This window comes from Homarus americanus, unplaced genomic scaffold (genome assembly GCF_018991925.1).
Source record: "Homarus americanus isolate GMGI-L3 unplaced genomic scaffold, GMGI_Hamer_2.0 scaffold31037, whole genome shotgun sequence".
Taxonomy (NCBI): Eukaryota; Metazoa; Arthropoda; class Malacostraca; order Decapoda; family Nephropidae; genus Homarus; species Homarus americanus.
The window spans coordinates 2,289,454-2,406,801 of record NW_024722227.1 but is presented as its reverse complement, the minus strand read 5'-3'; the positions used below and the strand labels follow the sequence as shown (position 1 = coordinate 2,406,801).

At 38.4% G+C, this 117,348-nt stretch overlaps 6 protein-coding genes across 13 annotated transcripts in view; 3 read left to right on the top strand and 3 right to left on the bottom strand.

Moving 5' to 3' along the window:
- Positions 1–2,575: 2,575 nt before the first annotated feature.
- LOC121862280 (pyruvate dehydrogenase [acetyl-transferring]-phosphatase 1, mitochondrial-like) lies at positions 2,576–19,620 on the bottom strand. Its single transcript, XM_042360409.1, has 3 exons — positions 19,426–19,620; positions 6,342–6,528; positions 2,576–5,963 (listed from the first exon to the last, which is right to left on the bottom strand). The coding sequence occupies exons 1-3, from the start codon at positions 19,618–19,620 to the stop codon at positions 4,795–4,797; spliced, it is 1,551 nt and encodes a 516-aa protein (XP_042216343.1). The 3' UTR covers positions 2,576–4,794.
- On the top strand, positions 19,507–41,151 carry LOC121862278 (interleukin-1 receptor-associated kinase 4-like). 8 transcript variants are annotated; one of them, XM_042360405.1, is made up of 9 exons: positions 19,507–19,640; positions 24,103–24,332; positions 29,837–30,006; positions 30,462–31,002; positions 32,396–32,510; positions 32,837–32,992; positions 34,717–34,872; positions 35,516–35,578; positions 37,011–41,151. In XM_042360405.1, exons 2-9 carry the CDS (start codon positions 24,109–24,111, stop codon positions 37,191–37,193), a joined length of 1,608 nt encoding a protein of 535 aa, XP_042216339.1. In that variant the 5' UTR covers positions 19,507–19,640; positions 24,103–24,108; the 3' UTR covers positions 37,194–41,151. The 8 variants fall into 8 exon arrangements, with proteins under 8 accessions (XP_042216339.1, XP_042216335.1, XP_042216336.1 ...); XM_042360401.1 differs by lacking the exon at positions 19,507–19,640 and adding an exon at positions 19,688–19,770; XM_042360402.1 differs by lacking the exon at positions 19,507–19,640 and adding an exon at positions 20,034–20,208.
- Positions 41,152–42,119: 968 nt separating this feature from the next.
- On the bottom strand, positions 42,120–42,548 carry LOC121862492. Its single transcript, XM_042360797.1, has one exon. It carries the CDS (start codon positions 42,546–42,548, stop codon positions 42,120–42,122), a length of 429 nt encoding a protein of 142 aa, XP_042216731.1.
- Positions 42,549–46,969: 4,421 nt separating this feature from the next.
- On the top strand, positions 46,970–63,558 carry LOC121862277 (beta carbonic anhydrase 1-like). Its single transcript, XM_042360399.1, has 5 exons — positions 46,970–47,182; positions 48,731–48,815; positions 49,358–49,497; positions 54,954–55,115; positions 62,927–63,558. Exons 1-5 carry the CDS (start codon positions 47,081–47,083, stop codon positions 63,212–63,214), a joined length of 777 nt encoding a protein of 258 aa, XP_042216333.1. The 5' UTR covers positions 46,970–47,080; the 3' UTR covers positions 63,215–63,558.
- Positions 63,559–67,791: 4,233 nt separating this feature from the next.
- LOC121862491 lies at positions 67,792–68,811 on the bottom strand. Its single transcript, XM_042360796.1, has one exon. The coding sequence runs from the start codon at positions 68,809–68,811 to the stop codon at positions 67,792–67,794; it is 1,020 nt and encodes a 339-aa protein (XP_042216730.1).
- A 2,528-nt stretch (positions 68,812–71,339) lies between these two features.
- Positions 71,340–117,348, top strand: part of LOC121862490 (dual specificity mitogen-activated protein kinase kinase 7-like) — a 91,149-nt gene continuing 45,140 nt past the window's right edge. The window contains 12 exon segments of the mRNA XM_042360795.1: positions 71,340–71,432; positions 73,385–73,486; positions 78,843–78,967; positions 83,268–83,540; positions 93,722–93,768; positions 93,771–93,892; positions 98,806–98,919; positions 102,665–102,892; positions 104,971–105,150; positions 107,970–108,104; positions 112,082–112,170; positions 117,138–117,244. Coding sequence (XP_042216729.1) covers positions 71,340–71,432; positions 73,385–73,486; positions 78,843–78,967; positions 83,268–83,540; positions 93,722–93,768; positions 93,771–93,892; positions 98,806–98,919; positions 102,665–102,892; positions 104,971–105,150; positions 107,970–108,104; positions 112,082–112,170; positions 117,138–117,244 — 1,615 coding nt within the window.

The following is a 117,348-nucleotide window of genomic DNA, read 5'->3' as shown; positions in this document are numbered from 1 at the left end:
AAGCTTATATGTCCTTCTCTTAACATTCAGTACTGCCCAAGAATCCACTCCTGGCACCACTGTAATGGAGTTACCTGTCGATGAGTTTGAGGCATTAACCCCTCACCCTCCAAAGCTAATTATCGTCACCACCCCAAGAATCTCATTATATCATTTGCGAGGAAAGCAGACTGGTTTCTCTTAAAAATTTTATTTAATAATTCAAAATTTATTACCATTTGCAGCGAGGATTTGTCCAACATGCCTTTTTCAAGGAACCAAACCCCCTCGTTGGATGAGATTACTGTACTGTATACAGTATTGTACTGAAAACTAAAAATTTCAAGCCTTCGCTATTCAAACTATATACTGTATTATGTAACAGTGAAGACAAGTTGAATAAAGACAACACAAGTAAGAACCATATTCTTCTCAGTGAAAATGAGTGTCTACTCATAGGGCCATCACTTCTCTTATTTCTTCCCACAAAGTAGAATACAGTGGTCCCTCGATTAATGAACGGTTCAATTAACAAAATTCGGTTAACGAATTAGCTCCCATGAGGATTTTCAGTTCCATTAACGAAAGCCTTAGGAGAAACATTCTTTGTTGTGTGCATCAGCCGATCAGCTGATTGGCTAGTCCGCCAATACAGTAATCGGTTCTACGTTTACATTCGTTTCCAGTAGAGTAAATATCAAGAAAGTTGTGTTCTTGAATATTTTTGCATTTTTTTATATTAAAATTATTGGTCATTCTAAAATTTAGCCATCCAAGCTCTGTCTACATAAAGTTTTTCAACTAATATTTTTGGCTCGATATATTTAACTTTATTAATTAATTTTTACTCATTTACATGCACACACTGTCCTAAGGGCAAAGCTGTACTGTACATGTACTCAAAATAATGTACTAAACAATTACTACCCCTGTACTAAGATTTTTGTCTAGTGCAAACTATAGCATGTTTATATTCAAATTGATCACTATCTTACAAGAATCAATCCCAGCAATGTAAATTATATTCTCCCAGGTCGCTTCAGTGGCATTTTATAAGAGAAAAACTTAGTCAAGCTTAAGGACCTTCGGCACCAACTGCCAAACATATCACCTCACCTCCCCCTCCCTCCCTCTCCCCAGCCAGGGTTTTAGGCTTACAGTTTTTATCTTACCCGGTATATAATATCACAGACTAAAGTCAGGAGAATATAATTTGAATTGCTGGAATCCTTGCAAGACAGCGAATAATTAATATAAACGTCATATATTTAGCACAAGAGATAAAAATTAATCGCCTTTATCACATTACAGTAGTGATTTAAGAGTTCTAGTGTATATGTATGTACACAGTATATATACTGTATATATATATATAGTGATTTTAGGGCGATGGGGATTTTTAGGAGTGTTTCTGACTTTATGCATTTTTGGGCTTTACTTTCTATGTACTTTTTCTGTGAGTTGGAACCAATTACCCAATATCCCACTGAAATAATAGATTCAGTTAACGAAATTTTCGGTTAACAAACGACTGTGGAACCAATTGTGTTCGTTAATCGAGGGACCACTGTACGGTGATATCTCCATTAGCCAGAACAATTGGTGCAGAGCACTTCTGGGAATGAGAGATTTCCGGGTAATGAGACGACTCTCTCAAAGCCTGAAAAAATATCCTTCATCCACTGAATTTCCCGGGTAACAGAAAAATGTTCTTGGAATTTCCAGAAAATGCGCCTGATTTTCATCTCTCAAACCCGGAAAAAACTACCCCATCCCCTGAATTTCTGGGTACCGGGAAAATTTTCTCGGAATTTTCCGGTAAATGTGCCCCTGGGAAAATCTTTCCCAAAGCCGGAATTTTCTGTAAATTCCGGCTTTGGGAACAATTTTCCGAGAACATTTTTATTCCGGCTATTGGAGAGTTCCGAGTTTGAGGGATTCTGGCTAACAGAGAAATTACTGTATTAAAGACACAAAGTACAGGAAAGCCTCTGATAACAACAGTTCTACTAACGACGATTAATATTTAAGACCCTGGTTAATTTAGGACCCAATTCAATTGACGCCATTATTTTCTTCGTATTTTCGATGAAAATAAAATTAAAAAATAAATAAAAAATGTAATTTTCATATAAATAATAACTAAATCCCGATATTTATTATACAAATAAAAAACACGCCTTGCACAAAGAAGGCTGCCGGTCTTGTGAGTGGTGACGCCAGCATCACTAGTACAAACAGTCGCAGCTTGGTGGGCCTTTTGTTTTCATGCATCTGAACGGGTAAAGGAGAAAAACTTTCTCAGGTTTCTTACAGTATTTTTGTGTCCCTCTTCAACATGAGCAAGAGAACAAGTGATAGTAGTGCTGGTTCAAAAGGTAAAAGAAAGTGTATAAGCTTAGCCGAGAAACTAGATGTGTTAAAACGATTTGAAAAAGGTGAGAGGTCTGTGGATATTATATGGAGCAAGCAATGAACATATTTTTTGAAGTGGGTCCATTAACAGAACGAAGCATTAAATTAACAGGGATGTGAAAAATGCATATGACCTCTACATAAAGATGTATAATGAGAAAAAAAAAGCAGCTGTGCAAGGTTCTTTCAACAGCTTTATTATTCAAAGGCCTAAACCATCAACTTCAACTACACTGTCATATTCAGCCTCATAAGCAGCTTCAACAACAACTTCAGGTTCAGTAACAGTTTCAACAACAGCTTTATGGAAAGCTACAGCATCCAAATTTTATATTAAAAGTGGCATCCAGTTGTGAATAGGTTAAGACCGAGGGCAGGTGGCATCATATTTCTCCCCAATCTGGGAGAAAAAAAATATACTGTATACAAAAATAGGCATGTGATACATCCCCCGGCTGTGTCTCAGGATATACGTGATATACCCCCTGGAGTTAAAAGTTATAAAGAACTAGTATTTCTGGGAAACACAACACCAACTATTATTTTAAAAATTCTTTAAGTACTGTACTGTACTATATAAAATGTAAATATGTACAGTATTTACCTGCTTTCTGTTAAGATAACAGTGGAAACCCATAACTTCACTTAGCAAGGAGTAAAGGAAGTGTGGTTGGTTCCATATTACAGATTGTTATAGCCATACCTTCAACTGACAGAATAAATGGACTCAGTGTAGTGGCATGACTCATTTGCATCCAACCACCATTGGTAAACTTTCCTTACAAATATCCCTTTTAAGGGAATATGGTTGGAACAAGAGGCTTTTAATAAACATTGGCTTAGTACCAGTCATTCTTGTCAGTGAATCCCAGGATTTAACTCTATAGATGTGTCAGTACACTAAAGTTGTCTAAGCCAGGTGTTTGGCCATAAATTACTTCAATAACAACCACAATCAGTCTTACACACAACTGAATGCCTGCAAAACCTGGATGCTTTTATCCTCAGGAAGGTGGAGGCAGTTTTATACTGTACAGTTACTGCAACAACCCTTGTTTTTGTTGTCTTCGCTAACTTGTAGAGAAGGCGAAAATAAAATATTTTCCACAATAATGTTAACAGTGATAGCATAAAATACTGCCAATCTTGCCATAGTTTAGCTTTAAAACTTGTAACTTCCTTTATTTTGTACTTACCAGTAGTTTATTCAGATACATGTACTGAATAATATACTATAAATCTGCTTTCTACTAAATATCTATTTTCCTCTTAGTGTTCAATATTAAGAACAGTTCCTCTTTATTCTGTGCAATAGCAATTTCAAAATCATTTACAGCAAATACATCTAAATTACTGACATGGGCAAAACTCAAAATGGAGTACATTTGCCACTGGGTCACAGTAAGGTTCATGTGTTATACAGAGTGTTTTGGAAATGTTTCATAATTCTGGGGGTGTATTCCTGAGACATACATAGTAATAAATGACTTCATGACCATAGTGTTAATACTCCATAGTTTCAGAGTTATAACACAAAATTGGACATCAAGCTCTATTTAAAGTACCCGTAAGTGGTAACATTCAGAAAGAGGGCCGGAACTTTGAACAATTACCTGTACTGTAAAAGCCATATCAGATTTCATATGATTGTAAGTAAATTGCACTGACAACAATGGACATTTCATTAATGCCCCATACAATTTATCACATTCCAACCACAACTGTCATGTGTCATAACTCCAAACTATGGGGTACTGAAACTATAGTCATAGAGTAATTTATCCTTAGGCATACACCCCTAGAAATGCAAAACACATTTCCAAAATACCCTGTACATAATGAAGCAACTGTGACAAATGACCACCAGCTGCTGTGTTCTTACAAACTGGCCCTATGGTAAGTGGCAGCTGCAGCTTTCCAATTAACATAAATGTTAATTTGTAAAACTAAAAATATAAAATGTCTTCATTCAAGCAGTTTATCCCTGAAGTACATGAAAGGTAATGTATTTATAATCCTTTATAACTGTAGATGTCAAATACTTTTCCCTTTTTAATGAATAATCCCTGCAAATGTACTCTGATGCAAACCTTGAGATGAGTATACAGAAGGTAATATACAAAACGTTTATCCCATTCCATCCAGTTCTAAGTTAGTAACCTATACAGTATAGACGAGCAGCCCCCAAAAGAGCTAAAACATATAGAGTTAATATATAGCACCAGGATATTACCTATATGATGGGAAGTGGCCAAATTAATTATCTTATGTTCTTAACCATCATACATATTTCTTCATAAAGGATGATATTTCAACTTTAGCTGTGACTTCTGCCTCAATTTCTGTTGAGCAAAACTAAGCAATTCCAAATCAAAACAAGAAAGAATACATAATTATAACTTAAATCTCTACAGGACATACTCTCAAGAAGTTTGAATCAAAGAATATGACATGAATAGAGATGTCATCCCTGAAATAACGCCGCACCTCAGGTGGGAGTGTGAGTGAATGTGAGAGACGTGCATGGTCTAAGCCTGCGTCAGAACCCCCTAGAGCATGGCGTATTAGATGTGTAGATGCATTTGTGTCGACAGGTTTGAGACACAAACCTTTCTGACGTTGCTCTAATAAATGTGCAATCTCTCTTAAAGTTATAGCTTGTCGAGGAAATCGCACTGGTTGCAGAGTCTGACGGCCACTCATGTATTCTCCAATCAAAGTGACAGAATTTAAAGCACTCATACATTCCCAGAGACCATCTGAAGCCATGAGTAAAAACTTGTCATATGGTCGCAAGCGATGATAAGACACTTCAGGCAAAGCAGTGAGGTATGGTGGTGTCAGGCAATGAGGAATTATATTATTAGGCCCTGCATAGCGCTGAATTACATTGACCTGTGTATCTCTATCCCATTTAAAACGAAAGTCCCCAAAGGCCCTAAAGGGCATAAGCATTCCAAGAAGTCTCTGATTTCTCACTACATAATCTGCTTCAGATGGAGGATGTTCTGACAATACTCGATCTACTTCAGAGGAATTTTCCCAAGAGTGATCATTTGTAAGACGAAGAGCTTGCCAGCCTCCTCCTGCACCTTGTCTTTGTATTCCTAACACTGCTCCACAATCTCCTGCATTGGCTATATGGAGGTGAGGACCATCCACATGTGCTACACATGCTACAGACCCTGACACAGCAACTCGAAGCAAAGGCTCCAGCACAGATGAATGTTGATTTTCTAATACCTCCCGACTCAGGTCACTGTCCAGTTGAAGGAATGCACCTATTAGTGCCTCCTCCATACTGAAGTCCTGAGTAATAGAATTCAGCAAATTGTCACAGTACCTCATGAGGGATGCTTCATATATTTCCTGTAGTTCTGAGACAAACTGCGATGGGTCATTATATACCATGGTGAGGGGAACAGGACAGCCAGCCTTCCACTCTGACACAACACGGCGCAACTCTGCACGAGGCAACAATGATGCAGCAACATAATCAAACAACCTCTTGGCCACCACTTGACTGCACTCAGGACCTCCATGACCATCAAAAACACCAAACAGATAACCTGCAAAAAGAGCACAAGTGAATGACTGGGAATATTTGGTCTATCCTTATAAAACATTTGGCCCTCTAGTAAATAAGCAAGAGTATAGTATACAATAATCTACTGGTTACAGGTACAGTATCCCTTGCTCAATGTAGATCCACTAAAATATTAGTGTTATAACATAGCTGAGAAATCTGGACACATATTTTTACAACACAGTCCATGATTCAGTGTGTCTACCAAAAGGAAACTGCTGAAAGCCTTCCATTACCTTATGGCTGGTAGCATCATATACCTATAACCAATATTTGATTACTACTGTATCATAAATAGGTCACTGGAGACAATTACAATATTTTAATAAATAGAACAACAATGCTACAGCTTCCAACTGACCAGTGGTATGAAGACATCGAGCAGATGCCAGTTTGTCTTCTGTTGGAGAGTTAGATGCCAGTTGATTGGAATCTATAGAATCTATGGAGTAGGTTGCTGCTGGTACTATCTCTCCTGACACCCACTCCTGGTCTCCCACTCCACTCACCTGCACCACTCCTTCATTTTGACGCAGAATCTGAGTCACCTGTTAATATTAGGCAAAGTATAATAGTAAATCACATTTTAGGGAAGTTTTTAATACTGTAAACTTTAACTTGAAATAACTACACATTTAAACAGTTGACAACTTTAAGGGCAACTCTACCCCTTTTATTCAGTTAATCTATTACAGTACTGTACAGGCATTGCTTTCAATATCATGGAAGAAACAAAAATTGAACCATACTTTTAATGTTATAAGACAAAATATTTAAAAATTGCCAAATAACAAAACTCTCCACCTCCATTCACTGGATGTGATACAGTGGGGTGTGCTATAACGAACGGATCCTACTACGAATATTCCTATAACGCACGGTTTTACCTATAAAATTGAGAATGCTATAACGAACGCAACTCCTACAACGAACGCAGATGAATATGGGACTATTTCGCCTGGCGCATGAATATTGTTGTACCGTGACCCACAACAAGAGCGTCAGGCGCCATCTTTGTCTCATTGTGTAGCCAGTGCACCACTGTTATTGTTGAAATTTCGTCTTTTGATGTGGAAATAGTTATTTGTATAAATATTTTGTTATACAAGTGTACAATTGTGACAATGAATCGTCCAAAGCGAGTGAGAAAGCTCATAACTCTTGAAACTAAGAAAGAAATCATAAAGAAACGTGAGGATGGAACAAGCATTGCAAAACTTAGTGATGAGTATGGGATGGCTAAATCGACTATGTACGATTTTAAAGAATAAAGAGGAGTTGAAAACAGTGCAAGTGGCTAAGGGAATCTCTAGACTTAGCAAAGCAAGGTGTAATGTGATTGAGGAGATGGAAAATTTACTCTTAGTGTGGATAAAGGAGAAAGAAATGGCAGGTGATAGCATTAGTGAAGCTATAATTTGTGAGAAGGCCAGACAATTGTTTGAGGACCTTAAAGCCAAGACTCCCAGTGCAAGTGATAGTGATGTGCCAGTGTTTAGGGGTACCTGCATGCTGGTTTACTGGTTTCAGAAGGAGAAATAAAATATTTTAGTGTTGTGAGACATGGTGATGCTGCTAGTGCAGATAAGGAAGCAGCTAAGGAACACCATGACATTTTTTTGAATATTATTAAAGAGGGAGGCTTTGTTTCTCAGCAGGTATTCAACTGTGATGAAACTGGACTTTTTTGGAAAAAAATGCCTATACATACATTACCAAGGAGGAAATGGCCATAAGCCAATGAAAGACATATAATGCTTCTGGTGATGCAAAATAAAGCCTCAGTGGCGTAGCTAGAGTGTGTGCCGGCTTGAGTTTATGCCCCCACAAAAAATACATATTGCACAGTGACTCACTCTATATATATATATATATATATATTAAATAGTTTGTGTACCATTATAATATTACTGTACTTTCACATACTCAAATATAGTATGCTTTAAATACACCCCAAACATACTTAAACTTTATAAGTAACAGTTAAACAAAAAGCAAAAACGACATATAGGATAGGGAAAAAAGTAAAAAAGTGTAAAAAATTAGGACCATCTTTATTTCTGAAATGAAAACTACAACTTTCTACAAAGTAACTTTTCTTGTTTTTTTTTGGCAAATTCTTCAATGACATTGTCAAAAACTATTTCATCTGTCAATTGTCGCTCTATAGACAGTATGGCAAGATTTCTCAACCGCAAGGTGCTCATAGTAGATCTTAAGTAATTCTTGATCAGTTTTAGTTTCGAAAAACTCCTCTCACAGGTAGCAACACTAACAGCAATTGTGAGGAAAATCCTCAGCATTATTACTATATTTGGAACCGAGTTCCCAAGGTTATACTTTTGAATAAACTGCAAAAGTTCAAGGGGGCCTTCTTTCCACGTCTGTATTCTGTCTTTAATAGTTATAGCAGCAACAGCAACAAAATGCTGAAGTCTTTTTCTCTCAACGAGGAACTCCTCTTTATCAATGTCGTCGTGATCGTGATCTATTTGACACTCATATTTATCATCCAAAAGATTCAATGGGGTAAGGAAGGCATATTTCTCAGCAAGTTCATGAAGCTGTTGAAATCTCAAAGTTATTTCTTGGATCACTCTGTCCAGTGAAGAAAACATTTCTCTCCTCAATTCAAAGTCGTATGGCAATTCAGCATCTCGTGATCCTTCACCAAACATTTGTTTCTTCTTTTTGGGTCGACGCTGGCGCTCCATGACTATCCCCAGATCATTGCAAATTTCTTTGGCATAGTTAACTCCATTACTCACTAGCTTGTCCCTGTTTTCAACTAGAAATGTTTCTAATGCCCTGAGTTTTATATCACATTGTTGTATGTTCAAGCCCTTGGTTTGGAGGTAAGTCTGTGTGTCGTTAATTTCTAGAAGGACGGGTCCCCACAGGCCAAGAAAGCATACTTGTTTGAAGTTGTTTCCTTAATCCTCAACAGGTTACAGGTTGTGTGTGTGGCGAGGGGGGGGGGCGCATAGCTAGGGTGTAGCTCATGAAGTGGCCGTGATGATGTGGGTCAGGTGTTAGGTCAGACACGACAAGGATTAACTTGCCGCCGATACAAAGGGATGGATTAACGTCTCCAGTAGCTGCAGATATGGGTGATGAGCAGATCCAAAAGTGCCGCCCCCCAAAAGTGCCGCCCGGGGCGGACCGGTCCCCCCCCGCCCCCCTAGCTACGCTAGTGCCACTCCCTGTGTACCACACAGAAAACCTCAGAGCTTTCAAAAAAATTAGGAAGACCCGCCTTGGTGTTATGTGGCGGTCAAACCCAAAGGCTTGGGTGACCAGGAATTTATTCTCTGAGTGGGTGATTGAGGTGTTTGGACCCAGTGTTCGGGAATACCTCAGGGAGAATAATCTTCCACTGAAAGCTTTGTTGGTGATGGACAATGCACCAGCCCACCCTCCTAATTTGATGGTTGAATTGCCAGAGGAGTTCAACTTCATCACTGTGCACTTCTTGCCACCCAACACAACACCTCTCATCCAGCCCATGGATCAACAGGTAATTTCTAACTTTAAGAAGCTGTACACAAAGGCACTGTTTAGAAAATGTTTTGCGTCCACTTCTTCCAGTGATGTTAGCTTGAAGGAATTTTGGAAGAGTCACTTCAATATAGCAGACGCTGTTTTTTTAATTACCTCAGCCTGGAAAGAGGTTACTGTGAGGTGTCTTTGTGCTGCTTGGAGGCCATTGTGGCCTGAATGTGTCCTTCAAAGAGACTTTGAAGGCTTCGAAGAGTTAGAAGAGGAGGCTGTTGTTCATGAAATTGTGTCTGGGCAATTCCATGGGCCTGGAAGTGGATGATGATGATGATGTTGAGGAGTTGGTGGAAGAGCACAGTAAAGGAATTGTCCACTGAGGAGCTGCTTGAGCTTCACAAAGAGGAAAATGAGAAACTGAAGCGGAGCTTAACTTCTGAGGAGTCAGGGGAGGAGGAGGACAAGGAGAAAAGCCGCATCATTCCAGCCAAAGATCTCGAGGCTGCATTCTTTTGCTGGAGCAAACTGTCCAAACTTGCTGAGGATTATCATCCTGATGTTGGTTCTGTGCAAAAGGCCATCAGTGTGTTTAATGACAATGTTATGAACTACTTTTGGAAGGTCCAGAAATCAAGGTTGAAGCAGCCAACCCTGGATTCCTTCTTTACAAAGGTAACAAAAGAACCTACAGACAAAGTGCCTGTGAGACAGTCACCAGAGAGGGCTAGGAAGGATGACTCCTCTCCTTCCACCTCTTCTCCATAATTCTCTCCTCCCCCCTCCCCCTCTGCCTCCTGTCCTGCATGCTGAACAACACTAAGGTAAGATAAAGTACCGTATTTTTTTACATTTTCCACAGAATTTTTTCAGTGTTAAGTGGTTAAATTTGGGGGCCTGGAACAGATTAATCCTATAACGAACGAATGTTATAACGAACGAGGTTCTGGAACCAATTACATTCATTATAGCATACCTCACTGTACAGTGGTAGTTCACAGTATTACCTAAAATCCAGTGTAACCTCAACACACTGACATGGTTGGGACCAAACAATATCTGGACTTCAGATTCTCCACTTCTTTAGCAGTAAATTGTTTGAGAGCCAGAATGCTAGCCTAAGCAATGACTAAATTTATCAAAGTTATTTGATACTGTACAGTATACACTAACAAGAAATAATGAGTTAAAATGAAATGTTCTTGTTTAGATTGTATACTCTGTATGAGCTACTTCATACTGCTCTCAAAGATGCTTGCTTAATAATTTACAGCCAATGTTCATCCACACATGTGCATACTGTATGTCCAACCCTATACATATACAATACAGTTCATACATCAGCAGATACATACATTGCACACATATGAAACCTGTCCACTGCCACACCATTGCTACTGCTCTTGGCATGCTGTGTTTCCTTTCTTTTGGAAGTATTACTCGGGAAGTGGTCACAGTTGGTTGTGTTTACAGTGTGCATTACAAGGTATTTGAACAGTATTGCGACCAAAGATTTTGTTTTACCCTACCCTACAGTACCATGAGCAAAAAGAGATAAGAAATTTAAAAATAAGATACAGATATTGCTACATCTGGTGGTACAGTTTTAATTTTACTGAAAAAATTTAAATACTAGAGACAACTGATTAGGGTGAGAGAATTGTGTTATTAGTCATGAGTTTGGTTTGGTCCATTCAACAATAAATACCATAGTGAAATATAAAGATCAAACTATGAAACATGTGAAGAGTGATATCATAGGCAGCCAGCAAGTGGATATGATAATTTAAAGTTAGAAACTGAGAAATTATCAGAATATTCTTAAAGCTGGAAGAACTAATTCAGGAGGCATTTTAGCATGTATTGTTGGTAGGGTCCATGAGTCCCATAGTGTGTACAAATTCTACAAAATTTTTCTTTTCATTGTATGTGTTATAATTATTAATTGATCATTAATAATGCTTTACTGAGATTAGAGTGAGCATTTTGGAATGAGAATAAAATTAAAAAAAAGTTATCATCATGCTTAGAGATGGCAGGAATCTAGGTAAGAAATCCGATTAAATTAGGGTGAGTTGAGGGTTGAGGTGGAGCAGCTGGGAGAAGTAAAAATGACAGCATTCCTATTGTCTATGGTACTTGTCCACTGTTCTAAGTTTAATTGCTCATATTTCACCATTACAACATTTTGGGATGCAATTTGGGATTAAAACAAAACTAGGGGGGATATTCTGGGATAATGTATAACCCATTTTATAAAGTGGGTTTCTAGGGGAAATTTATGTCCGTTTAATGTACATCTGGTTAATGTACGAGTTTTTAGGAACATATAAAGTATGTTAAATAGACGCTGACTGTACACTCACCATTTTCAAGATTATAGGCGATACCTGTATATACTTGCTTGTGTTTCATCACCCTAGGATCACTTAACCCATCACTAACCCATCGAATTGAATTGAATTGAAACAGTTTATTTAGCCAGAAAAACACAGATACAGAGTATATAATAATAACAATATTAACATGGCTGAGCCAGTTGAGAGCCTGAGCTCTCCTGTAGGCACCTGATATATACTGTACTGTACATTTATCTTAAGGAAGTATTATGTATCATCTGGAATAGTACACATAGCATGGTGGTAATTAGAACATCTCAGAATATTATCACAGTTATTACTTCAATATTTATTTATTTTATTTTATTTTTTATATTATAAGTACCCGATACAGCTCCTCCCCGACTTATGATGGGGTTACGGACCCAAATCCGGGCCGTAAGTCGAATTGGTCGTAAGTCGAAAATGCAAAAATAATACATAGAAAATCTAAAATGGGTGTCTCTTTTTCTTCTCAGTACCACAAAACTCTTACTTTTAAGCTTGCCAGCCATTTTAAAGTGGATTACAAACGAAAATTTTGTCAGTACACAGCGCAATCACTGATGTTGGGACTCGAAAATACGTAATTTGACAAAATTTTGGTACGACTGAGGCAGTCGTATGTCCGGGTGGTCGTAAGTCGGGGTTAATGACCCAAATCCAGGTCGTAAGTTGAAATGGTCGTAAGTCAAAAATGATTAAATAATACATAGAAAATCTAAAATGAATGTCTCTTTTTCTTCTCAGCACCACAAATCTCTCACTTTTAAGCTTGCCAACCATGTAAAGTGAATTACAAACGAAAATTTTGTCTGTGTACTGACATTGGGACTCGAAAATACGTAATTTGACAAAATTTTGGTACAACTGAGGCAGGTCGTAAGTGCGGGTGGTCGTAAGTCAAGTAGGTCGTAAGTCGGGGAGGAGCTGTATACATAAATTACAGTGAAACTGAAAAAAAAAAACATAAATATAATGGGAAAGCATTACAACAAGGTTTGTACAATATTAAGGTTGAGCAAGAGGACAGAGCTGTCAGGATTATGTCTAGTTGGCAAATATATTTACTGCAATGGAAATTTCTTATATATTTACATGATAATTTCCGATAAAATGGTTTTGATGGTACAATAAAAGCAGGTACTGTAAATATAGTAGGTATTACAAGAACTATCAATACTTAGACAATATATATTTTTTAAGAGATGATTTAAAGTGAGCGTAGTCTTTGCTCAGATAGGTGGGGGTAAGTTGTTCCACACCTTCACACCATGATATTTTATGGAGGTCTGTGACTGAGAGGAGTGCATGCAGGGTGGTCTTTGTAGCTCTGGGTGCCTTAAGTTGTATCTCTGATTATTCCGGAACTGAAAATAATTATTGTCAAGCAAGTGATTGATAGATTTGTAAGCAAAGAGGGCACAGCAGTAGGTGTTAATATCTTCGAATTTTAATATTTTAAATTTAGCAAATTTTCCATTTGTGTGATCTGTTTTTTCAAGTAGGTCATTGTCTGTACAACTCTCTTTTGTGCAGTAACCAGGGATTGTGTTTTTGAAGAGCCAGAGGCCCCCCATAGTGCGTGACAGTGTATCAGGTGTTGGTAAACAAGATCATGATAGATTTCTTTCAGTGCTGTGAGAGTGAGTGACTGTCGAGTGTGATACATGATACCGCACTGTTTATTGACTTTACTGTGAATGGCTTGTATGTGGTTTCTCCAGTTAAGTTTCTCATCGACAATAACTCCGAGGAATTTAGTATTTTGTTTGCGTTTGAGGACTGTATTACCAAGGTACAGGGAGTCCAAGTCTGGAGGTAAGTTTTATCTTCTGTGCTTGATCGTGTAGTGGGTTTTCTCAAAGTTTAAGGTCAGTTTATTATGTATTACCCAGGTCCTGACTTAAGTCAATTCAGTGTTCATAGTTCTCATCAAGGAATAGAGGTCTGATTTGCTGGCATAGAGATTACTATCGTCTGCAAATAAGTTGTATTTTATGAGTGTGCTGGCGTGGACTATGTCATTTATGTACAACAAAAACAGTAATGGACCGAGAATGGAACCTTGGGGGACGCCATACAAGATTGGCGAGGAGTCAGATTGGTGATTATTATAGCAGATATACTGCATCCTGTTGGACAGATATGAGGTAAACCAATTGTGGGACAGGCCCCTAATGCCGTAATGTTCCAAGCTTTGAAAGGAGGATGGTATGGTCGACAGTATCGAAGGCTTTAGAGAGGTCCAAGAATGTATCGACTGTGAACTGACTGACATCAGAGGAATTTAAGATGTCATTAGTAAAGGATAGCAGAGAACTCTCAGTCGACCTTCCAGCTCTAAATCCAAACTGGGAGTCTGTACAGATGTTATTGGCATTGCACAAGGAATTTAGTCTACTACATGCTAGCTTCTCCAGTATCTTACTCAAGGCTGGGAGGACTGATATAGGGCGGTAATTCTTGAAGAGACCTTTGTCCTCAGATTTTTTATATGCTGGGTGAACTTTAGCAATTTTCAGTTTATCCGGAAACACACCACTAGTGAAGGAGGAGTTACAAATATGTTGGAGAACAGGTAGTAATAGGTGGGCTACTTTCTTAATGATGCTCATTGGTATATTTTCTTTGCCTGCTGCTGCATCTTTGGACATTTTTATGATGGCCAGTAATTCATCTAATGTGACAGGGGATAAGAACAGCTCATTTTGCTGTCTGTTTTGCAGGTAGGCTCTAAATTCCCCAGGGATGCTCTCTGCAAGATTTTTGCCAACATTAATAAAATATTCATTGAAGTGGTTGGCAATGAGGGAGGGTTCTGTTACAACTGAATCATTTATCATAAAAGCTGAGTGGGGGGCCGAAGGCTGAGTGTTCCTATTCTGAATAGAATTTATGACATTCCAGGTTTTCTTACCGTTGCCTGATGCTGACTGGAGCTTATTTGTATAATAGCTACGTCTGGCATTTCTAACTGTTTGAGTTACTCTATTTCTGATACTTCGGTAAGCATCACCGAAAGTTATGGGTCTTTTTGCAAATTTCCTTTGGAGTTTGTGTTTTTCTTTTATCATTATCTTAATTTCGCTTGTGATATAGGGTTTGGAAATGGATACAGTTTTCACTGACTTAGTCTTGAGCGGGAAGCATTTATCAAAGCAAGCATTGAAGATGCAAGAGAATTTGCAGCTGTTCACGTTAGGGTTGTCGGAGGTATAGACAAGATCCCAGTTAGCATTCATTAGATTGTTTTCAAAAAGGAGCATGATGTTGGTGCAGTAGTCTCTGTATTGCATTGAGACTCTACTAGACCTTTCAGGTCTTGTGGCTGATTTATACTGTACATGGCAAAAACTGGGAAGTGATCTGAGATATTGTTATAAATAATTCCACTTGCAAGATTGTTAGGAGTGTTGTTAGTCCAGATATGATCTATCACAGTGGCAGAGGTGGCAGTACTCTAGTGGGTTTGGTTATAGTGTTGAAGAGCCTAGAATGACAGGTAGCAAGAAGTCTAATACTGAGGTGTCGGTTCTGATTTTAATAGATCAAGGTTGAAATCTCCTGTAATGTAGCAAAGTTTCCTCTCTGACCTTATGATAGAGATAAGCTCCGAAAATTTATCAAGAAAATTTCTTACATTAGTGTGGGGTCTTCTGTAGATTACTCCTACTAGGATATTTCGTGTTTTGTTACGAAATTCAGTGAAAACACTCTCCATGTACTCCTCCTGAACCTTTAAATCATCTCTTACAGATGTGTTATACTTGGTATCAACATATAGGGCGACATCACCACTGTGTCATGACGTGTTGATGCAGTGTCTATTATAATTAGGAATGTTATACAAATGTTCAATATTGTTAGTGAGTTTGGTCTCACAGAACCCAAATACATCAAATTTGTGGGCAATAGAAGATAAACAATGATCTAAAAAGGTATCTAGATGAAGGGGAATACTGTTGATACTATGGCTAATCAAGGAGAAGGAATGAGGTAGTAGGAGACTAGAACTAAACTCGGGAGAGTCAGGAAAGTAATAGTTACAGTTGGGGTTGGTGTAACCCAGTGAGTTTTGTAGAAAGGCATCAGGATCGATATGAGGGAGTATTGTGTTGACACTATGGGTAAAGGGGGTATAACACATACGATCTGGCACCTCTATGGGAATGACACTAGCATCATTGTGGGAACATTGATACTGGTTAAGAAACAGTGAAAACTCAGGGTCACTGAGGTGTGAAAAAGGAAGATCTATGAAAGTTATAATAGAGGGGGGTAACGTACTCACAAGTGCTACAACCAACAGAATTAGGATGACCGGTACTGTTGAGGGTGATTCCCAGATTGAGCGGGAGGTGCGCCTGTCACTTGGTTTTGAGGGTTGCTGGTTTCAACCACAGAGGGTAGACGTGTAGTACTCGAGTTGGCCAGCAGGAGGAGAAACTCCTCAGGTGATGGCAACAGTGACTGGTTCCCCCTCAGTGGGGAGGGGGTTCTCGAGGGGCTTGGTACAGCGGGTGGGTGAGTGGGCGGGTATCCACTTGCCTGATCCCTCACAACAAGGGTTTTATGAGTGAACATCACGTGTTTCCCTTGTTTCCTGACTTCTTTAAACTGGTCAATTTGCTGTAGGCGGACTTCAATCGTACCTGGGCAGAGGTCTTCCTTGACAAAGATAGTGGTGCCTTTCAGCTTACTGCATTGATAAAACACTTTGTCAAGGTCAGAGGGGGATGAGAATTTTGTTATGACGTTGCAGGGGCGTGAGGAGTTGGGTTCCCAACGCGTTGAAAACGGTCAAACTTTACTTCAGGAATTTTAAAATGGTCATTCAGCAGGAGTGAAATTTTGTGCTGGGATGACTCCCAGTTCTCGTGGGCATCTTCGGCGACTCCGGCAATCCTGAGGTTGTTTCGCTGCCCTTGTCATCCACATAATCCACCCGGTCTGCTGTTGTCGTTAGTTCCGTTTTGAGCTTGGAATTCTCCTCACTCAGCTGTTGAAATTGGGTCTTGAGTGTTCGATTCTCTTTAGCTTCAACGTTCAACTTTGCTTCTAAGTCACTTATTTCCCCTTGTGAGAATTCCAAGCTTCTTTTAATCTCACTTAGCTGGTCAGTGAGACACCAGTCAGCCTCTTCTAGCTTCCTGATGGTCTCCTTATTCATTTGTTGTATGGTGTCCTGTATGAGTGTCCGCTGGACTTCCATTATCACATCAGTCAGCTATTGTTTCGTGAAATTTGAATGTTTGATACTAGCAGCCAACTTAGACATATTGGAGCTAGTGAGGGCTGAGTAGCTGGCAGTAGGGAGATGGTCAAGTTGTGTGGTCAGCTGGGTGGCCTGGTGGGACAGTGGGGAAGGGTGGACGGTGGGGGTGGACAGGGCTCAGATTACAAGCCATGGCACTGAGGGGAGTTTGGTGGGCCTACACCTCACGTGGTAGTCACAGATTCACCAGTAAATTGACAAATATATATACTTTGGGGGATCACAGATATTGAACTGGTCACGACACTCACTAGTCACTCACCAATCAGATTTCCTAGAAATCAGACTGGGTACTCCTGGAAAGACCCTGTTTTTCGACGAAAAATACGGAGCTCCCACACACACGTCCCACCACCACACCACGCCAAGACATAAAAATCATTACAAGGGTAAATGTTTGGACAATGTCACCATAAGTTCAAGGACTTGAAAACAATGGCCAGGTAGGAGCATTGGCTACTGCATTGTTAGTCAACAAAGATAACTACTCCTGGATGTTCCAAATTTTAATTTTGCCAGATACCTGTACAGTACGGTATTAGAATTTAAAGGAATATTTTGAAAATACAGTATAATGGTTGCTGAAAGATTGAGAAATGAAGACTGCTGGATTGTCAAAGCTTCATTGAACTTAACAAGCCAGATAAAGTTGCTTCAGTATAATTATACACAGGTCAAAACTTTGTTCCCAACAACTTTATGGTGTGATACTACTCTACCTTGTGTAACTTAGCTGTGTAGGGGTGTAAAAACAGGTAATATTACAAATGAAGTGTTTTTGAAACAAATTTGTGACTAGTTTGAAATCTTAGTTATGACAATTTGTAAATGTTTCAGCTGGTCGGTGAGAATGTATGTAGAAGTAACTTGAGCTCTTTAGAGGGATAACTCATCTCTCTTTACTAACATATAACCTACCAAACATAACCCACCAAACATAACCCACCAAACATAACCCACCAAACATAACCTACCAAACATAACCCACCAAACATAACCCACCAAACATAACCCACCAAACATAACCTACCAAACATAACCCACCAAACATAACCTACCAAACATAACCTACCAAACATAACCTACCAAACCCAACCTACCAAACATAACCTACCAAACATAACCTACCAAACATAACCCACCAAACATAACCTACCAAACATAACCCCACCAAACATAACCTACTAACATACCAAACCCAACCCACCAAACACAAACCAAACCACCAAACCCATAACCCACCAAACATAACCCACCAAACATAACCTACCAAACCCAACCTACCAAACATAACCTACCAAACATAACAAAAACCCAACCACCCAAACCAAACATAACCCACCAAACCCAACCCACCAAACCAAACATAACCCACCAAACATAACCACCAAACATAACCTACCAAACATAACCTACCAAACCCAACCCACCAAACCCAACCTACCAAACATAACCGACCAAACATAACCTACCAAACCCAACCCACCAAACATAACCCACCAAACATAACCCACCAAACATAACCTACCAAACATAACCTACCAAACATAACCTACCAAACCCAACCCACCAAACATAACCTACCAAACATAACCTACCAAACCCAACCCACCAAACATAACCTACCAAACATAACCTACCAAACCCAACCCACCAAACATAACCCACCAAACATAACCCACCAAACATAACCTACCAAACATAACCTACCAAACCCAACCCACCAAACATAACCTACCAAACATAACCTACCAAACCCAACCCACCAAACATAACCTACCAAACATAACCTACCAAACCCAACCTACCTTAATATTAAGATAAGTTTCTTTTGCTGTTACCAGGGTCAGGTTAGCAACGTAATACTGTATGGCTGAGCAACTTTATATGAAGGGGGTCTGGGGATTCTGCCCCCCTGGTTAGGAAGTCAGGTTCTGTTAAGTTGGTTTGGTTAGGTTAGGTTCTGTTGGGTTTTATGTATTACCGTTTCCATTTTCTTATTTAGTATCGTGCAAATAATATCCAGAAATTTTGGTGCAATTCCATTAGTTAATTTTGGTGATAACTGTCTTCTCCACCTTCACCCAAATTATATGTAACCCAAGATCATAACCACGGATTTTTATATATAAACGTGTAATTATGGCTGAAGCAACACCTCCAAATTCCAAGTTTAGAAGCTCCAACAACTTTCCCTGAATACGAATTTGCAACCTTTCGATTTACAACAGGTACCTACTTACTGCAAGGTGAACAGGGACCAAGGGGGCTAGCAACACCTAAACCAGTACACTTACTTCCTGGGGTGAAAGTTTAGGACGCGGGAAGCTGTTATGTGGGACAGAAGTGGTACCGAGTCTCCTTGTGGTAGTGGGTGACCCAAGCCTCTCTGGCCTGGCACCGATTGTCTCACCCAGTAAAATCTTCTTATTTCCCAAACATAAAGATAATGGCTTCACATTTTGGTATAACCTGGAGAACACTTTGGCCATAACGCAGCAGCGATTAGAATGTAAGTACTGGTGGGGAGTTACGGGATCTTTATACTTGCAGCTTGGTTGGTGATGGTTAGGTTAGTCTGTTTACAAGTTACAGCAGACGAAAGTGGCCACAACAGGCTGACCAACACTACCAGTATACCTGTAAGTATAGTTCACGCAATACAATATTTAATTTAATGTAAAAAAAACAATAAAATATACTCTAGACTATATATAACTATCGTACTTCTTATGAAAAACAGTAAAATAGTTTTGTGGTTGGTAATTGTAGGTATAATCAACGTTCGCGAGCAATACATAGAAATAATTAAATTTTATAATACCTCTTTTATTTTACTTAAATGGGCGTTTATGGGTAAAACAAATCAGTTTTATATAAAATTGTGGAAATGACACTTGAATCTATGAATATAACGTGATATTAATGCCAAAACAAATATAACTCGGAACTTTACGATAATAATTATAAGAGTACATTATGTGTCTTATTATTGTATTTGTATAAAGAAATACAACATAAAGCCTGTAGTTGGGAAAGTAATTAATGTGAGAAGTGATAATACTGACAGGAAATAAGAGGTAAGAAGTGGTGATAGTTGGTGTTGTTTACGGGGAACTAAACGACTCCAATCATTTATTAATTTATTTTAACAGAAGACTACAAGAACCTAACGAAAGAGTCCCAAGACAGTTTTATATACAGTAGAATGTTTCGTCAATTTTTGCAGCTTAATGAATAATTTTTGAGAATTGTTTGTCGTGGTAATAACTTGAACATTTTTCATTTGTGAGGAAGGCAACAGGTGGGAGGTTACAACATATTTTTATGCTAGATAGATAGATGTTCATTTGCTTTAAACTAATACAAATTCACATTGTAAAAGTATGTATATATATATAGTGTAGAGGAGTAACCACAGGGGAAATACAATACTTTACATGAAGTCTTAATTTACCTCAATTTCATCACTTATAGTACAGGAGGGAATTTAAGGACCTGTAGAAAACCTGACATGTATGGTAGGGTAACATTGAGGAGTAAGTTAACCCGCACGCACACATGACACGAATCGCAACTGATCATTGGGTAGTACTACAGTATTTAACTTAATGAGGCAAATCATGTCATTAAGCTTTAAAATATTCACCCCTCAAAAAACATGGTAAAGGTGGAACAAATGGCCAATACCAGAAGGAGTACAGTAGTTCGATTTCGTTAATTTATCACACAGATATTCTTTGGATGATAGTAAGTATTAAAAACAATAAAATGCACAGAATCTCATAAAACCTGACCTAACCAACCAAAGAAACCTACCTAACCTTACTAAACTTCCTAGCTGGTGGGCGGCATATTAAGCAGAAAGAACTTACTTTGATATACGGTATATATTTGGTACCAATGAAAGCAAATTTATTGAAGCAACATAGTGTAATTTTACGTTTTTTTGTTGCAGTGAGAATGTGGTTCTGTTACTAACACAAACCAAGAGAGAATGATAACATGCGCCGAAATGGCAGATTTTTCTACGCAATATTTACAGTAACTATTTAATTTTTTTGCATATGTTCAGATTTTCACTGGGTTTTACCCCGCAATTTCCTGCATCCTTCATGCCCTGCCCACTACAGAGAAGCTTTGATTGTAGATAGAGAAAAACGAAAAAAATGCATATAATTTTTATTATTTACCAAGTTACTGTCATCCAAGGAACAACTCTGAAAAAAATGAATGAAATCTTAGCAAATCTGTCTGGTGTTAGCTGTCTGCTCCACTTTTACCCAAAAGATTTCAAGATAATTGTCAAATTTTCATACATCATAAATGAATGCACGATCTTGCGAGGGAATCTTCCAGAAAGTACCTAAATGTGGGTGGAGTTCCACTGTTCAACAGTTTCCTCCTGTCAGCCTTGCTGGTAGGTCACATTTGTCTTTTATTTCGTCTTCCACCTTATCCACGGTTAGTCTTATCAAAATTCCAAAGCCACTGTTGGAAAGCTCATAAAATTCCACTTCTACACAGTAACTAGGGTGGATTTTTGAGAAAAGAGTCGAGATATGATGTTGGGAACGCCAATATTTTTTCTTCTTCTTTATTTCTAGTGAAAAAAATAGTCCAATTTTCGTCTTTTTTATTAATTTTCTATTTATGTTAAAGTCAAAACAAAAATGAAACCATTGATGTATAAATCATGCCAAAAAAATTTTACCGCTATGCAAAGTCGAAATTGAAAACGCGAGTAGGAGTATCAGACCTGAGGCTTGAAGATGGTAGTTACGCAGATTCTGACCAGGATAAAGCTGAGGCATTGAACAGCTTCTTTTCCTCAGTGTTCACAAGAGAGGATGCAACTAACCTTCCTGCGTTTGAGGACAGACGGTTCGACACAGCACTGACCCACATTGTGTTCACAGAAGAGGGTATTAGAAATAAACTGTCCAGGCTAAAGGTCCATAAGAGTCCTGGACCTGACATGGTGCATCCTAGAGTGCTAAGAGAGCTGTGCAACGAGCTTGCAGAGCCCCTGAAGATTCTGTTTTGTAAATGCCTGGATGAACAAATGGTCCCCAGTGAATGGAAAGTGGCTTATGTGAGTCCTATCTTCAAGAAGGGCGATAGTCACTCCACGAACAACTATAGACCGGTGAGCCTGACCAGCATAATATGTAAAGTACTTGAGAGTATTATCAGAGATGCAGCGATGGAACATCTACTACGAAACAACCTTGTAAAAGATTGCCAACACGGTTTTATGCCGGGGCGCTCTTGCTTGACACAATTGCTCAAGGTATTGGATATTTGGACCCATATTCTAGAACGGGGTGGTAATATCGACAATATTTACCTAGATTTTGCCAAGGCTTTCGACAGTGTACCCCACGAAAGGCTGAAAATCAAACTGGAAGGGTACGGAATTCGGGGAAATGTCCTAGCGTGGATAGAAGACTTTCTACATGACCGCAAGCAATGTGTGGTGATTAATGGCACGAAATCGTCATCTGTACCTGTAACAAGTGGGGTACCGCAGGGTAGTGTATTGGGCCCGCTGTTGTTTGTTTGTTTCATAAATGATATGCCTGACGTTGTACACTCCTCCATACAAATGTTTGCCGATGACGCCAAGTTATTTCGGGAAATTAAGAACCAAGCGGACTGTGAAGAGCTGCAGAAGGACCTCTGTGGGCTCCAGGAATGGTCGAAGGAATGGCTGCTGAGATTCAATGTCACGAAGTGTAAGAGGATGCACCTGGGGCGTACCAACGGTAAGGAGGCGTACCATATGTCCCAACGGGATGAAGAAAATGTACTAGTTGAGACTGTGTGTGAGAAGGACCTAGGTGTGTATGTTGACAATGAGCTGAAGTTCTCGGGCCATTGTGAGAAGAAGGTAAATCAGGCAGAGATAAACTTCATTGGGTCTTATAAGAAGAGTTCTGTTGCCAGATATACCCTAAGCACGGCACTACTCGTCCACCTCGCTGACAAGGGGTCACAGCTCAAGATTGAAGAAGCCGCAAGTCCAGAAAACCGTGAGGGCAAACTTTTTCGGAGTGAGGGTTGGCTTCGGCACCGAGTGTGAGCTCTTTGAAGACTTGACCAACACTGGAGGTTCAGGTACATTGCCGGTGCATGCCCAGGACGTGCGTGCGTGACCGATCGCCCGGGCGGCTAGCGAGCCGACCTTTTGGTGAAAAAAAGAGGCGTGACCGATCCCAAGCGGCTAACAAGCCGATCAGTGGCGAAGAGGATAAAAGTAAAAAAAAAAAAAAAAGTAAAAGAAACAACAGGACCAGACATCACGTGAGTGGCCACATAAGACTTGTTGTGGTCACAGAAACTTAAAAAATTAATGTGTGTGAGAATTGGTTAAAAGTCTTGATGATGGGCTATTAAGAAGGGGCAATGTTCTGGTAAAGAAAATATTGTATAGAAGAGAAGCTCTTTCTTACCAATAGAATAGTACAGTATTCAAAAACTGTGGAGGAATTGCAACTTCTAACTTATTTATCATTTCACCACTTGTCATCTTGACGACAGTGGTGCGCCGTTATCACAAACTAGGAAATTTCTCTTCAGAACAATAAAGCTTGATACTGTACTGTACTATACTGCTTTATTAATGTTATTATGATTAATAATAGCTATGTTTAGAAGTATTGTTTCCGACAAAAAATTGCTTAAAATATATATCTTTACGTTTAGGGATTTTTTTTCGTGGGAATGTATCTCCCTCCATATAATGATAGTCAACGAGAAAAATGGCTTCAATTTACAAAAAATCTATTTAAAAAAATATTCTTGAGGAACATATCCCTTTCATAAATCAAAGCACTCCTGTACCGTACACAGACATTTGGCATTAGCAGCAGACATACTGACGATGGAGTTACCATGTACAATAATTATCCGTGATGGTGAGGATAAATAAGAACAATTACACCACAATAATTGTCATTCATATTTTTCAGAGCACAATGCAAGCCGTTCCTGAGGATGAGGGTGGTAGTCCCCAGGTTTCAATGATGTCAGAACTACGTTTCCTTCCACCTTGGGCAAAGTCACAACTGGCACACATTCTGGAAGTTACACATGGGTGGCGGGAGGTGATGGGTCGTGTACCCAGTGCTCCCTGGACACCAGGAGATCCAATCCCTGAGGGTCTTCATTATCCTAGGAAGTATTCTTCAGATGATATCCAGTAAGCTATCTCTATATACAATACAGTGGTCCCAGGTTAACTAACGGTTCGATTAACGAAATTTCGGTTAATGAATTACCTCCCATAAGGATCTTCAATTTGGTTAACGAACAAAACTTCGATTAACGAAATCCTTACGACAAACACGTTTTGTTGTGAGCGTCAGCTGATGGGCTAGTCTGCCAATTCAGTAATCTGTTTTATGTTTACGTTCGTTTCTAGTGGAGTAAATATCAAGAAAGTTGTGCTCTTTAATATTTTTGCATTTTTTATATTAAAATTATTAGGCATTTTAAAATATAGTTCACATATTGATAATATATGCAGTACAGGGAACTAGTTTTTTGTGCACCCATCAGCCCCTTGACTCATCCACCAGGCATCAGTTTGGCTTTGTTTACAGTGGAGTGAACATCGATTTTCTTGGTGTCTTGAATATTTTTGCATTTTTACATTAAAATTATTGGTCATTCTGAAATTTAGTTAACATATTGATAATATGTAGTGCAGTGCAGTGTTGATTTAAATAAAATAATCTTGAATTGCATCAAGTGAACTTAAAATTTTATTGGTGAAATTACTGCATCAAGCATGGGTCCCCTGAAAGGTGATTTCTCCTCCATTCCCACTTCCTTCTCTTCTCCCTTCTCCTCCACCCCCACTTCCAATTCCCATCATCATCAACCAGGAACCTTCTACATACACACCTCAAAGTAAGTGTACTTTACTGCATTTTTTTTTTTTTTTACTTTGTATGTACTTTTCTGTGAGCTGGAACCAATTACCCAATATTCCATTGAAACAATGGATTCGGTTAAAGAACGACTCTGTGGAACGAATTGTGTTCGTTAACCGAGGGGCCACTGTACTGTGTAGTAATTTGAAATAGTAGTGGAAGCACTGTCCATAGTTTCCAACCTTTGTGTTGAGGGATGATAATTAGAATTTCTTTTTAATGGAAACACATTCTTGTATGTTTTAAAATTGATAAAATCCTGAAAAGATTCAGTACAGCTACTCCTCGACTTACGACCTACTCAACTTATGACCACCCGGACATACGACCACCTCAGTCGTACCAAAATTTTGTCAAATTACATATTTTTGATTCCCGACGTTAGTGATTGCACTGTGTACTGACAAAATTTTCATTTGCAATTCACTTTAAAATGGCTGGCAAGCTTAAAAGTGAGAGTTTTGTGGTGCTGAGAAGAAAAAGAGACACCCATTTTAGATTTTCTATGTATTATTTAAGCATTTTTGACTTACGACTAATTCGACTTGTGACCTGGATTTGGGTCCCAAATCCCGTCGTAAGTCGAGGAGTGGCTGTACTTTACCTGTAGGACCTATTTTAAGTTCACTTCTCAAATCTTTCTTAGATGCTGTAGCTAGTCCACGTTGACTTAAGACTTGACGTGCAAATTGATCAATGCTTCCCACCATGGCTTTACAGATGGGCATTCATGTCTGACAAATATATTATCATTCTTTTCAACTGTTTTCGAATCTGTGGATGACAGGCATGATTATGATGTGGTTTACCTCAACTTTAGCAAAGCCTTCGATAGCAAGGGCAGATCCATGGGGGTCCTGGAGTCTGGACCCTCCCTTTTCACCAGAAAATTCCATTACTTTTTCTTTAATACAGTATTGTATTCAGGCATTTTTGTATAGTAGAAGGTAATTACTATTGACCTCAGAATATCTCTTAATATCAAGTGCACATGGTTTCAAAATGGCCTCAAAATGACCATGATATTGAGTGGGCTTACTTTGCTCGCCATGTTCCCCCACCCAAAACTTCTTGGATCCCCCTTTCATATTCCTGGATCTGCCCCTGGATAGGGTCTCCCATGAAAGACTAATACTGTATACATAAATTGGAACCACATGGAATTGGAGTTGATGTTCTAAACTGGATTAAGGCATGGTTACAGGACAGGAAACAGTCAGCATGAATGGTACTAGTGGAGTACTCTAAGGCTCAGTACTTGGACCCTTATTATATATTATATACATAAATGGCCTAGATATAGGCATTGACAGCAACATAAGTAAATTTGCTGAGGACACTAAAATAGGATGTGTAATTAAATCTAATGAGGACACCCTCTGCAAAACTACAGGAAGGTCTAAAAAAAATTTGCGTGCTCTGAAAATTGGCAGATGAAATTTAATGTGGACAACTGTAAAGTACTTAGTCTGGGAAATATAAACAGAAAACCAGATATCAGATGAACAATGTTGATATAGAGAAATCCGACTGTGAGAAAGCTTTAGGGGTAATGATAAGTAGGAATCTTAAACCAAACAACAATGCATATTTGCTCAAAACAAAGCTAACAAAGTACAGTCCTTGAGTTCATACAAAGGAGTGTTAGTTACAAAACTATCGAGGTTATCCTAAAACTAAATCTTACACTTGTGAAACCGCACTTGGATTATGCAGTTCAGTTTTGGTCACCGTACTATAGAATGGATATTAAATCTGGAGAAAGCACTCAGAGGGGGATAACAAAACTAATCCCGGGCACTCGGAACTTTGAGTATAGAGACAGATTAAAGCATATGAATTTGTATTCCGTCAAGAGATATGGAGTGAGGGGCGATATGATTGAGGTGTATAAGTGGAAGTTATGGTCAAACAAAGGTGTTATAACAAAGGTATTTAAATTATCCAACCAGGAGAAAACTCATAGCAATGGTTCTAAATTAGACAAACATCATCATTACCTTGAATACAAGTACACTGGATAGCTTCAAACATAGGTTGGATGGATATACAGTATGAGCGATAGGGGTTTGTTGAAAACGGGACTGTCCAGTATGGGCCAATAGACCCGCTGCAGTTTCCTCCATTCTTAAGCTCAACAAAAATCTCTTTACTGTAATTTTTATTTTACTAACAATTTAATGAACTCTTAATTTTATTACTTTGCTATTTTTATTTTTATTGTTCTGTAAGTGCCAAGTACAGTTTAATGATACATAAAAGAGCTCTTTGTGCTGAGTACAATTAATTCCTTCTTGATAAAACAGTGAAAAAGCATTTTTACTAACATCACCGAAGTTTGAAGTACAGTACAGTATATAGGCATGGGACTGATTTTTTGAAGATGATATTGTACATAGACGAAATTTTTCAAAAGACTGAAATTAAGATATCTAGTGTACTGTATTATAATTTACTCTTGAAAAATCCATAACACCAAAATTACAATGGATGTGAGTGTCTGATGTGCCAGTACAGTACCACCACACATTTGTCACAGTTTGATATAAGATTAAATAAAAAAAAAAAAAATACCCACCAAATGCTTGCACACTGAAAAACTTATGCCTTATATATTTAAAGACATTCTAGACACCTTACAGACATTTGACTACCGTATGATGTTCACAATGGAAGATTTGAACAAATTATATGAATACTGTACTATTTTCACATGTTGACATTTATGTATGGCTGTCACCTTCCCATCAGATTTAAATGTAACAGAGAATTAAAAACTTTCATCACACATTTTTCTTTATACACTCCTCATTATTCGAGGCTATTAGGGACCAGGGTTGCGTGTATACTGTAGTAGTACCAGTAAATGTGAGGAATAAATAAAAATTATGCAAATAAATAAAATAAAAGAAAAAATACCACATTGCCAGTTGTCAATAGTTTCACTACACATGGGAGACTGGAGTGACTGAGATCCCTAACACTGCTTCCTCCTCCTCCCACGTATGTGTAAGAAATGTTTATTCCCTTTATGTTTTTGACGTTATGATAATCATTTCTTTTATTTTTATTTTTTGCACATTCTATATGAATGATGTGTACCTATGCATGTAACAGAATAAAAAAAATTAAGAAAATTCTGTATGTCTTCTCCTGTCCTGTGATAAGTCCCACGCACATAAGAAATGTTTATTCCCTCTGTTTTTTACCTCATGATAATTTATATTTTTTGCATACGGTAGTATTCTGTATGAAAGATTATGTGTGCATGTAACACGGTTTTTTTTTTTTTTAGAACACTACATAATTATTTCTACCCAAAATTACTTATAGTGACAGCTGGGGATCACAACTTACTACTGTACATGTACATAAAATGTAAGATAAATGAATATAAAACTTTATTTTGTATATATTTATTGCTTGTATGTCTTTATTTTGTGTAAATTTATTGATTTTATATGTATTTATAAATTATTTGAGTTATTTAGACATTTCTTAACCATTATAGCAACAGGATATAAAATTTTTTGGGGTTTTTTCAGGATCTCAGGAATGGAACTTGTATTTACCCATAAGTTATTTGTACGATATATGATCGATCACTTATTGATGGCTTTTTGAGGTCCCTAACCCCACCATATGATGGCCATTGCCTATTTTACTGTAGGGTATTGTAATTATTTTTGAGAGTAAGGGGTATGCTCTGCGAATATCGAATAGAGGTGTAAAATATCAATTGTGGGGTTACGAGTTGTGAGATATTCCTATATTTTTGTATACCGGTATACAGGGTGATTCAGCAAAGAGTACATTAAATTGGAGGATGGAATCCTTGGATAATTCTAAATCACAATGTCTCTATGGTAAAATGTCAGATTCTGCATAGTTTCCATGTTACAATACATTTAAGATGTTGTATTAATGAGAGTGAATTTGAAGTGAAACCCCCTTAGGTTTTTGTAATAATTTATTCACAGATCTCTACAGTGTGACCTCTCTTTGTTACAACCTAAAGGAAATGTTCAAAGTTGCCCCCTTCTGCCTCAATGCAGGCCTGTACACGTCGTACCATTGATTGTCTGATGCGTTCCAGAATACCTGGACTAGTATGTTTAATTTGCTCGCACCTGTCACGAACATGTGGGCATATGTAGAATCTGACATTTTACCATAGAGACATTGTGCTTCAGAATTATCCAAGGATTTCATCCTCCAATTTAATGTACTCTTTGCTGAATCACCCTGTATACAGTAAAGTACAGTACTGTAACCTGTGAACCAAAAATTCTGGACTAAGATGCTTTGGTAAATGGATAATTACTTAAAGTAGATACTTTCATGAATATATGTCCAAGGAAAACATGTAATAAACCATAGTACTTGTGTCAGTTTGATTTTGTTATTAGTTTCTACAAATACTCCTGCACTAACTAACTTTAATATTCTCTAACACTTAGTGTTATAAGCTTTCAATATGTGTATTGCCATATAACTTACTCCTTTAACTCATATGAAGACAAGTAGACTTGTCTCTCACACCGCCACTCATACAGTTACTAAGCCAGTTGCCTAGTTGTCCAATTTTCCTCATGTTCTTGCATGTAATATAAGGAAATTTTAACAAAAGAGAGTACTACACTATTCAATATTCTTAAATTTCATATTTAGAATGCTCAATTTTTTGTAAAATTTATTATTTTGTAAAGTAGATTTTCGGTGTATAGATACAGTACATTACTGTATCTGTTTCTTTTTAAAATACCAGCTTAATATCAGAGGAGTGTGGGAGAGACCGTCGAGAGGGTTTTGAAGTTTTACTGGAGGAATGGGGTACTAGTGGGCGGTGTCGACCAACTGTACAAGACCTGGTGTCTCTTCTACGGCTAACTAAGCTCTACCGTGCCATGGACTACCTCACTATGGATGTACTTCATGGTAACATAGATATTATTTTACGGTGTTTCATTGAACTGTTCATAAGACAAGTTATTTGGGGATTATGTTTTAGGGGGTTTTGCTAAAATAGAACAAGGGAAAATTCTTAATAAATGAACAAGATACAACTGGATCTTAATCAGTGTGGTGTTGACACTGATGTTTGGATGTGTTACAGAGGGATGGATGTTGCACATACGGTAGTTTGAACTACACAAAGTAGTTTACACTTGTTCTCTCTGGATTTTAATTTTTCAACTTTCGAAACAACAGCAGAATAAATCATTGCATTTTAAATTATGTACGGTATGTACCCTAATCCATTAGTGACATTTTAGTGAGATGATATATAAAGGAGCAACTTAAATAGAAGATTTATTGTGTCTATTGACTTCATAAATTACAGTTATATACTAATTTCTCCTGTACATAATTATGGCTCCTCTTTTTTACAGGGGAACCTCTACCAAGGCTAGGAGGAGACAATGATCCTGTTGAAGATTTAGATAAGGTTCTTGAAGATGGACTCAACAGTCAACAAAACTTCATGTATATTCATGAAGCAGGTGCATGTGGTGAAGTAAAAGAAAACCCAAGCACTTGTGATATTAATAAAGATAGTCATAAGAACTTGATGTCCACCACAACACATATTATAGATGACAGAACAAGAGTGATGGATCCCTCTGGAAACACGACCCTTGAACATTCTCAAGCAGGAGAATCTCTTCATCTTGATGCTGAAGTATTGCAGGATCTACAAAGTTCAGGTTTTACACATTTCAGTTATTCATTACTGAAGGAAATCACCAATAACTTCTGTGATGTGCCTTTGGACTTAGGAGGATATAAACTGGGTGAAGGAGCATTCGGCATGGTGTATTTGGCCAAGATATTTCATGAAGACCATGAGAAAAAAGTTGCAGTGAAGAGACTTAACTCTGGAGAAATTAAGGTTGAAGAGCAATTTAAAACAGAAATTGAAGTTCTCTCAAGGCAGGTATAGTAACAGTCACAAAGAAATGTTGGTGCATAAGATTACCCTAATTGTAATGGTAAGGTGAAGAGTTTTGTACCAAGAACTGTTTTGAGTAATTTATTTGCTCTTCTCATTTGTGTTTCTTTGAATCTGGTATCAAAATTATGTCCTCTTAAGAAAAAACTTTGTTCATTATACAGTACGTAAAAAATCTTGAATGAGTTACCGGGTGATACCAATAATGTACAGTATTATACTTCAAGGAGAGTGAGTTTTGAGATGGGTGTGTGCTTATGAATGGATGAAGTAAAATTATACAAGAAGATATTTAAAGATGATAAGCAAACTTTTGTGTTGGAAAGTTTGTAATATAAGGCCATTCTATTAATGAGAGTAAATGAAGAGAAGCTGGACAATGAGGCAACTGGCTCAGTGACTGTGTGTATGGTGGTGTGAGTGATGAGTTTAACTTGTCTTGAGTGATGAGTTTAACTTGTCTTCATGAGTTTGAGGAGTAAGAAGTATGCTGATTGTAGGAAAATTTTAGGAACATGATTACACATTGAAAACTTATTTGTAGACTTAATAACACTGAGAGTTTTGGAGAAGAATGAAGTAAGTTAGTGTACAAGTATTTGCAGAAACTCTAATACTGTATACCTGTACCAAACTGACACATATTCATGATAATGTCCACTTTATGTAATTATCCATATCAGTTGACATACTTTACCGTACAGTATATTATTATAAATCAAAATGCATATGTAGTAAAGATCAGTACTGGGGGCATACTGTTAACACCAAAGTAAGTAAAGAAGTCAGAGTGAGGGAAAGGAATTACTGATATGAGAGATTAATATGGATGGAGATTCTTAGTCAACAGATAGAATACTGAAGCAGCTTATTCTTACAATGTGATTAGCTGTTTTCAGCTACTGTGAGATGGATGCCAGTGTGAGCTGACAGGAATGATTCAAGGAGTGTACTGTATTGTCCTGATAATATGTGTAAGCATGGTTTTGTTTGTGGGTTTTGGAAATTAAACTTTATATAATAGCTTTTTACAGAGTTAGATTGTAACAAGACAGGAGACACATATGAAGATAAATTTAGGTACAATTACATGTAGATTTAAGATATTTCTTTTTTGACATTTTAAGAGACAGCAAAAGGGTAATAATGTTATTTAGAGAAGTATATTTTGAGGAAATAAGTCTTTGGCATTTTAAGAAACACAAAACATTACAGTGCAAATGTTACCCTTTACATGTTCTGTATTAAAAAAAAATTGTGTAAGAATCATTTTACACACTGAAAATTTCCTTGTTTATCTATGAAAGTTTTTAAATGAATGATTGATAATTTTTTTTTAATAGTTGAGGATATTAATATTTGTACTATCATCAGGTGTATTCATGAAAACTTGCTACCACTTGAAGGCTTTTCTTGTGATGGACCTGATTGGTGCCTTGTGTATGCTTATATGGCCAATGGAAGTCTTCAAGATCGTCTAGCTTGTTGTGTAAGTATGCTTATTTTAATTTTTTTTTTTTTTTTATCATCAAATTGCCTTATTCACAGGTAGTGAGCACAGAGATCTGGTAGGTAATGCTGAACAGCCAACAACCTAAGTACAGTAATCATTACTAATTATTCTAACTGGTTTTGGAATAGTTGAGTAATAAAACTTTGAATTAAGTGAGACCAACTCGACTTCGATAAGACTAAAGCCTCTGGTCATTGATGATCCTAAGTAATGTCTATGTGAAATTTGCTGAAGGGACTTATTATATTTTCAAATAGATTGGGGGTAAAATTCATATAGTTATTTGTACATTTTTTGTGCAGGGTGGCAGCAAACCTTTGGACTGGCAGACTCGTGTATGTATTGGTGAGGGATCAGTGCGTGGTATTGTCCACCTCCACACCTACCAGGAGCGACCACTTGTTCATCGGGACATTAAGAGTGCCAATATTTTGCTGGATAAGAATTTTACTCCCAAGGTCAGTTGCCTGTTACTACAACACTGCAGTCCCTTAAGCCTGTCTTCTCACTTGCTTCTATTTTTATGTTATAATGTTGTCTTTATTTGTTAATTGATTTCATGTGCTAATGTACAGGTGAAAATTATTATAACTTGGTTAATGGAATGAGAACAGATCATTTAGATATGATAATTTTGTCCTTATCTTACTACAGGTCACTCTTCCTCGTATTAACTCATGCTATTTAGGTACAGTCGAGGAACCTACCTAGAGGTGTATGGACTGAATCTCTGAGGTTTTGAGTTTGAAGCTGTTTTGTTAACCAACAGATGGCACGCTTCTCTGAGTAGTTTTTGGTGTATGTGCGTTTGTGCATGAATGTAGGTTTACAATGTAGTAGAGCGGATAATGGAAAAATCGTGCAAATGGTGATACAAGCATGAAATTTGGCATGATCATATCCTAGGGGCTACTTGTCAAATATGCCTGATTGGCCATTTGGAAATCCAAGATGGCTGCCCCTCCCACACTAGTTGTAGCCCTCCACATGTGCAACATCTGTGATCAACCCTGCCGGTCCTGTTTCGGTCTCTTTCGTCACCTCAGAACTCACCAGTGAAGGTGACATCCCTAATAACTCATATCATCGTATCATAACTGGAAGATCATCATACTCGATTCCGAGTGACAGCAAAGTGGGAGTAGTAGGTTTACATATATGTGTGTGTGTGTGTGTGTGTGTGTGAGTACAACAGAGTAGAACAGTTCAGTTATAATTGCTCACATGAGCTTTACTTATTTACCATGCAAATTTGTTTCAATAAAAGGTCTTTAAACAAAATATTATGACGCGTTATTATGATGGGGATGCAATAATTTTATGAAAAAAAATTTAAAAAAATTATACCAGTCATAAAATGAGTTCTAATTACAGTAAGTTAGAAGCACTTTTTTTTTTTTTTTTACAAAACTAATCCTGAATCCATAAACTGATTAAGTTTCATTCAATACAAAATTTATAATCATTAAAATAGCACATAATCTTCAGGCAAGTGAAAAAATTATTTAAGCAACCAAATTTCATTTAGTGCCTGGTCAAAGGACAACTAGAAAATTTCAGTTTTTGGATGTTTTGTACTTTCATAACAGTCATATCATATTCTTAAATTATAAGATAGTATGATCAGTAGCTTCAAACTGGTTTTCTCCCTGGGAACATAGGTTAGGTGTGTAATGACTGGCCAGACTTTGATCTGTAAGATATCTTAACCTCAATAGGACAGCTGTTGCACCAAATCTCCCTGATTTAATTTGATAGTGTGATCGGGAAGGGAGGGAAGCATGACTGGTACCGGGTATATCCAGAGATACTTAACAAATCATCCATGACTGACATCATGGGGGGGTTGTGTGTGCATTTAAACCCTACATTAAACTACCCATATTAAGGGAGTTGCCAGGTTACAGATTCCTCTGGAAAACAGGTTATCATGATCAATCCCATATTTTGATGCACCACCTGATCATGGTTGAAGTTTCCCCCTTGCTTATCACAAATTCAATTGAGTAAGTAACTGTTATACAACAGTTCATAATCGACAGTGTACTTGCCTCAAGAATGTCGGTAGCCCACTGAACAAAGTCTGTCAGGTGTTCTGGCAAGTGATCCCACAGATTACCTGTCTTTTCCCTTCAGCCATAAATTGGGACTTCATTCTTCTATCTTTTTGTCTATATTCTAGGTTGGCGATTTTGGACTTGTTCGCCTTGGAGGCAGTGGAACTCACACGAGGACTTTAATCAAGACAACAACTGTATTTGGCACATCAGCCTATATGGCCCCTGAAGCATTTAGAGGGGATATTTCTGTTAAGATGGATACATTCAGCTTTGGAATTGTAAGTTTTGCATTCTTTAGATAACTATGAAACTTTTGATACTTTATTTATACATCACATTCTGACAGATTCTTTAGAAAAATTTCATCAGAAAATATAAACTTGTATCCCTCAACAATTCATGGTAATTTGAGGAGCAAATTATATTTTAAATGCTTTCATCTGTACTTAGAGGAGAAAATTTATGGTTTTATGAAATTAAGGGATGAAAATATGGACCCATTGAAATACAGCTGCTCCATGACTTACGACAGGGTTAGGGTCCCAAATCCAGGTCGTAAGTCGAAAATGCTTAAATAATACATAGAAAATCTAAAATGGGTGTCTCTTTTTCTTCTCAGCACCACAAAACTCTCACTTTTAAGCTTGCCAGCCATTTTAAAGTGAATTACCGTACAAACAAAAATTTTATCAGTACACAGTGCAATCACTGACGTTGGGACTCGAAAATACGTAATTTGAAAAAATTTTGGTACGACTGAGCTGGTCGTATGTCCGGGTGGTCGTAAGTCGAGTAGGTCGTAAATCGGGGAGGAGCTGTATTAAAAGTTTTAAAAGATTGTATTTTTAGGATTTGATTAATATAAGTACATTATGAAAGACAAACCTAGTTTATGGATAATTTATAATTTCTATTATGCAGGTTCTGCTGGAGCTGCTGACAGGCCTTCCATCATATGATGAAGAACGGGAAGGATGTGATCTGGTAAATAGTTACCATTGTGCCAAATCCTTATTATTTGCAAGGTTTACCTTAAATTACATCTCTCACCACTTGTTAGGGAACTATAACTAGGGACACCTGTCTCCTCTTGTAAGGGAACTATAACTAGGGACACCTGTCTCCTCTTGTGAGGGAACTATAACCACAATCCCTTGAGAGGTTGACTGTAACAAAGTAAATTTATTTTGTTATTGAGCTCAAACAACTTTTTTGAATAGATAAATTACCTGAAAGTAACTCTTCTCCTCATGACTTTTACTTTTAATTATCAGTACTATACTCTTACTTAGTTACTTATTTTTAGGGCCTCTATTTAGCATGTTACTTTATTCTTGGCATCTAAGCAGCATGTGTGTGTGTGTGATACAATATTTACTCAGGCAATCAGAACTCATTGAGTGTTGGATATGTTTCCAGTCAATCATAACTCAATATTGCGCATACGCTGTATTCTGAGTGAATCACAACATGAAACATCTCGTTTTGCTGTATATATTCTCTATGGGTGTTTCATTTTTATATGTGCAGAACCAGTGTGAAAAAATACATTTATTTCATGGTCTATACCTTTAGTAGTATGGTCAAAAACAATTCACCTTGGCCATTTAGTCCCAGAAGGCTACAATAAGTAACAAAATCTTTGAAAATCAGCATTTGGTAAGGTTAATTGAAAGGTATGTGCAATAAATAAACCATATACAGGTTACATCTCCAATTTTCCGGCACCGTTGGTTCCAAAGCCTTGCCGGATTATCCGTTTTACTAGACCAACCGAGGTCAGGTAATAATAATTCAACAGTACACCTCTGACCCACTAATTATACACCTCCTGTGTCTCTAAAGCACCATGGACTGCTAGAAACTTAAATTAAACTAATATTAATTGTAAATTAAATGTGAAAAAGCCATAATTTTGAGCAACATTACTGTACGTACACACTTTGTACTCAAATGTACTACACAAACGGCCTTGAGTTGCCAGCTGTCTCCAGCAGTGTTCGAAGAATCTTGAATGAGACTGTACATATACTGTATTGTAATAATCTGATTGACCCAGAGCCTCATTGATATTGGTTTACCAAGTGATCAGTGTACTGGTAGTTTTTATTTTTTTTTTTGTGGGGACCCTAATTATACATAGAGGAATTTGTGACTTGAAATACAACTGGATATTTAGGACAAATTAAAAAAAAAATATTAACAGTATCAAAGATGCAACTATATTGGTAGCTTTCTATTTTATTACTTAAGGTGTTTATATGTCTGTGGATGTTAGACTACATTTTTTTTTTCCTTAACTGTGCTTTACAAATATCCATAACTATAATGTTGTTTTCTGTACAGTATACCTAATTATCTGCATGTAACATTTAAAATTATGATTATGTTTTAAGAGAAACTTCATTCTTTTCAGTTATCACATGTTCAGGAGAGTGAGGCGGAGGTCGCTGACTTACTGGATATAAGTGCCGGCACTTGGGATATTGAGGTTGCCTCACAGTTGTTTGCTTTAGCTGAACTCTGCACTGAGGCTAAGAGGAAAAGACCAACAATGGTACAAATTCTCCGTGATTATTCGAGCATTTTTAAACATTAGAGTATCTGTGCAAGTGTTGTCTTATGTATGATATGTATTATAATATAATACAGTAGTGTACATTCCTTTTATATGTCTCTCTTGATTATACTGTATAATATGATACAGTACTTTACATTGATGTAATAATATTTTAATATATTTATGTAAATCAGATGGGGAGGACCGCTCCCACACTTGTTCTAATACCCTGTATCTTTATTTCTCATTCTTTCCTGGTTGTCACTCAATATCTACTACAATTTCTTCATTTCAGTTCTCTCAAATAATTTCTCCTTGCTCCATACATCAACATTGAACAAACCATGTCTTTCTATCTTCAACTCTTATTTTCTAACTTAAATAGTCTGTGAAGTGTTATGTCATTCTCATTATTACAGTAAACCCTCATTTTTTTGTGTTAGGTTGTGTTTCTGCCCACTCATGGTATACATGGTACTGTATACACTCTTATACTGTACATGGTTCAGCATGGTGGTCAAATGAGTCAAAAAATTTTAATTTCTGTCAAATGTCCCTCCCTGAATGCTGCTGCTATCTCCATTCTTCTTAACACACACACATATACAGCCTCTTCCACTTCCACCTGGTACAGTCAGTGTTGTCAATCCTTCCTCTCTGTGCAGTGTGAACCCCAGCAGTATCATGCTCCACCCTGAGGTATGATTGAATGTTCCATTAAGCTTATGTTTGTTGTGTTTGATTACCGGCACTCATTTCTTCAGATTTATACTGCCACAAACAAATTGTAAAAAATCAACATAATGTTGACATGGGAACTCTTCCATCTTGTAGGCAATCCCTCCTTCAGCACATAAAAAGGGTAAACTATTAAGTTGGCATATGGAAAAGGTTTCACATCCCTTGCCCAGATGTTCCTGATGTCCCTGATGGAGACATTCTACCACCTAAATTAGTAGACATCCTGGAAGATACGACAGTATAGATCTGAAAAGTTCAGATAATGAAGACTTTGCTGCAGACAGCTTGTCTGCCTTGTATGATGATGATGACTCTGAAGGTGATTAATATGATTAATACTGAGAGCATTTAGTTGTCAAGACAATAATTAAAATACAAACCATTATATTGTAACTTATACTAATAGGTTTAACCAGATGATTCAACCATAATTGTAACAATGTTGGACTAAATTGCTTATTCTAGTTCAATACTGATTTTAAACATAATTTTAGGTCATGAATGTATGAATACAAGTAAAGTTGGCAGCATTTGTACAGCTAGATGTATTTTGTCCATAATTCTGTAATTGATAATGTTGATATGTTACACGAGACGCTTTAAAAAAAAAAGACATATGTAATTTGAATTTTTTCTTCTTTATTGTAAGAAAAATATTGTTTTCAGATCACACTTTTCAGAATAACAATATACAGTAATCAAACCATGTGACAGAGTCTGTAAGTTAACAAGATAGAAAAGCTGAAAATTGGTATTGAATATGTGCATAGCACATCCCAATAGTATTGGTTTTAATATATTTATTCCTTATATAACTTATAGAAGTACTGTACTGTGTCTAGGTATTTTGCTGAAGAAACTCAATTTCTGTTGATGTCGTACATATGAAATGTGTAATTAATGCACTTACATCTGTGCTAAATAGCTGGTCAGTTGCTCATTTTCAAGCTTATGGTGTTTATTTCATATTAGACTGCAGTTATTTCAAAGTTATAAAATAATAGTATGCTGTTTGGGAAAATGCAAGGAGACGTTTTAACCTCAGAATTTCACAAACGCGCTGACCACGCATTCAAAATGGTCCCACTATACAGTTCATGGTGCATCCCTAAATTTTGAATGTTAACATATATTTTCTCCTTTAGGAGACTCATGGAACAAAATGGTACAGTTGCAGAAATGTGTTCCTACACCCCCTGTGGTTACCCTTGTCTCCAAACAGCATCGTCGCAGTAGTAGTATCACTATTTATGAATGAATGATTGTGTATTGGTCGTGTAACGACGTACGTGATTGGTGGATAGGTTTGCTATACATCATGCAGGTTGGTCATTTGAAGACATGGGCTACCACAAAGTGTGTAGGAACACATTTCTGCAACTGTACCAAAGAAGTACTAGATTAGTGGGGGGGTTGAAGGGTTACTCTACCTAGCCCACTGCACAGTACAGTACAGTATACATTTGGGTATTCCCTTAGGGTCTCATTACAGTACAGTATTGACTTTTTTACCATGGAAGATGTATGTGCTTCAACTCTGTGAACCTCCTGCACCACTATAACAGATAACAAGGAAGAATAATATAAGAAATTTTTTGTTCTTGTTTAAGAAGATTCTTGTTCATAAATTTTCAAGTTTGGTTATCAGTGGAAAGGTTATTTCTTGTACAGTAGAATGTAAAGAAAGCACAGAGAAAAGCAGAGAATTGGAGTGATATGACATTCATCTGTAGTGGGTTGTGACTGTACCGGACAGCTGGTGATCTACCTTTCCCGTAGTCAGCCAAGAACCTTACACCCTATTTTCCATAGACCCTAAGTACAGTATTTTTTACATAGATCCTCTTTGTGGAGTGTTTTTCAGAAACCTAACCACCATGTAAATTGAGGGTTTACTGTATTTGTAATTTTTTCAAACTTTAATGAAAAATCTTAATACAGGGGTACTTATCAAAGAAAATTGTGCAGTCCTTCTATTTGACTATTGTTTGACTAAACAGTTCATATATAATTTTATAGTGTGCTTAGATGTTTATAGCTTTTATGTCAGTTATGTACACTTACATGAAGAATTGTTTGTTAATATCTTTTGTCAATATCTTGGTAATTTTCCTTGGGCCTACTATTCTCTTACAGATCACTTGCATTCATAAATACCTCATTTTTACACTTCCCTCATTTCTATTAACACCATTTCATCATCCTTAACCAGAGATTTAAAGGGATATAGCAGTGACAATGTCCATTTGTGTCAAATTTAATGTCCTCGTAACCTTCTGGAGACTTGATGGACTGATTCCAGTTTGGAAGAGAAAATTCATTATGACTTAGGCCCCAGCTAGGATTTGTTGGATGTGTGCTAGTCCTATTGATCTTAGAGCTACAGTAGTGTATAGCTTAGACTTGGATAAATTCTTATAGCTACAAATATGGTGTCCTATTGATAATTTTTCATATATTAAGTGGACACATTTCAATTTCAGTATGAAAGTTTATGTTTGGGTCTTGCTTGGAATTATTGGTTGTAGTGATACCCTTAGAAAATTTGTATTTATGGTACTTTACAGGTATACTTCATTTTAATAAAATTGGGTAGATAATGGTAAACATTATTTCTGCAAGGAAACATTCCAAATATTCAGTGAATTAATTTCAACTGTAGTGTGAAGGTATACAATAGAAGGACCTTGATTTGGATTACAGTATCAGGCATAAAGGTACAGGGTAGCCTCAGTTATAACTGTGGGAAAGTGTACAGGCCAAGAGCACGATAACTACAAGTGATAGTGATTGAGATAATTTACACAGAGGATATTGAAATATGGAGAAAGATGACCAATTTAGAGGGAAATTGAGCCATTAATGATCAGACCTATAGGTCTAGCATAGATAATGAAAGGAGCAAAACAGTTGTGGAAGAAGGAAACCATGAATTAGAGATTTTATATTATGTATACTGTACTGTACTATGAAATGTTTTTGTATTATGTACAGTATTTTTCATATATATTTATGCCATTTATGTATTGCTATGTATTGTATACCATTCATGCATGTACCTGCCACATATGTCATATGTTATGTATGTTAGCTAGCTGCTGGCACTACTTTGTTACTCAGTGTATGAATGTGCTGGTGTGCCTATAGTGGCAACTTTCAACATCTGCCAAATTCAGTTCCCACCTATCTGCTGCCTGAATCACACCCTGTAACTCTGTAGTGTAATTTTTTTCCACAAGTAAATATCAGAATCCATCGCTGTTTTCTCATTTACTGTATATCCAAACTGTAACATCTTACTCATTCTAATTCTCTATATCAGTCATGTTGTAATTTTCTATGTCTTAATTGTGTTGCAGTTTTTTTTATCTTAGTCTTGTTGTAATTTGTTATATGTTAGTTGTGTTGTAATTCTTTATTTGTTAGGTTAGGTTGTTGTTACAATGTTTTCTATAAGTCTTGTTCTAATGCTCTGTATCTTAATCATCATCAACATTTTACATGTTTGAATGTGTTAGCCACGATTACCTTATGGCCGCTCTTCACATTGCACAGTCTGTCAACTCCAATGTCATTTCTTACAACCTCTCCTCATGTCGTTCTTGGCCTAGCTCTTCCTCCCCTTCACATTTAGGCTCATGACCCTCTTGAACCAATTGGTCTCATCCATTCTTTCCATTGCCTAAACCATCTCAGATTGCCTGTAGGATTTTGCCAGTACTTTACTCTTAATACCCAGTTGCCTTTTTAAATCTGTCTTTCAATGTCACATTACATATCTACATCACTATTCTCATCTCAGCTCACTTAAGCTAGCTTATGTTATCTTTAACTACCCATGTTTCACCGCTATACAACTTCACACTTATCACACCAGCTGCATCCATTTTTCCTTTTATGTGGAGGGAAGGTCCTCTTTCTGTCAATAAAAGCAGCAGCTCCCTAAACTTTCACCAGTCACTTCTGACTCTTGCAACCGAGTATGCTTCAGCTCCTCCACCTGTGCTAATCATGTCACCCAGGTAACAGAACTCATCGACACAGTCCAGGGACATATCCCCAATGTTTAGTTTCCCCAGCCTTGTTGTGGGCACATAGGGCCCTGCAAATACAGAGAATTTAAAATCGGTAACATCCTGTAGTGTGCCATCTTCTGCACTGCACCTCATATGTACAGTACACCCTCCATACTTTCCAAAAGTGAATGGGAATCGTGAATGTTTGTCAACCACGGTTAGTAGGTATCGATTTTGGGAAGTTGACGGCAAGGGACTCTTGAAATCGGTTTAACCGTTCAAAAGGCTGATTAGGTTTGATGAGGGCGGTTGTGACGGGTTTGTAGAACTGAGGTTTAAGCCTGGCACAGGTAGAGCACTCAGCACATACCTTCTTGACGTCATCTACAGAATATGGTAAGTTGCGAATGCGAATGAAGTGAGCCATTCTTGTGACTCCTGGATGACATAACTGCTGATGGAGATCCGACAGATTGTTGTGGTTGGTAGCCAAACAGAATGCTCTTGATAGAGCAACAGCAGTTGAGTTTTCAGTCCCTGGCCGATAGACAATGTTGTTGTCGAAGCAGACTAGTTCGACCCACCATTGTTGGATCTTGTCGTTCTTGATTTTTCCCAGCTTCTTGGAGTGGAACATGAAGGACACAGATCGTTAATTGGTGATGAGAGTAAAGTGTCTGCCAGATAGGAAATGTTTCCATTTCCTTACTGCTTCAACGATAGCATGGGCCTCTTTTTTGACAAAAGAGTGTCTGCACTCACTGTCTGAGTGTTCTCGAGAAGAATGCAACTGGTCTACCGGCTTGATTCACGGAGGCAGCGATGGAAGAGTCGGAATCATCGGTTTCTACTACGAATGGAATCGTCTCTTCAATCGAGCTGGCTACCGCACTTGCTATTTCCTCTTTAATATTTTCGAAGGCGGAGACTGCTTCCCCTTGGAGAGGGAATGTCTGAGCCATGACCAAAGGTCTGACCTTGTTGGAAAAGTGTGAGATCCACTGAGAGTAGTATGAAAAGAGTCCTTTCACGCGTCGTAGAGCAGGTAAGTCTTTCGGAAGTGGCAATTCCTTCAGAGGACGCAAGCGATCGGCGTCTGGCTTGAGAGTACCATGCGATATGGTGCAGCCCAACAAATCAATCGACGTTGCTGAGAAGACAGATTTGTCTTCATTGAAGGTGAATTTTGACTTCTTTGCTGCCTCAAGGAATCTGGACAGATTTTCATCGTGCTCCTGTTAAGACGACGCAACGTTGGTGATGTCAATGTATGAGAAAGTACCCAACAGTTCGTTTCTACGTATGAATTCATCGATGGTTCGTTGGAAACAAGCCACGCCGTTTGTCACTCCGAATGGGACCAAACGGAACTGGTACAATTTACTGTCCGCTTCAAAGGCAGTGAATGGCTTGTCCATATCCCGTATAGGGATCTGATGGTACGCACTCTTTAGGTCGAGCGTGCTGAATATCTTTTAACGAGATAGGTTAGTCACCAAGTCGTCTATCTGAGGCAAGAGATAAGCATGCAGCTGGGTATAACTGTTGATGGTATGGCTGTAGTCGACAACAAGCCGCTTTTTGTGCTGCTCATTAGTAGTGATGAGGACTTGCTCCCTCCATGGTGAAGTGCTGGGTTCGATTATTCCTTCCAACAACATCTTATCGGCTTCACCTTTGATGAACGCCCTGTCCGCTTAACTAAATCGTCGCAACAGGTTTAAAGGGGGAGGTCAGATTAGAGAAGAGAGATGGTGGATCGACCAAAGCAGATGTTAGGCTACAAGCAACTGTATTATCTCCGATGATGAGGTGCTCTTTAGGCCCACCGAAATCAATAGTAACATCACTATGTAGGCTCACGAAATCTTGACCAAGAATAACGTCACTGCATAGGTCGGGAAGAACAGTTAGTTGAGTAGCTGGATAGAGTTTCCCCTTGAGGGTAATATCTACAGTACAGTGACCTAGTACTGGCGATGATAGGGAAGACGAGGCCATAGACACGTGACCTGACCCTGGATGACACTTCAGAGACTTCTGCTGGATATAGAGGTTTGATGCAAACGATTTTGAGCTCCCGGTATCGACGATGGCTGTAGCTGTATCGTCATTAACAAGCACATATATGGTAGATCGAGCGAGACAGCCAGGGGAAGTTGCAGATATTGCAGCCAAAGTAGAAGAGTGTAAGACAGCACAAGTGGAAGATGAAGTAGCAGGTGAGTAATGAGATGATCTGCATACTTTTGCAAAATGGCTTTTCTTGTTGCATTTGTGGTAAGTTGAATCACGCAAAGGACACTGAAGTCGGTTATGCTGTGCTCCACCACAGAAATAACACTTTGGTTGTTGAGTGGCAGCAAAGAGGGGAGAGTCATCGCTGTCGATTTTCTCAGGTGAAGTAACAACGGCAGCATTCATAGGAGCCTGAGACCGAAGATAGGATTCGGAGTTTCTTTGAGCCAGATCTAGTGCGCGAGCCTGGTCGAATGCAGTAGCCAAATCGAGAGTCTTGTTTTCTAAGAGATGCTGTCTGATCATAGGAGATAGTAGACCGTTGCTAAAAGCGTCACGAATATACTCGTCTCTGTTCGCCTCTGCTGTGACAACTTTGAAGTTGCAGTCCTTGCTGAGCTGATGAAGTTCCTGTAAATATTCTTCCAAACTCTCGCCTGAGTGTTGCCTCCTAGTAGCTAGTAGATGAGGGGCGAACACTTCGTTCTTCGGCTTTATGTACAAGTCTTGCAGAACCAGGATGGCAGCATCGTACAAGACACAGTCGGCTATTTATCCGTACACAGATGGGGAGATGAAGTTGCAGAGAGTGGCTAGCTTGTCGGGCTCTAGAGCAGAAATGGAGGTGAGTAATGTGTTGAAGGCCCTGAACCAGTGATGCCACTCCATTGAAGCGGTGGGAGAGTTCGGTGTAGCATCCAGATGTTCCGGCCTCAGGAACTTCTCCATTATGACTCCGTTTCAGTTATGAACAATAAATTGTGGTGTTACTATTGATTTCGGTGGAGTTGAAAAATTCACGCATTTTGTGCTGATCTGCAAATTTTTGTGTTTCACATGCTTTATTTTTAAACCAGTCGTTCTTTAGATTGCAAAGTTCCTGCTGGGCCACAGCTTTATCAGCTTTGGTCCAAGACTGAGGGTTGTTCTGCCTGTCAGTTAAAGCAGCACGTTTATCACTGATGAGTACTTTGATTGCCGGACAATTTTCATCAAACCAGTCCTGGTGTATTTTTTCAATCTGGCCGATGGTCTCTCTACAGGTTTTTGTCATAACAGTGTCGAGAATATCGCATTTGGTACTGGGATTTGGGTTGTTTGTTGTCAAGTTATTTATCAGCCCATGTTTGAGCTGCTCTCTGAAAGCATGTGCTACCGCTAGATCCTCCAGACACTTAGTGTTAAAACCTCTTCTAGAGGCTTGCTGCCTTTGCTGCTTTGGGGCTACGTGAAGTGAGAGCTTGGCTCTGACAAGTCGATGATCAGTGTCACAGTGGTCTGAGCCACGCACGAGGACATCTTGGCGATCTCTTTCTCTGACAATGATATAGTCAATGAGATGCCAGTGTTTGGAAATTTTCCATTACTGTACCTAGAATTATTCTTTAATACTGGCATTTTTTTGGTCACATGGACTCACTATGATATTGACACTACTTTTACTACTTTCTACTTTTATCCTCTTCACCACTGATCGGCTCATTAGCCGCTTGGGCGATCAGTCACATATCTGTTACACACTGTTAGCAAGTACTAGGCATGCACTGGCTCCTGAATGTATTTGAACCTGCTCCAGTGTTGGTCAAGTCTGGTCTTGAAACAGCTCACACTCGGTGCCGTCACAACGCTCTCTGGCAGGCCACAGAAAATCAAATATATAAGGCATTCCCAAATACTGTACTCCAGTTTCTTTCTCTACTAACACTTGGCAACAAAGTTCATAAGAACGAAGTAAAAGTACAGACCAACTGCCCGAAAGTTTAGTAAACTGATAGATGTGAAATGATAAATCAAAAGGATGTATAGACAGTGCGGGTATACTTACTTGGTAATCCTGAGCTAGGTAGACTTTTACTAGTGGACAACCATGGATTTTTTGTCGAACAATGTGTTTTTCCGATGCTTTTTGTTGTGATTTCAACGAATTTGACAATGATTTTTTCACAAATTAGCCGTTTTTGAGTTATGCCCCCACCTCTAATATGTGGGACCCGAGGGGTTTTGGGGTGGGAGATGCACACACAGCTAATTGGTGGCAAAAATCATGGTCAAATTCGTTGAAATCACAACAAAAAACATCGGAAAAACACATTACTCAACAACTAAAAAGCACCAAAACTAACCTAACCTAACAACGTAATGTAACCTAACCTAACCTGACAATGTAATGTAACCTAACCTGTTGTTTTACGTTAGGGTTAAAGAGATGTTGCCAGAGCGTAACGCTTACATAACCAAGTGTGACGTAGAAACTCGAGTGATAGTCCTGACTGATGCGAGAGACTTACAGTACCTGTATTGGAAAAAGTTATTTTAACGACTATTCTATTGCCGTTATTAAACATTTGCGAGCATATTATATAAAATAAAAAAAGTTTATAATGGTCAATTACATTGATTGGTAAGAAAAAATCATGAGGTTCGTTGGTTGTCTACTTGTAAAAAATACCCTGAGCTAATTATTGATTTCCTTAAGCACTGTACAGTTTGTGTAATAAAGTGTGATACTGTATAGCAACTTCAGTATTGTTCAACAACTTTCATAAATCACACCACAACACCTGTACTACAGTTTGTTTAGATTTAAACAAATGGGTAATGTTAAACATAGTCGATTGAAGAAAACTACAAAATCCTTTATCTTTTAAGCAATATTAACCGATTAAACTTATCTAGCCTAAATTTACATAAGTCATACTTATTAATTTGTTGGCTATCTGTGGGTCATTTGTATCCATTTGTATAAAAAAAATATGAAGGCTTTTGAGAATGTGGTCGAGGTATTTGGACTAACACTAGCCGCACTGTGAGCCTCGGTCTCCGGCCTTCGGGAGGGATGTAAACATTAACAGTGTCGTCTGCGAGGTGGTTAGAGGCTGGACGACTTGGTGCCTCCTTCACTTGACTGTTACTGTCGTTTTTCGTGTGTTCATGATGGGGATGCATCGGATTTTGCAAGGTGTGATGAGATACAGACAGACGTACAGAGAAGGCATGGTGAAACAGTTTGAGGTGGTGCGAGATGATCCACACGTAAGTTAATTAGAAGTTGTGTCCTGAAGTAGTAGCTGCTGGGTTATATAACTGTACATGTAGGAACTAAGGTTATAATCTAGGGTGATCTTCTCCAGTAACTGCAACTTATAAAGGTGTAGAAGATGGTGACCACCAGATGGAATTGTCCTAATTTGTTTAAATTTTTACTACACACTAATATTATGATATTAAACAAAAAGTCCATGTTTTATTAATAAAGCATTGAGTAGAGTTGAGGGTAGACTGTTACAGTTTTAATAAAGGTATTATTGCGTTTATACACCGTTCATTCCTACCACTAATCTATTATCTTATTCGAATAAGACGTCTAATTATAAGATAATTTTCATCTTTTACATTACCGCCGGAAATGTATAATAACGGAGATAGCTTTTCCAAATAAATTTATATTTTCTTCCATTATTTCCCGCCATTATCGTCTGCCTCTCGCCTAACACTGTGTGTGTCTCTCGTGTCTCATAAATCATAACGCGCATGTGTACACGTCACGCGGCCCATCAAAAGCGTTTTTGCTAATTCAGAGTATATTTGGCCCAATCAAAATTGAGTTTTATTTTGAGTCTCATATTTTGAAATTCAAGTTAGTTGCGACCATGGAAGTCTGCGATGGATGTCACTTAAAGTATATGGAGCTGATTGCGAGTTTTTGGGGAAAAAACGTAGAAACTATAGCATTTTTTCGATCGCATGGTGTTCTTCCAACCTCAGTAAAGTGTACTAAGAGCAAGACGGAATGTAAATATCGCAAAGATCAACATATGTGGCGTTGGGTAAGAATCCCAGAATGCAACGACGAACAAGAACCAGGCCAATAAGGTTAGAAATAGGTGATTCCATCATATGGTGAGAGTCAGTTAAGTTAGATTAGGTTAGGTTTTGGTTTTTCTAGTGGTTTTTGTGTATTTTTTAGTTGCTGGTTTGGTAATGATGGTTAATTTTTTTAATATGAAATCATATACACTGTACAGGGGGGTACTGCAATGTAGCAGTATCTGGTAAGTCATTCCACTGTCATAGAAATTGGTAGGAAAATTGGTGTTCATTTGAAATTTAGTCACAATTCAGTAATCATGTTATGATCTGGGTGCTCAGTTAATCTCTTCCAACATAGAGAGCTCCCATCAGGTAACCGCGGCTAACTCATGTAAGCATGGAAAATGGCTGCAAAATTGTGATGACTGTTACTATACAGTTCAGTTTAATGATGTAATGTGCAGTAATTCTTGTGATCACTTTTGTTATCAGACAAATTTATTAATTTATATTGTAGGTTTACTGAAATTAAGGCCTGCCATATTTCATCCAGTCATCTTGTCCCCAATGGAATTAAGCCTCTAATGTCTTTCTCGGGGTATCCGTAATTTGAATCGACAAGTTGTGTTGTCATTTTACTGTTTATGTGCATTTGGTGAACCAATGTGAATTTGTGTGATGATTTTTAACTCAATACGTTAAACATGTATGGTATCTACAGTATGTGTCTGTCATAATTTAAGATATGATATATATTGTTATTAATTACAGCCCCAAGCAGTTTTCTTCACCTGCATGGACAGTCGGATGCTTCCAACAAGGTTCACCCAAACTAACGTAGGCGATATGTTTATTGGTAAGTGATGACAGATTAATTTCATGTTTAATGTTGCTTTACTCTCTTCTTTTGATTTTATGGCCAGCTACCCTTCAGTAGACACCTTGAGTATAATGCACTCACTAAGCTAAAGAGTTTATGACCCAGGAGACCTGTCATACAGGCTGGTACTTATCTCAACAATTAACGGTAGTAAGCCTGCCCTATTGTAGCTGTAATTATAGAAAGCATAGAATAACCCCTTGTTAGACCTTACTATTCTCGGGCAAGTAGGTCTGGATTTTATGAATTTCCAGATATTCACGGAAATATGTATTGGGGCACCAAGTTATACCATCTACAGCTATTTAAAAGGTACATTATTTCCAACTTAATTAATATTTGCAGTACTTTGTTTTATCCACATTCCACTAAACAAGAAAATCACATATATTTACAGTATGTATATGGATTATTAAAAAAAAAGAGGAATGATTTTCAGAGATTGTATATAAACAAGGGTTTTCTAGACTTTAGGAATGTCTGTGTTCCTCACTTTTCATTGAAGAATCCCTATGCAGTACGTAATGCTGGGAACTTGGTGCCTCATGCCAATCTTTGTGGTCATGAGGAGATCACAACAGAACCTGCCGCCCTGGAGCTGGGCTGCGTCATCAATGGCATCAAGCATGTCATTGTCTGTGGCCACTCCGACTGCAAGGTATCTAGTACTGCACTATACTCCAGTTTTGGTTCTTGATAAATTAATTCCAGCTATGAGGTTTTGCCATTCGATGTACAGGCACACCACCAATTTTCCGGCACCCTTGGTTCCAAAGCCTTGCTGGATTATCCGTTTTACCAGACCAACCGAGGTCAGGTAATAATAATTCAACAGTACACCTCTGACCCACTAATTATACACCTCCTGTGTCTCTAAAGCACCATGGACTGCTAGAAACTTAAATTAAACTAATATTAATTGCAAATTAAATGTGAAAAAGCCATAATTTTGAGCAACATTACTGTACGTACACACTTTGTACTCAAATGTACTACACTAGACTAAAATTTTTATCTCTTGTGCAAACTTTGTGATGTCTCTACTCAAATTAATCACTATCTTACAAGGATTCCACCAATATAAGTTATATTCTGCTAAGTTTAGTCTGTGAAATTTTATAAGAAAAACTTTAAGCCTAAAACTACTTCACCCTGGCTGGGAGGGAGGGAGGGGAGTTAAGTGCCCCCCTCATAATTTTGTCCAGACTAAAGGAGGTGCTGGACCATCAGTTCCCGGAAAATCGGTGGTGTATCTGTATTTATCGTGTTTGTAAAGTTAAGGAATGATATTTAATTTGTTAATTGTACGTACAATACTGTACAGTAAACACTCACTAAACCGACCCTCGAATAACCGACCCAAAAATTTCCACAAATTGTTCTTACTTACAGTTGTAGGCTGCCAACCGACAGCTCTTGCTATGTCCACAGCTCAATGTCCTTCAAATCTATTTACCACATCTAATTTAACTTCCTCATCTTTCTGTGAGCACAACCATTGTGCATGTTTAGCACTCATTGTTCTAGGGCTCAAATAAATTTATAAATGGATATTAAGTGAATGTTGTAAGAGCATCAACCCACCACTGAACAATACCAAACAAATATGGCTCCCACGATGGTAGCTTACACAGTTGAGCGTCCTCGTATCAAATTTTTTTATTTGAAATACTTTTACTATTTTCATACATATTTTAAATTTTTGTACAGTACAGTACCTGAATTATCTGACTTAACGGCTTTTCTGACCCGCCCCTCCCCTCCCCCCATATGGGTCAGTTAAACAAGGGTTTACTGTACTATACAATAGATAACCTCAGTACGTAGTTCATTTTTCATTAGCTAACGAGCATGTAGGTCAAGATCACAGCTCACGCTTCAGACATGTTTCTGGTTTCTAAATTTATTTAGCAGGTCATACAGCAATTAAAAATTAATTTCTCATTGCATATTAATGATATACAGTACTGTACAGTATATACTGAGTATACAAATTTATCTGTCAATAAAGGGTGGGCACATTAAGATGGATACAGAATTGCTTATATTATATATTACTGTACAGTATACAAGTCACTTGTATAAAGCTACCAAACAGGGAGGTACTACCGCCAGGGAATATATTGGAAGCATAATGTTATTGTCTAATGGTAGACCCTGCTGCCATATGGCATCACAAAAATTGTGACCAAGTCCCAGGTTGTTGATCTGACTTTCTGCCTCATTTACACACAATTGTAGGGTCTCAATTGTTTCTCTTACTATTGACAACACAACATATGTATATTGTTTCTCACTTTTTATCTTTTTTCTCATTTTTTAATTTCTTTATTATTATTATTATTATTATTATTGTTATTGTTATTATTATTATTATTATTACAGTGTTGTTATTATTATTATTATTATTACAGTATTATTATTATCATTATCACTATAAATTTATTATTTTATTTTCAATTTTGTATTTTTTATTATAAATTTTATTTACTATGAATTATTATTATTATTATTATTATTATTATTATTATTGTTATTGTTATTGTTATTGTTATTGTTGTTATTATTATTATTATTATTATTATTATTATTATTATTATTATTATTATTATTATTATTATTATTATTATTATTACATTTTCGCCCCCCAGGCCCCTATGTGGGTCAGTGACCTGTGCCCGGGTGGGCTAATCCCCGTAAAAAAAAAAAAAATTAATGTTCATTTTTTGTTATGTAACATAATAACTTTCTGTGTATACTGTAACACCACACTGCCAATGGCTAATCCTAAGTGGTCTTCGAAACTTATCTTGGGTAATGGTAATTGTGGTTACAATATTAGTAGTAATTTTAAGTGGTAAAACACCACAATATGCTGACTTGTTGAGTGTTAGTCTCCTGAACTATCTGTGTCCTGTACATCCATTTCATACATATCATCTCATCTGTTGCTTCAACTTCAGCTACCCAGATGATTCTTAACTTTAAACTGTGACTGCAGGAAAAGCTGACTACAGAATTAAAGATATGCTGCAGATGTATGGAAAATTGATGGATAAAAGTTTATACAGTACACCTTTCTTTTGCTGTGATGGAGTGTTCTAAGTGAGTGTGTGGGAGCCAAGCTATTAGAGGGAAACTGGGGGTGGCGGGAGGCAGATTGCCAATGACGACAGCTAAAGTGTGTCTTCCATGACGCCTGAAAGATAACTACAAGCCCTACTAAGGTATGAGTACCATGAGGAGGTTTGATGAACATGTGATTCTCTTAATGAATGCTAATCTTGGGACACAGTTTTAAATCAGTGGCATGAAAACCTTGTCATTATATAATGCACTCCATAGTTTAAGGGTTAAATTTATGTACAGAACTACAGTATAGATTAAATTTTTGCAACCTTTGTTCAGGAGGTGGGTATGTACTGTAGTTATTTTGGTAAGCATTCATATTTGTTGTTTTTCCCCAGTAATCTGCCAGTAATACACCTTTATTTACACTGCAGTGAATGGGCTGGCTATGTGTGTAAGACTGGGCATGGTGGGGAAGGGAGGAAGCTGCTTCCTATCTCCCTGCTTTCAGTCTTACACACTTGTGCCACTCAGTGGGATGAAAATCATATTATTTGTTTGACTAATACAGTTTAACTAAATGAAGAAATGTAAAATACTTGATGAGGGTTTACTGCACATATTGAAGCTATATTTTACATAAAATATTAATACTGTACAGTCAAACTTACAAAATTTGAATGTCCAGCATCTGAAGATCTCCAAAACTCGAGAGCAAATTCCTGCCATGTGTTTCTTAACTTGAGTCATACACATAAACAGAGCTGCAACTTCTAATGCATGTCCTCATATTCATACTCATCATCATCATCATCAATGTTTTATTGTCATTTTCCACACTTGTTAGGGTTAATTGTGATTACCTGATGGCAGCTGTTGGGTAAAACTAGAATGGGATATATACCCTCATTCACTACTGCAAACCCAGAGCACCTGCCCAGAAAATGCAGCAGAGACCAGGGAATAGGCACAGCTCTGGTGACCCAATTGACATATGGCATGTTGAAGCAAATTTTACAGCTGGGTGCTCTTCCTAACGCCAACCCACGGTGTTGGAACAGATAGCAAGGCAGGTCACAACTCCCTGAGTTAATTAAAGACTACCCAACTAGCTCACTTATTACCAAAAGTTTAACCTTTAAAATGGCAGCAACTTAATAATGTGCACTGACTGTGGAAAGTGGGTAAACACTAGGAGCAGGAGTGTAAATGGCAGACAACAGGATTTTGCTGACTTAACCTTTCCAGAAATGCCTATGATTTCAGAGTCGTTCACGAAAAGTTAAATTTTCTGCCCACAAACTGAAAGTGCTATTCTAGTCTTTTTTTCCTTTGTGGTTGTGATGATGAAGTTTTTATATATGCCATTGAAATTGCCTGAAAATTATAAATAAGCTTAAAAAAGGGTCAAAATGATAGCAAAAACATGTCAAATTACAAATACAGTACTGTATATATCATATAAGTATAATACAGAATTACAACTACTTATAAATAAAATGCTGTACAATTGATAACATTATGCAGTAATTATATGCTACTGTATATAATACAGTACTGTACAGTACTGTATATGAAATTTTGAATAATTAGAGAACAAATTTTAATTTGATAAATTACAACTCCAAAAAATACAGATTATAGCAAGTAATTACAATGACACGCCTAAATATAATATAGGTTATTAAAAAAAATTACAAGAAATATAGTAGCAATAAAAATACAAATTTAAATATTATTACAGTACTACATTATACCACTTTCACCAGAACTGGATAGCATAATAAAAATGAATACGGTGACTCAAATATACTAAAATAATAACTAAAACATTAATAATAATGGGTTTTCACTATAAATAACTGCACAGTACATTACTGTGCTGTCAAACATACAACTGATGCCCCTGTGTAGCGTACCGGTAGACCTACTGAGCCTTGGCAAATGACGTGTTATTGCTGATCACTGATTATATTTATGCACTATTAACCTGTTTCACTGTTAACCTATTTGTTATAACATATATTTACTCATGACTCATCCTAACCTATTTCCAGTACACAGATTAGCTGAAATGTGTGGGTAGTGGTGATCAGCTGATTAGCTGTCCAGGCTTCAACAAACTGTGGTGCCTAAACACACTCATTTCTCCTTTATTATAATGAAATACAGTAATTCATTTATTTATATATCATTGTATTCTCCATCTATTCATGATTCAGTAATAATGTTGTCATGGCATATAAACTGAGAAGTCTGATAGTGTCAGTGGGAATCAGCTGACATAATCCATAGTGACGTCAGAGAATGTTTTGGTCTCTGAGCTCCCACCGTTCACCAACAAATCACACGAAGCTGAGCATATAATTCAAAACTCTTCAATGATATTTGAATTAAGTCTTGACGGCCAAAAAAATTTCTTCAGGTGTGGACAAAAGTCGATTTTAATCCCACTACCAAAAACCATTAGATACAACTTTTGTCGAGTTAAGTGCTCAAAGGGTTGATCGTGCTGTATATGCAGGTAATCATGTGACCCTTGCAAGTCTGGAGAAACTCAGCATTGGGGATATATCCCTGAACTGTGTCAGTGAGTTCTACAACCAAGGTAACATGATCAGTTTTGGAGGCAGTCTGCAACCTGCTCAGTTGCAATGAGTCAGAAGTGGCTGGGGGAAATTTAGGGAGTTGTTTCCTTTATTGAAGGCAAGAGGACCTTCTCTTCATGTGAAAGGAAAGATGTATGCAACTGGTGTGAGGAGTGTGATGTATGGCAGTTAAAGAGGATTATGTACGGCAGTTAAAGAGGATTATGTACATACAAAGGTTTGAGCAAACTGAAATGAGAATGGAAGGAAAGATAAGAAACCTTGTTCAGATTTATGAAGATGGCTGGGTACTGAGAGTATTGGTGAAGTTTTGCATAGAAGTGGTCTGAGTAGTTCTGACATAAGGAGAAAATGGATGAGCCAATTAGGTCAAGAGATGCATAAGTACAGTGTTGCTGCATGCCATATGAATAGTACTATGTAAATGTATTGACAGGCAATGAACATGCTACACATGATGCGCAACAGTGATCGCACACTTCACGAAATGCTGAAGCTCTCCCCTCTGAAAGCTTGGCTTATGCGCCATGGGCACTCTTCTGTAGGAAAGTTTGCACAGTTAGAATTGGCAAATTTCCAAGCTCCCCTGGTATTTCAGGTAAGAATTCCTAAAAAATTTTGAGCTTTGCTTATAACATTGTTATTTTTGACATATGTAGTCTTAATTGTAATAAATAAGTTGTAAACCTTGAAACTTTAGCTTTTTGATAAATTGTATAAAAACTGTATAGGTATGTTCTCTAAATAACCCTTCCCATATCATAACTACTATAGATGTAAGTTATGTAGAATCTAATGGCGTCTTGTTACCTTTTCAGTGTCTTTATATTGAATTATAGATTTCATTATGCATTTAACCCACAAGATCGACTACAGTATTACTGTACTGTATACGGATGGGTATTGTACAGTTGCCTCCACATGAACGTACTGCGGCCTAGATGTGTGTCAGGGCACATTTATGAATGTGGTAACGCAGTGCTGTAGTCATGGGTGTGAAACCGTGGATTACTCTGTTTGCCGTTTTCCCGTAATTCAGTCTTGGTCACTTGGTCGTGGCTGTGCAACAATGCTGCATAAAATATATTACAGGGTTTATTTATCCGTTTTCCTCCTTTATTGTTTGTATCTTATTGCAAACAAGGTAATTTCGCTGTTTCACATTCAATCATTCAGCCCTGAATGGAGCTGTATTGCCACATCTCATACCCGAGCCCCACTCACTCCCAGGCTGTGGTATGTTCATGTGGAGGCAACTGTACATGTGCCAGGGTGTTTTCTTTCTGATGATTTTTTTACATTATTGTTTAATAAGTTACAGCCAGGAATATATGTCATCTTTGCTTGGCTTTCAATTGAATTATTCAGAAAACTACTTCACATTACAGTTTTAGCTTGCATATGTGAATAAACATAAATATCAATGAGGTAGTAGTGTAGAGGTTTTTGCGGGAAAGTTTTTGATATAAAATAGGGAGATGCATGGTGGAATATGTTCATTGAATATGCAGTGGTAAGGAAGAAGTAAACATGAAAAAACTTTATAAACAAATGTGGAAGTAGATGAGCAGAAGAGGTAGTAAGCATGCAGACCAGAAGGAATTTTTTTTTTTTTAAGATTGTATAGAAGGGAAGGCTGGGGATTTGAGAGTAAAGCTAAGCTATGAATTTGTTGGAAATTAAAGTTGTATCATAAACTTATAAAAGAAAGTAGTTGAGGGGAAAAGACCTGCAATAACAAAATACAGTGTACTGTATTATACTTTCTCACACACTCAAGAGCTGATATAGGTGAGATGTTCCAAAATCTGGCAGGTTGGTGTCGGAAATGTTTTTGTGCTGTATAGATTCCCAGCATTCTTCCCTCCCTCAGGTCAATCCCTCAAAATTCCACCTTTGGTACATTTCTGGGGTGCATGGTCATCTCCGTGCCAAACTTCAGCTCTGTATCTTCAAAATTGTTGCTGTGCATAGCGAACAGACAGACACTGCTTGGTCAGATATCAGTTCCACCCATTTTTCCCAGTGCACGAGTCCCCTCACATGAAGTTGACTGAATAAGAGATTAACCCTGATTGACACTAGGGGCCCCATCATAGACCCCCTAGTAAGCAATCCCTATTTCAAGACCCGTTTGACTACATAACAGAGGTTAAGAACCTCAAAAGGCCATCATTAAGTGATCGATTGTATATCGATATTAATAACTTATGGGGAAAAATAGGTTCTGTTCCTGAGCCCATACAAATTTTATATCCTGCTGCGATAATGATTAAATAATATTTAAATAACTCAAATAATTTAGAAATAGACATAAAAACAATAACTATACTCTGTACTCATATACAACAAAAGATATATTTTCATTTACTTTACATATTATGTACGTGTACAGTATAGTATGTTGCGATCCCTCAGCTGTCATTAAATACTGAATGTGTGTCAGAAAGCATAATCATTTAGCAGAATCAACAGCTGTCTTTATATACATGTCATTGTCACACACACATACAGTCTCTCCTCCACTTAAGATCGGTTCTCTCGACGACCAGTTCGTAAGTCGAAAAGGTGAAAATAATACATAGAAATTCTAAAATTGGTGTCTCTTTTTCTTCTCAGCACCACGAGAACTCTCACTTTTACGCTTGTCAGCCATATTAAAGGGAAATACAAACGAAAATTTTGTCAGTACACAGCGTGATCATTAACGTTGGGACTCGAAAATACGTAATGTGAAAAATATTTTATACAACCATGGCCCTTGTAAGTCGAGGAGAGACTGTATTCATAATACACAATAGTTTAGATAAGGAAATTAATAAAAATATCTTATAAAATAATTTTGTAAGTACAGTAATCCCGTGTTTTTCGCGGGAATTATGTTCCTGAAACCCCTGCGAAAAGCCCAAACCGCGAATACTCTTTTAGGAATCACTGTACCTGTGGCCACCAAACAGCTCAGGTAGGTCATGCACTTAACCACACCATGCTCTCCACTCACTGCCCAGTGGTCACACTGATCACTGATGCACTGTACCGGCATTTACTAACATCTTTATTTGAAACTAATCATATTGTAGTATAATAAGTCGAGGAGAAACGGGGTCGGGTGTACATGGGTTATATTCAGGGAGAGGGTAGTGGAAGCAAGTGTGCCGACACAGGGCCAGGGGGCAGCAGCGCATCCTCCACCCCCCACCCGGAAGGAGGCGAGTGCCGTGTAAACAATGACATTTCTAACCACACCCTGCAAAATACAGTGTAGTTAGCAAATGCTGCAGCTTCTGAGAATGGGGGGGGGGGGCTGGAGTTACTACTAAGAGCAGAGACGTTACCGAGAACAAATTCCGGCTTGAATGTCATGTACACTAATACTGACACGTTCCTTGATAAGAGAGAGGAGTTTGAAACACTATACTGAAGGTACACCAACCCGATATTGTAGGAGTTGTAGAACTGTTGTACAAGAACAGGAGAATCGACCCAGAGGAATGCGAGTTCAGTATTGATGGATATGACTTATTTACGAACCTTTCTCAAGAAACTTGCAAGAGGGGTGTGGTTATCTATGCTAGGCAAGACCTTAGGGCCAGCAAGGCAATGGTACAGGGAGAGGATGTTTTTGAAGAGTCCAAGTGGTGTAAAATTAAATTAAAGGGAGGAGACTTACTTATCATCGGGTGTATCTACAGATCCCCAAACTGTGGACCACTACAGTAAATCAAAGGAACTTAAGAGCCTTAATAGACAACGCGTCGATGCTCAACCCTAGCCACCTCCTCATCATAGGGGACTTTAACTACGGCGACATCGACTGGAGAAACGAGTTCACCCCAAGTGACTTGAATAACCCTGCTACTCTTTTTGTAGAAACTCTGAGAGATAATTTTCTGTTCTAACATGTTAGAGACCCGACACATTACAGAGGGAAGCAAACACCCAAGCTACTAGACTTCATCATAACAAACGAGAAGGGTATGGTGGCCAAATTGGAACACTTTGCCCCAGTTGGCACCAGTCACCATATAGTGTTGTCATTCAGATTTAACTGTTACCTAGTTAAAGATAAGGCCAGACCAAGGTGCAAATATTACAAGGGAAATTACAATGGGATGAGGGAAGAGATGAGGGGTATCCACTGGCCTGACTCATTAAGGCACAAGAACGCAGACACGCTGAATATCATAACTAGTAAAGTGACCCATTTGATAGATAAATATATACCCAAGATCAAACCCAGTGCCTCTAGGAATACGAGGGGATCCCTACACATGAACCATGCAGCGGTCGACAAAGTTAAGAAGAAAACCCAGAAATTCAAGACATGGGTTGGGTCAAACGATGAGCAGGACAGGAGGATGTATGCATGAGTCAGAAACCAAGCTAAGGTAAAGTGTAAAAGGGCTGAAAAGGAGTTCCAGAGGCTGGTTGCAAGTGAGGTCAAGTCAAACCCAAAGGCGTTTTACCGCTATGCAAAGTCGAAATTAAAAATGCGAGTTGGAGTATCAGACCTGAGGCTTGAAGATGGTAGTTACGCAGACTCTGACCAGGATAAAGCTGAGGCATTGAACAGCTTCTTTTCCTCGGTGTTCACAAGAGAGGATGCGATTAACCTTCCTGCATTTGAGGACAGACTGTTCGACACAGCACTGACCCACATTGTGTTCACAGAAGAGGGTATTAGAAATAAACTGTCAAAGCTAAAGGTCCATAAGAGTCCCGGCCCTGACATGGTGCATCCCAGAGTGCTAAGAAAGTTGTGCAACGAGCTTGCTGAGCCCCTGAAGATCCTGTTTTGTAAATGCCTGGATGAACAAGTCCCCAGTGATTGGAAAGTGGCTTATGTGAGTCCTGTCTTCAAGAAGGGCGATCGTCACTCCATGAACAACTATAGACCGGTGAGCCTGACCAGCACAATATGTAAAGTACTTGAGAGTATTATCTGAGATGCCGCGATGGAACATCTACTGTACTATGAAACAACCTTGTAAAGGATTGCCAACACGGTTTTATGCCGGGGCGCTCCTGCTTAACACAATTGCTCAAGGTATTGGATATTTGGACCCATATTCTGGAACAGGGTGGTAATAACGACAATATATACCTAGGTTTTGCCAAGGCTTTCGACTGTGCCCCACGAAAGGCTGAAAATCAAACTGAAAGGGTACGGAATTCGGGGAAATGTCCTAGCGTGGATAGAAGATTTTCTACATGACCGCAAGCTGTGTGTGGTGATTAATGGCACGAAATCATCATCTGTATCTGTCACAAGCAGGGTACCACAGTGCAGTGTTTGGGCCTGCTGCTGTTTGTTTCACAAATGACATGCCTGACATTGTACACTCCTCCATACAAATGTTTGCCGATGACGCCAAGTTATTTCGGGAAATCAAGAACCATGCGAACTGTGAAGAGCCGCAGAAGGATCTCTGTTGAAGAAATGGCTGCTTAGATCCAATGTCACGAAGTGCAAGAGGATGCACCTGGGGCGTACCAACAGTAAGGAGGCGTATCACATGTTCCAACAGGAAGAAGAAACTGCATTATTTATGACTGAATGTGAGAAGGACCTATCGTGTGTATGCTGACAATGAGTTGAAGTTCTCAGGCCATTGTGAGAAGGTAAATCAGGCAAATAAATTATTGGGTCTTATAAGGTCGTTCAGATATCTAGACGGTCCGTCCCTCGTAACGATCTTGAAGAGTGAAGTGCTTCCCCATCTGGAGTGTTGTCACCCCGTCTCGGCCCCGAGATATGCTAGGGACTGTCAGTTGGTTGAAAATGTTCAAAGGAGGGCCACCAGACTGGTGCCTGCACTTCGGCACCTCAACTACCCTGAGAGATTGGAGCGCCTGAACTTGCCTAGCTTATACTACAGACGGGCAAGGGGCAACCTAATTGAGGTGTATAAGCATCTCAAGGGGCACTTCTCAGTCGAGTTTCCTTATTTGGAGCTGGCGGACGCTCGCCCCACAAGGGGTCACAGCTCAAGATTGAAGAAGCCGCAGGTCCAGAAAATTGTGAGGGCAAACTTTTTCAGAGTGAGAGTTGTGAACTTTTGGAACAATCTACCAGAAAGTGTTGTAACGGCACCGAGCGTGAGCTCTTTCAAGACCAGACTTGACCAACGCTGGAGCAGGTTCAGGTACATTCAGGAGCCGGTGCATGCCCAGTACTTGCCAACAGTGCATAACAGAGAAGTGACCGATCGCCCAAGCGGCTAACGAGCCGATCAGTGGTGAAGAGGATAAAAAGGAATAATGGAAAAACATAAACACAGTTACAAGTATTTAGAAAAAATTTTTACAAGTAAATAAAAAAAATTATATTTTGCTGCCGTCGACAACATCCGCATTGCCAGCCTCTCCCTATTGTCCCGGCGTCTGCCCTCCCTCACGCAGGCAGCCAGCCAGTCCTTTCCCACCTACATTCCTTGACTTGAAGACTTGTATTCTGACAAAAGACACAAATAAATTGTCAGTCTTTATCACATCTCGAGCCATAGCTCATACCTGCTCCGAGCTTGTCCAATAAAACTGTTTTTTCCTTTAAGGCCATCACTATTCTTGATCTCTTGGTCACTTTAGAGTCTTTGCTAGTAATATTTGCCTTTGATGAGGCTGGCTTACGTCCCAGAGCCATGTGGAATGCATGTGGGAGGACAAACAGAAGAGGTAATCACAGTAGCGTTCACAGTACGGTAGGCACATGTGGACTGAGGCTTCTCAGAGCAGAGGGTGTCTGAGGCGGGAAAGGGTGGCGTCTGTTTGCCGCACCACACAGGAGAATATTGAAAATGGCGTCAAATTTTAATTTTTGTTTTTAAAGGATATTTTATACTACACAGTACTGTATACTGTATATAACTTTTGAGTAAAAAAACCGTGAATGGTCAAAACCGCGATAAAAAACCCCCAAAAAACACGGGATTACTGTACCATGTTTATTAGGTGTTGTAAACAAATATCGGAGGCTGTGACCATCATAAAACTGATCTTAGCCATTGCATAGCAATAAATGGTGTTAATTTTTTAACATCCTAAAACTGATCAATTGTATATTGATCTATTGTATAACGATCAACACATGTAATGCCAGAAAGGGGATTTCAGGATCAACCTTCAATTTTTGGTGGAAGCTAACCTGCATGGAGATAACCATCACCTTTGCCACTATAATTACTATACCCTGTATAGTCAAGGCAAAGTTAATTACTCTGGCCATACCAGCATTCAAATTGTGATTAAGACATCAAGTTTGGATTTATATTATACAGCTCCTCCCCGACTTACGACAGAGTTAGGGACCCAAATCCAGGTCATAAGTCGAAAATGCTTAAATAATACATAGAAAATCTAAAATGGGTCTCTTTTCTTCTCAGCACCACAAAACTCTCACTTTTAAGCTTGCCAGCCATTTTAAAGTGAATTACAAACGAAAATTGTGTCGGTACACAGTGCAATCACTGACGTTGGGACTCAAAAATACGTAATTTGACAAAATTTTGGTACGACTGAGGCAGGTCGTAAGTGCGGGTGGATGTAAGTCGGGGAGGAGCTGTATAAGGTTATATTAAGTCATGACCAGATCTAGTTAGTTAATGACTTATAAATTAAATTCCTGTCAAATGAGCCTTGACTGGATTTGAAAAAAAATTGTATAATTAAATGATTGAACTGATATTAATAACCGAATTTTTAAGAAGAAAATGACAATTTTCAAATAAACAAAGACTAGTTGGACTAAAACTTAATCAAGTATTATTTAAGTGATAATGGGATGTTCATTTCACTTAGAGATCTAAATGAGGTTAGATAAATCAATTCATTAATAAAACTATGCTCTTTAACAAGAAAACAACTTCAAATTTAATAAATTTATTTATCCACATTTTTGCCAGATTGTATTCATTCTAACCATATTGGCATGTGTAGTGTCAAAGGTGGTGGTACTCTGCTGGAGTGATCACCTCTAGCAGAAATAATTTGTGTGGTCTGTGTTTATTGTGAATAATCTCTGTTTTTACGTGGTTTTTATTCTACTAAATTATTAGGCCATCAACAACTAACTTGATTGGCATACACCATGTCTGGTGCATCACAATACCAGTTTCAACTCCGTCCTACCATTTTAGACTTTTCTAGTTCCTTATGAAGTAAACTCCTTACAGTGGCAAACAGGCACTTTTTTCTCTCTTTAAAAAAATCTTGAGTCAAGTCATGTGTGCAGAAGTTACCAAATTGGAATAAAATAAGTTATTTGCATGAATGACTTAGATACGAATAACTCTTATATACAGTACAGTAATTAAGTTTTAAAGCTGATTAATCTTGAGTCATGTGACTTTAAGAGAAGGATCTATTTTTCAAATGTAAATAAAACACATGTCACCAATTTTAATATTCCAGGCAGAGACCCCAATGCGGCGATTTATTGCATACATTGACCCAGACAACAAGTTTACTGAGGAAGACAAGCTGTCTCAGGTGAACACACTTCAGCAGCTACAGAACATAGCCAGCTACAACTTCATGCGTGAGGGATTGTCACGTGGCCGAGTGTACATTCACGCTTTATGGTTTGATATTTATACGGGAGACATTTATTATTTTAGCCGTCAACAGAAAATGTTTGTTGATGTGAATGAAAACAATATGGAGAAACTAGAAGAGGAAGTACTTAGGTATTACACCTAATATTTTGTACTGTATATACATATACTTTATAAACAGTGAAATCCTTCGGATCTGAAATACTTTGGGACTAAGGGATTCTGTTGGGGTGAATACTGATAATCTATTGAAAATAGGCTCCTTAATGTAAACCAACCACACAAATGTCTATGTATTCTTCATACAGTTAACAGTATCATAAATACCTGTACAGGAGGTACCCTGACTTGCGAACGGGGTTAAACTTGAATATGAACAGCCGCCGATACGAATGGGGTTAAACTTTAAATTTACAGTACAGTCGGCCCTGAACATACGCGGGGGTTACGTAACAGAGATACCCGTGGATGTTAAAAATCCGCGTATATGTGCTGCCCCCCCCCCCCAAAAAAACTTGGTCCTCCCATGTCCTTATTTACCGTATATACCTGTGTGTAGTTCAAGTTTTTAAGACCAAATTATTTGGCAAAAAATGGGGGTCGACCTCTAAACGGGTAATAGTTTCGTTAGGTTAAAAAATATTTACCAGTAACTACCAGTAAACAATGGAAATGACACACCAACACACCACCAGCTGTGAGTGTCGGTACAGTTGCTAGGGCAGATCTCTTGCGTCATCATAGCAAGCCCAAAGTAGCCAAATGCATGGTATGGTATGCACAGGACGATGTAAAACATAAAGTATTCATTTTTTAAAGTTTATTTATAGATACTGTACATAAATTTTTGTTCATTACATTTGAAACATCAATCTTCGTTAATTAAATTTGAAACAAAAGAAAACTACGATACCGTATTTCTAAATACCTGGTATTTTCATTAAAATATTACATCACAAGTATATTTTACCTTAACTGTGACTGAATGAATATAGGTATTCTCAGAAATAAATATGGAAATATAATATTTTTGCTGGAATGACGTACATATTACAGTGGAAACACGAAAACAATGACTTTCGCTTTCTTTCGTTATTCAAAAGATTTTACCGTAATCGCTTTTCGAATGGTTTTCAGTTAAAAAACTGTTGTACTCGTACTGTATTACAATAATATTCTATCCTATCATTAGCCTTATAATCCCACAACTGAAAACCATTCGAAAAGCGATTACGGTAACATCTTTTGAACGAAAGAAAGAGAAAGTCATTGCTTTCGTCACAATTTTATCCCACTTTCCACTGTAATACGTACATCATTTCAGCAAAAATATTACATTTCCATGTTCTCAGAAATAAATGGTAGTTTTGTTGAAACGTAATGTACAATATTTAATATTAAAATGCAAAAATAGCTATAAAAACAATTAATACACCCGTAATGTACTGGCTGGCATCTCCACTCGTCCCTGCTCCCGCGTCCAAGGTCACCACTCCTCCCAACTCGCTCCCTCCGCTTCCTCCTCTACCTCCTCCACCTCCTCCACCCCCTCTGCCTCCTCCTCGTCACTACTGCCGACAACGAACACAAATGTTTTGTGAATAACTGCACCTCCACTTCCTATGTACAGTACTGAACTGTACTGTGCTGTGCATTTTTACAAACAATAAACATGGCAAGATAAGCTATTAAAAAAAAAGAGATAAAAATTTCACTTTACTGTACAGTACCTATCCTCGGCGACAGGACTGGGGTCATCGGGCTCATCGTCACTCAATTCCATAACGGATGGTGAAGTGGGGGCGACGGTGGATTCAGCTGCTTCCTCACTGCCGCCAGTGATTGATGGTGTTAAATCTCTCCTTCGGTGATCAAAGAACATGGTGATGGGGAGTTGTCGTCTCTTTCTTTCATTTCTTTCATGATGTTTTTGTATGGAGCGAAAACGTCATCCATCCCTCGCATGAATTTCAGGGCACGCACCATGGAGGGGTCCATACTATAGGCCAGGTTTTTCAGTGCCTCAATATTCCTGGTCATCTCCCCCAACTTCTCCAACGTTATTTCTTGGTGCTCTTCCTCATCCTCTTTCCCTTTTGCTTCCTCTTCCTTGCCTGAGTCTACTAACTCCTGTAGATCCTCCTCGGTCAGCTCAGTGTCGTGCTCTTCAATTAGCTCCCTAATCTCGTCCTCTGCCATGTCCCGGAAGCCTTCAGCAGCCACTTTCCTTGACAGTGCCAGGGTCTTCCTGAATATTTTCATTAAAATCCATCAAAATCATTTTCCTTGTCATCGTCTAAAGCACCAAACAGCTCCTCCCAGTCTTCTCCTTGAACAGGACTAGAGGGTACGTGTTTTTCGAATCGTTTTCAATTAAAAAAATGTTACAGCACATGTATATTTTACCTAAACTGTGCCTGAATGAATATATTCTCAGAAATAAATAGTAGTTTTGCTGAAACGTGATGTATTTCAATGTAAAATAGGATAAAATACATGACGAAAACAAAAGACTTTACCTAACCTTCCAATGTTCAAGAGATGTTACTCGTTTTTTAATAGTTTTCGGTTAAAATACTGTTATATTACAATGATATATTCATACTGTGCTTGATATACTACATTCACGGAAATGTAATATTTTTGCTGAAATGACGTACGTATTACAGTGGAAAGTGACGAAAACAATGACTTTCGCTTTCTTTCGTTCAAAAGATGTTACCGTAATCGCTTTTCGAATGGTTTTCAGTTAAAAAAACTGTTGCATCACAAGTGAATTAGGATAGAATATTATTGTAATACAACAGTTTTTTAACTGAAAACCATTCGAAAAGCGATTACGGTAACATCTTTTGAACGAAAGAAAGCGAGTCATTGCTTTCGTCACTTTCCACTGTAATACGTACGTCATTTCAGCAAAATATTACATTTCCATATTCTCAGAAATAAATAGTAGTTTTGCTGAAACGTAATGCATTTCAATGTAAATTAGGATAAACTACATGAAAACAAAAGACCTTTACCTAGCCTTCCGATGTTCAAGTTATGTTACTCGTTTTTTTAGTAGTTTTCGGTTAAAATGCTCTTATATTAGTGATATTCTATTCATACTGTGCTTGATATAATACATTCACGGGAATGAAATATTTTTGCAACTACAATGCTGATGTCAACACAAGCGTGGTTACAGCGAGACTGACTGAGTGAGGGAGAGCTATACGTGTGTGTGTGAGGTTGCGGGAGCGGGCGGTGTCCCGTGTTCGGTGCCGCGCGCGAGTTGAATGGCGCGCGATTTGAATGTACTTCAATTACTTCAATATACTGTACAGAATATTCCTCCGGCGGGGCAATCCGTGTATTATAAACCCGCGTATGTTAAGGGCCGACTGTATCTTAATTACCTGATGGCTTATTTTTAACTTTCATTTATTGTATTTTGTCATTCTATTTCTTCTTTTGTCTTAAAGTGATTTTAGATGTACATAAGGACTTAAGCTATAATATAGAAGGATTTTAAACATTGTTCTGTAAGTATGGTATGCATATAGCATGTGTTCCAACTTACGAACGTCATCGGGAACGGAACCCATTCGTAACCCGGGGACCCCCTGTACTGAAAATTACGAAGTATGCTACTATACATTATATGAAGCACATTACAGGTTTAATGGATAAAATACACTACAGTACACTGTATTGCTTCACATTAGACTTACAGCACTTACCAGTCCTGTTGGCTGTAGAAGTAGAGGGAAGAAGACAGACGAGAACACCTTGACTACCCATCTCATCAACACACAATTTCACTGTGCAGTACTTCTGTAAAACCTTATACTGTACTGTATATATATTAACTTATGAAGAAGTACAGTAGATGTCCTGGAGGTGTAAAGGGCTACAATAACCCATGGAATTTTTTCAGATTCCTGTATTCATATCTCAGTATTTTTTTTTCTATTTAAAGGTTGTATTGTCATTTGGATTTAAAGGACTTAAGGTTATATATATATATATATATATATATATATATATATATATATATATATATATATATATATATATATATATATATATATATATATATATATATATATATATATATATATATATATATATATATATATATATATATATATATATATTTTTTTTTTTTTTTTTTTTTTTTAGATAAGCTCAAAATAATTTGAAGTATCCAGTATACCTTTTTCTTGTAGCGGTTGATGATGATTTGTAGTTAATTTTAAGTTGAAAAGGCACACTCTTTTCATTCCATTGTACATTTTACAGCTATATATATATAGTTTTGTACACTTGAAAGTCACACTTTATTTAAAACTTACCTGTGTTCATGTCCTGTCAGTCCTTTTTCTTCATAATGTAATCAGTGACAACACTGTCATTATGAACTGTAAACAGTGTACAGTAGTCACAAGACATAACATTATAGAAACTATAACGTCTCGACTTTATGTGCAAATTAAAATTTATAATCTACAAGAAAGATTAAGATAAATCAGTAAATTAGATACTGTATTGGTTTTGATGCTGTAGAAAGTACTTCATGTGCAGTGCCGGATTAAGCTTAATAGGGACCTGAGGCACAGATCAGCTTTGGGGCTCCCTACGCTAAAGGTATATAGTATAAATAACAAGAACAAAAAATAACCAAATTGATTGTTACTATTGTTTACTCAAAAATCAAAATGCACAACTATTGGTAACTTAAACAAACACTTTTCTAGCTTTCTTTCTAGAAAATTCATCAATGATATAATCAAAATTAAGCTTCCGCAAAATATCAGATTCAATGCTCATAAGAGACAGAAATTGGAGACGTGGCTGGGATATTGCTGAACGAAGCTCATTTTTTATAAGCTTCAACTTCAAGAAAGTTCGTTCTCCACTTGAATTAGACACCATTAATGACAGAAAAATTCTCAGCATGATCTCTGCATTCGGAAATGTTGATGACAGTCCTTTATCTTTGATAATACGATACATAAACAACTCATTTGATTCTTCTTGTGTTTTTTCATCTTGGCACAGTAAAACAAATTGTGAGAGTTGTACTAGTTCATCACCAAGCGATGCCTCAAAATCTTGAGAGTACACAGAGACAAGTTCCTGAGCACCTTTACGGATGGCTTCAGGACTGCTGTCATCTGAGCCAATTTTAGAAAAAAAATGGAATCTTTGACTCAGAAGTTGGTAGGCCTCTACACATTGATCTAATAAAGTAACAAGCTGATCCAAAATAGGAATATATGTGTTGACCTTAAACTTGTCCCATGGAGACAGAACCGTTTCATTAGCTGACGTGAATCCAGAATCATAGTCCAGTCTGCGATTTCGCTGCTGAACCCTCGTAACCTCAGACTGATAGTTATTCCTCTTCACCCCTGATTCTTCACATTCACCAAAATGATCTCGAAGAGACAAAACAAATGATTTCAATGACTTAAGGTCTTTGACAGCAGTATTCAAATCCATGCGGTCATCCTGTAAAGATTTGCTTGTAGCATTGAAACAAGTAAGAATGCAATCCCAAACTTCGGTCATGATTGCAGTCTCAAGCTTGGCAAACACATTTGCAAGTCCTTTTGCAGTAACCTGTTTCAGCATTTTGAGTGATGTCTTCACCAATGGTGCCAAGAACTTCCCATACACATTTATAGCCACACAGTAGAGCATGTGTAGCATCACACTGTGCAGACCAACGTGTATCTGCCAGCCGCTCAGCATACCTGAAAGTTTTTGCCATCTATTTGCTGAAGCTGAGAAAAAGACAGAGATTTTTTTAACAAAATCAAATTATTTGATTGCTCCAGTGCAGCAGTTCACAGCAGACTGTCCGACTAAGTTAAGAGAGTGTGCACAACATGGCACTAAGACTGCCAGAGGACTTACTTCACGTACTGCAGCTTGCATGCCATTATATACACCAGTCATGTTGGCAGCATTGTCATAGGTTTGCCCACGACAATTTGCAATATCAATTCCCAGACCTTTCAAGTATTCCAAGACTGTTTCAGCTAAACCACGTCCAGTGTGACCTTTGTTATCAAGGAATGTCAGAAACCTTTCAACCGGACTATATCCAGTCACATAGCGGATAATTATTGTTAGTTGGTCACAGTGGCTAATATCTGGTGTCGAATCAACGGAAAGGCTAAAGTATTTTGCTGAGAGAACTTCATCAACAATTGATTTCATCACCTCTGCACCCATTAATGACATTAATTCCTCGCATATTGTTGATGACAGATAAGACGTGTGCCCTTTACCCTTGTTTGCATGTGTCTTTATATGAGTTGACAAAAAAGGGTCATACTGAGCCAGTAGTTCGAGTATACCAAGGAAATTACCATTTTTGGAACAGCCAATTGTTTCATTTTCTCCCCGAAATGCTAATCCTCTCTCGGAAAGAAATACAATAACACTCGTAACTCGATGTACAACAGACTTACAGTACTTAAATTCATCATCAACTTGCTTTGCTAACTCATGGTCAATTCGACCTACTTTTCTTGTCCAGATGGTTAGTGATAGTAGTGAGTTTTTGTGACAGTGTGAAGTTTCGTGTGCAGATATAGTTTGAACACCATTTTTCCAGTCACAGAAACCAGAGGTGAAGCCATGATATTGATGATCAAAGTTTAAATCTCCAAATAACTTGCAAGCGAAACAGTAGATCTTTCATGTAGTTGGGGAGAAACAAAGCAATGATCTCTTAGCTTCTTCGCAGTTTATGCAGTGACGGTAGAACAATGATGATGTACAGCACCGAACTTTTTTACCGTCATGCTGTGGTACAGAATTTGTGTACTCTCTTTGTAGAAACTGGCAATCCTGGCTTCCTCTACAAGACCAGTAATCTTTCATTTCATCAGTTACTTTCTCTGGCCAGGTTCCAATATCATTACTGAATGAGATATCAGACAAAGTAACAGTACCTTCGAATAGTGGAGTGATGACAGGATCATTGGTTTCCACTGCAGATAGATCAGGGTCAGAGCTTTCATTGTCAACTGATTCTGGTAAAGATTTTACAGAACCAGAACCTTTTGCTGTTGCCCCTTCCTTCACCAAAAAATTTGTTATACGTGGAATCTTCCTGATCTCTTCATCCTGTCTGGCTTTTTTCTTGTGTTTTTCAGCTCCTCTTTGATATGAGTGCTTCATTCTTGTAATAGCAGCTAATCAAACCATTCACTGAAAAAAAATACCGGTAATTAACATAAATAACCTAACATGAATAACTTTTTAATAACAGCAATTGGCTGATATTAAAATAAATAAACATAATTATAAAGCACTAGCTGGAGAACCCGTACTATTATTCAAGTTACCACCAAATTTAATTTTCTTTGATGCGCTTTTCTCCCGTTTTCTTTAATCTTTCGGTACGGCATAATAACTTTAATTCAGTATATTTATCTAACTTTACTGTATTTCGAAAATCTCTGTGGCCTATGACACTCTTTGAGACATGCTGATTCCGAATATGGCTTTAGTTTTGTTCTCTAGTCCGTACTTCTCGAGTTCTAAGCTAGAAAAGCATGTAGCAAGCCATGCCAAGAGCACACAGCTTGTAAACATGTTTCCATATATTTGAATATTTTGTATAAAAATGCATCCTCACTTCGACTGAAAAGTTATAAAACCATTCATAACTTATTACTGAAGTTATATACATAATTGTTTACATGAAATGGTCCTCCAATACTAAAGTCAGGCACCGTACCGTCCGTACGTCACAATGGAGTCCCGGAACAGCCGAGTGTCGTCAGCTACTGTTGTCGAAGATTAACAGTTGCCACACGCCACTACCGAGTCACTAAAATGTATATGTATGATCCAATTGGACACATTAAAAACGAAATAGTTAATGGCTTACTTACTAATTGACCATTTAATGGCATATATTGCTAAATATTTTTATCCTTAGAATCTGGGGGCCTGAGGCCAGTGCCTCAAGTGCCTCATGGTTAATCCGGCCCTGTTCATTTGGCAGCATCATCAAAGGCTCGCACCTTGAACTCTTGTGCATTTTGTATATCTTTGTTAAATTACTCTAACATTAACAAAGTTCATTGATGGTAATGGCCACTTCACCCATAAGTTTGATATGAGAATTAAGAATACAGACAGTAATTTTACTTGTTTGAGATGAAGAGACAGTAGAGGTGAGATATATCTGAAAAAATGATGTGAACCCTGTCATTTGTAGGCACCAGTTATAAAACATGTAGTACCTGTACGTTAGAAACATGGAGAAAGTGAGGGACAGATTGAAACCTGAGAGCCCTAGTATTTGTGTCTTACCAGTAAATATTATTACTGGTAATCCTGTTTCAGTATCGGTAAGGTGACAACTGCCATTAACTCAGGGATAAGAGAAATGTATTTTACCATGAACTACTTAAATAATTCAAACTTTGGGAATGACAAAAATACATTTATCGAAATGTAACCAGCTAGGAATATCATTCGCAATATTTTTCTTTGAGAGAAATGCAAGCCAACACCACAAAGCCCCAGAATTTCATGTACCAACTCACTCCTCCCACCAAGATTGATTTAAACTGCCTTGTCCCATAGACTTCATCCATAGGTCTGTCTTCCAGTGATTACATTCCAAGCTAACAGGTTTACAGTTGAAATATTTTATACCATTACTGACCACCATCCAGTTGAGCAGCAAGTGCACAGTATATGAAGTAAGTCTAATTAAATTACATTGCCTGTGCAATCCCAAAACTTGAATTCACTTTTCAGGTGCTAGTCATAACTCACAAATTCTAAGATAGTAAAACATGACAATATTAAACTTTTGTAGGGCAGGGGTTTCTCTCAGCTGAGTAAAAGTATAATAACCTGTATGTAGGTATACTGTATTTATAAATTTTATATGCATATTATTATGTTTTCTGTAATCTGTGTTTCTTTACATTATTTTATTTTATTTTGTTGGCCTTATTTTTATCACTTGCCTTGAGAGCTGCCCATGATAGGTATAACATGGCATGAAGAGTAAAAAAAAAAAATACAGTATATTTGTGGATGGTAGATTTGTACAGAGTGTAGTGTTCTGCAATGCTTCTTTATGGTTCTCCTTTCAATAATTTTATGATTAAACAATTTACTGTTCGAGCTAATTGATTGCAAATTATAATTGATATGAAAAAATAAGGGTTTTAATTAGTTAATTTGTGAGTTACACCTGATAATACCTTGATTTGAATGTTCATGAAGTTATGGACAAGGAATGTAGATTGAAAAGTATTTGTTCCTTAAAATTTGATTATTTGTATAGTACTTAATAAAACAGGTAATACTTGTATAGAAAATAATAGGCAGTTTTTCAGTGGGAGAGATGGCTTCTTCCCCGATGAAGAAGTTGGTGACAGTCAACACTGGCATTTAAGGACCCACATTTGTATTTACCCTGGTACCACTCAACACAACCCTCAAATGTATTATAGCATGAAATAAATGCAGTATATATTTTTTATATCTTGTTTTATTACTCAAACTTTTAAGTACTATATACAGGGGGCTCCCCAAGTTCACATTTTTTTTTATTTGGGGTCCTCTATTATTTTTGGATGACACCCTGGATGTATCCAAGAATGTCTGTGGGTAGTTTTAAAGTTGCTGGCATTTTCGCGGCTGGGACAGGAAGCCATTCGTTCTAGAGACTAATTTCCTTTACCTGTATTGTATATACTGTATATGTGTGTGTGTGTGTGTATATACACACACACACATACAAATAAATAATAATTGGAAAATACTGTACTCTCACAAATAATCAGAAACAAATTTATTAAAAATTTGTCAGTCTACCCTCAAGTCCGTGCTTCATTACTTTATTAATAAAGCACGGACTTGAGCGTAGACTCACATTTGTAATAAATTTGTTTCTGATTATTTGTGAGAGTACAGTATTTTCCAATTATTATTTATTTGTATGTGTTTTTTGTGTGTGTGTCTACACAGACACACATATATACAATACAGGTAAAAGAAATAATTGTCCTAAGGGCAAACACATTAAGGGAATATACATACCTTTGTACACAAGTAAAAATGTCCCCCCCCCCCTCCCAAGTCAGCAAACGTTATTCATGGATTTGGCGACTCGCAGCCATTTTGAGAACCTAACCCCCACGAATTTGGGGGGGCCCCCTGTACTATACAGTACTACAGTATATTTTTTGAATTACTGTACAAACAATTTTAAAATAAAGCACTGTACCTGTGACATGATCATAAGCATCCCTATTTGCTCTCTCAACCTTTTTCCATACAGGATACTGTATATGAGACCAACCAATCACAGCAAGTCTTACTGAGTTTGTCCCCTAAGAGCCAATCAGTGAGCATCATGCAGACTGCATCAGTTTTTGAGCAGGTAGAGTTTCTTTACATGTTCTCTCAGTTGTACAGTTTGCTTGCTGCATATCATTCATGTATTTCAGTCAATTTTTTAGTAAAACTAGTGGCTATTTCTGTGAAACTATGGTCCTAATAATAAAAGTGAGAAAAAGCATCGGGAAAATTTTTTGTTAGAAGTGAAAGAGTATTAAATAGAATGGGTATTGTTATCACAGCAGTTGGACACAAGTTTGATCTCGGTGAATCTTCATTGAAAACAGTTATGAAGAATATGGAGAAAGCACATGCAACAGTAGAGATATTTATTGTATTTACTGTATTAAAATTATGTATTATGTGTGTAATAGAGAGTCTTTATTTATTTTGTAAATTTAGTGATATTAAAGGTAAAATACATACACATTATAGATTTTTAAGGTTGTGTGGTGAGTCAGGAAAGTGAACACAAGTTTTTACTTAACATGCGTACCGTTTATGAGAAATGCATCTTCTGCACTAAGCAAGGTCCCCCTGTAGTTTGTTTAAAAATAAATGAAAAATATAAATCAGTAAGTTTTGAGGAGGGTCTATACTTTACTTTTATCCTCTTTACCACTGATCTGCTCGTTAGCCGCTTGGGTGATCAGTCACGTCTCTGTTACGCACTGTTGGCAAATACTGGGCATGCACCGGCTCCTGAATGTACCTGAACCCGCTCCAGTGTTGGTCAAGTCTTGTCTTGAAAGAGCTCACACTCGGTGCCGTCACAACACTCTCTGGTACATTGTTCCAAGAGTTTACAACCCTCACTCTGAAAAAATTTGCCCTTACAGTTTTCTGGACTTGCGGCTTCTTCAATCTTGAGCTGTGACCCCTTGTGGGGCGAGCGTCCGCCAGCTCCAAGTAAGGACACTCGACTGAGTAGTGCCCCTTGAGATGCTTATACACCTCAATTAGGTCACCCCTTGCCCGTCTGTAGTATAAGCTAGGCAAGTTCAGGCGCTCCAATCTCTCAGGGTAGCTGAGGTGCCGAAGTGCAGGCACCAGTCTGGTGGCCCTCCTTTGAACATTTTCATCCAACTGACAGTCCCTAGCATATCTCGGGGACCAGACGGGGTGATAGTACTCCAGATGGGGAAGCACTTCACTCTTGAAGATCGTTACGAAGGACGGACCGTCGAGATATCTGAATGACCTTCTTATAAGACCCAATAATTTATTTGCCTGATTTACCTTCCTCTCACAATGGCCCAAGAACTTCAGCTCATTGTCAACATACACACCTAGGTCCTTCTCACATTGTCTCAAATAGTGCAGTTTCTTCATTCCGTTGGGACATATGATACGCCTCCTTACCGTTGGTACGCCCCAGGTGCATCCTCTTACACTTCGTGACATTGAATCTCAGCAGCCATTTCTTCGACCATTGTCATTGGTTGAAAATTAATGTGTGATCATTTCACATTTGAGGATCATTCCATAAACAGTACTGTATTCATAAATGCTATACAGTCACCTGTTAACTGTTTCTGAAAGGGCTAAAAATCCTACCATACTGCACTGTATATCCAGTTGTTGCTCTTGAGAAGTGGTTTAAGGGGCAGTTCAAATATTGTTCTCATTATTATGTAGACATTTATGAAAATCAGCAAAGTTGAAGCTCAATTTTTTTTCAATAAGTTTTCGGTTTTTGCAGATATGATATAAATGTATAATGCATTGTGTTTGTTTTATCAACCTTTGATATGATCGTTTTGTGGTTGAAGAAACCTTTGGAAGAATATTAGGTACACCCAAACAGAAATGAGGTTTTCAAGATTGTGGAGATATATCATAGGCCTGTAAACTCTTCAACCATGATTCAAATTTTTTTTTTTATAGATACTTAATTACTTGTGTAAAAAAAGAAAAGTCTACTGGGTAACAATATATACAGGTATAGGAATGATGGTGTAAGTTACAAGTATACCTAGCTATATGTTGCCTTACTATACAATTTTTCACTTATACAGTGGTCCCTCGGTTAACGAGCACAATCCGTTCCAGCAGGTTGCTCGTTAACCGAAAAGCTCGTTAACCGAAACCATTGTTTCAATGGGTTTTTGGGTAATTGGTTCCAACTCACCGAAAATTGCCTAAATTCAACAAAAAAGGTAGAAAAGTATACTTACTTTGAGGTGTGTATGTAGAAGGCTCCTGGATGATGATGATAATGATGGGAATTAGAATGGGGGTGGAGAAGGGAGAAGAGAAGGCATTGGGGTGGAAGAGGAGTCACCCCATGGCACCATTTCACCCATAGAATTTTAGTTCTCTTGGTGTAATTCAAGATTATTTTCTTTAAATCAATACTGCACCGCATTATATATTGTCAATATGTAAAATAAATTTCAAAATGACCAATAATTTGCTTGGAAACACAGAAAAAAAGCGTTTAGTTAAAGAGAGTCTCAAGCCAGATGTTACCTCCACTGAAAACAGAGAGAGAGACTAATGCCTGTCTGGTGTGTTAAGAGGCTGGATGGCACGCCAGAAACTAGTTTCTTTACCTTCAATTATGTTCAATAATTGTTAAAATGACTAAAAAATTTAATATTAAACTTTTAAAATTATTGAATAGTATAAACTTCTTGATATTTACTAAAATAGTAAGGAATTTAAGCCCTAAAACCGATTACTGTATTGGTGGACTAATACTGCAGCTGGTGGACCGCCAAATGCAAGCGAAAACATGTTGAAGTCGGCTCGTAAAAAACTCGTTAATCGAGGGATTGCTCGTTAACCGAAGTTAAGAATCTTATGGAAGGTAAATCGTTAACCGAGGCGCTCGTTAACCGAGGGATCACTTATTGTTGATGAATTTGAGTTATTTATTTTTTCTAAAAATAAAAATCATGCAACAGCAGTGGACTACATTGGGTAGCCTTAAAATGTTGAATTCCTTCACTGCATCCCCTCCCCAGTGTCAATTTATACTTTGCTGTTACATTTGCTTGATATCGTCTGTTTACAGTAAGTAAAACCTAACCAAAACCCTGTAAAATGAGTGGAAATTGCCCAGCAAGTGATGTGTACCTCTGGTAAGAAAACACAAGAAAAAGTATTACTCAATAGGGAAAATTATGTTTTGAGGCTGGTGGATAAACTGTTGACATCGACAGAGTGCTTGGCCTGCCCACTACCTGTGAGTGTGACCCAGAAAATGCAGCTCTACTGTTGACAAGTTGATAACTAATGACAGTAACTGGTACAAAGAACTGTACAAACAGAAGAAGAAAGCTGTCAAGCAATCTTTCGGCCAACAGTTTCACCTTAGGATCATCTGTTTCACCCCAGGAATAAGTTTCACCCCAGGGTTAACAGTTCCCCCAGGACTAAAATTTTCACCCCAGGACTAACAGTTTCACCCCAGGGTTAACAGTTTCACCACAGGGTTAACAGTTTCAGCCCAGGACTAACAGCTTCACCCCAGGTCTAAAAGTTTCACCCCAGGACTAACAGTTTCACCCCAGGGTTAACAGTTTTACCACAGGGTTAACAGTTTCACCACAGGGTTAACAGTTTCACCCCAGGACTAACAGTTTCACCCCAGGGTTAACAGTTTCACCACAGGGTTAACAGTTTCACCACAGGGTTAACAGTTTCAGCCCAGGACTAACAGCTTCACCCCAGGACTAAAATTTTCACCCCAGGACTACACAGTTTCACCACAGGGTTAACAGTTTCAGCCCAGGACTAACAGCTTCACCCCAGGTCTAAAAGTTTCACCCCAGGACTAACAGTTTCACCCCAGGGTTAACAGTTTCACCACAGGGTTAACAGTTTCACCATAGGGTTAACAGTTTCACCCCAGGACTAACAGTGACTCCAGGGTTAACAGTTTCATCCCAGGTCTAAAAGTTTCACCCCAGGACTAACAGTCACCCCAGGGTTAACAGTTTCATCCCAGGTCTAAAAGTTTCATCCCAGGTCTAAAAGTTTCATCCCAGGACTAACAGTCACCCCAGGGTTAACAGTTTCACCCCAGGGTTAACAGTTTCACCTCAGGGTTAAGTTTCATCCCAGGTCTAAAAGTTTCACCCCAGGACTAGCAGTCACCCCAGGGTTAACAGTTTCACCCCAGGTCTAAAAGTTTCACCCTAGGACTAACAATTTTACCCTACGTCTAAAAGCTTCATCATAAGAATGTTTCACCCCACACTTCAAAATTTCATGCTTGGACTAACAGTTTCACCCAACGACTTAATTTTTCACCTTAGAACTAAGTTTCACCTCAGGAGTAAAACGTGTCAACCCAGGTCTAACAGTTTTACCCCAGGTCTAAAAGTTTCACCCTAAGAATAAGTTTCATCATAGGTCTAAAAGTTTTACCATGGGACAAAGTTTTACACCAGGAGTAATAGTTTCACCCCGGGACTTACTGTATAGTTTAATGCCGGAAATAAAGGTTTCACACCAGGAATAAGTTTCACCCCACATTTAAAAGTTTCATGCAAGGACTAGCAGTTTCACCTCAGGACTAAAAAGTTTCATCCCAGGTTTAAAAGTTTTATAGGAATGAGATTCATCCCAGGTCTAAAGTTTCATCCATAGGTCTAAGAGATTCATCTTAGGACTAACATGTTTCACCCCAGGGCTAAAAGTTTCACTAGAAATAAGTTTCACACTACATATATCTCATCCCAGGAATAAAATTTTCAATCCAGAAATATTTCTCCCCAAGTCAAAAACTTTCACCCAAGGAATGACCAATACCTTTATCCTCTTCGCCACTGATGGGCTGTTAGCTGCTCGAGTGTTCGGTCATGTCTCTACTACTCACTGGTTCCAGAATCTATCTGAACCTGCGCCAGTGTTGGTCAAGTCTGGTCTTAAATGACCTTACACTCGGTGCCGTTTTTGGGATGTTGGTTCACACTCAGGATGGGTTGGAGAAAGGAAACTCACAATGCACTCTGTATATATATTGTATTGGATGTACAGTGCAGCTTGGTGGTGGGAAGTGGCAGCGTGGTTACAAGCGTGGAGTGGTGAGGAGCTTGCTCGGAGGTGTTGCTTGCTGCGTGGCTGTAGGTAGAAGAGGCGAGGTGAGGTCTTATATAGCGGAGGTAGGCGTGGCTTGATAGTTGACCTGCGCTTTGTCAGACGTCGCTAGTAGCCGACCTTAGACCACGAGGCATTGGCTGGGTAACCCGAAAAGGGATCGGCTAGTGCGACAAACGGCAGTTGTAGTTGTAGGGGAAATTTCCACTACATCGTCACAACACTCTAGAAGATTTTTCCAAGAGTTCATAACTTTCACTTCAAAAATTTTTGCCCTGCCCTGGCAATTTTGAATTTGTGGCTTCTTCAACCTTAAGGCCCATTTCCACTTGAGAGCGGACTCTCAATAGTTCCTGTCGATAGTTCTCTCATCTGTGTATTCACATGAGAGCAAACTTGTGCGAGTTTCAGCTGTCGGAGAGAACTCTCAGTGGTGTGTCCACCTGACTAGTGCTACACTCTATAGTGACTCTCAGTCAGTCGGTAGCAATGGGTGGTAGAGGAGGTGACAGAAAATTTGCTGCAGCAGTTATAGTTAAGCTGATGCTGGAGAAGAAAAAGCAAAAACAGAAAAGGTGTTGGATAAAGGACTGGGTGGAATGACAAGGTGAACAATCATCTCTCGATGACTAAACTCGCCTATATTAGTGTGAGGTAAGTTATCAAAATGCATTGGTATGTTTAATGCAGCACATATTTTTGTCATTAGTAGTATTCAAAGAAGTCTTTGGCTTTGCATTATAGTATTTCTGTTGTTTCAGTCATTAACACATTTTTGATGATGTGAATAAACAAATGCCATACCTGGTTTCTTAAATTGTGGAATTTCTAAGAATTTCCGACTCCGTGATATCAGTTTTCTTACTTATGTCGGATATGACTTAGGATTTCTTCTCTCTGTTGCAGTAGTCTTCCCTCTTGTGATCCCACAAATTAGGATTTTCTTTATACAAGGATATCAACTGAAAAGTCTTCTCTTGAGTCCAGAGCGCCATGCTTCACCTCTCGAGAGCACTGTCAGACTGCGAACCTGGTTCATATTTCGTATAGCTGAGAGTTGACGTGACAGTTGCGGGCTACAAATGTGTCCACACGATAGCAAACTAGCAGAGAGTAGCTGTCCGACAGTAAACTCAAACTATCTGACAGTTACTCTCAGAGTCAATCTACCAGAAAGTGTTGTGACGGCGCCGAGCGTGAGCTCTTTCAAGAGAAGACTTGACCAACACTGGAGCGAGTTCAGGTACATTCAGTAGCAGGTGCATGCCCAGTACTTGCCAACAGTGCGTGACAGAGACGTAACCGATCGCCCAAGCGGCTAACGAGCCGATCTTTTGGTGAAGAGGATAAAAGAAAAGGAAAAATAATCAGAGACGTGACCGATCGCCCAAGCGGCTAACGAGATCAGTGGTGAAGAGGATAAAACGAGAGCCATATCCACTTGATAGTAACGCTGTCGACAGCACTCTCGACAGCAATTTACTCTCAAATGGACACGGGCCCTTAGGCTCTGACCTTTAGTGGGGCGGACGCTAGTTCCAGGAATGAACACTCGACTCATCGACTGAGTGTTTATAAACTTTTTTTAAGTCACCCTTGGGCCCTTGCTCGCATTACTTTTTAATTTTATCCTGCTGCCATGTGGCATCACAAAAATTTTGACCAAGTCCCTGGTTGCTGATCTGACTTTCTGCCTCATTTACACACAATTGCAAAGTCTCAATTGTTTCTCTTACGTTGACAACACAACATACATAATTATATCGTTTCTCTCTCTTGATTTTTTTTGTATTTATGGTTTTTTATCATTATTATTATTTTATTGTTTGTATTTTAATTTGTACAAATATTTTATAAAATTTATTATGTTTTTTTTAATTATTATTATTATTATTATTATTATTATTATTATTATTATTATTATTATTATTATTATTATTATTATTATTACATTTTCGCCCCTCAGGCCCCGATGTGGGCTAATCCCTGTAAAAAAAAATCCTCTTCGCCACTAATCGGCTTGTTAGCCGCTTGGGCGGTTGGTCACGTCTCTGTTACGTACTGTTTGGCCTGTACCTGCGCCAGTGTTGGTCAAGTCTGGTGTTGAAGGACCTCACACTCAATAGTATAAGCTAGGTAACTGTTGGCGTTTTAATCTCTCTGGGTACCTGAGGTGCCGTAGTGCAGGCACCAGTCTGGTGGCCCTCCTTTGGACATTTTCAATCAACGGAGTTTCTCTCGCAGTGGTCACTTTTTACTTTTACCTTTATCCTCTTCACCACTGATCGGCTCGTTAGCAGCTTGGGCGGTCGGTTACGTCTCTGTCACGCACTGATGGCAAGTACTGGGCATGCACCGGCTCCTGAATGTACCTGAACCTGCTCCAGTGTTGGTCAAGTCTTGTCTTGAAAGAGCTCACACTCGGTGCCGTCACAACACTCTGGTAGATTGTTTCAAGAGTTCACAACTCTCACTCCGAAAAGTTTGCCCTCACAGTTTTCTGGACTTGCGGCTTCTTCAATCTTGAGCTGTGACCCCTTGTGGGGCGAGCGTCCGCCAGCTCCAAGTAAGGACACTCAACTGAGTAGTGCCCCTTGAGATGTTTATACACCTCAATTAGGTCACCCCTTGCCCGTCTGTAGTATAAGCTAGGCAAGTTCAGGCGCTCCAATCTCTCAGGGTAGCTGAGGTGCCGAGGGGCAGGCACCAGTCTGGTGGCCCTCCTTTGCACATTTTCAACCAATTGACAGTCCCTAGCATACCTCGGGAACCAGACGGGGTGACAGTACAGTACTCCAGATGGAGAAGCACTTCACTCTTGAAGATCGTTACGATGGACGGACCGTCTAGATATCTGAACGACCTTCTTATAAGACCCAATAATTTATTTGCCTGAATTACCTTCTTCTCGCAATGGCCGGAGAACTTCAGCTCATTGTCAACATACAGATTGGCAGATTAATTCAGGGCAGGATGCAAATGCATTACAGGAGGATCTAAATAAACTGCAGGGATGGTCTGAAAAATGGGAAATGAAATTCAACACCAGCAAGTGCAGCGTACTTAATATTGGAAGAACAAATACTGTCAATGTATACAGCTTTAACAACATCAACCTAGAGAAGTCGACTTGTGAAAGAGACCTAGGGGTACTTGTAAGCCCGGACCTACGGCCTAGAAAACAGTGCGTTAATGTTCGAAATAAGGCAAACAGAGTATTGGGTTTTATATCTAGAAGTGTAAGTAATAAGAGTGCAGAGGTCTTATTGCAACTATATCTTGCGCTAGTCAGGCAGCACCTCGATTATGCGGTTCAGTTCTGGCGCCCTTATTATAGAATGGATATCAATTCACTAGAGTCGGTGCAGCGAAGAATGACGAAAATGATTCCGGGACTTAGAAACCTTCCATATCAGGATAGGTTAAAGAAACTAAACTTGCATTCCCTAGAAAGACGAAGAGTGCGAGGAGATATGATAGAAGTATTTAAGTGGGTGAAAGGAATCAATAAAGGAGATATGGATAAAGTTCTTATAATATCCGAGCAGGATAGGACTCGGAACAATGGATTCAAGTTGGATAAGTTTGGGTTTTGGAGGGAGATAGGAACTGGTTTACAAATAGGGTGGTGGACGAGTGGAACAAGCTTAGCAACCTTGTAGTAAGTGCTGGAAAGTTTCAAAGGGAGGCTGGATAGATTCATGGATGATAGAGAGTGGTAGTAACTCTCGACAGGAGCTGCCATGCACAGGCCAACCGGCCTATTGCAGACTCCTTATTTTCGTATGTTCTTATGTACACACCTAGGTCCTAGTGCAGTTTCTTCATCCCGTTGGGACATACGATACGCCTCCTTACCGTTGGTACGCCCCAGGTGCATCCTCTTACACTTCGTGATCAGTGACTAAGAGGATAAAAGTAAAGTAAAAGAAGACTCACTGGTTGAAACATTTATATCAGTATCATTCACTGGATGAAGCAGCAATTAGATTCCGCTGGATGAAATAGTTATATTAATAAACCTTGCTGGATGAAGTAGCTTACACATTAATAAAATTCCGATGGATGAAACAGTTAGCATTATAGGACTCGCTGGATGAAACAGTTAGCATTATAGGACTCGCTGGATGAAGCAGTAGTAATAATAATCTCGCTGAATGCAGCAGCTGTAGTAGTAGACTCACCCTGGATGCAGCAGCTGTAGAGCCTGTAGTTTTAGACTCACGCTGGATACAGCAACTGTAGTAGTAACTAAGTAAGAATCACCCTGAATGCAGCAGCTGTATTAGTAAGACTCACCCTGGATGCAGCAACTGTAGTAGTAAGAATCACCCTGAATGCAGCAGCTGTATTAGTAAGACTCACCCTGGATGCAGCAACTGTAGTAGTAAGAATCACCCTGAATGCAGCAGCTGTATTAGTAAGACTCACCCTGGATGCAGCAACTGTAGTAGTAGACTCACCCTGGATGCAGCAGCTGTAGAGCCTGTAGTAGTAACTAAGTAAGAATCACCCTGAATGCAGCAGCTGTATTAGTAAGACTCACCTGGATGCAGCAGCCTAAGACTCACCCTGATGCAGCAGCTGTATTAGTAAGACTCACCCCTGGATAGCTGTATTAGTAAGACTCACCCTGGATGCAGCAGCTGTATTAGTAAGACTCACCCTGGATGCAGCAGCTGTATTAGTAAGACTCACCCTGGATGCAGCAGCTGTATTAGTAAGACTCACCCTGGATGCAGCAGCTGTATTAGTAAGACTCACCCTGGATGCAGCAGCTGTAGTAACTGGCAGCAGCGGCACCCAGTGAGCCTCCCGCCCAACAGATGGCTCTCGCTGCTCGCTCTCAAAAAGAAAACAAAAATGGCGACGCTGAGCTCCCTCCAAGACAGACTCCAGGGGCTGGGAACGAGACTCCAGGCCGAGAATGAGGCTCAGTCCCGGGACAGAATGAACACCAACCTCAATCTGGAATTTACGAGAGAGAGGCCCGGCTCAGAGAGAAGACCCAGACCCGGTAAGTGGCCCAAAATGACTTGTTTTGACGGGTGCTTCTCCTGGCAGAGGAAGGTCGAGTTCATATATACGTATTATTTGGGTCGTATCTCCGGTATTTATTCTATTAGAGGTACTGAGGGACCAGAGTTTTAGTACTTCTGTCACAGGTTCATACATAAGAACGGAATGTGGACTATCGTTCAGAAAATTAGTGTGAAATAGAGAGGAGGAGGAAGTGTTGAGCAATGATGGTGATTAGACTGTCAACACTTGTGTTTGGGGATAGTCACATGACTCCCTTCCCGAGATGTTTAGCTCGAGGAACAGGTATGTAGGGCTAGACTGAGAGGGCCAGGTATGTAGGACTAGGCTAGGTTGGGAAGGTCAGGTATATAGGATAAGGTTGGGAGGGCCAGGTATGAAGGGTTAGGTGAAGGTGTGTTTGGTTATGATGGGAGGGCCAGGTTTGTAAGGATGGGTTAGGAGGACAGGTGTGTAAGGATGGGTTAGGACAGGTGTGTAAGGCTAGGCTGGGAGTGCCAGGTGTGTAAGGCTAGGCTAGGCTGGGTTGGCCAGGTTCTCTTACCAGGTAGGGCCACCACCTGTGGTAAAGGTGTAGAAGAGGGTGACCACCAGAAAGAATTGTCCGAATTGGTTGAAATATTTTCTACACACTAATATCATGATATTAAGCACAAAAATGGAAACGACAATTATGTTAGGTCAGGTTCTATTAGGTTCTATGCATTATCGTTTTCATTTAATCCTAAACAAACAATTTACCTTAATATTGGGCTTCCAAAATAAGCAAAAGAACCTAGATCACGAACGAAAAAATTCTAAAATAAGAATAATTACAACCAACGCATAGTCGCCATATGTACATGAGACGCTGTAAACACGTGATGTACCACCGTCCCTCCCTTTGGGGGAACTGTATAAGTGCGAGCAGACACAGTTAATAGAGAATTGTGACAAATGTTAACAGTATTGAAAACCATTAAAAGAGAATGGAATCAGTCTAAAAGATCCGGTATAAGTATGACATAATTACATCATTTATTGCTTATATATAGATGATATGAATGAAGAGAGAATGCATTTAATAAGAATAGACCGGTATTAACATAATCTAAAGTTAATAAAGATGCGTATTTATTTTATTAAAAGGATCAGGAGTAATGGAACAAAATTTATACAGGTTGACAACAACGCGCAATGGCGCAGGCAGGGAAATTGTGAAGCGGGACTGATTACTGGTAAGAAAATGTTTTTTGGCATAGAACTGCACCTAGAGACATATTTTTAATGCCACAACATCAGTGTTCGCCGTGTTTTTACCCCACAATTTCCCTCATCCTTCATGCCCGGCCCACTAACAAGGAATTTAAGATCGTATGATAGAGTAAATAAAAAAATTAAGAAAATAAAAATACTTAATATCATAATAGAAAGTTGTCGCTTCTTTTAATAAACTTAAAATCATCAAAACAATAAGTATAGCAAAAATCAATAAAATCAACAAGCACCTTCTGGTGGTCACCCTCTTCCACACCATTACCACACCTGTCTACAGCATCTGCCACTGCAAACAGGTAGAAAGGTCTAAGTCAAGTCTTAGGGTACTCCAGCCAGATGGTCAGGCAACAACAAGAAACAGTATAGATTAATAAAGGCATGGCTGGTTAACTTGTACCCACATGTAAGGCTAGGCTGGGAGGGCCAGGTGTGAAGGGCAAGGGTGGTAAGGACAAATATATGAGACCAGATGTGTAATGTTTTGATTGAAAGAGTCAGGTGTGTGTGGGACTAGACTGAGAGGACCAGGTGTGTTTTGATATACCGGGTACTAGAAGGGTCAGGTGAATAGGGCTATATAAGGAGGGCACTTACCTGCCATGTAGATGATTCCCAAGTAAATGTTTCTCGCATGGATGATTTAACCTAACCTAACCTGGAACAATAACTTGTTTGAAGGAGTATATAACTTTGGGAAAGGTTTCTGTAGAAGAAAACTTTTCATACTTCTTGAACAGTGATTCTTAGCTTGGGGTCCATCGACTCCCAGTGGGTACATGAAGTGTCATGTGATATATTTCGAGGAGCCAAATGTATGTTGGCTGTACAGTATACATAATATGCCATAAGTACCATTTTTTATGCATATTGGTTATTAAAAAATGAAAATAAAAATGACACAGTCACCATTTATAGGGGGTAATATCAACCAAAGATGCACTGACCCCACCCTAGGTCTCGTACTGGCAATTTTACCTGGCAATACTTGGTAAAGTAAGGTTGTCTGTAAAGGCGAGTTTGATCGGTGGATCTATTTTCTGCTGTATCACTGTCAGGATAAATATTAATCAAACCATTGGTCACATTTTTATAATAATAAACTATTCATTGTTATTTAAGATCATGAACAGTTTCCAAATCTTCATATATTTGCTTAAATAACGAAGAAAATTTAATGTGAGAATCTTGTGGCAGCTGTGGTTGGAGTTGAGTTGCCCATTCATTATTGAGTTGCCCATAATTTTCTTCAATATTTAAAATAATGGTGAAGAGCTTATTAGTATAAAAATGCTACCTTTGGTTTGTTTAATATTTGAGGGCCTTAGAATAACATGGCCACAAGTGCCATTTTTTAAAAAAGTGAGAAACAAGCCCTTAAAGTTTTTCATTTTAACTCCACAACCAATGAAGATATCGAGGTGGGGTTTGTTTTATTTTGAAGATATTTGTTGTACAGTACAAGTTTTGTGTATGAGTGTCATGCATCGCTGTCCATGGGCCCCAGACGTGCGCCCATTGGCCGAAGTGGATCTACTCACTGTGTCATCGGCTCAACTGGGAGGTGTGGCGGGTCACGCACGCCTGTCATTGGCTGCTCTGTGAGTTAAAGGGATGCTGTGGGGTGAGACTTGTGGCCTTGTGTGATGAATGCGCGTTGATCACGGCCCTTTTAGGTACACAAACCAATGCATTTCAGTGCTATTTCCGACCATGTGAGAGTAACACAAGGCTTCAAATCCAAGCTCCACATGACAGAACTCAACTTGGAGAATATGTTGGTACCAATAACGCCATTTCCCCCGTGGTGGCACTTGCAGCCTTACTTTACCAAGTATTGCCAGGTAAAATTGCCAGTACGAGACCTAGGGTGGGGTCAGTGCATCTTTGGTTGACTGTATGTGAAGCTTTATACTGAGACCAAAGAATACGCTGACTAGAAAAGGTTCAAAACCACTGCTTTAGGATATTCAACTTTCTGAGTTTTGTTTTGCATTCGTTTTTATTAAGAGTAAGTACAGTCCGTGCACCTGAGGACACCACGCTTACACGTCTTCTGTTGAAAATAAGGTACAATAATAAATTAACACCTTAATCTACCTAACTCAATCTAAAATATGCACTTCCATCTTTGGATAGGTAGGTTGGGTTTGGTAGATTTGGTTGGTTTATCTTATCTATGATAAATCATCTGTCACTGGGAAGTGTTCATGGATATGAAATGCTATTCTGGGCAGAATCGCCAAACTAATAATACAGTACGTACTAATATTGCTAATCCTTTTTATGTTTATATATCATTAATACAGTATCTAAGAAAGACTTTTTAATCGCTTATACAAAAATGTGTTGGAAGTTGTCGTTTTTTCGTGTGTATGGAGAAACGTTTGCCTTTTGGCGCTCACATCACAATAAGCTAGCACGTCGATGTAGATTTATGTTCAGTTGGTGTTTCAGACTACTGTTCAGTATAGCATTACCCCCTGATGTAACCTAACCTAACCTAATATGGGTCTTATTAGTTCGGTGGACTATTAACTTTGCAAATTGAAATACTGCTCTGATTGTTGTAGTTTTATATTTATATACATACACACTGTGGATGTACAGTATTTCTTTGGAGAAATCATTACAAATTACTGAAAATGACAATTAAATATTTTTTAATGATTTAACAAAAAAAAAAAAAAACATACTCCAAAACAAATGTCAATTTGAATAGGTTTAGTCAGGTTAGAGAGTTTTGATCCTTCTAACTAGATACTCTGCAAGTTGAAAATTAAATATTAAAGGAACTTTAATTGATATTGCCTCATACAGTAGTTTGATGGGCATAACTTTTACATTAATTTACTGTTTTCTCAGGGCATTTTTTTATTTTTATTTTTTTAAGGTTGCAAAAAGTGTACCACCTCTTCTTGGGACTGAAGTTTTTCTAAAGCCATTGTATTTACAGGTATCCCTTACTTAATGAATGAGTTAGGTTCCTTGAAAATCACTCGTTAGGTGAATTTTTTTTCTCAAATAACAGAACAACTGGGAAAAATAGTATTCAGTACTGTACAGTACAATTTCCCAATGACCAGAAAACCCCAATATTATACTGTACCCCAAAAACATGAAATTGGTTCATGAACAACAACAAAAAACAACACGACTAATGAAAAATAACACCCAACTACTGTACTGTACTGTAATTTACAACCTATCACATTAAAAAAATTAAAAATAATAATAAATATATTACTGTGGTACAGTTGAATAAATGTGTTCCTGCAGTAACCTGTCTTCCCCAAACGGCTGACCTATATTACTTATAGCAAACCCATCCACCAGTCACATCCGTCGTGACATGACCAATACCCATTCATTCATAAATAGTAATACTACTTCTGCAACAGTGCTGTTTAGGTACGGGTTACCACAAAAGGCGTAGAAACACATTTCCGCAACTGTACATTATCTTAAGGGAAAGCAGTCAGGGCTCACCACAAAGGATGAGGTGGGGTGGGTTGAGTAAGGGCCTTAATCAGTGAGATGGGGAGGGCTGTCCACCTTATTACTGCTGTCACTGCTGTCTGCTAAGTCTGAGTCGCACCTGAGGTGAAAGGAGTGGAGGAAAACCTTCACCACGTACATGGCTACCCCAGGTGACTCCCAGTGGCACATGATTTGAAATTTTGCTGGGACCAATACTGTATTCGATAATGAGGGTAGCTTTCATAAAATTTGAAATACCCCTGTAGGTGTTAAATCAGAAAATTCATGTAAAACCTGTAAAGAAAAAATAACTTATATTTTCTCCAAAGAATCGCACAAATATTTGAAATTACTGTAGTGCCTAAAATTATAATAGAATCATGTACAGTATTTCTACGAAGAAAATTAACAGTTCACAAACCAAAAAGATCCTCTAACGTAACTATCGAAGTGGAATGGCAAAATTTTCGTAAAACAGGCAATCGTCCAGATAGGAATCATTCATGTGGGTTGACATTGGGAGGGCCAGGTGTGTAGAACTATGCTGGAATGGGCCAGGTGTATAAAACTAGGCTGGTAGAGCCTAGGCTAGGAGGGCTAGGGTGAGGGAACCACATATGCTGTTATAATATTATAGAAGGGTCGGGTGTGTAGGATTAGGCCAGGGATGGCCAATTTAAACCAATGGTTTAAACCAAACATAAAAAACATTTTTTTAAAGTTTTGTGTTGGTTTATATTATTTCCAGATTGTTTTAACAATTTATCTTATGATTTCCATCTCCACTGATACTAAAAGGATTGTCACTATTAAATTTTAAAATTGAATTTGAAGCCACGACCAAGCATATGGAACTTTATATTTTTTGACCTTATAAAAATATTAATTACTGTATTATTATTTTTTTTTTTGCACATTCTGTATGTATGATTGTGTGTGCATGTAACCGAGTAAAAAATATTGAACAAAATTACAGTGCAGTATTTAGTATCTACCCAAAATTATGAGTGAGCAGGATGTGGCTACAGTTTCTTGTCTAACTTGCCAACAATACCATTAGTGACGTAAACAGACTCAAACAAAGGGAAAATTAAATTATCTAAGCAGTATCTTCATTTGTATCAGGTTTTGTAGCATAGCTATATAGTGAATGAGGTTCTGGTCTTCAAGCAGCAACATAAAGAAAGAATCTAGGTGTATAGTAAGCAAACCCAGGATAAAGAAGCTTACTGGCAAGGTCAGTCTACCGTGAGTATTCACTGGGTAGCTGTCATTCATTGTAAATGACTCATGGAAGTGCATGAACTTTAACCCAGAAAATATATTATGTGTTTAAAATTTGACCCCCTACTTTTTGCATAGAAATTTAATCATAAAAACTCAAACTAAACCTAGATTTTACCAAGGCTTTCGGCAGTGTACTCCACATAAGGCTGAAAATCAAACTGGAAGGGTACGGAGTTCGGGGAAATGTCCTAGCATGGATAGAAGACTTTCTACATGACCACAAGCAGTGTGTGGTGATTAATGGCACGAAATCATCATCTTTTTACAAGAGGGGTACCACAGGGACAGTGTATTGGGCTCGCTGTTGTTTGTTTGTTTCATATATGACATGACTGACTTTGCATACTCCTCCATACAAATGTTTGCGGATGACGCCAAGTTATTTTTGGAAATCAAGAACCAAGCGGACTGTGAAGAGCTGCAGAAGGATCTCTGTGAGTTCCAAGAATGGTCGAAGAAATAGGTTGCTGAGATTCAATGTCACAAAGTGTAAGAGGATGCACCTGGGTGCATCAACGTAAAGGGAGGTATCATATGTCCAACGGGATGAAGAAACTGCACTATTTGAGACTGTGTGTGAGAAGGACTTAGGTGTGTATGTTGACAATGAGCTGAAGTTCTCGGCCATTAGGAAAGAAGGTAAATTGGGCAACTAAATTATTAGGTTCTGTAAGAAGGTCATTCAGATATCTAGACGGTCTGTCCTCGGAACGATCTTCAAGAGTGAAGTGCTTCCCCATCTGGAGTACTGTACTGTCACCCCTGCCTGGTCCCCGAGATATGCTAGGGACTGGTTTGCTGATATTTTCAAAGGAGGGTCACCAGACTGGTGCTTGCGCTATGCTTCTCACAGCTACCCTGAGATTGGAGCACCTAAACTTGCCTAGCTTATACTACAGACGGCAGCAATGCAATTGAGGTGTATAAGCATCTCAAGGGCACTACTCAGGCGGTGTCCTACTATTGGCGGATGCTCGCCCCACAAGGGGTCACAGCTCAAGATTGAAGAAGCCGCAAGTCCAGAAATCTGTGAGGGCAAACTTTTTCGGAGTGAGAGTTGTGAACTCTTGGAACAATTTACCAGAAAGTGTTGTGACGGCACCGAGTGTGAGCTCTTTCAGGAACAGACTTGACCAACACCGGAGCAGGTTCAGGTACATTCAGGAGCCGGTGCATGCCCAGTACCTGCCAACAGTGCGTAGCAGAGATGCGAATCGATCGCCTAATTGGCTAACGAGCCGATCAGTGGTGACGAGGATAAAAGTAAACAAAGTAGATGCTATAAATATTTGTTACTACATCATAAATGTTTATGATTGTCATATTGAAAGGTTATAAAAATGGTTAAAAATCATATTAAAACCAACATAATAGTATTAAAGCCCCCAAATATTTTGGTTTTTATAACTAATTTTATTTTATTTTTGTTCAAAATGATTTTTTCCTCTCCCTGGATTAGACTGATTGGACCAGGTGTATAATGATATTTTAGGAGAACCAGATATGCATGACTGTACCAGGCTGGGAGGGCCAGTTGTGTAATGCTTTTCTTGGGAGGACCATGGGTATGTGGGTATAGGCTGATGTGCCCCACGTATGTAGGGCTTAGCTTTATGGACCAGGTGTAGGGTAAGGCTATTCATGCCAGGTGTGTAATGCCAGGGAGGGGGTACTGGGTTTACAAAGCTTTGCTGGGAGAACCAAATGTGTTGGACTAGTCTGGGAGGATCAAATGTGTAAGGTTACTATAGTAGTCAGAGAACAAGTCTGGGAAGACCAGGTGTGTAGGACTAACCTTGGAGGTCCATTTGTGTAGGACTAGGCTGGGATGGCCAGGTGTTAGACTAGGATGAGACAGCCAGGTGTGTGGGGGTTAGGGAGGGCCAGGTGTGTTGGACTAGGCTAGGTGGGACAAGTGTGTAGGGGCCTAGGAAGAGTGCTGAAATACCAGTATTTAATATTTGTGATTTTTTTTCCTAATAAAAACTGAAAATTTTAAGGATTTTTGTTTACATATACAGTAAGCATGGCACAAAACTGTACTGTACAGTACTTTTGGACAACAGGTACCCGGGTTAAAGATTTTTCAACCCTCATAAGTTAATGCAGTTTTCTAAACTATGTCCCCCCTCCCCTGGGGTGCTACCTTTTGGTCGAAGAGTTGCTAATTCTTTCACACTTTGGCCTCTCTCGGGATATTATGGTGGAGCTGTTTGATTTCCAGAAGATGTAGGATCCATTTTAGAGGATGTTGTTGAGCAAAGGTGACTCGGCTTCTGCTCAGTTCCAGTGGCTAATCCTTACCTCAAGAATAAAGCAAGGAAGGCTTTATTAAGGCCTCAGCCTTTCAGGAGCACTGCTGATAGCTTGCTCTTTTTAGAGCAATATTTTTTTTGGCATCTTTAGAGAGTGTTATAGCTGCAGGTAATGAGGGTAGCCTTTGGCTCTATATTATAATCCAGTGGCTAATCCCTGTTCCAAAGGAGAGGCAGGCATTGTCTGTTGCTCAGATCCTTGGAGAGACTTTCGTTCTTAGTTTTTCACTGCACTAGATAAATCTGATGAAATATTAGGGTTGTCAAGAATCCTCATCATCTTTATAGTTTTATGGCCATTTTTCCACAGTTGTACGGGTTCTTGAGAAATGATCTCTTAGGCTTGGAAATGGTTAGGGATCCTTTCCTTATGTCCAGGAAAGCAGTTCACATTTATATTTATGTAGGAGTACCTGGGCTTTTCAGCATATCAAAAGTCATTAGGCTTGTTCAGCTGGGTTGCATTCATCACATGCATCCTCTTTGGGGATGAAATTTTTCTTGTCCTTTCTAAGAGGCTTGTCTCCAGGGAGTTAATCCACCAGGGAAGGAGTTAGGTATTAGAGATATGTCCCTTTTTGGATAACTGAATGATGATCCCTTGTTGATGGCCTGTGTAGCACCTGGAAGCCTAGGGTGCTTTTTACATTGGTTCTTGGAGATGAGGCACACCATTGCCTGAGGTTCTTGCTTCCTTCTTCCCATTGGTGCTCAGTGGCTTAACTGTACATGAGTTGCCATACCCAGTGTCAGCTATAATGAGGGATTAATTCTGTTATCCCATTTCATAATGAACCTAGATTGGGCAGTTCTGATGCCTCCTTTCTCCATTAGGATGCTTAGGAGCTTGGAATTGAAGGCTGATTGTGCTTGAGATTTCTTTTAAAGCTTTTCTGAGTTGTGGGGCTAGTGTGTGATGGCATGGCAATGTAGACTTACAGCTCTTGCCTTCGGGCATCTGGTTCATTAGTGCTTCCTTGTACGGTACTTATGAGCTGCTGTTGAATTAGGTGAGAACCTACCTCTAGTTTTCTAGTTTTTCATGGATTTCTGGAGTATAGCCCTGTAAGTTGTCATGGGGCTATAAGTCTACAAGCTTGTCACATTAGAACTGTACAAAAGTCACACGACCCATGCTTATTATAAGATGAAATTTCAGGATCAATTCCTCATTTCTAATTGAGCTTAGGAATTGAGGTAGATCTAGCTATTCTGTTATTTCAATCAAATAATAATAAAAGTTGAAGGAGTGTACATGTGTTTAGTGGTGGTGAAGACTCCAAAGATTTCCCCTACTTCAGAGTACTGTACCTTTATACTTAGTGTCTCCTATTTTGGAAGTCATTGTTAAGGCCAAATACCTGTAATTCAATTCTTAGATTCCCAGTTTGGGTAGCAGATAAAATAACTTGTTTTTGCACCCATCGAATTGCTAACCATGCAGAGTCACCCTCTCTCTTTGCAGTTAGAAAACAGGATCTCAGGATCAATCCTTCATTTCTGGTTAGGAGAGTTGTAGGAGTCTAGAGGGTTATAATAACGGGAAAGGGAAAGAATGGGAGGCACTACCAAATTTTGGGAACTGTTTTAATAGTATTTTCAGAGATAAGTGTTTACTTCTTTTTCATGTTACATTATGTACAGTTGCTCAAAAAGCTATCTCTGCTGAAGGGTCCAATTAATTTCAAAATGAACACCGCGACTCCTGTTGTCTCAGTAGGGTTGTCAAAATCCTTCGTCCATTGTGTCATATTATGATTAGCTCAGTTTTGTAAAGATATTTTTTGGGCAACTGTACATCTATAGATTTAATATCACTTGTTAAGTGCTGTTGTGTATTTCAGTTCTAATAGGAGAATCCAGATTGCGGGGCGACCCAATACCATCTCAGGCTGACGGCGAAACGACCCAAAATTGAGTTGCCTTTTGCTTTTGAGCCCCGACAACAACCCGACCCTCCAGAATTAGATGCACATGTAAAGGAAATCACTAGAAAAAATGGTATCTTAACTATAGAAAGCAAGGTATGAAATCAAACAAACATTTTCTTTGCAGTTGTACTTCCATACTCCAAAAGACTTCTATCTCCTCTACACACTGTGCTGCATTTGTTTGCTCTACCATTTTGGATTTCATAGATTCTTTAGTGTGATGTTTATAATTGGCAATGTTCAAGAGTGCAGTATAAATCATGTATTGTATAATTATCCAGTGATATACAGCAACATTAGGCACCCTGGTATGTGCACAGTGCCCAGTGTTCATAAGTCATCACACTAGTGTTGACTGGGTACATTCATAGTGGTAAGAACAGGGTTTAAATTCAAGTGACTCACATTGGCCTCTAAAGGTTTTTGGAAGTGTGGGTCACTAAGGCCAACTATTTGAATATTGAGAGGCACTGATGCAACTGAGTTATGACAGTCACAGCAATAAAGTCTAGAAGCTTTTAAAAGAATTACCGGAATGCCAGTTGCAGGCCAAATTCTCCAATCTGAATCATATTATTAAAATGGGAAATATATCAGATATTGGGAGTTGCTTCATTAATTGACATTTTTACTCCATTAGGCTTGTTAATATTCTAATACATTATTTGCTTTTTCTAATTAGAATGGAAGGGAAAAAGTCTTTATAAAACATGCTTCATCACTACAGTACAGGCTTTTACACAACACTTACCCAGGTCAGGTGTGGTGGTGAGGTTAATTTGGGCAACACATCAAGTTCTTAGAGACAGGATACTTGGAACCTTGAGTGGCAATAAAGTTTGTGACTAATGTATCATTTCCACACTTAGATAAACAGAACATTGATTGGTTATTTTGCTTAAAGATTTGCACTTGGAGGAACAATCAGAATTAAGCTTTTGTTATCCATTTATCACCTTTTAGTCAAGCTATAGTAACACTGGGGAGACATAGTACAGGATTTTATGTCCCAGGAATTGACCTCCCATAATGTCAACTAGGGTTAAGCTATTAATCCTTCACTTCACCTTACACTCTTGGCCTTGTATGAGGGGGGACTTGGTGCAGAGGCTACCTCAAAGGGCTGAAGATCTTATCAGAGCTATGGCTGTCTGATCACCTTTGTCAAGTATACTGTCCACCACCTTTGAGTCCAGTAAATTTTCCAATTTCTATTTAGTTCTTGGCTTACAGTTTGAGTGGATGGTCATAGCTAGTCACCTTGCTCTTGCTTGAGGAAATGAGTTTCTTACTTTAATACTGTAATTATAAATCACTATACTGTACTGTACTTATCTTCACCAAATCAGAGCTAATTTGTATAGTGTTTATAATATTTTGTTTGGAAATGTGCTTTTATTATTGTGAGAACACACCAACATGTTTGGGGAAATGGAATCTATACTGTACAGTTAAAGGATATTGAATAGTACCAATATAGTACAGTATTGCATAAATTGAGTTGCATGAAGACTATAAGTAGTGGAAATGTAATTGGTATAAATGATAAATAGAATTGTTCAAACTGGCAAGTTATAAATGTGAAATCCCAACTACTGAGTACTGTAGGGTCGGCATGTATGAATGAGGTCCAAGGATGTTAGCTATATACTAAATCGCGATATATAATTACATGTAATCAATGGGAAAAAATAGTGTTAGGGTCTGGAGACCAAAAAAGTGACTAAACTTGACTTAACAAGTTCATTTTTTTACTAACTAAACCACCAATGAACGCTAGACTCGGGAACAACAGGCTACCGGTATTTCAGTATCAATATCAAGGAACACCAGCCTCAGGAACACTAGAATCTGCAGCCGACGCGCCATCCTGGGAACACCAGACTCGGCAGCAGACGCCATACTGCCACCCTTACTTGACAATCCCACACTTACATAAACGAACACCAAAAATATTAGTTACAGTATTAAATCTTTTCCATTAAGCTTTCCATTCTCTTCACTTCACTTTTCACATCACTAGCAACCACACACTCACCTTAGAAGTCGTAATCTGCAGCAGAGTCGGCTGCTTTCTCGTCACTCAGAAAGACTGAGCGGGCGAGCGTGAATGCGTGAGTGAGCAGCCACAGTGGCGCCTCTGGTGATCAAATTAACACATTTGTTTGCCATGGCGGTACATTTGAAATATTTCCTGCCTGATTTCCCTCGTGAATAAAATAATTTATCGCTATACAGTATATAGGAAAAGTTTGATAATTTTGGTCACCGCAATATAAAAAAATCGATATATAAAGTCGCGATATATCCCGACCATACTGTACTGTATTATGAATGAAGCATGGAATGAAGGAAAATTACCAACTGACTTGGGAAATCAGACAACATATTCAATTATTTAAAACAGACAACTCAGGGAAATGTGAGAACTTCAGGGAATTTTTGAAAAGATTATGTCCAAGATATACAACAGAATAGTAGAGAAGAGGCACAGCTATTTCCCAGTTTACAAAGGGTTCTGTTTCTGAAAGACCTTTCATAAATCAATTTGTTGCAAATTGGATCATATTTTACCATAGACTCCCATTATAAAGGCCGAGATATATTCCTACTGACCCTTACTGTAACACTCATGACTCACTACTGACCCTTACTGTAACACTCATGACACACTATTGACCCTTACTGTAACACTCATGACACACTACTGACCCTTACTGTAACACTCATGACACACTACTGCCCTTACTGTAACACTCATGACACACTACTGACCCTTACTGTAACACTCATGACACACCTAATGACCCTTACTGTAACACTCTTGACACACTACAGCCCTTACTGTAACACTCATGACACACTGACCCCTTACTGTAACACTCATGACACACTACTGACCCTTACTGTAACACTCATGAACTTCTGACCCTTACTGTAACACTCATGACACACTACTAACCTACTGTAACACTCATGACACACTACAGCCCTTACTGTAACACTCATGACACTACTGACCCTTACTGTAACACTCATGACCCACTACTGACCCTTACTGTAACACTCATGACCCTACTGACCTTACTGTAACACTCATGACACACTACTGACCTTACTGTAACACTCATGACACACTACTGACCCTTACTGTAACACTCATGACACACTACTAACCCTTACTGTAACACTCATGACACACTACTGACCCTTACTGTAACACTCATGACACACTACTAACCCTTACTGTAACACTCATGACACACTACTAACCCTTACTGTAACACTCATGACACACTACTGACCCTTACTGTAACACTCATGACACACTACTGACCCTTACTGTAACACTCATGACACACTACTGACCCTTACTGTAACACTCATGACACACTACTGACCCTTACTGTAACACTCATGACACACTACTGACCCTTACTGTAACACTCATGACACACTACTGACCCTTACTGTAACACTCATGACACACTACTGACCCTTACTGTAACACTCATGACACACTACTGACCCTTACTGTAACACTCATGACACACTACTAACCCTTACTGTAACACTCATGACACACTACTGACCCTTACTGTAACACTCATGACACACTACTAACCCTTACTGTAACACTCATGACACACTACTAACCCTTACTGTAACACTCATGACACACTACTGACCCTTACTGTAACACTCATGACACACTACTGACCCTTACTGTAACACTCATGACACACTACTGACCCTTACTGTAACACTCATGACACACTACTGACCCTACTGTAACACCATGACACTACTAACCCTTACTGTAACACTCATGACACACTACTGACCCTTACTGTAACACTCATGACACACTACTGACCCTTACTGTAACACTCATGACACACTACTGACCCTTACTGTAACACTATGACACACTACTGACCCTTACTGTAACACTCATGACACACTGACCCCTAACCTATGACACACTACTAACCCTTACTGTAACACTCATGACACACTACTGACCCCTTACTGTAACACTCATGACACACTACTAACCCTTACTGTAACACTCATGACACACTACTAACCCTTACTGTAACACTCATGACACACTACTGACCCTACTGTAACACTCATGACACACTACTGACCCCTACTGTAACACTATGTACACCACTCACGACACACTACTGACCCCTTACTGTAACACCTACATACACTACTGACCCTTACTGTAACACTCATGACACACTACTGACCCTTACTGTAACACTCATGACACACTACTAACCCTTACTGTAACACTCATGACACACTACTGACCCTTACTGTAACACTCATGACACACTACTGACCCTTACTGTAACACTCATGACCCAATACTGACCCTTACTGTAACACTCATGACACACTACTGACCCTTACTGTAACACTCATGACACACTACTGACCCTTACTGTAACACTCATGACACACTACTGACCCTTACTGTAACACTCATTACCCACTACTGACCCTTACTGTAACACTCATGACACACTACTGACCCTTACTGTAACATTTGTAACACACTTTAGATTACAGATTTAGGTTGATCCATAATCAATGAATAGATCTTTGTATAGGGTGTAATATTTTGTCGTGGAATAGCAACCTTAATATGTGTAGACTAGAATAATATCTGGTGCTTAAATGTCAGATTCATTTTGAAGCTAACTCATTACAAATTATGGCTTGATGGCCTAGGAAGAACCTTTGAACATAATGCAACATCACTTTATTCTTAGATTTTAATTTTGTTATTATGAAATCCTTAGATCGTGACTGAACTAAGTTTTATTGTAAATAAATGTTTCTCCTTTTTCCCCACTTCTGCCTTTTACACTTGTAACTTGACTTTGAATGATGAAACAAATTTTGATTGTGGTAATATTATTGACATATTTTGAATTTACTGACAAACATTAATATCCTGTTTCATATATCTCTTATCTTAATTTCAGAAATATAAAAGTTCCATAGAAGATATGGAATACATATCAGAATTAGGCAATGGTACTTCTGGCAATGTTGTCAAAATGCTTCACAAATCTTCCAAAAAAGTTATCGCTGTTAAGGTCAGTTTCTTGTACTTGGTAATACTAGTACAGTATTAGAGGGTTTACATTGTTTTGACCAATTTTTTTTCCAAGATGTTCTTTGCTTTTGAATGTATTCTTTGAACCTGTAGAATTTTCAAATATTATTGTTCTTTATGGCTCTGAGTCTATATAAAGAGACTTGTGAGATTCCCTCCTTAAGCACCCTGCCATAACTATGGGGTTATCTGTATCCTGAGGAGGCAGGGACACTGTCTTATATAGATTATTGAAAGGCTACATAAACAGCTGCTTGCCATGTGTACCAGTGATTAGGAAGGGTTGAACTTCAACAATGAAATGTCTGTCCTTGAAAAGCATGCAAGTCAAACAGTTACTGGAATTACGCCTTTGTTTTATTTCATATGGACCACCTAGCCATAAACTTGGATCTCTGAATATCTACCTTCATATTTTCCTGTCACTCACGGTCATGTCTTAATTGTCATATCCTGGAAAGCAATGCTTAATCCTCAACACAAGTTTTTATCTTAATATATTTTTTGAATGACAAGAGCAGTAACCCAGACTGTGTGGCTCTGGGGGATAACTACTGTTATATAGTTTGAGCCCTCATTTTTTGGTAAACATCCTGAGTTTTTCATATACAGGTATCTCTGGTATAATTTGACCCTAGCTTCTGAGAAATACTTGGCATAATCCTAGACATAATTTGTAGCAAGACACCAGATTCACATCGTGTCTTGGCCATGATGACCACCACAACAGCTGACACTATGAACAATGTTACCAACTCTAAAACTGAGTTCCTGTCAGTTACCAACTCCTATAAGGAATAAGATAAAATAATATATATCAATAAATGTGAAGAATAAATAAAAATGATACCAGTAAACAACAAAAAAGAAGAAATGCTGTACAGATTTGCCATTTGGCTGGTGGATGACAAAATTTGTCAGTCGTTTCACTACACACAGGAGACAGCTCAGAACAGTTGAGATCCCTCACTCCCCTCTTACCAGTCATTGTGAACTATTAACACATGAAGAAAGTTTATTCCCTTTTATTTTTTTACCTTATGATAATTATTTTATATTTTTGCACATTTTATATGTAAGATTGAGTGTGCATGTAACATAAAAAGAAAAAAAAAGAAAAAATTGTGTGCATCTGCCTGAAATTACGAATTGTAAAATAAATGTAACACCTCACAGCTTGGTCTGGTAGTAAGACTTGGCAGATGTGGCTAGTGATAAGTATAACTTGGCAACAATGCTGCCAGCGATGTTAACAGATGTAAATGAAAAGAAAATTATCTGTAATCTTAATTTTTATCAGGTGTTTGTAGATTTGAAGTGGCATATTTAGTGAATGAGGTTCTGGTCTTCAAGCAGCAACATAAAGAAAGAATCTAGGTGTATAGTAAGCAAACCCAGGATAAAGAAGCTTACTGGCAAGGTCAGCCTACCGTGAGTATTTACTGGGTAGCTGTCATTCACTGTAAATGACTCACGAAAATGCATGAATTTTAACCCCTCAAAACTATTATGCATATGTAGTTCGACCCCCTACTCTTTGCATACAAAAATGTATTATAAAAACTCAAGCTGTACAAAAGTATTTACAGTAATAGACCCACTATATCTAAGATAGTCTTTCCAAATGGAATGCTATGGTTTAATTCCTTTGCATATTACCTCCTCCGTCCCTTTTCTAGCTGGTATGGAATTTCTCGGATCACTTGATGATGAATTGTTGACCATAAAATACAAGTTTGAAGTGTGAATACCCTTTTATCGAGAGGTCCAAGGATATTTCGTAAACCCGGTTTGTCTGTCTTTGTAGCTGTTTATGTAGCTATTCTCAGATCTAAATGGTGAGTGTAACATGCCATGCACATACTGTTGTCTCTGTACAAAGGTAGGGTCTCGGAGGATGTTCTAGCATGTCTCTTGATGATGACCATTGGCCACTAAATGGGATTTCATACTCTAGTCCTTCATATTTAAAAGCTGAATATATTACCTGTACCCATAACTGATAACCCATTTTTATAACATAAAATACTAAATGCATGTGAAGAACAGTTCTACGTAGGGAAAGAAATGTGAGTGTAGAGTTTGTTATTGTTACTCAGAGAAACTTTCTTTTACTCTGTATATGCAGTCTCTTCTCGACTTACGACATATTCGATTTTTGACAACTCGGACATACGACGGCCATGGTCGTATAAAATATTTTTCAAATTACTGTACGTGTTTCCAAGCCCCGACGTTAGTGATTGCGCTGTGAGAGTTCTCGTTGTGCTGAGAAGAAAAAGAGACACCCATTTTAGAAATTCTATGTATTATTTTTGCCTTTTCGACTTACGACCAATTCAACTTACGATCTGGTCGTCAGGATGGAACCCCGTCTTAAGCCGAGGAGAGACTGTATATATCATTGTTACTGGAATGCACATCACAAGTAATGTCTTGACTTCCAAATTGTTTACACAGGTTGTTGAAATTATTAGAATTAATTTATTGTTACTTGATGTATACTGAAAGTTTGTCACTGTGTTATGGGAAGACTTTGGGCCAGCACTTTATTCATTGATAAATGGTTCAACCCTTTCACTCTGAAGCTTGGATCTATTTTTGAGTCCTCCTAGCTTATGCTTTAGAAAAAATCTTAGAAATTAATTACACCTAATGTTAAAAGCCATAAAGTATCAAGAAATAAAACATTTAATCTTTATTGGCAACCGGGTCACCATGCTATTAGATAATCATGGCTAACCCATGCAAGCATAGAAAATGGCTGTATTTCAAAAATTTTTGCATCATTAGAAAGCTGAATCTTGTTTCTGCAAATTTATATATAGTCAATAAATACAAGAAATATAATTTATTGGAGAAATCACGAGTTGAACTGGGAGTTCCTGTTCATGGTTTTCAGGCTCTGGGACGAGCCGCCAGAATCGTCATAGTAATCAGACTACAATACAGTACATCCATGAACGTACCCAAGTAATGGCATGAAAAACTTCAACATCATGTAATGTCCACTGTCCTTTAAGGGTTAATAGACTCAAGTTAAACTTCATTATGATAATTATCATCATATTTCTCTATATCACTATACTGTACTTTCCATCAAAATTGCATTTTATCCTTTTGTTGCCATACATTTATATATACATTTGTGTACCAGACACTTGGGTACAGTATTACTAGCAGATGTATTTTGCCATAAACATCCTTTGACCCTGGTTGTTGTAGGGTGATTGAACAGCTTTGAAGTTTTTGTGGATGAAATATTACTGGTTTTTACATGTCATAATCCTATGACCTATGGCTGCTCAAGGATATTTGAAATGGGGCAGTACTGTATCTCATTAGTCAGTAGAATTTAGATCCCAAGTGTACAAGGTACTGCCATAGGACTGATAGGGTTAATAGATGTTGTCATTTAGTTTAACCATCAAATTTGTTCTTTTGAAATTTATAAAAAATATATTTTTAATATTATAAAAAAATAAATTGTGGGCTAAACCTGTTAATATTAGCACCTGTAGGAGATTGATAACTGGGGCTATAATTGTTCTTTCCAATTCACCATATACTGTGCCTGTACAGTATTGGTATAGTACTAAAGAGTCTTATCAGATGGGAATAGTAAATAATGGAAATGTTCAGGAGTAATTGTTTATATAAGGTTTGAAATAGGTAACCTTTATATGAATTATAGTTAATGCAGTTTAAATTTTCTTCCAAAACAGCAAATGCGGCGCTCAGGTAACATGGAGGAGACAAAACGTGTTTTCTTCGACCTGGAGGTTGTATTAAAATCCCATGATTGTCCATATATCGTACAGTGTTTAGGCTGCTTCATCACAGACTCAGATGTTTGGATCTGTATGGAGCTCATGGCCACCTGCCTTGACAAACTCACCAAACGATACAAACAGCCGATACCTGAACCTATCTTGGGAAAAATTTCTGTGGCTGTAAGTACTTCCAAGTGTGTAATAATAATAATAATGATAGTAATAATAATAATAATAATAATAATTATTAATGATTCATTGAAAAAGTTCAGCAGCCGGCTGAAAATATTCATTAGAGAAAGGAAAAGGAATATACAGTTAACATACTGATTAATGTTTACAGTGGAGATCACGTAGGTCATGTGCTCTGAGGTGTTGAACAGCAGACACATGGTGTAGTAATAACTCCCTCACAGATGGTGTTATGAGGAACCTCATGTGGTGCAGTACCTCCCTCACAGATGGTGTTATGATTGGCCACAAGTTGAAGCAGCATGGTGGACACCATGTGGCCTGGTGTCACAGGATATCACTCACTCAAGTGTTATACACTGTAAAAAATATCTTTCTGGAAGGCCGATGAATTTTGAACTGAACAATCCACATGCAGGGCTACCAATACCTTTATCAATCAAAAACCTTCATTCGTGGTGTTATTTTGTTTCATACAAGAATTGTAAAGACTTTTTTTAACAGAGTGTACAGTCAGGTGCAGAGGTCTGACCCTCAACCGGTCCCAGGCCTTCTATTGTGGACGGATTAACTCAACGCTGCTTGTTGTTGGGTCTCATGGGCAGTTATCACTGGGTACCTGGGACCTCACTGTGTGATGGTTAAATTGGTCACGACTCTCAGCTGTTACTGTTTAATCCTCTTGTGCATGATGACATGATTCGTGTCATATTCATGATAAGACCAACTGCAGTGATGCAAATCGAGTCGCCAAACCTTAAAAAAATTGCCCAAAATTAAGCTTTCAACGAATTGCATCAAATTTTGATGTGTCATAGTAGCAAGTAAGTTCTATCACATAAACTAATTGGCAACTCTCAAGACCCATAGAAAGGGAAGACTGGAACGATAAATGCGCAGTATTATCTTGGCTGTCAGACCGTGAGTGAGCCGTGTCCATTTAAATTTCCATAACTCCTTGCGGGCTGCCTCAACTCCTGGATTACAGTGCTTACCCTACTACCGGAAATAATTTATTTTTAGTGTTAGAAAAGTGAAGTGATGGTTGTGTAATGTAATATTTTGTTCATATTTACAGGGAATGTGTTTAGTTTTCAAAAGCCGTTACCGTATCAGGTTATACAACCTCGTTATAATGACTGTCTCAAAATAGTCTTTGAAAGAGGATGATTTTCTAGACTTACATGAATTTTATCAGTACCATTCTCTTAGTTATAGTGTTGGCTACAAGATACTGTACAATATAATTTATATCGATATAAAACATAGGCACAAAATAATAAATTACCATTTAAGAATCGGTTTTTTGCTATTTTCTCAAAAACTGTTGGTCTTATGAGAAACCTTATAGTACTTAAACAGTTGACTCAGACAATTTTGACCAGGAGGTTGTGAGCGTATTGGTATGTATTTTATCCTCATGTTTATTAGATGTGACGAAAAATAGCTATATACTTGTATTATTACATATGATTTTTTGCTTATGTTGGAGAGTTATCAGTTATGAAGCCATTAAAGCCAGTTACATAGGCCATTAAAAACAAGTTTTGTGGGAAAATTGATAAAGCAAAATAATATTTACCATGCTCTGTCTCGCCTGCCCTGGGGGCCTCAGAGATGTGATCTTGGAACTGGAAAACTTAAAACTTATCTCGTGCACGAGAGGGTTAACATTGTTTTCATTGACTTGTGCACTGTTCAGCACCGGTTCCACTCCTTTCCAAAATGAAATTGTAACTTCTGGTGAGAGCTTGTTGATATTCAGGTGGGGAGGGGGAGTTGGGGGTAGGGGCTAACAATCTATCCTAGGCAGCCCCAGAGCAGGCCGGCAAGTATGTCTTGATGCTCTGAGGGTATGTGTGTTTTAGCACATAGTAAGTTTGTTAGTTACTTACAGACAATACTAATTTATATTATATTTGCTGTGTCTGATCATAGAACTTTAAACTCGATGCATTAATTCTTGACACTTCACTGTTACGTAACTCATCTTAGAGGTGCTTTGTAAATTGAGGTACTACAGTACTTTAAATTAAGTTTATTTAAATGTTTTCCTTGTATTTCAGACTTTAAAAGCCCTTCATTACCTAAAAGAGTCTCATGGTGTGATTCACCGTGACGTGAAGCCTTCCAACATTCTTCTAGATGAGCGTGGAAATATTAAACTGTGTGACTTTGGGATCTCAGGGAGACTAGTCGATTCTAAGGCCAAGACTCGGAGTGCCGGCTGTGCTGCGTATATGGCGGTGAGTTTTCTGTGGACAAAACATATTATATTTGCTGCTGAGCTTGTTTGTTGACTTGTAATTTGTTGTAGGGAGAATTAATTATGTCCCACAGTATGATATTTTCTGATGCTTTTGCAGTGTTATGGTTGTAATCGCTCATAGGAGCGATTTTGGTTTGTGCAGGACAATAAGACCCTTTTCGTTGTCGCGATGAGTATAATTCGGTCAAAACCTGTTGAATACAATTCACATATAACAACTGCTGGTACATCAGGACACAGGTTGAATAATACGATCAATATACAGTACATAATTACACTTATTAAAGTTATTTAGAGTTCTCAGAGGATTCAACAGTTCACAATCACACTCATGTTTTGGGGTCTAGGGTTAGACCAACGAGAACAAACCTAATGTCCTGCGGGTGATATTGGCTGACGAGAATCCAGATGTTGCCTTTACAGTAGAAGGCGATAGACTGTCCCTCAGACAGTCACACAGCTGCTACCAGCTCCATCTCTCTTAGTAAGCTATTCTAAGTTGTAAACAGTTTCTTCACTTAACATGTGGCCGGCATGCACATTTAACACCTCAGCAAAGTTCGTTGTCTACACTTGTCTCTCTCTTCTCTCCCTTTCTCTCTCTCTATCCCTCTCTTTCTCTCTCTCTCTCTTCTAGTTTATCTTACTGTGGCGGTAACATATCCTACTGTGGCGGTAACAATGGTAATAAAAATACAGTAGAGTGCACCCAGTATAGGACAATAAGCTTAATAAGTCATGCCTGCAAAGTTTTATTAAACATAGTTTTAAGTAGAACAAAGTTTAAAAGAGAAAGTGAGCAATATGGATTCAGAAAGGGAAAAGGAACTAGAGAAGCTATACCTGTATTTGGTATGAGAATTTTGAGTAAAAGGGCTTTTGTGGTCCAATGAAATTTGTACATCTGCTTTGTTGATTTTGATTTTTTTTTGATAAGGTAATGCACAATAAACTTACAGAGATCTTGGAAAAAAAAGCATTATTGAAGGAGATATGAGAATTTCAAAGAATCTTTACTGGCAACAGAAGGCTGCAGTGTTAGTAAATAATGAACTTACTAATTGGTTCACAGTTAGGCAGGGAGTAAGACAAGGCTGTGTTTTACTGTATCGCCAACATTGTGTAATATATACAGGTAAACCTCGATAAACAATGGGGTTAGGTTCCTGAAAAACCCATCGGTAAGTGAAATATCATAGATAGGGAGCATTATAACATGGGGTTCAATGGAATACATTCCATTGTGCAGCGCGGCTGTGTTGTTTTGATGCGGGCTGGGCTGGCAGGACCGCATGTTCCTGCATTGCTCCACAACAATAACCTGCAGGATGTGCAAGATATTTGTTTCAAATTTTAGATAATTTTGTTCAAGATTCGTGGTTATTCGGACTCAGGTGGTCTGGTACTCTGGGTTTTTACCTTACAGCATATGAGAGACTATACTGTGTACTTTTTAAATAGCTTTGTAGCTTTGTTGTTGTAAGAAACATTCTTTGGGAATAGCCAGTTTCTAGGTAAGTAGTCTTAAGATACGGAATATATATACGTATATATACAGTGGTCCCTCGGTTAACGAACGCCTTGGTTAACGAAATTCTTACGAAAATGTTTCGACATGCTTTGGCTTGCTCACCAGCTGGAAGATTAGTCCGCCAATACAGAAATCGGTTCTAGGGCTTACATTCATTAAAATTGGAGTAAATATCAAGAAGGTTGTACTATTCAATAATTTCCAAGTTGTATATTAAAATTTTGAGTCATTTTAACACTTATTTAACATAATTGCAGTATACAGGAAACTAGTTTTTGGTGCGCCCAACAGCCACTTCACTCACCCACCAAGGCCTCAGTTTGTATCTCTGTTCAGTGGAGGAAACATCTTGCTTGTGGGTCTTTTGAACACAGAGTATTTTTACGTTTTTACAGTACAATTATTGGTTATTCTGAAATTTATTTAACATATTGACAATATATAGTGCAGTGCAGTGTTGATTTAAAGAAAATAATCTTGAATTACGCCTAGTGAACTTAAAATTTTATGGGTGAAATGACGGCATCAAAGCATGAGGTGATTTCTCTTCCACCCCCACTTCTTTCTCTTCTCCTCCACCCCCACTTCTAATTCCCATCATCATCTCATCATCAACCAGGAGCCTGCTACATACACACCTCAAAGTAAGTGTACTTTACTGCATTTATTTTTACTTTGTATGTAATTTTCGGTGAGCTTGAACCAATTACCCAAAGTCCCATTGAAACAATGGTTTTGGTTTACAAAATTTTCGGTTAACGAACGACCTTCTGGAACGAATTGTGTTAGTTAACCGAGGGACCACTGTATATAGTGCAGTGCAGTGTTGATTTAAAGAAAATAATCCTGAATTACACCTCGTGAACTTAAAATTTTATGGGTGAAATGACGGCATGAAGCATGGGGTAATTTCTCTTCCACCCCCACTTCCTTCTCTTCTCCCTTCTCCTCCACCCCTACTTCTAATTCCCATCATCATCAATCAGGAGCCTTCTACATACACACCTCAAAGTAATTGTACTTTACTGCATTTTTTTTACTTTGTATGTAATTTTCAGTGAACTGGAACCAATTACCCAAAATCCCATTGAAACAGTGGTTTCGGTTAACGAACGACCTTCTGGAACGAATTGTGTTCGTTAACCGAGGGGCCACTCTGTGTGTGTGTGTGCGCGTGTGCGTGCGTGCGTGTAATATGTTTGTTTTATGTTTAATACATAAAATACTTGATGTGACTCACATAGTAATTTGAGATATCTTGATAGCCGGAACGGATAGACCCGCCCGACCCTACGAAGCCAGACTACGACATCCGTGCAGATGTTTGGAGTTTGGGCATCACACTGGTTGAACTTGCAACTGGCCAGTTTCCCTACAAAGACTGTCGTAATGACTTTGAGGTAAGTTTTATGTACAGTAGAGTAGCATTGTTTTCTTGTTACTAATTTCAAATACCTGTATTGCAAAAGTTCTTTGAATATATTTATGTTCATGAGCCATTTGTAACTGACCTATCATTATCCAACACACTGGGACCCCATGACCGTGTCTGCCCCGCTGGGAGTGTGATAATCAGTGGTAATTTTTTTTTTCATGGTAAACAATGCAGTTGCTGTAAAAGCTTCTACTTCTGCATATTCACCTGGAGCTTCTTATCAGTATCCAGTGATGTAGTGGTTAACTCTTAAGTGGTCGGTGAATCATCAGTTAACAAATCCATTCATTTCACGTTGCACCTATTCATCAGTCTGGGTTCATCAGGCAGTATAGTAGTGCTTACTTCTGCAGTACTTAGTCCAGAAGACAATGCCTCTACTTACTTCTCATAGCCAACTGGGTTGTCTTCTCTTCATATGATTCTTGATTATCATATTTACTTAAGTGTAGTTTGAGTTTTTATGATAAAAGTTTTATGCAAAAAGTAGGGGATCAAACTATATTCACATAGTATAGGTACTCCTGAGCATGGTGATTTTGAATATGAGGTCCACGATTTGACTGCTGGGTAATTAGTGGTCGTAATTACACTTGGAAAATTTAATGACTTTTTCAATGTTAATTTATCTCCAATTATGTGTTTCATAAGTGCGATTTTGGTGTTAATGTTTTATTCTGTAAGTACTTAATTAGTTAAACCCCTTAAATTTTAATTCTGAGAGAAAAGTATATTTTGGTCGAAAAATTGCTAAGGTGTAAGACTTGCATTTTCGACAGTTGTGGCCCCAAATTAGATTTTGTTGAAAATCACATTACAGTAAGCTCTCGCCAATAACGACTTCCACAATAATGTTTTCGACAATAATGGTAAGTTACAACAGGTACCCATTTTCGATAATAACGTCTGGATTCTCTTGAATAGCGGAGATTTTGCGGGAAGCGTCCGTGTGCATCAATGATAGCGTTTGTTTGCCACCATGTTGATGAAGTAGTTGTCCGCTCCGCCTCACGCTCACTCTCGCACACGCTCCGTGGAATACAGCGCTGCGCCCACGTGTGAGATTTTCGCCTCTATAACCAGTGGTTGCTAGGGTCGGTGATCAACAATGGCCGCATTTTTGCCTGTGGGGGTTAGGGGAGGTGGTAGAGGGAGTGATTTGCCGCCTGAACGCCCGGGAACTTTTAAAATGAATGAGAAAAAAGACCCCAAAGCTAAGAGACAAAGCCACAAGAAGTGTGCCTACTCGGTCAAGGATAAAGAGCAGATTGTTGAGCTCATTGAAAGTGGTGCACGGAACATTGATATTGTGAGGAAATTGAACTGTCCTGAGTCTACAGTGCGAAATATTAAGAGGAACTTAGAGGAGACCAAGAAGAGTATTGCGCTGGTTAAGAAATATTTCGGTAGTGATGGAAATGCGAGGCGAGCTATGAATGATAAAAGTGATAGAAACAGGTTTTTAGTGATAACATAGCATTTTCTTGTGAAATGGTTAGCTTGTAGAATGAAAGACAGTTCAAGTCTTAGCGGCCCTCAGACTACAGAACAATCATCACACCAAGCACCTCAAAAACTCCCCCAAGCTAAGTGTTATATTACTCAAACTCTTTATTTTGATGATTGAATAACAATTCTTTTTATTTCAGCGAACAAAAAGTGTTAGGAGGGCTTCTAAGGGGAAAAATTGGGTGAAATTCTTGGGGAGGCAGCACCAATAAACCCTTTTTACATGTATTTTAATGTTACACAAATAACGTTTTCGCTAATAACGGAGTTTTTCAGGCACCTATTAAACGTTATTGGCGAGAGCCTACTATAATATTATTGAGGGGATAAAAATTCATAGATTCCCTTGGGTCGTTTACGGTGAATGATAGCTACCATATACAGACATGCAGTATGCTAACCTTATCTGAAGCTTCTTTAGCCTGGGCTTGACTACCTACATTTGTTCTTTTTGATGCTACGTGAAGAGCAGAACCTCATTCACTATATACTGTAAGCTACTTTAACCCATGGGCTTCAGTCATGAATATCTCCATGATAAACAATAGTTGATGGCTGGCTCAGATCACAGATATATCCGTTATGAAGTGTTACCATTATCTCATGGCAGTACATTAAATAAAAATGTTATTTTATGTTATTTTTTTTTGCTGTTACATGTACACACAATCATTCATACAGAATGAGCAAAAAACAAATAATAAGGTCAAAAACATAAAGTAAATAAATATTTCTTCATGCAAGCTGTGACCTATGTTATAGTTATTTTAACACATAATTTTGGGTAGATATACACAATTTTCTTCATTTTATTTTACTCTGTTGCGTGCACACACAGACGTTCATACAAAATGTGAAAAAAAATATCATAAAGTCAAAAACATAAAGGGAATAATATTTCTTATGTGAACGGTAGTTAGCACACACAGCAGGGGAGCGGGAATGGAAAGGGGGAGGGGAGCGGTGTGGGGGATCTCTGAGCTGTTCTCTGTCTTGTGTCCCATGTGGAGTGAAAATACAGCGATAGCTCTGTCAGCCAGAATCCTTCTTAACCAGAACTGTCTGATAGCTGGAATTGAAATTTTCTCGGAAGATCGTTCCCAAAGTCGTAATTTTATGGAAAATTCTGGCGTTGGGAAAAGTTTTCTGAGGGGCACTTTTAAAAAAAGGTAGTGACTTTTGTGAGACGAGGCACTGACATCAGCAGCTTTGTGTTTCTGTGAGATCAGATGCTTAGCAATATCATTATCTCCACCATGTGCAATGCTAAACTCTCTCTTACATTTCATACACTGTACATCACTTTCTGTCTTCGTTTTTTTAAGAAAGGGGCATTTTGACTGCAGGGAGGAATTAAAAGTACACTTTCGCATGGGCATTTTCCCAACCAAATTGAAGAAAAACTGTCCCAACACAAAAGTAATTTTCCTAATTTTCTGTGCATGGTGACATGTGTATGCTCCAAGGCATGGCCACACTGAGGATTCAGTGAGCAGCATAGCTTACAGTTGCAGTTTTTCGCCTGTTTTGTTAAATTTTCTTCTCACGTTAGTGTACATTTTCAATGTTTGTCCGTTATATATCAAGAATTACAACGCAATATATGATGTACAAAAACCACTGTGACATTGCATTGCACTTTTTATATCGGTAAAGACCTTTATAAATGGCAACAAACAGAATTTTACACATGTGAACGAAAAATATTAAATGTATCACGTAACATATGACATCCATGCATGCAACCAAAACGTTTCAAATTTCTTGTGGCAATTTATTCTTTCGTTAATGAAGCGGGACATTTCGGGAAAAATTCTGAAAATGCGGATCATTATCGGGACGCTGTCAGAATGTGGGATGCTTGTTGAAAAATCGGGACTGTCCCACTAAAATTGGGATGTCTGGTCACCTTATTTGGTATAAAGTGACTTAAATGTCCTCCCTCCTCCCATGGGTAAAATGCAAAAATGGGTGGAAGTGAGCATTATCTCCATAAGGACCAATATTAATGGACAAATGTGAAAGGGGAAAGCAGGTATTGGTTGAGAATTTCAAAACTCCCAGCCTAGTGACTCAATGGCTTGGTAGAGACAACCATTGTACAAAAATTGTGTTGTTTACAAGAATGATGCTCTCTGTCACTGATTATTACACCCATGGCAAGGATTTGTTATGGAAATTCAGCCAGCTAGAGAATTATGGATCACATAACTCAGCCATAGTATGGGATTTCAAGATATGCTCCTCCTTTTTGAGTGGAGCATTATGCTTCTAAAAAAAAAATCTTAGTTCTCCCTCCCTGACTTTTCTAGCCTTAAGTTTTCCTTCTTCATTATTTCCTGCAATCCTGTCTTTATATTTTCATTGTTCACTACATTAATGTTAGTATTTTACTGTTGAAACAATCATAAATGGTGTGTTTCTTAACCACAGGTGCTGACCAAGGTTCTTCAGGATGATCCACCCTCACTTCCAAAAGATGGTACCTTCAGCCCAGAATTTTGTGAATTTGTAAATGATTGGTAAGTTAATATTCCATAATTGTTTTCAATGCAGATTTCCCCACAGTTACTGTATTTTATTTGTTAGAGCCCAGATTTCTCAATACCTTGCATGGTATAATCAAAACTTTTTTGTTTTCTATGCAGTACTGACTTTTTATTACTAAACTTTTTGGTGGATTAGGGGAAGTACATATGAGAGTGTGCCATCTGAAGGATAATGTATCAGACAAAGCTGCCATAGTACACCAGAGATAAGAAAGATGAAAATGTTTAATTTAGTTGTGTAATAAGAGGTGGATTAGTGACCTACAATTTACTGAAGAGTTATAAGTTGTACAGTAGGTAGATGGAAGAGGTGAGAGGGTAGAGAATTTCATAAACAAAAGTGCAGGTAATAAAGTGGGTCATTCATGATACAGTTTGGCTAAATGGAACAAGCAAGGAGTAGGGGTTGCATGATGAACGACCTGTGTTATGCCTGACCATGGAAACAACTGTTTAAAAGAGAAAGTAGCGAAATAGTGTCTGGCATGAAGGCATATTGTCTGGCATAAGAACATAAGAAAATAAGGAGTCTGCAATAGGCCGGCTGGCCTGTGCATGGCAGCTCCTGTCAAGAGTTACTACCACTCTCTATCATCCATGAATCTATCTAGCCTCCCTTTAAAACTTTCCAGCATTCCAGCATTTACTACAAAGTTGCTAAGCTTGTTCCACTCGTCCACCACCCTATTTGTGTACCAGTTCCATCCTATCTCCCTCCTAAACCTAAACCCGTTGCTACGAGTCCTATCCTGCTCGGATATTATAAGAACTTTATCTATGTCTCCTCTATTGATTCCTTTCACCCACTTAAATACTTCTATCATATCTCCCCGCACTCTTTGTCTTTCTTGGGAATGCAAGTTTAGTTTCTTTAATCTATCTTGATATGGAAGGTTTCTAAGTCCCGGAATCATTTTCGTCATTCTTCGCTGCACCGACTCCAGTGAATTGCTATCCATTCTATAATAAGGGCACCAAAACTGAAAAGCATAATCGAGGTGCGGCCTGACTAGCGCAAGATATAGTTGCAATAAGACCTCTGCACTCTTATTACTTACACTTCTAGATATAAAACCTAATACCTGTTCTTTGTTTGCCTTATTTCGAACATTAACGCACTGTTTTCTAGGCCGTAGGTCCGGGCTTACAAGTACCCCTAAGTCTCTTTCACAAGTCGACTTCTCTAGGTTGATGTTGTAAAGGCTGTATACATTGACAGTATTTGTTCTTCCAATATTAAGTACGCTGCACTTGCTGGTGTTGAATTTCATTTGCCATTTTTTGGCCACTCCTACAGTTTATTTAAACCCTCCTGTAGTGCATTTGCATCCTGCCCTGAATTAATCTGCCTCCTTATTTTGGTGTCATCCGCAAACTTGCTTATGTCACTGCTGATCCCAGTATATAGGTCGTTTATGTAGATTATGAACAAGAGTGGGCCCCTGGGGAACCCCACTGGTTACACAGCCCCACTCAGATTTAACACCATCTACGCTGACCCTCTGTGTTCTATCGGTGAATCATGATTTTATCCAATTTAAAACTTTCCCCTTGATACCATGAGCCTTAACTTTTCTCAGAAGCCTCTGATGGGGTACTCTGTCAAACGTTTTGCTAAAGTCTAAGTAAATAACATCGTAATTTTCGTCATTACCTACTACCTCGAAGACTTTCCTAAAAAAGTCAGCAGATTTGTTAGACAAGATATTCCCATGTTGAGAGTCGTAGATTAATTTGCTTTTCTCTAAATGTGATCGGATGCTATTTGCTATAATTGATTCAAGAAATTTCCCCACTACTGACGTCAAACTAATCGGCCGGTAATTTGATGCTGATGCTCTGTCTCCCTTATTGAATATGGGTATTACAAGTCTGGCACAACCTCTGTGTCTAATGATTTTGTAAAAAAATTTATGAGGGGTCCGCTAATCTGTTCCGTACACTCTTTCAGAACTTGAGGGAAAATTTCATCTGGCCCTGGGGATTTTGTCTTCTTTAATTTATTTATCTTTTTAAGAACATCGTCTTTTCTGATAGTGATATTCTATAATTTCTCTTCTTCATTTCCCCTATATATCAGTTCCCTCACTGGAAATTCCTCGTGAATTTCTTCTGTGAAAACTGATAAGAAGTAGCTGTTTAATGCTTTGCTTATTTTCTCACTGTCATCGATCACTTCTCCTCTCTCTGACTTTAAAGGCCCCACTTTGTCCTTGACCTTTGTCTTATATACCTGGAAAAATCCCTTGGGATTCGCCTTAGATTCTCTTGGTATCCTGATTTTGTAGTCCCTCTTTGCCTTCCTTACATTTTTCTTAACATTCCTAGATACAGTAGTTCATTATACATATTTCTGAGCTGTTCCTTCCCTCCCTTTAATTTCTTATAAGTGTATATTACAATGTTGCCAACAAGTATCTCGAGTAATGATTTTTTTGTCACCATCACATTCAACAGGTCGTTATCCAGAAACTCCGAGAGATTATCACGTTCATATGAACTTTCAATGACAGAACAATCACTTAGTCCAAAACCTCTTCTATCAAAGTTTGAAGTTTTGGGCTGGAAGTCACTGGCAATCCATTCCCAATGCTCCAGAATGCCCAAAAAATGTAGCCTTCCTTTCCCTCTGCTAGTATTTGGCTCAGTTTCGTTACTGCTCTATTCATCTTCCTCTCTTTATATTGGCTCTCCAACATCACTGTCACTCCCCTCTATGTCTGGGACAGAATTGTCACTATTTATTGAATAAATAAGCTCGATATAAAAGTCTGGGTTGGTGATGGCATCTCTTTCCACTGCCTGCTTGGTCAAGATAGAGTGTTGTACATCAACCTTCCTCTTCACCATTGCAATGGTAACTGAGAGTTCTTTCATGGTGTAAAATATGAACTCAGCCGATTGAAACACTAGATAGGTTGCAGTACAGTACTTTACAGTCACAGACCACTCTTAAACTGCTCTGGGACATATCTGTTCCAGCTGTACAGGTATTGTGCTGTAGGAAGTGTTTAGGGACATATACTTTATACCCCTTCTGTAATGAAAAGGTTAAGAGATGATCAGATCTGAGCTGTGGGTTGATAGAGGGAAACGTAATTACTTTATACAGTACAGGCATTTATCAATTTACAAAGGGTTCAGTTATTGAAAATCCTTTTGTAAATCATATCACATACAATATGTTGTTTTTAGTTTAATTGTCTCTATAAACTGACCAAGGTCCAATATGGGAAGCCCTGAGATGTCTTTGCCAGAACCTCAGCATCTTCTGGTGCTGTATTTTTTTTTTTTTCAAATTTGAGTTTATCTTGAATAAATCGAAACATGGGACGCTTTATTTTTATTTTTGTGTGTGTAAATCTGTCTGTGTTCTTAATACCCAACTTCCCTCTCAGGTCTGAATAGGGCTTCTTATCTTTCAGTGTCATGTTACACATCCAACTTGCTCAAGCCTGTGAATGCCAATTGCATACATCTTTTTTTTCATGTGAAGAGAGGTACTCTTGCCATTAATAAAGGCAACATCTCCTTAAACTTCCTTCAGTCATTTCTGACTCTTGCACAGAAGCTAGCTTCAGCAACCCCTCCAGGACTAATGGTGTCACTCAGGTAGCAGAACTCATTAACACAGTCCTGTGATATATCTCCAATGTTGAGATTCTCCAGCCTTGCTAAAGCCACATGATAACCTGCACATACTGTACACCACACTTACTGTAAATTCAGCATTATCCTGTAGTCTGCCATTTATGCCACTGCACCTCATGTGTACTCAACTTCCTCACTCACTGCACATTATTGAGTTACTGCCAAGACCTATTTTTTAGACAGCACCACCACAGGTCCTTCACCCACAGCACTTATCATTTCTTTTGTTTTCACCACATTCTTTCTCATATCCTTTTGACTCGAATCTTTCTCATATCCTTTTGACTCGATTCCATTCTTCCATTTCTTCAATTTCTCCAATATATCTTCAGTATTATCTGCTATCAGCTCTAAAGTCATCACCATGCAACTCTCAGGGTAAACCAGTCTGTGATAGTGCCTCTAGCACCATGATAACCAGATTTGTTTTTTATAATTGCTTACAGGTATTGTAGTAATTAGCAAAGATTAACAAACTACATGAAAAGGCAATGAAATGTAAAAAAATTCCCAATTTCTACAGGTTTGATGGTACAGTTTTAGCTGATCGTTTTGAGTTTCCTATCTTGCTTGAATATGTTTTGAATTCTTTTCTTAGTATACTGATCTTTGTTATAGGAGGATGTGAAACTAGGTGGAGTAAATGTTTACTGTTCCTGTACTTGTTATTAGTTTCAGGATTGGGTTGCTGAAATGGTGGTGTGGGAATTTCTGAATATCCTTTTAGGGTAACTGAATTTCTTCCTTTCTTGCTGATGTGCATGGTACATGATAACCCAACTTGCCTCCAAAAGGACCTTTGTGCTCTGTTTTTATGAGGTTGCTACCAAAGGTTCAAGTTTAGCACTGGGACTGTATGGTAGGGGAGAGTGGGTAGCATACAATATATTTCTGACTTTACAGTAGATGGCAGATCCTGACAAATCCTGAAGCTCTATGTAACTCCTTCTCCTCCCTTCTTTCTATTGGCTTTGAACCTAAAATCCATAAATCAATCAACCAATCCCCCCTTTCTATCTGGCTTTGGATTTTGAGAAAATGCTGCTACACCAGCAAGATCCACAACACTTATGGGGGCTGTCACAGGGTTCTCGTCAGCTACTTACCTTGGCTTTTGGTCATAAATTGGGATTTTATGGTTCAATCCTTCATTTTTCCTTTATTTTCGTATGATCTTTAAGGAAATGTAAAAAGTGTTGTTATCCTTTGTTTATGCCATTTTTGAGATGCACAACTTCATGCTAAGTACAGTGTGCTCCTGTGATGACTTCTCTCGTTATATGTTGCAGCCTTATTAAGGAGTATCGCCACCGCCCAAAGTACAAGAAACTTCTTGATTATCCCTTCATCAAGAAGTATGAACAGAAAAAGGTGGATGTCTCAGCATGGTTTGCAGGTATGTAACTATGTACAGTACCCATGAAATCTGATGAATTTAGTATAACAAGAAACATGTAAGACCCCCCAGTAAGGTTGGATTGTACTGAGGGGATATTATGG

What these genes read in the sequence shown, in the direction of transcription:
- LOC121862280 (XM_042360409.1), bottom strand. Translation starts at nt 19,620, where the DNA reads ATGGCCAAAGTGTTCTCCAGGTTATACCAAAATGTGAAGCCATTATCT. An exon ending in CTAAACTTTCACCCCAGGAA is followed by an intron (nt 6,529 to 19,425) that starts GTAAGTGTACTG and finishes TAATATTAACAG; the next exon opens with GTGACTCAGATTCTGCGTCA. An exon ending in TCGATGTCTTCATACCACTG is followed by an intron (nt 5,964 to 6,341) that starts GTCAGTTGGAAG and finishes CTCTTTTTGCAG; the next exon opens with GTTATCTGTTTGGTGTTTTT.
- LOC121862278 (XM_042360400.1), top strand. Translation starts at nt 21,459, where the DNA reads ATGCACGATCTTGCGAGGGAATCTTCCAGAAAGTACCTAAATGTGGGT. An exon ending in TCCTCCTGTCAGCCTTGCTG is followed by an intron (nt 21,549 to 24,102) that starts GTAGGTCACATT and finishes CATATTTTTCAG; the next exon opens with AGCACAATGCAAGCCGTTCC. An exon ending in AAGATCGTCTAGCTTGTTGT is followed by an intron (nt 32,511 to 32,836) that starts GTAAGTATGCTT and finishes TTTTTTGTGCAG; the next exon opens with GGTGGCAGCAAACCTTTGGA.
- LOC121862492 (XM_042360797.1), bottom strand. Translation starts at nt 42,548, where the DNA reads ATGTTCCACTCCAAGAAGCTGGGAAAAATCAAGAACGACAAGATCCAA.
- LOC121862277 (XM_042360399.1), top strand. Translation starts at nt 47,081, where the DNA reads ATGATGGGGATGCATCGGATTTTGCAAGGTGTGATGAGATACAGACAG. An exon ending in CGTAGGCGATATGTTTATTG is followed by an intron (nt 48,816 to 49,357) that starts GTAAGTGATGAC and finishes ATCCCTATGCAG; the next exon opens with TACGTAATGCTGGGAACTTG. An exon ending in AAGCTCCCCTGGTATTTCAG is followed by an intron (nt 55,116 to 62,926) that starts GTAAGAATTCCT and finishes TTAATATTCCAG; the next exon opens with GCAGAGACCCCAATGCGGCG.
- LOC121862491 (XM_042360796.1), bottom strand. Translation starts at nt 68,811, where the DNA reads ATGCTGAGCGGCTGGCAGATACACGTTGGTCTGCACAGTGTGATGCTA.